The 127,798-nt window shown below is 37.3% G+C and overlaps 1 protein-coding gene across 4 annotated transcripts; it reads right to left on the reverse strand.

The window, feature by feature from the left end:
• Positions 1 to 1,161: 1,161 nt before the first annotated feature.
• On the reverse strand, positions 1,162 to 104,363 carry dlgap4b (discs, large (Drosophila) homolog-associated protein 4b). 4 transcript variants are annotated; one of them, XM_046846336.1, is made up of 14 exons: positions 104,003 to 104,363; positions 40,052 to 40,101; positions 30,109 to 30,629; positions 28,781 to 29,547; positions 28,195 to 28,409; positions 27,263 to 27,361; positions 25,815 to 25,968; positions 24,892 to 25,147; positions 9,999 to 10,360; positions 9,610 to 9,704; positions 6,933 to 7,447; positions 6,082 to 6,173; positions 3,962 to 4,117; positions 1,162 to 2,947 (listed from the first exon to the last, which is right to left on the reverse strand). In XM_046846336.1, the coding sequence occupies exons 3-14, from the start codon at positions 30,542 to 30,544 to the stop codon at positions 2,729 to 2,731; spliced, it is 3,366 nt and encodes a 1,121-aa protein (XP_046702292.1). In that variant the 5' UTR covers positions 30,545 to 30,629; positions 40,052 to 40,101; positions 104,003 to 104,363; the 3' UTR covers positions 1,162 to 2,728. The 4 variants fall into 4 exon arrangements, with proteins under 4 accessions (XP_046702292.1, XP_046702286.1, XP_046702308.1 ...); XM_046846330.1 differs by having other exon boundaries at positions 28,769 to 29,547; XM_046846352.1 differs by lacking the exon at positions 27,263 to 27,361 and having other exon boundaries at positions 104,003 to 104,362.
• Between the last annotated feature and the right edge of the window lie 23,435 nt (positions 104,364 to 127,798).

Genomic DNA, 127,798 nt, shown 5'->3' on the forward strand with positions numbered 1-127,798 from the left:
GAGACTGTCAATACCTTCTTTTTAAACTCAGACACAGCTAACGTGCTTCGACAAGAGCTGACGATTCTGTATCTTGGCTGTGACTCATGTTTATGACTCGTAGTGTTAAAACCATCTCTAGCATTCATTTGAAGAATGACTCAAATCTACCCAGCAGTCTTCGCTTATTATCTAATAATAAAGACACCAGAGAAGCAACGGGAACTACAGATGTTTCATTTCCAATATGATTTGTGCTAATCTGCGAAGAGCATCACTTTTCAGCGGCTCTCAGACACAGAATAAGCATACTTCACTGCTAATTTCAAACATCAATTCACCTGATTTAAGATTGGGGCTGTTGAAGTAGTTCTGCAGGGATTTGTCAGACATGCCTTTAAACTCTGTGGAGGGATAAGCTGTAGGCCATCAGCACACAAAGCCGCAGGCGTTAACGACCCCCCCAACCCCACCCCATCCTGAGCCAAATGGGGAGAAGCGGTGGAGAGAGAGAGAAGATCCCATTCACACCATTACTGCAAACAGCAAAGGGAGCCATCATTGGCCTGACTAACACACAACATGGCAGACAAAGGAAGCCAATCACTCAACCATTTCATAGTGCAGAGTGTTCGTGTGTGTGTGGGTCTGTTTAAAGAAAGCAGGTGGGCTAATGGATGGGTCATTCCTAGTTAAAATACAAGTCTTTCTTTCTTTTTTTTTTTTTTTAAGTCAGAAAAAGGATTGTTGCATTGCTCAGAATTCATATCTGTTTCGAGCATATGTGTTGTGAAGTTTAATTCGTCCTTCAAAATCACATGAAAAAAAAAGCACGTCCCACTGTGTGTTGTGAAGCCTGGAGCTATTTTGTTACTAAAGTGTTATCAGCTTCCTGTTGTCCGTGACCCAAACGAACTCGCATTACTCCTTAGGAATGTCACTGTGCTTTAAGCCCAACCATTTGAGACTAATAAATAAATAAAGAGGCGCAATTGAATATCTGTGAAGCAATACGGATATATATATCTTGCGATTTGCGTTCGATTAGATCTCTAATATCGTGTGAATTTAACAGTTCAGATACATTTCCAATTAAAGCATCCATTTGAAATCCTGTCCTCCTTAAAATAAACCAGTTTACCAAAAAAAAAATAAAACCCAAGAAGTTAAATGCATACAAAATGCATATAAAATAACATTTAATGATTCTTCTTTAAACAGACGGGTTTCAATGAGACTTCAATAATGATAACAAGGTAAATAAAGTGTAAAAAAAACAACAAAAAAGATAAGACTATGAAATGCAGGATAAAATGCCTTCAATCTGTCAGGACAGTTTACATGAAGTAGGACATGAATAAGCACAAAGCGGTGCTGTCACTCCATAGTCTACCTTAGGATTGTTCTAACTCTGTAAATGTATTGTGTAAGTTTTATACAGCGTTAGAGGGACTCGATTCGGTAAAATCGCCACTTAAACAGTCAGCGTTTCAGAAATTCATTACTTGACTTTCATGATCAGATATTTCTATACAGTAAAAAAAAAAAATCCAAAACAAAATAAATCTAAAAAGCAGCTAGTTCTTCCCCCCCTACAGGATACTAAAACTGGCTGTGTGTAGTTTACACGTGATCAGGCTTTATGTGCAAGCTAGAATGTGAATGCTACATGTCTGAAGAACCAAGCTTGTGCCTTTATTATGGCAAAGTGACGCTTTCGACTGCAATACAAAAGGCATTTAGATTGTAACATGCCTTCTCATTTTTTTAGAACAAAATGCCCCCAAAAAACATTAAAAGTGGCAGTAAATGGTATTTTATCTGTTCTAATTCAGTCCCACGCAATAGTATCTCTGATAATTACATGGCTTATCAAGATATTAGAACAGGCATTCATCTTTCCAAAACCTCCTACATCTATTATTATTTGATATTTATTTTCCTTAAGCTTTTTTAAATCACATTTTAAAAGAGATTCTACTTATTGCTCCTTTAAAATGGAGTGCGAGTGTATGTGTGTGTGTGTGTGTGTGTGTGTGTGTGTACGTGTGTACAGTTACATAAGGCAAGCTCCCAATAAATGGTATGAAAGCTTACTGAGAGAAAGGACTGAACACCAGCTGGGTGATATAAGAAAGTGCCCTACATTCTGTTCCATTCTACCAGGCTTCTGTAGGTCGGTCACTGTTTAGCGCCAAGAACCGATTTCTATAGCTTGTACTAGAGGCTGAATTTAAGAGACCAAATTAGTAAACAGGAAGACAAATATTTCAGAGATGGCACGGACACGAAGGCATCCACCGAGCATGTATGGAAACTTCTGTGGATTTTCTACTGGATGTAGTGGTGGAAAGGCAAAAAATTCCAAGTGTGGCTACCTTAGTCCACGTAGATTAAATCTCTTATCCAAGATATTAGAACATTTAAAACAGTCTGATATAGACTTTAGGTGATATAATTATAAGTAGTAGTAATAATAATAATAATAATAATAATAATAATAAAAGTCTGTGAGGTTTTCCTTGGCAGTCTCTGAAAAGAGAAGCTCTTTGTGTGGATCCACAATTCCCACATGAACCTTTTCTGGTTTTAGGCTACCACCAAAGTAAAGAGCATTTTGCATCTGATATAAGAAAAGCCTAAATGTCTTCTCAATTTCATCTTCTCTTTTTCCTTTTACCCAAGACCCCCCATCCCTCCACCCCCCAATATGGATAAGCTGTGGGCCTGTCTCCTTAATTCTCTTTTCTCAGAGGCGTGTCTGGGCTTCGGGGACGTAGATCTCGATGTTGTCTGAGCTCTCGGTGGTCGAGTTCTGTTTGACTGACTGCGCTCTCTTGGCTGCCATCAGTCTCTTGCGGGCTTCCTGCCTCTGTTTATCTGCCGTGTCGCTGCTTTTCTCTCGGTTCAACACCGCCTTGGTCTTCCCAGGTTTCTTTGGCACAGGTGGAGCCTGTTTCTGAGTTTTCTAGAGAGCAGAAGTACACAGAAACTGGGTTTACATGCACAGTCATTTGGCAGTTATCGAATTATTCATGTAGGTATGCAAACAGAATGGCAAAATATATTTAATCAGAAGAATTGATTCAATTTCAAATGAGATTCTAACCCTGAGCTATTCAACACGTACACACACACACACACACACACACACACACACACACACACACATATATTTTAGATTCATTATTATATATATATATATATATATATATATATATATATATATATATATATATATATATATATATATATATATAATTAACATTTATGATGATGATTTTTCTACTACATGGATGTGCAAGCATAACTGAAAACTCACAAACAGATACCTAACCCTAATTAATGGGTTGATCTATACAAAAGTTTGACTAATTACAAGTGACACTATATTGTGGAAAGTTCGGACACCTGGTCTTAAGTTTGGTATGTGCTTTTTGAGCATTGCATTGCACTTTTAATCCCAATTTGCTCATAATTCCCTCCATTCTTCTGGAAAGCTGTTCCACTAGATTTTGTAGTGTGCTTGTGGAAATTTGTGTTGATCAGCCACAAGGGTGTTAGTAAAGTCAGGTACTGATGTAGGGCAAGGAGGCCTGTAGTGCAGTCAGTGTTCCAATGTTCCACTGTTCCAAGCCAAAGGTTTTTAGTAGGTTTGAGATCAGAGCTCTATAGCAGGTCACTCAAGTTCTTTCTCTCCAAACCATGTATACCATATCTCCATAGAGCTTGCTTTGTGCACAGGGGCATTGCCATGCTGGAACAGGTTTGGGTTTGCAAGTTCTAATGAACGTATAATGTGTGTGCCTCCAGCTTTGTGTTACCAGTTTGTAGGAACCACCTCATAAAGCAGGAAAGGTCAGGTGTCCCAATACAATTGTCCATATAGCGTACTTTAAAGTAATGATGCCACCGCTTCACTATGAAAAAAAAACATCTTTCAAATCAGCATAGCTACATAAATTCATACAGTAGCCTATACCTGTTTGTCTGGAGAATCTCGATCCAGTTTCCAGTCATTAGATTTGAGGTGGTAAAGCTCATCAAACTTGAGGCTAATGTCTTCTATCGAGAGCTGCAGAAGATCCCAGAATCCTGCCAAGTCCTGAGCTGTGGGCCTTGGGTTAGCATTCACATTCTATAGAAAAAATCCAGAAAGAAAAAAAGAAAAAACAATTAGCAGCTTAATTGGGATTATTACTTAAAACAAGCAAATATAAACACACCTGTAAGGTGGACTGGCTGCTAGTTGTAAATGATTGGTAAAGGATAAGATGGAGGAATTAATGCTTTTGAAATTTGAAAGCTGCCAAATAGACACAAGGGGGCAGTGTAACACAAGAATGATCAAAAACCAAGTGTGTGACACCAGTCAGTCAGGGCTCATTCAGAGCCACCATTTACTTCTGGGAGGTGAAATTTAACAGGAAAACCTAAAGTGACAGTAACCCGAGCTGATTGAGGCTTGATTACGCTGTCCACCACACTGCATTCCATCGTTTTGTATTTATGCCTCCGCGCTCTAAAATTCTGTCTTCTGATTGGTCAGGCATTTTTGATATATTTTTCTTCCTAAAGCAGCACAGCTCTGACAGTAGTGGCATGGAATCTCAGTAAGTAAAAGACTTTGAACTACTAATCAGAAGGTTATGAGTACAAATCCATGACTGTCATCCAAGTACCATAAATGTAATTGCAGTGGTGGCAAATCACACAGATGCTTATTTAGCTTCCCTGTTAGCGATCTGAAACAGCTTTATATCTTCAGCACAAGACTTTGTGCCGCCTCTCTAACATGACACGTAGCATTTTTTATTCTTTTCGGTTTTTCCTAATATTAAGGGAGGTGAAATAAAAACGTGTGCAGACACAAACTAATTTATTGCAGAAAGATTAACATCCTAACATTAAATGTGTAAATCTTTATAAATAAGAACGTTGTAATCACTAGCAATCTTCTGAGGTATAATAAGAACAAAAACACTTAAATAAATGCTGTTATTATTGAATAATCAATTTCAGGGCAGCAATAGTACTTTACTTTGCACTCGACCACACTGCACCACCTCAACGGTGGAACATCCTGAGGTCTTTTGTTTCTTACTTTTAACCCTATGTTGTAAGATGGCCATGTTTATATGCAGATATTTTTACAAGCTGAAAAAATTCCAAACCGTTTAAAAGACGCATCCCTGTGTACGCTGTCGGAAATCTCCGTTTAAATAAATAAACAAATATTTACCTGCCATCCACACCATATTTATATGCAGCCGACGAGACGAAATTACTGCCAAAAAATGAGAATCTCTCAACAAGAGTTCTGGCGGTGGACCAAAAAGCTGCTGTTACGGCTGCATATCAGGTAAACGTTCAGCTGCATCACTTGATTTTCAGGACGCTTTGCATCATTTTAGACTCTGCAAAATGTCCTCTACGTGTCCTTATTAAATAGAGGCGTGAAATATCTTTTTCAAACTTTGGTAATATCACTCCGACAGATGCTTTTCAAATCTGCTGCATACAGATTTGTTTCCTCAAATCAAACATGCCACACGAGCACACGGAAAAACAACAAAAGACATTAAAAGAGATCGATCAAGTATGGACATTCTACGAATGAACAGCCCAATAATAAAATTATAAAAAAAAAATAGAGCTTGGAAAATATCTTCAGCAGCTTTCTTTCCAATATTATCCACTAGTAATAATATCCTGATTATATCCTGAGCTCAGATGGTAAACCAGTCTTTATTCTATTTGTTGGGTTGCGTGATGGTTTGATTGTACAAGCTGTTTTTACAGATCATTAGGCTGCAAGTAGACATGGCTCTTCTGACCCTGTTTCTTCTTAGCTTCATGTTCAACTTTATAACAGACTTGCTTTAAAATCACTTCAACACGTCTACAAGTGTTTGTACTTTGATCTAATAAGCTGATGTGTGAGATTATAAAAGATTACTTCATGGCAGTGGGTGACATTCTTCAGCTATGTATATAACAATAGTCAGTGACTGTGATGTGCAGATAGCATGAAAACCATAATCCATTTTTTCTGTGATCGATCGCTTACTTGTGTGTGAGGAACAATAAAGAGAAACTCACCAAATTTTGTTCACATAGCCCTCTGAACTGCTGAAACTTTTGAGACATGAGGAGCTGAGCACTGCCCACTGCACTGCGTACCTTACCCAGCACTGCACACACACGCGCACACACACAATCAATAATTTGCTGAACACACACACCTTACAAACCACCTGCCATAAACACAAACAGTACACATGCAATATTATCTGTTTATTCTAAGCAAAAAATATATATGCAATTTTGTCCCATATGAATAAAGGCTTTTCTGTAATAACAGCGCTGATTGAAAAGGTTTCATCTTTTCACAATTGGCACTACTTTTACAGTCAACCCTCCATTTTAGTCCCTTGTTTTTCATTTATTTTTATTTGCTCTTACAATTATCTAATTACAACAACCACCCAATTCACTACTGACACCAAAAATGTAATCCAAAACCACCACCGACCAAATTTATCAGTCAATATTTAAAACTGATCACATCCAATTTAGTTTTTTAGAACTTAAATAAGTCTTGAGCTTTCTCAAATGAAGTGCTTTTGGTAAAAAAAAAAAAAATTTAGATAAACCTGAATGGCAGAAATGCTGCATAATGAAATGTGGAACATTTGACCCTTTTTTGCCTTTAGCTGTTGAAAAATTAGCCAAGTTGAAAACCACCAGATGGCGCTACATTTAAATCTGGCTGAAAAATGATTGCGTTATGCTACAGTCTATGGCTACCACACCATACATTTACTTTTTTTTTAATAAATAGTAATTTCAGGTACTTGTGTATATATTTAAAAAACTAAATAGTATAATTTTTGAGTCACACTTTGTAGTCAGCAGATGCACAGACAAACACACATCATTTTCTCCCTTACCCTCCTCTGAGAGCTGGTGCTCTTTGGTCTCCTCGTCCATCTGTTTGCACCATCCCTCCATCCGTGCGGTCTCTGCCTGCAGCAGCTTCAGGAACCAATGTCCATCTCTCCGGCATGCAGACATGCCACCTGACGACACGTGCGTGGGGCCTCCGTTTCCGGTCCCGTTCCCGCTCTCCAGCCAGGGGTCAGGCGGAGGCAAGGAGGAGGGGTCCAGGGCGGGGTCTAAACTCTCTGAAAACGAAGAAGAGCTGCTTCTTGTTGTTGAGCGATTAGTCAGGAGCTGACGAGAAGGGCCGCTGGTTGTCACAACATCATCGTCGTGGCTACCATTGTCGAGAGAAACTTGAGCGTGGAAATCCACGGCTTGGCTGGCACTGTTCACCATGACTTTTTTCTCAGTGGGTCTTGAGGCGTTGGTGTTGGATGTAACACTGGTGACGGAATTAAGAGAGAGATCTTGTGTGTCTGAGTCAGTTTCTTGCTTTGATGCCATACTACTGGAGCGGCTGAGTCTAAAAAGTGTGTGGAAGAGAGAAACAATGAAAAATTTAGACAATATGAATATCCTTCCAAAAAAAAAGACTAAAACTGCATTTAAATTGTTCTGTTCTAGACAAAGAGCTTTAGTGAAAAACTCCTTAGGCAAGTCCTTGGATTCTTATCTGTAACTGATATACTGTATGTAAAAGCCTATGCACAGAACAGCAAACACTGTTCTGAATACCAGATTGAAAAGTGCTGAATTTAGTGAGCTACTATTACAGCAGACCGGAAGTAGGAGTCGTCTCTGGTGGGAGTGTGAAATATACACACACACACATATATATATACATATACATACATACATACATATATACATATATATATATATATATATATATATATATATATATATATATATATATATATATATATATATATATACACATACACATACACATACACACACACACACACACACACACACACACACACACACACACACACACACACACACACACACACACACACACACACACATATATATATATATAAAACACACATATATATAAAAACACACACACACACACACACAATATGCGGCAATACATATAACTCGCGCCTCTCGAATGCGCATGTGCGTTTGTCGGTGGGACAGAGCTCTAGCTGCACTTGTTCCAAGTAGTGAAAAGGAAGTTGTTGGGAATGGGTTTCTTGGCAGAGCAAAAAGTTTGCATAGTTGAGCATTATCTGCACTCATACAGAAGTGGTCGTGATCGTGTCCTCACATGAATAGACAGTGGTATCGACAGGATGGGGCGAACAGCCATGCCGCTCGAGAATCTATAGCCATGCTGCAGGAAAACTTTCCAGGACGGATCATTTCACGTGGTATTGAGCTACTCGCGACTTCTCACGTACGATCAGAATTTTCGTAAGATTGCTCTTAGTCCGGTTCCAAATGAAAAGTCGCGAACTATCAAGGTCACAAGTGTGTCAAATTCCACTGTATTTTATCTTATTTTTCTTCTTTCAGCTGCTCCCATTAGGGGTCGCCACAGCGGATCATCCGTCTTCATACCCACCTGTCCTCTACATCTGCCTCTTTCAAACCAACTACATGCATGTCTTCCCTCACCACATCCATAAACCTCCTCCTTGGTCTTCCTCTTTTCCTCCTTCCTGGTGGCTCCATCCTCAGCATTCTCTAACTGATATACCCCATGTCCCTCCTCTACACCATCTTACTCTCGCATCCCTCACCTTGTCTCCAAAACGTCCTACATGCGCTGTCTCTCAAATAAACTCATTTCTAATCCTGTCCATCCTCATTACTCCCAACAAAAACCTCTGCTACCTCCAGCTCCGCCTCCTGTCTTTTACTCAATGCCACTGTCTCTAAACCATACAACATCTCAGGTCTCACCACAGTCCTATAAACTTCCCCTTTCCATATTTTGCAGATACTCTTCAGCCCAACCTCCACCTTGAACCAGTCTGTCGTTCCTACTGCACACTTCACTGCTGTCACACCGTCCTCATACATATCCTGTAGCACCCTCACATACTTTTCTCCCTCATATAATCAAAAACAAAAATCAACTGGTCCTTTTTAGCTCTTAGAATTAGGTAAACTTGGATCATTGATCCAAAGCACAGCAGCAAATCTATTTCAGAATGGCTGAAATAAACAGAATTAAGGTGTTGCAATGGCCTTGTCAAAGTCCTGACCTCAACCTGATTAAAATGCTATTTCAGGACGATAAGAGAGCTGCACATAAACAAATGCCTGCAAACTTCGATAAACTGAATCAATGGTGAAAGAAGAGTGAGTGGAGTCTTTAACATGTTACAGAAAAAGCATACTTCAAGTTATTACTGCTAAAGCTGCTTCTACAAGCTACTGAATCACATGGATGTTTATTACATCCTGATATGTAAATCGTAAATTCATATAATTCGGAGGTGTACTTTTATTTTCACAACTGTGTTATCTTTATAAGCAATGTAGAAGCGCACAGCGAGTCGATAGAGAACAAACCTTTTCAGAAATTCATATTTATGGGACAATACTGGTAAAATATCTTGGACAATAGCTGCACTTTTCTTCCTCTTGAAACTTATTAATAAAATATAAGGTTACAGGATTGCAGGAAGTGGAAAAGAAAAAAAAAGCGAGGCAGGAAGTACTCACGTCCAGCCGTCCTCCACCTGCACTCCAATTGACTGGAATTTGGCCAATGGCGGTGGTGTCTCGACTCGGGTCTGAATTTCCTGGATGCTGTCCACCTATGATTTTAAATCACAGGGTGTAGGGTTTAGCAACATTCCTTGATTCCAAAGGTCACATAGACATTATAATAGTGTAAAGAGATACATGTAGAAAATACATATGACATATATAACAAATATTCTGTACTGGATGTTTATGATCGCAAATCAAGTCTGAAGAAAAAAACGTGTAGTTTGATGTGCAGTGCTCAATATTAGTACATGATTAAGTCGTCTAACTCTTTCTCGCAGTCTACAGCATCTTTTAAAAAGCCAGATCAGACATAAATCATACCCGACGTGTGCACCCACCTGTATACCAATAGAGGAAAGTTTGCGACGGGGTACGTGGTCCGTCCTGGGCTCGTCTGTTGTGCCTCCTGCCTTCAACTGCTCATTCTGCAGCTCACGAGAGGAGTTGGATGCAAGCACAACAGCTGCTGGAACCTCGCTAGGTCCAAGCACAGACGGATGATTTCGTGACCCTTTTGTCAGGCTGCTGTCGGACGAGCTGCCGTTGGTGTGGCTCCTGCGCTCGTGGTTGTCCAGGTAACCGTCCTGCGCCGATTCGGTGCTGCTCTGCACTGTGACTGAGATAAAGGGCTTGGAGTTGGAATTGCGGGGAGGGACAGGGGGCGGAGCTATCTTCTTACACGTTGTTATACATGTTGAGACTGCACAGAAGAGTGTTAAAAGGAAACATTACCATTACACCCAAAACCAAGCAAAAACCTAGCTAATGTCAGTTTTGCTATTGTGCCTATACAAAGGGGCCATTTTGGTCCAATTCACTGGAATTGCACCTTTTTGTAATCTTGAATATACACTATATTGCCGAAAGTTTGCGGAAACCTGGTCACAAGTATGGTATGTGCTTTTGAGCATTGCATTCAATATTTAGTCGCAATTTGCTATAATTCCCTCCACTCTTCTGGGAAGATGTTTTACTAGATTTTGGAGCGTGCTTGTAGACATGTGTGCTCAATCGGACACGAAGGTGTTGGTAAAATCAGGTACCGATGTAGGTGAGGAGGCTCTACAGCAGAAGATCTTCCACGCCAACCCATGCAAAGTCTTGCTGGAACAGGTTCGAGTCTAAGTTTAAGTGAAGGGAACATTTTTATCTTCCTTATACGATGGTGTGCCTTTGGCTTTGCGATACGTTTTGTCAAAGAACCACGTGTGGCTGGGAACGTCAGGTGTGCCAATACTTTTGTCCATATAGTGTAGTGGCTGTGTGTTGAAATTAGCTAGGATGTGATTCCGCAAACTAAAAAACACTGAGCACAGCTAATGTTTATCTCTCCATCTTTCTGTGTGCGTCTGTGTGAGAAAGGTCATGGAATGTCTGTAATAAAGGACTCATTCAGCCCACACCCCAAAGCATTCGAATATATGTGGGTAAATACCCAGGAAATGATGCGGATGAAGGAAGTCTTGACTGGCTCTTATTTTCTTATTTAAATTCACCAGAGTGCTGTTGCTTTTTAACTCTCCTTATGTTTCAGGTCTCATTTTATTGAATCTAAAGATTAACTGTTGATCTTTTGGTCAATATTATTGATGTATAATTGCACACAAAAAACAGAGGGTGCACTGCGACTTGTTTACGGCTAAACAAAAAGACAAAAGGCTAAAAGCATTGTGTTCGGCATTTACCATTGAGTAAGTAGACCGCAATCGGTCTATGATGCAGCGGCGCTTTAGTGATGATGGAACTCCTTTATATGGGAACAACCTGCTCTGTATAATACACATGTACATTTATTTACAAAAGGTTTACACAAAGTGTTTTTTGGGTCGATTTTTATGTCCCACACATACAACCATTCCCATATTTCACTGCACGCGTTTAGAGTAGCAGTGTTTACCGTACTCTACGCTCTGACGCAAATATGCTGCCCTACTCCCTCTTTTTCCGATGCACCGCTTGTTATTCCAGCCCTGTCTCTCAGTAGGTGGGGGACTGCACATGTGAATGTGTGTTTGGGTGGAGAGGAGTGGAGTGGAGTGGATTTATGAGTGTGTGCAAAGATGTGTGTGTAAGCATTCAAGGCTGCATGCATGTTTGTCGTCTCAGCATGAGGTAACAGAGGCAAGTTTTGGTGAATATGAGTGCAGCCATCCAGCGAACATTTGTTAAAAAGAAGGCAGCGAAGCTCACAGAAATGTTCCTGTGTGCTTTTTGGTCATATCATTCATATATAGTTCTCTACATTCCATACTGACCTACAGCTGTGCATCGTGTGTGTAAATCTCATCATCAGACAATAATGTTGGCCTAAAATCCCAACTATGTTTACAATGTAAAACATGACAGGAAACATGCAGCAGGCTGAGCCATAAAAAAAAATCCTGTTCCTGTTTTGTCTAATAGCAGGTATTTAAAGTCCTGTGCAAACATGCGAGAGAGAGATTAAGGGAAACCAGCAAGACAAAAGAGTTGCTGTCAACTTTGCACCATGCTAATTGTTGCTCTTGGTGTGTATTTCAAGACTTTATGCTTCCAGAAACCATAGTCGCAACCAGAGACGTGAACTCATTCAATGTGAGTAACTTTCCTGGTTGCTCAAAGTGTAACTAAACAAGATTACGCTAGCTTCATTAGGAACACATTAACACTAACCATTAATCATTTATCACACAGGATGGTGTGAAAAACAACACATCCAATGTGGGTTGCTATTTAATTTAAGAATTGAAAAGAAAATAATCGGACTGGTTCGAGCGGACAGGATGGCCACGATAACTCAAATGATCACTGTTTACAAACTTGGTGAGAAAAGAAGCATCTCATCAAAGCTTAAGGAGAATGAGCAACACAAGAAGACGACCAAATCAGATTCCGCTTATGTCAGCCAAGAAGAAGAATCTGTGGCTACATTGGTTTAATCTGACTGAAATGAAAGAGCTGCTGTGTTTCAAATAACACACACCGCTCACCAGAAACAGACTGCTTTTTTATAATGCCGAGCTTACGGAAAACATACCCTGCTCTCAGAATAAGACCAGACAATCATAAACACACTGACTCAGTTCAACTAATCGGCTTCTTTAATGCTCTGCACTTTAACTTCTGTTTTCTATCCTAATAGATTTTTCTTCCATTGGTTGAAGCTGAAATAAATTCCTCACTTGGTGAATGGGGAATTCCAGGCTACAGAAAGAAATATGGTGCAGATCTGAGTCAGCTGAGTCAACACTGCTGGCCATCACTCCCTTGACTGGAGACTGCTTACGGCTTATGAATCACGTCATATGAGCGATGATTCCTTTGCCGTTGCTGAGTGACTCGGCCTCAGACTAGGCTGGATAGTTGGATAGTCCCTCCTGGCTTTGTAATAGCCTCTTAATGGATTGTGCAAGTTGATACATGAACGTGTCCTGAGTCAGAACTTTCCTTAACTGGAGTTCACCAATGAAGACATACGCAACAAAGTGCAAAACGTCAGTGTACCTCCAGGTTCAAGTGATGAGACTGAACATGAATATAAATAAATATGAGGAAAATATAACAAAATATAAATGAACTTGGAACTGATTCTTGCTCCTGATTTTTCTTAACTGATTCCCTTCAAGATTTTGATCAAGAACCACATCATATTGCTACAATGCGGAGTGGTCCAACTAGTTTGACCTCAATTTTGATGATGGAATCCTGGGTTTTCATTGGTCGAAAGGTGGCGATTAATATTCATTAGCTCACAAGCTGATGAAGTCTCAAATAAGGTGGTGTGGATTCATTTTCTATAAGAGCACTGCTCTGAATATAGTTCTGGTAGTAACAAAGTTTATATTCAAGCACTCGTGCTGTTATGATACTGTTTCTATAGTAACATCTCCCACACAGGGACTTGTATAGTGGAAGCTCCACATATTCAAAACCTGCTGATAAAAATAATAGACACAATGAAGCAATATGAATAATCATTTATTTGGTGAAGTTTCTAACTTGGAGATGTTATTTTTTCATAATAAAAGGAGTCTTGAGTAGGGCTGAAACGATTTTTCAAGTAACTTGAAAAAAATCTGATGCACTCCCCTTTAAACTCTGGAGACCTCTGGATAGGCAACACAGAAGATGCTGCAGAATTAAAAAAATTGAGGAACAGGGAGAGGGAAATGATGATTTAGGCCAACAAAAAACGACAAAGTTGGCAAAGTTTGGAAACATTTCAAACTAAAACAAAGAAAACTTAGAAGAGTGTTTTTTTAAAAATAATTTGAAATAAAATTTTCAATTAAAATATAATTTTTTTTATTATTATTTGTATTTTGATGTAATACGGCAATTAAATGCACTAAATTGATTTTTTTTTTTACAGATATTTTTGTATGTAAGCAATAAATGTACATTTTTCTAAAAAAGGAAACAAATGACGTTCATATTAAGAGACCAGTCTTTTTACTCGATTAATCAATGGAATAATCGGAGGAATACTCGATTACTAAAATAATCGATAGCTGCAGCCGTAGTCTCGAGAATCAGTTTTATTTTTTTAAAGGTTATACGTGTTCCACCATAGGACAGTCTTAAGAACAGTGGAGTGTATGCCTAAGGCTTTCCCTTTAACATAACAATCTGTGTTTTTTTTGCATGTCTAATTCATGTAATTTTAAGAGAAGGAACTTGTAATAGAATAATAATAACAAGTAGGCACAACTAGATAACATTAAAATCATGATGTGTCATGCTTTCATAAACAATTATTGCAACAGTTGGGAGATTGCTGTGGTACAACCAAAGAGATGGTTGTTGACTTCAGGAGAACACAGAGTGTCCATTTTCCACTGATCATCGATGGATCCTCTGTGGAGATCGTCAGAAACATCAAATTCTTTGTTCATCTGCCGGATAACTTTACCTGGTCACTTAACACCAGCTCCATCACCAAGAAAGCCCAACAGCGTCTCTACTTCCTGAGAAGGCTGAGAAAAGCTAATTTCCCTCGCCCCATCCTGTCCATGTTCTACAGAGGGACCATTGAGAGCATCCTGAGCAGCTGCATCACTGCCTGGATTGGGAACTGCACCGTCTTGGATCGCAAGACCCTACAAAGGATAGTGAGGAAGGCTGAGAAGATCATCGGAGTCTCTCTCCCCTCCATCATGGACATTTACACCACACGCTGAATGCGCAAAGCCAAAAGCATTGTGGACGACCACACACACCCCTCACACACACTCCTCACCCTCCTGCCATCAGGGAAGAGGGTCTGAAGCATTCAGGCCTAACATCCAGACTGTGCAACAGTTTTTCCCCTCAAGCCATCAGGCTCCTCAACACACAGAACTGAACTGAAACTCACACACAATCACTCAACTGTGTGTTACTGAACTGTACAACCTGAACTCAACACACACTCAGTACTCATGTCAATCCAATGTACCACCATTTATTATTTATATTTAATCATATTATACTGTTTACATGCGTTGTTTTGCACCTCTCGACTGTTGCTACTGCTGTTTTTGCACTGCATTGTGTTTATGTTTACATATACTCTTTTGTTCATAGTCCTTTATAGTCCTCTTTTGACAGTACTGTAGATTCAGAGTATACAGTTGGTTTACTGGTCGGCGCTATTTTGTGTTGTTTGTTTGCACAAGGTTGCACTCGATGCACTTTATGTGGTGAACATTTTAGTTAACTCCGTGTTCAGTTATGTAGCTTGATGTTTAAATGTAGCGCCAGGGTTCTGGGGGTCTCGTTTTCACTGTGTAACGACAATAAAAAGCTTCTTGACGTTCTCGTCTCGACTCGTTCTCGCCCAGTTATGTTTAATTCCTCACTCATCTGTGATGGTGGACTATATTTAGTTTCGGGAGTTCAGCTGTAGTTATGAAGCACGCAGATACATTATCTCGTTCTTTGCAGTGTCAGCATTTGCTGTGTTCAGCGCATACATGAACAGTCCGCAACGCTTACGCATGAATCCCCGAGTTGGCTGAAAAATAATCAAACGCTTTAGGCAGTGCCCTACCCAAACACAAACAGTGCTTATTCAAGTCAACCAAACACACCCTTCCTGAACGCTACAGGTGTGCCACAAACACTTTAAATATCTCATTACTTTACATTTTTTTTACATTTGAATGAAGCTTTTTTTCCATGCTTGATAGAATAAAAAGAGAAAGTCTAAAGCTGATACTGCAACCTGACTGGTTCTGGTTGTTTTCTACATTTAAGATGACAGTAATGACAGGAGACATTTAAAATAAATTCCTCAAACACATTAACAAACATTCTCTGTCTTCATAAACTGAGATAAGTGACAAGCCGGTTCCTGGGCAGCAATCTTACATTCAACAGTGAAATATTAGGAAGACTTGTGTGCTTGGGTGTGACTCGAGACAATGTTCATTATAAGGGTCAGGACTGGGGCACTACCCATGAACTCAGAAAAGAAAGAGGGAAGTAGTCCATACATGACAGTATGGACAACATTCTGCTGTATTCAAAAGAGTTCAGGTGCAGTCTTCATTGTTCAGTTTACACATTTGGTGTATTTTGTCGGACAGAATGCTGGCAGGCTGAATCAGTAAAGCGGAATAAAGACCATTAAATAAATATTTTGTATCCTGCACTTATTTTTGTACATTATTAATTTTGAGTATTTTTGGTATGTTTCCCTTATTATACAATTTTAATAAATATGGAAAAACACAACAACGACAGTCTCTGACTGGATTTTTGTTTGAGATTTAGGATGCTAAACACCAATCATATTTATATCTATTTTTAATATATATGTATACACTAATACCCCATTTATCACGGTGGTTACATTCCAAAACTGTCCGCGATAAACGGGGATTACTGTTTGCAATATTATATATATATATATATATATATATATATATATATATATATATATATATATATATATATATATATATATATATATATATATATATATATATAAGGATGCACCGAATATTCGCCACCGAAAATTTTCGACATAAATGGCCCAGAAGTGCATTTTCGGTTTTCGTCCTAAAGACTTTGATCACCGAAAAAACACGGCCGAAACAGTTTGTTGTGATGACGCAAACAGAAACCGCGGCCCGCACGTGCATGTCTAAAACAACATGTCTGCGGTGTGGACGTATTTCAGTATATCTGAGAAAGACCCACGGATAGCGATTTGCAAAACATGTAATGCCGAAATTTCGTCTGCAAAGACTTTCTCCACGTCGGGTTTAATTTATCACCTGAAATCCAAACATCCCGATCGCTATGCTGAATATGAGAAGAACGCGGCACAGAAAAGCAAAACCCCTCCGAGCATGCGCACTCCGTCTGTGGCGAACGTTTTTAAAAAGGCAGGATGTTTCCCAGTGATAGTGTTGTATTGTTGTATCTTTAAACAGTTGCACTTGTTCTGAATGCACTTTGTTTTTATGAAAGAACATATTTAATTGTACAACCTTTCAGCAGGCCAGAGGGCCTTTACATTATTATTTAATGTACACATGAGTGCATTTAAGTTAAACATAAGTTTGAATTTTTATTTATTTTATCCTGTGCATTGTTGCAATGTGCTATAAATAAATATTTTCATAATTTGTAATTGATTTATTCTTTGAAACTTTAATATTAATTTATGCAATTGAAATGCCTTGATTTTAGTAAGGTTAGTACACAGTCATAGCCATTAATGCAATGGTAATAATAATTGGCATAATTTCTTTCGGTGTTTCGGTTTTCGGCCTTGCTTTCCTCTTTTTCGGTTTCGGCCCAGAATTTTCATTTTGGTGCATCCCTAATATATATAATATTGCAAACCATCTATCCATCTATTCTACTTCAGGCCTGCCTTCATGATGGAAACTGAGGCCTCCTCCATATAGCTATATGTGTTTTAAGGATACTGAATTAAAGCTCAATACAGTTTGTGTACAAACCCACAAATTACTAACCGATCAGCTTACAGACTTAAAAGTTGGAACAGTTTGGAAAACATGTGCTGTGGTATTCAGCCCTCTCTTCATCCATAATGCGAAAAAACATCTTTTTCCACCAGATTTTGCCTTAAAAACACATCGAACCTGAACAAAAACGGGCCTGACAGTGAACAGCTCTTTCAGTATCATTAAAATGTCTAAAGATAACCTGACAGCAGATCAGAGTCTGATGAACAAGTTTTCATGCTCCAGGAGCGACAGACTAACGTATTAAGCTTAAATAGTTTTAAAGGGTGCTACATGCCCATGTACACATCCGGAACTTTCACACACTCATTCACTGTCTGTTTCTCACACACACACATGCACATGAACACACCCCTAAGATATGTTGACAGCTTTGCTGATAGTAGCCTCAGTGATGAGACGGCACATAGGAATGTGGCTGTCATGCTGTTAATATGCAGTGCTGTGCTGAGAACAAATTCAGAACTTAACACCTGATCTCCCTCTCCCCCTCTCACACACACACACAATTTAGTTCTGTAAATTGGCTTGTGTCAGCTTACTCACATATAACGTGTGTTGCTTGTTTCTTTATCTCCGCAGAGCCTGCTTTATTTTGGATAAGGATGTGGTAACACTCCTCTAGATAACACTAAGTGAAAGCAGTGAAAATTCTCCGCACGTCGAGACGTTGCTAAACAATGTTATGTATGCATCTACTACTAAATCTCAGTAAATGGAATGTTTCCTCTTTACCTTAAAGTTGAATATTTGTTCCACAGATAGACAGAAAATAAAAACAAGGCACAAACACACACACTATGTAAAACGCAGCTAAGTTCGCCCATCTCACAACCGATTGTTATTAATCTACTGAGGAAGCCTCAAATTAATTGGTAGATAAAAAATAGGGCCACTTGTACAGCCCTAAGCAGACCACCGTAAATATTAAAGTGGTTCATTGCAATGAGAGCTGGCAATTGCCAGAATTTCATGGCTACTCAGATCAATATAACACCAGCTGATTTGATCATCTTTATTCATCCATATCTGGTCCAAATGGATTCATGGATTAGATTTAAGCAGCTGAACTGCACAAAATATAGCAAATTTCCTGGATCGGCTGGAGCTGGAGACTCCCAGTCAGGAAAATAAAAGCAACTTGAAAGAACCATGGACTGCTATATGCGAGGACTTAGTTACGCTTTCAGTCGTGGACTTACATACAGCTTTATACGGCGTCTCTGAAAAGGTATGCAGCATCACTAAAGTAATGGGTGTAAGCATGATCGCATTTGACTGTCTGAAAGAAAGGAAAGCAGAAGGAAAATAAAAAAAGAGAAAGAAGGAGGGATAGTTACTGTCTGCATACCGAGCATATGATGACGCTCCAGGCCCTGCTCAATGTCATATCCTCTAAATAACTCTCCACAAGACCTCGCTAACAGACTAAATCTGGCATCTTTAATAGACTTGATGGAAACCAGAGGATCTTGAAACGTCTTCTGTGTCTCGGCGACCAAATATAGAACGGAAGTCGGAGTTATGTATGAAATTACGCATCCAGGAAATGAGGAAACAAGTGAAACCACATTTACACCCACTAATCAAACCCAACCTCTTCAAAAGCTAGCTAATAACATCTTGCACATTGATTGATGTAGGGCATTGAGAAGGGGTATTTACTACACAGAGACTAAAGAGTGCATTGTAAATTTATGAATTCGAAGTTTGAAACGCAAGTGTAAATAATGCACGCTTCCTGAAGTGCCTTGAGCTGCAAACAGAAAACAGGCCTACACGCGACCAATTACTGCTTTCTTGGAAACAGCTGACCTCCTGATTTAAAAAAGGGCCGCCAACGTGCGATATAAGAAGCGATTTCGACTGCTCTCGCTTCCGGATCTTTTCTTCCACGGCATGCAATTAAGCAGATGGAGACCTAATCATTATCATCAGCCAGGCTAAACTTGGCTACGGCTCTGTGACGCCAAAACTCCTCCACTCCTTACATTATCTTTCATGAAATACATTCAAATCTACGGTGCCCAAACAACTTGCAAAAATCATTCATTAATGTAATAAAACGAGGTGGCTTGGTGGTATAGTGAGTAGTATTGTTCGTTGCCTTACAGCCCCAGGGCCCCTCAATCGTGAGCTCGGTTTCATTATTCTGCATGTTTTCACAGGGTTTCTCTGGGTTCTCCGGTTTCCTTCCACTTTCCAGAATGAATGCACTTAAGGAACAAGCTATATTACGAGTTATGGGTGTGAATATGTGTGAATGACGTATAAATGTGTAATCGTCTCTTGTAATTAGAAGGTTTTACACAGCCAGTCTAATATTTACTGACTCATTTCCATCAGCTACAAGTTTAATAGTTTTTATTCATATTTTGGTGTAACACCTTTCAAGAATTTTTTTTTAATACAAAAAAAAAAACTTTTATTAACATTATTTTTCCACACACAAAAAAAATTAAAAGTTAATATACAACATATTACATAAAAAATAATAAAGGCTTTAGGGTTTTTCATGCAGAATCTCCAACATGCTTAGAAAAACTTACATGCTCATTTCGAGATCCACAAAGTGTACCAAACACTACTAATATTTTTTTTTAAAGCAAACCGTCATCACACCTACTATTCAATTTGCTTTTAGTTGCTGTTTAAACAGTAATTAAACTTACTTTACGCCATCTTCTTTGCATGCAACTTTTCTAACACAGTATAAAAAAAAAAGAAAAAGCACATAACTATTAACCTCTAATGTGTTCGTGGTGATGATCTAAAATCAGCAGACATTTAGAGGAGAGTAAATGTCTGTGCATCTTGATTTGATTACTGACATTGATGAATGGTGAACAAAACGAGGAGAAACTTAAATTAGCATGGCAAAAAATAAAGATCTGCTCCTGACGTATCAGAACAGCTGGTGCACTAATGACCCAATAACAGTCTTCATTTATTATTAATTTGTTAATGTCTTTTTCTAGAAACAACAGAAAAAAAAGAATGTCACATGTACATTACAGCACAATAAAGTTCTTTCTTCACATATCCCAGCTTATTAGAAAGCTTGGATCAGAATGCTGAGTTGGTCATGATACACAGAGGGTTAAGGGCCTTGCCCCAGGGCCCAAAAATGACAGATTGTGGTGCTGGAGCTTAAACCCCCAACATTCTGATCAGTAACCCAAAACCACAAGTGTTGAGCTACCACTTCTCTCTACTTCATTACTGACTAAACTGTTATTCACAAAATCATAGATACTTGTATTGGTTATAGATCGGTTCTATACAATATAAGCAGAATATAAATCTGCCCACATCTGCATTCCCTTTCAGCTCTTTCCATACACAGGCATTAAAGCATTACACAATCATGTAGCCCAGAATATCGTCTCTTACCCAGAGCCTGACAAACATCCGGCATTAAGCACTCAAGTCAGCGTCTCTTAACGCGGTTAATGTTAAATGATGTATGCCGGTTAAAAGGTTATTCTATAGTGATACTTGGTAAACACATGAATAGGTTGCGCCATTTTTTATTGTTTATTTTCTATCCAGCCCACCCCTTATTATGATCCATTTTATGTTCCTTTTCGTACTCTTGCTTCTTTTTTTAAAAAAAATATGCTCTCAACCGTCGCGGCGGTGCCAGTTTACTCTCGCCATGAGCTGACAGCCAAAAAATAAAAAAATAAATAACCCCACACACACTGGCATGCTGCCATATTCGCACCCCTAGCTATGTCACAAACTACAGCATCCCAGTCTATGTCTGAAAGAAAGAAGAAAAAAATCCAAGCACACCATCTGCTCAGATCTACTGTGTCACAAAAATGAATATGAATTAAATGCTAATTTACAGCTTAGTCAGTTGGAACATGATTCTCCGATAATTTATGCTAAGAAGCATGAAAACTTCGCTTGAAAATGCCACAGTCACTTTGGCAAAAAGAAAAGGACAAAAAAACCCGAAAACGTCTGGCTAGGCTAGATCCTTTGTTGCAAAGACGATGGGGTGAGGGGGGGACAGGGTCTAATCTATGAACAACACACAGACGCACACAAAACATACTGGGCATTCTACGGGTTTATGATCGACAGAAACCATCACAGTAAATCTACAAAAAATTTTTTTTATTTCTTACAGCTGATTTTTTCCCCCTTTTGCTACTTTAATATTAAAAAATATTAAAATCAGACTCAGATATAAAAATATTTACTTTTCTCATATGCAGAAACATTCAGCATAAAAGAGACAAATACAGGCTTAAGCACACAGTTTTTGCAAATACGTACAACGGGTAATATTTAGTCATCCCAATTCATTTACATTTTACTGAAACCAACTACATAACGATCAACATAATCACTACTACTACTACATAACACAACCATCTGATTTCACTACTTTCTCTACTATTCTCTATCAGCTGTGCGGTCCTTATCGCTACAAAAGTAATAGATGCTCTTAGCATATTTTATGTAATGGTACAAATAGCCAATCATTGTTTTGTAAATGATTAAAATCTGTAAGCTTTCATTGAATGACAAACCTTGACCTTGATGCAAAAGTTCTCCACCATGCAGGTCTGTCGATTTTACTGTTTTACTGCAGGTCTGTAGAAATGACTTAATAACGAAGCGGCTTTAACTTGGCATAGCAGGAAAGCGGAATAAGTGTAAAGCATGCGTGTGGGAAAAATCCCTCATTATCAAATATCTCTAAACATTCAGAACTGATTTTAGGACCAAACGCCAAAGAAAACAACACGTAGGTTACAATGGGATTTCTTGTTTCGAGAGGCTGTAACATGTTCAGCACCCTGCAGCAGTGCTTTTTAAGGACAGGTGCCAGGGATGAAATGAGTGATTATGTTTTGTTAGAGGTTGTAATGTTTTTTGCGCAAACCAATCGGTAGGTTTCATTTTTTCTTCCATTCAAACTACTGCAGCAAAACTTTTTAAGCCCCAACCGCCTTATTTAAATAACCGACTCTAAGCTACTAAACAAAAAAGAGAAATGTGCTGTCTGACATTGTACAGTGAGAAAAGCTTTGTGTGTGGAAATCCCTCCGTACGGAGTTCCTCCGATTGTAAAAAAAAAACAGGGCGGATTGTTTGTTTAGAAACAACGGGTTATGATGATGCACACAAATCTATGGCTTTCATGCTGGAGCTACTCAAACTATTTTAATTACATAGAAATACAATAGATGAATCATATTGTACTTCTACTCATTATGCTTGCAAATGTTCACACACAACTCAGACCTTTTCCGATTAGTGTTGCCTCATCCTACTGAGCTGCCAAGTCAAAAGTTTCAATATATTAGTAGATAAATATACTATAAATATTATCAATATTTCTATACCCTCAGGCAAGCTAGTTACCACCATTGTTGTTGGTAAGTGTCCTAGCTAGTTCTGCTTATTGCTCCCATTATAACAGTTAAAATCACCAATTCCTTCACCATCCTTTCTCGAAGTTAAGATTTACATCACTACACACTCTCAGTGACACGCGATTCCTCGTTCCTGTGAATTAACTGCTGTTATAGAAATCTAATCATCACCTTTTGGTCAATCAGTATCCAGAGGTCAGCTGAACGATACATATGGAACTTGGTTGAATGGGTTATTCACATGTGCCCACATCTGCATTCTCTTTCAGGCTTTTCCGTACACAGGCATAAAATCCTTTGTGTTAGATTATGTGGACTCTTCACCATACAAGTCCCTGTGAATGAGGGATGAATTATAGAAAACTCATTACACCTTTTGACCAATCAGAATCCAGAATTCAAACGTGGTATAAAGATATATAAATATATGTAACTTGGTTGAATATGTCACTCACCGTTTTGAAAACAAACGATTATGGATCATAGAATAAAGCCAGTGTGGAGTGTGTAAGATCTCACACGAGCTCAGTCAGTTTCCGGACAGTCCCTACGGGTGTGTAAAAAAGAAATGGGCGGAGCCTTTTTTGTCTTGTGGGCCAGTGGGCGGGGCGCTGCGTGGCTGACTGACACCAACCCTTTTAGCTCGAGGCGCGCACACGTGCTCTGATGAACAGTTCAAAGGTGGGATACTGACAGGAATAATAACTTACACAAAGCTAGACGATTAGCACAATGAATACCGGTGGAGTATACTGAAACATTTAAATAAACAGCCGCCTGCCAAAACCATTCGTTTCAATGGAGCGCTAAAAACCGGCTTTCTTGAGGAAAGTAAAACGGCTTCATTGTTAAAACCGAGGAAGACCTTCTCATAGCAAGCTGGAGAGGTCATGTGGATATATCTGAATTCATTATTTTTAGTGAATCAGACCTGTGTATAATCCGCTATTTCGCCTCAGACTGAAAGAGCTGAGAGACACGCGAGCAGGTAGGCGGTTGCTACAGGGAAGCATCCATTACTGTATCACTCTTTAAACAGCACAACCCTCAGAAAACAGAACTTAACCATGTCTGACAGATTTATACAGAATAAAGCACACACACCGAAAAAATCGCAACACATCACAAATAAACGGTAGATGTATGGGTGTATATTTACCTATTTGCCACCCATCACGTATCTTGGTCTCAGCACATCCGTGTTACCGAGGAATTAAATCTCCACTTGGAAACCACTCTTCCCACTAAAACGATTCATGAAATCATTCCCTGACACGCTTCACCTTTAGCTAAAAACGAGCTCGATTTTATTTGCGGTAAGTAAGACGGTCGGTATCGCGAGTCCACGTCGCGGAAAGAAAGGATTGAGTGAAACGCCTCTCCCATTGGTCATTGGAGTATTGTTCGGAGAAGACGCACGCTATTGGACAGACAGGATGTCGGTCACGGAGATACGCGTATATGATTGGTTTACGGTGCCACGGACCAGCCCTAAGATCCTGTCACGCTTCAAGCGTTGTAATATCACTAGACTCCCCGCCCAATGTCTGACGCAAATAGTGAATGAAGATAGGGGTGCTTCTCGTTTCATCAACTGCGCCGCCTGGTTGCGTCCATTCTTCACTTTCTAGCTCCCTACCTAGACATTTTATAAAGTGGAAGTTTGTCTGGTAAAGTGGAATAACTTTTCAGGTCTTATTAGAGCTGCATTTCACATACTTTCCAAGTTCACTGATCCCTTTATATCCCTTTATATATACATACAGACATTCTACACACAATCCTCCAATCTCCTGATCATAGAGAAAGATCTACACTGTATATCATCACATGCTGAACTCTTGATAAAAGTATGCTCTGAACTTGGTACTCACCGGTGCTGGTGCTGTAGGTGCGTACAGTTGTAGCAGTCGGTGGTGGGGAGTCTGAATCTAATGATGCTGTGTCATCATCCTGGGAGCAGCCAGCCTGGATGGCACGGAGATAACTATGGCTTCGGGAACGGAAACACGTGGGCAAATCGGGTTCCTCTGTCCGGGAGTGAGACCGTGTGAGCGCGTGCATCTCTCCGAACACAGATTCTGAGCAGGAGTCTTCTCCATAGCGTTGGTTCAACTCGGGGTCCCGCATCTGAAGAGACAGGGACTGGTTGATCCTAGCTGACAGAGCAGTTAGCATGGATTGCCAGGTCGGGGGTAACCAAAACCGAGGAAGATGCCCAGTAAATATATACGTTTCAGTGATTCCTTGCTGAAGTTCTACGCTATACAAGTCTGGTTAGTGGGAAAAGGTGAGGCATGAATATATGTCTTGCTCAATTCAAAGCAAAACTATTTAACCAGCTGAAGTAAAACTTTGAATCAAAGTATTTGTCAGTAAAATAGCTTGTATGCAAGTATATCAGTAAAGAAGGTTGTTTTCTCTCTCTGGCAGGCTAAAAGTGTCAGCAAGTCACACTCTAAACTGACAGAGTGAATGCGATTTTGTGTGTGGATAGGATCCTGTCAACACCATTCAGGCAGTAGCGTTAACAGCCAAAGCCATTTCATTCCAGTGGGCTTCATTCATTACACCAGGCCTCTTTAATTGATCATTTGTCACTCTGCTGAAGTGAAGAGGGAGACGAGTGAGGCAGAGGCTAACCTCAGAGGCTTTTCACAGCCACTTAGGCATGGGGCCTCAATGTTTCTAAAACCATTATTGAAATCCTAAATACTTAGCAACATGCCAGGATATGATATCGAAACCTTTGCCATGCTATCGCACATTCATGCAAAACACAGAGAAGACATCCGACCTGGCTGATGCAGCTGTTGCGTCCAAGTGTGCTACAGCCCTGGCTGAAGTCGTCATCATCCCAGCGTGGGAATGATGAACTGACGGAACCGCCAATACAGTCCAAATTATCCACGCTGCGATTCCCAGAGAATTCTCGCAGAGATGGAAGACAACTGAGAAGAGAACAGAGAAGAGCAAAGCAGAAGAGAAAAGAGTTAATTTCGCCCGTGTAACACTAAGCATGACATTACTCTTCCGGTGTGCGTTTCCAAATACGAAGCAAATGGAAAAAGTTAAGCCATGAGTAAAAAGCTCTATGCTGTGATGTAGACAAATACATGGAATATGCTGTTATAGGAAAATAGCCATAGGTTGGTGTGACGTGGCCTGACATGAAGCAGAGCTACTGTTACCACCCTGAGATTACTTTTCCCTAACAGCATGTCCTGAAGTGTTTTATCCCTCATGCAATAGCAATTTATTAATGAATTACATTCAATGTTATGAAACCATAGAGCAAAAAGTCTTTAGTCCGTAAGGCAGAAAAGGCCATGGCATAAAACTGACTGGCAAAATGCTGATGCCTGAGATTCCTTTGCTAAATATTACAGAGAAGTCATTATTCAAATAACCTATATCTATCATAATCTATACTTCTAAACTGACTTGCAGCTGGATTTACTGTCTAAACTGTGATATAGAAAATATCTGTTCAGCCAGATTTAATGTTTAAATCCTTTAAACAAACGTATTTCTATCTACCAGTACAATAATTTACCCATCAGTCTATGCACACATCCAACCACACTGATGTGACGTGTCAGTTGCAGTGGTGCCACTTTGGTTAGAGCTCTGGATTACTGCCTGGAAGATTGTGAATTTGAATTCCAGTCCTTCCAAGTTGATTTGTTGTCATTTTGAGCAAAACCCTTTAACCCTCTGCATAAATATAAGCTGCATTGGATAAAAACATCTTCCAAATGAATAAATGTCAATTTGTACATTCGACTGGTAGCATCATTTCAATGACATTAAACACAAATGACAAAGTGAAAATTCCCAGTGATTTGTCCTAAAAAGGGTATCTATGGTGAGGTTGAGCAATGGCCACAAACTCTGAACAGGCTTTCCCTATTTTGTTTTTGAGCAATTTCTATGTATACCTGACTGTGGATCAGTTTAATAGAGAAAGCCACTCATGAGTTGTAGAATCCAGAGCCTTACTCATTAATCATCTCCTAGTAGGAGTACTGAGCACTCAGGCACGATAGAGTCTAATATCGGTTCTTCACAACAGAAATTGCATTAACTCATATAACAGCACTGCTACTCTGTACTCATATTCTGAGATGAATGTAGCCCCAGGTCTCTGGATGAACCGCAGCACTGCAATCAATGGTAAAGCGGCTCCCCCCGGTGTGCTGTGTGAGGAGCTGCAGCCGACCTGCTTCTCTTCACTGCACTGACCTTACAGAGCGTCCGATCTGCTGCAGAGTTGCAATGCTGTGGAGGGGAGACCACAGGGCCTCTAGATCCCCCTGGAGCATCGAGTAGTCCAGAGGACGGCTTGGAAAGAGGGCATTTAAAAGTGAGGAGGGCAAGAGAGGGCAACAGAAGAGGGTTACTGATAAGGAGGAAGGTATGGGGTACTGAAGTCGAGGGGATTTTGAAATGATTCCAAATGTAAAAGGATTTAAAGTGAGGTAGGATAGGATAAGGAATTATACTAATGGAAAAATAAAAGCTCTGCACTTTATTATGGTCCGTTTTAAAGTCTATGTTAGCTATAAAGCTTGTTGTGTAACACACTGCAGGTTTCCACTGGGTGTATTTTACTAGAAACTAGAAAACAGACAACTCCTAGAAAATCACTTTTACAGGAAGCTCATAACTACATATTTGGAAGATCAATGACTCTCTGGTGACTACAAGAGTTTCTGAAGTACTTAAACACTTCCTGCTTTTCCTGGACTCTATTTTTTTGTTATTTGTCACTTGTACAGGTGGGGTTAAATTTCTCCCCCAAAATAAATGTGGTGCGTCTTTTTTTTCTATTAGTATTTATACTGATTATGATGTGACACGATCAAAAATATGTACGGTTTTAAATCTTCTTATATATCTGTGTATGTCAGTGCTCGCTCCTGATATCCACAATATTCGAAAACATGCTTTTTATTAATGGCCACAAAATAAAAGGTGTAATATTTCCACACACACACATTTCCACACACATATTTTTGTTTATAGTAAGGTGTCAGACATATCAGATAAAAAGAGAAGAGGCTAGCTGTGCTAAATCTATCATATGAGTGAGCGCAGCTTGAATGTGTGTGTATGTGTCAGTGGGTGTAAGTGTGAGTGGGTGCATTTATGCCAATGGCAGGATGCCCGCTTACTTTCTGGAAGGGAACTGGTCACTGAGGGACTGCTGTGTGGCACGTAGGTAGCTCTGTCTACGCGCAGAAGTCTTTGGTGAGGGTTTCAAGCTGTTGTCCGAGTCATCGCTGTCCTCCAGGTCCCCCATGGCCTTTACGTAGCTACCACTGCGCATCCGCCTGCACGGGATCTCACCTCGACCAAGCGTCCCACTCCAATCTCCTGTAGAGGGCATCTAGATGCAGATCACAAAATCAGCATGATAAGCATAAGAATTTTCGTTAGAGATAACATTTATATGACAGAGGTTATATTCAGTCATGTCAGTACTGTACTCATAGTATATGTGTAGTTTTGTCCAATTTGCTCACATGTGGTTACTTGAATCTTGTAAGAAATAAAACAAACCACTAAAAGATTCATTGTTGACATATTATACAAAAACATTAAAATCTCTAGCCTTTTTGTTGTGATATCTTGATTGCAGTTGATTGTAGCAATGAAGCCTTCAGTGGTTCTGTGAAATATTTTAGCAATGAAATATCTGTTTGGGACAACTTCCCAAGTTTCCCATCAGCAAACACCTAGACTCACCCTGCCTCGCACCTGGAGGTAATGGCAGGCCAGCTCCTGCTGGCATGACTTGGACTTGAGAAGTGAACGATCCAGCGTGGCTGAGCCCTTCTGGCATAACTGTCTACTGGGTGCCAGTGTGAGTGTGGACCAGGGCCCACTCTTCCCATAATTCCCTTCCACTACCGCTACTCTTCCTCCCCCTCCCCCACCTCCCCCAGGGCCTGGGAGAGCAAGGAGACCCTGGTGCTTTAGGTCATTGTTGCTCTTTGAAGTTTTCAGGGTGTGCTCGCTGATGGTGTTGTAACCTTGCATTAAGTACTTTGAATTCACTTGGCTTTCCAACGCTGACCCTGCTGCAGAGCTCTGACGACCCAGAGTCATCATTGCCATAGGGCTTCTGTAGTTAATGATATCACTGTCCAGGTCATCTGAGCTCCAGTAGCCAGACATGTTGGAGCGTGGACGCCGTTTTGCTGTGCCCTCACTCTTGGCACGGTCTTTGCTTTTGCTGCGCCGATGGTGTTTGTCCTCGTTGGCACTGTGCCCTGAGCGCCCGTTCATATTGCCTTTCATAGCCGAGCTTTCTAACGACTGTGACTTAGCGAAGAGTTTCTGCACAGAGTGGACCAGGTAGCGGATCTTTCCTGGGCTGTCGGTACGCTGCTGTTGCTGTTTCGTTGTTTCAACAGCTGTGCTACGATGAAATTGTAAAGTGCTGAAGCCGTCCCGCTGCCCTGGCAGCTGCTTCTCAAACTGATCCAGGAGATTCGCTGGTAACCTGTTCATCTTCCCTGCGCCTGGAAGCAAAGAGAAAGGAGAGTTAAATACATTGGCTCTCTCTTCAGCTCTTCAGCTTCATTTTTGTATGCCAGGATATTGTGGAATTTAAAAACTTGCTTATTTTCAGGCCTGGTAAAGTATTAAAATACAGAACTAAGATCCAAGGTTAAAAATGTGTTAGCTTTCTTTGTTTTAATTCAGTTGAATGCATATCTCTTGCATGCTGCCCCATTTCTTATTATTACTTCTAACCTTAAAAAAATATCATTATTAAATGTGAAAAGGGAAAGGATGCAATATCTGTGACAATTGTGACAATTGTGCTGATTGTCTACAGTTTTTCAAAGTTAACATATACTTATCTATAATAAACATACCATTATTTACATCATGCTCTGACTAAATATCTTCAGAAAGAAGCAACCTGCCTATATGGACTACACATACTCTTTACTGCAAATGGAATGTGCATGGAGGTACATCAAATTGACAAGAAATTCTCTTTAACATAAAAATCTTCACTGATTATGTAAGAAAAGGGATTTAATCTGAAATTTGAGTCCCTGTCTTGGCTTGACCTGATATGGTAGCAGATCCACTGGTGATCATGGCTGTCCTTCCTGGTCCGTGTCCCATGTTCATTCCCATGCCAATGGACATAGAGGTACCCATTGTACCCGTGCTGATGCCCCCGATGTTGTCTCTACTTGGGGGTGAGAAGTCACCCTGCTCGAAATGGGAGTTGTAATGGATACGTGGGAAGGTGCTACTGGTGGACAGCTGGTTGTTGAGTGGCATCAGGCAGTCTGGGGGAAGACCACCTGTGCTTTGCGAAGTGGAGAAGTGATGGGGTTCCAGGGCTCCGTAGTGATCCATGGTGGAAGAAGGGACAATGTAGGGTTGATGAGAAAGGTTGGTAGCTGAGGGCAGGTACAATGGATCTAGCCGAGATGGCGAGTGCGGAGGTTCACAGTCGGAGAGGTGATGTGTGCGGTGGGGGGTGTAGCCTTTCATGATGCGATGTGGCAACCCCCCCAAAGACCCCTATAGTAACAGCATGGCTCCACCAGGGAGAGTGGCGCACCCTGGAGGAGTCGTCCTGGAGAAAAAAAAGGTAAGGAGGGACAGGGATAAGCAAAAGAGAAAAAAACTGGAGGTTAACAGATTAGATACATTAGTCCACATTGCTTCCTGTAAGTTAAATCAACATTGCAATAAAAATTAAGCCTCAACTTTTTCCCTCAACCTCTGTTAAACTGTAAATGCTGTAATGTTAGGAAAAACTGATGATGGAGCTCATTTCTGAGCAGGGAGTGTCAACTGAACAAGTGTGAACCGAACCCTGATAAAACAACTTCAAATTGCAGTGTTACACATGCTGTTTCTTTTATGACTAAAAACACATTAAAACATTGGTAGGAGCAAAATAGGTTTAAATGATTATTAATCTTTTTTGCAATAGTATTATGGCTATTGTTGGACTCAAACAAACTAATTTCAGCAAGTTAGCAGAACATTGTGAGTAGAATGAGCCAGCATATATATCAGAATGACACAAGCATACAACTCCAGCTAACATAGACACACAACTTGAAATGTTTTTTCATGTATTGGTCAAAATGAACATCATTTGCCCTGAACCAAGATCATGTTCATGTGCTCATCTGTCAGGGTAAAAACGTCTAGACATGTGCACATGCATAAACAAACCACAGATAAAATCTATTCTTGTAAACAGAATAATAAGCAGAGTGTAGTAAAGCTTTTGCAGTAAAGCCGTTTCGCAATGGAAATGAATGGGTATCCTGGACAGATGGCCATTTTTACCCTCAGCCACAAACAACCTCTCCACCTATTTTATTAGCACACTGACTAGTAGACACCTGCCTCACATACAGACTAAATATAGCTGTCTTTTTTAGCTGTAATACAGTACAAATCTATATAATGCTTCCCAGCAGACCTCGCTATTGCGTCATAGCCATGTAGATAGTTTAAAGCACGTCATATGGCTTAATCATGCTCTACAGCCAATACTAGTGGGGGACTGCTACCGCATGTTGTGTGCCCAGACTGTCTGTGGCCTTCTATTGCTCAATTGGCATGTCGGAACATGCCAGAGTGAAAGGAACCATTTATTTATTACATTTCTGTCATTGGCATCAAACCCAACACCCAAGATAATGCTCCTTTGACTTCAGTAATTTTGGTGAAGCAATTACATGAAGATATTGACTACCATGGCCAGTCAATCGATTATTAGTGGGTTTTATTGATTAAAAAAAGAAAGAAAATTTTCAATCCATATCAGGATAGAGATTGCTTTTGTAAGCCAGACAGACAGAGAGAAAGAGATAGAGAGAGGCAACCCAAAATTCCACAGGAGTGTCTATAGAAATACTGCAGAAACCTGACACAAGTGCTGACAGACACAAGCAGATCATGACTTACAGGAAAATTGGTACAATCTGTTATCATCAATGCCTTAAATGCGTAATTGTGTTAAAATAATTGTTAGTTAATGAATTTTATTCTAGGCAAGATCAAATGTCAATAAGAACTGCTGAAATAACATTCCATTTAGGTATATGGCATACAGCCTGAGATATTTTTGTAAACACACATTTTTTTTTTTTTTAATTTAATTTATTTATTCAACTTCTACATTTTGCAATTCTAAAACAAGAAAAATGTCCCCACAATGTCGAATATGTCCGATATTCCTATATTTGGTCCCCCTCCAAAATATAACACACTTTAACACCCCATCTTTGATAAATGGTTAGTCTAATATGATTTTGTACCTCTCTTCTCAGCTCCTTTGAAATTATCTGTTGGTATTATTTATTTATGAACTTGGCTTCATTCATGATCATTAAGTGCCTATTTTGGATTCAATCACTCAGAGGTAACCAGAGGACCAACTCAGGCATTAATAATCTTGGATTAGTCTGATGCATTCACTTATACATCCCACTGTGCCTCCAAACCTTGAAGAAGAGAGGTGTGTAGGTGTGTGTGTGTGTGTGTGTGTGTGTGTGTGTGTGTGTGTGTGTGTGTGTGTGTGTGTGTGAGAGAGAGAGAGAGAAAGAGAGAGAGAGAGAGATTTGGGTAAATCTCCAGGTATACAGAATGTATTTTTTTTAGAATTGCTTGCCAAGCAGCGACCATCTGCTAAAGTCTTCAGTGTGCGAATGACATTGCCAATAATACCACACACACACCACACATACGCACATACACACAAACACACAAACACACATGTTGCCTATTGACTATTAAACACTTGTAAAATCCTAAAGATGTTTTTCCATTCATACTGATATTCATTCAACCCACACAGTAATAGACTGCATTATCTCTTGGTTTTTGGTGTACATGTTCTTGGCTCTGAACTAGACAGGAATGCAATGTTTATTGAAAATCCTCTTAAAACCGTTTTGACTCTTTCTTCTTCCTGTCTGTTTGAAGTTCCGACTTGACCTCGCTGCTGTTTTGACAGGCGACAGTCTGCGTAGTAACAGGGCTTCAAAGCCTCAGTAAATTGTTTACACGGTTCATTCTTGAACTCAATGATAGCTGCCACATTTTCAGTCCAATGGTCTAATGACTCCTTAATCTAATCATCTATGGGAATCAAACAGAAAGTCCCAACTTAAATAACTCAAATACCATACATATTTGGAAGAACATACAACTAAACATACACAAACAAAGGTCCAAATTTGTGTTAAGATTGGACTGGCCTGCACAGAGCCCTGACCTCAACACCACTAAACACCTTTCGGATGAACTAAAATGTTAACTGTACACCCCAGGCCTTTTCACCTGACATCATTACCTGACCTGACTGATCCAAAATCTTGTGGAAAGCCTTCCCAGAAAAGTGGAGATTATTATAACAGCAAAGAGCAACTGAAGCTAACAGCAAAGAGCAACTGAAACTATTCAGTCAACCACCGATAATTCGCTGTTCGGAACTCGCGGCTCAGAAAATTTGCGGGTTCTCACTTGGAACCTAACTTACCGCAAGTTGTGGATTATCTTAAAATTCACAGGAATCTGCAGCCTGAATGAATGTTCAGGAGCGTTAAGAATAATATTTTAAACTATGTTTTCACTAACAAATTTTTTAAAACGCATTATTGTATTAAAGTGACATAATGTCTAGATGATATTACTAAGGTACCATAAGGGCTGCAGGGGTGCATACAAAATTTTCGGAATTTTCGGAACTCGAATCGCGGGGTCTTAGATCGAGAGTTCCGGGGGACCACTGTACTGTCATAGCCATATAGTAAATCTCTGGCTGTCTTTGTCTGCCAGACTTTTATATTAGCCTATCAAGAAGAGGCAAGCTTTTTTAACCAATCACCACAAAAGACCATTCAGCCAATTCTAATTGAGCCTGATTATAAGGCCGACCATTGATTGCCACTATGTCTGAAACTTCAGTGCAATTGTCACTGAAAATTGTGGGCATATACTCTTTTTTCACAATCTTGGCCAATCTGACTCAACTGATGCCGCAGCAGGCACTTTGGCATGCTGAACTGTGTGCACACTGAATCATGGGGCTGTATCTGTAATCTCCAGACCAGTCAGCTCAACTGACTATGACTAATGCCATGTCACCACCTTCATTGCAATCTCTACTGAAACCTGTGCACACTGAGTAAAACCACTTTTTTTTGTGATCAAACAAAAAAAAAGCTAACAAGACAGGTGCATTCCTGTGGCTCTATCTATCTGTCTGTCTGTTCGTCCGTCCGTCCGTCCGTCCGTCCGTCCGTCTGTCTATCTATCTATCTATCTATCTATCTATCTATCTATCTATCTATCTAATCTATTATTATTATTATTATTATTATTATTATTATTATTATTATTATAAATAAACATTGTAAAAATGTGGTAGTGCCCCAGCCCTTGTATGTTGGTTTTGATGGCTTTCTTTTAATGGACAAATCGTTTCCAATATTTGCATCAACTGTTCCACCTTTCTGATGTTCATGGCCTCACAAGTTTAATAAGCCTGGTTCAAACCGATACCTAATGTCTGGTAACCTAATATCGTCTCTTAGGCCTGTCAGTAAATATCCTTTTTCTCTGGGTTCTTTGGTTTCCTCCCACCGGGCATGTGGGAAAAGATCAAACATCATGCACCAAAAGACACCCGAAGCATTTAGGTATCTGAAAAGCCATACAATGAATAGCATCTAGAGCAGGGGTGTCCAATCTATTTCACAAAGGGCCGGTGTGGGTGCAAGTTTTCATTCCAACCAAACAAGGGCCACACCTGATTCACTGAAGATGAAAATGTAAACAGGTATAATAGAGAGCAACAACCAGTAGATTGGCTGGAATGAAAATCTCATACCTCATACCTGCCCCTTGTGTCAAAGATTGGACACCCCTTAGCTAGAAGACCTTGGCCATAACTAAGTTTGGGACGTGCTTTGGACATAATGGTTTAAAGTTATAACTTGCAACTTCTATAGTAATAACATGATGAGGGCTGCTTTGAAAGGAATGCAGTATACATTTTCCCTTTGTGTAAAAAAAATTATGTCTGAAAACACATTCCAACCACAGAAAAATGGAGTTAATTAGGGAGAAGATTGTGATGTGGTGTGCCATGAGGAGCAGAATGAGTAGATGTGATATATATTTTAGTTTTTCAGTTGTTTTATTTAATCAGAGTGCAGCCAGCTTTTACATGTCCAAACAGCAGGGGGTGCCAAGGGGCAATGCATATGCACAATACACACACACGCATGCACGCACGCACGCACACACACACACACACACACAAAAAGTGTAACCTCCATAACCACCAAAAGAACATCTAAGCAGAAAAAGCTACTCCAATACAAAGCAAAGGACATTTACACGTTATCCATATCAGGAACACAACCAGCATGATCCCTCCTGCATAATGCTAACTAGTTTTACACATTTTTCTTTAGTATAAACTTGAAATATTTTCAGTATCTTCTTCATGCTCACATGTGCATATCATAATGTACTGTGGGTCCTGTTGTGTGAAAGCTAGAGCAGTTCCTCTGGCTCAAGCTTGTTCTGTCTTGTATGCTATCAGATCGAAGACACTCTTCTTTTGTTTTCTCTCTGCAGCCTGATGCAGTTTAGAGCACAAAAAACGGACTGTGATTTTGCTGCACCTATCCAATCTCATACCGAGTGTGCATGTGTAATGCATATATATTCATACATACAAACTGAATGGTATTTATGTATGTGTGTATGATGAACAGAGAATCTAAAACATCTGTAATAAAAAAACAAAGATAAAGACATGAAGGCCATGTGACAGGAAAGAACGGCAGAGAGAAAGACGATACACAAGGACAGGCCAGAAGGAAGCACTCAGCAACCATATGTTCACAGTGTGCAGATTATTAAAGAGCGAAAGTGTGCGAGAGAGAGAATTTGAGAGAGAGAGAGAGAGAGAGAGAGAGAGAGAGAGAGAGAGAGAGAGAGTGAGAGTGTGTGAGAGAGAGAGAGAGAGAGAGAGAGAGAGAGAGAGAGAGAGTAAAATATGCTCAATCTAACCTTGTCCTAATTATATTCTGCACTGGGTGGGACCATTTCTGCTCTATTTTCACAGCTCTAAATTTACTCGCAGTCTAACTCTTCCCTGTTTGCATATGTAGCGCTTTGTTGTAGTTTTCTTCTCTTCGTAATCTTTTCCGCACCTAAATCAGAACAGTGTGGAAAATGCGATCATGAAACACTATTATGAAAAACTGTCAGGCCAAAAAGCAAAATGTAAATTTCTGGCCATATCACTCAATAACTCTGATCCACACTGAGCAAGCATTTGATTTTACCAGGAAATGAAAATGGCTATATTACAGGCATGGCATAGCAGTAGTAAGAGATGGTACACAGTGACTTCTGAAGTTTGAATCATTTACATTTTTGGCGTTTGGCAGATGCCCTTATCCAGAGCAGCTTACACTTATTTAATTGACACAACTGAGCAGTGGAGGGTTAAGTGCCTTGCTCAAGGACCCTGAAATGGCAGCTTGGTGGTGTTGGGATTTAAACTAATGACCTTCCAATCAGAAGTTCTATGTCTTAATCACTGAGCTACCCCTTTTTACAAAACATATGGTAATCCTTCTCGATTTTGTGTCATCCATGCTCAGGCGGCCAGTTTTGTCTGTATTCTTCTTCTGTAATATTTTGCCATAGAAAGCAGTAACATGTGTAGCGCATGCAACTAAATAAGAAACATAAAACTGAAAAAATGTTTGGTCCCATAAATGGTGTAGATCACAGATTTCTAATACAGCTCCTGGAGTACCACTTTCCATGGACATGTTACTGTTTTTCTGTTTCCAACACACCTGGTTTAGCAAATCTGCTTATTCTTGAGTTGAAATGGGTGTGGAAGAAAAGGGCTTCAGAGAGCTAGATTTTTAGCTAGCTATGATATAAACACCAATGTAAACAGTCCTAAAACAAAGCATGCCTTCTAAAGCATAAAAACATACTTTCCAGTCATACTAAACTGCAGTACAGGTGTGTCATTCACATTTCCACCTTTGATGTGAGTTGTTACCAAAAAAATTAAATAAAGATTCTTCACTAGAATCTCTCTCATTTACAGTATATGCTTTTCCCCCCAATCGGTCTATCTTTAATAGATCTTACATGGCTAATCACACACACACACACACACACACACACACACACACACACACACACACACACACATAAACACTTCAGCACATTTGCAAAAAGCACAAAAAACTCTACCCCTTTTATTCTTCCCTGCTCTGTTCTTCATCTTCTTGAAACATAGCATAGATAGCAGGATTAGTATGATGTCCTTTTATCCACAGTGAGCCTCAGGTGCTGGAAGAAGCACACAAGGTGTGTCTTTTGCATCTTTATCAGAAGGCTGCTGTGTGTGATACTGTATTTGCCCTGCATAAAATTAAAATAGCTTTATCTAAAATCCTGGAGACTTATTAAACTATCAGTGTAGGAAAATGTAAGTAAAAAGCAATGCATTACACCGGGTTTAAGGTCAAGGCAGTACGCACACAAAAAGGATGTAGAATATGTGTGTAGCATTAAATTGGTAAATGACCTGTTATTGGCCTCTGATCAGGGTTGTGTCTCCTTACTTGTTTTGCTAGACCTAAGTACAGCTTTTGACACCATTGATCATACTATCCCCCTTGCTAGACTAGAGAATATTGTTTGAATAAAGGGAACAGCTCTCTCCTGGCTTAGGTCTTATTTGACTGATCGCTATCAGTTTGTTGATGTAAATGGTGAGTTCTCCACAGGTAAAGTTCGGTGTTCTGCAAGGATCTGTCTTAGGTCCACTGCTTTTCTCTTTATATATGCTTCCTCTGGGTGAAATTATACATAAACATGGTATTCACTTCAATTGCTATGCTGATGAAACACAGTTGTATATTTCAGCAAAGCCAGATGAGAGAGATCAACTTACAAATGTTGGAGAGTGTGTAAAAGACATTAGACAGTGGATGCTTGATAACTTCCTTCTGCTTAACTCGGATAAGAAGGAAGTACTTTTACTGGGACCACATGCAGCTAGAATTAAACTTTCCTATTACATAGCAGCTCTGGATGGTCTTTCTGTCTTAGTGTACAGCAGCCAAAGACTGCTTGTGATTATTGACCCTAGTCTTATCTTTGAGGCTCAAGTGAATAATATTATCAGGATCGCCTTCTTTCACCTTAGGAATATTGCTAACATTAGAAATATGATGTTGTTGCAGGATAAAGAAAAACTAGTTCATGCTTTTGTTACATCTAGATTAGACTACTGTAATGCTTTACTGTCTGGGTGTTAAGCAGAAATAAGCTTTAGTTAGTTCAGAATGCAGCAGCAAGTGTCTAAACTAGATCTAGAAAATATGTCCACATCATTCCTGTTTTAATCAGTCTAAACTGTCTCCAAATTAAATCTCGCATTGATTATAAAATACTACTACTGACGTATAAAGCACTTAACGGTCTCACGCCACAGTATCTGAATAATATTCTGTACAAATATAATCCCACACCTACTTAGATGCAGGCTATTTGTTAGTACCTCAAATAGTGAAAACTACAGCAGGGGGCAGATCTTTCTCTTATTAAGACCCACAGTTATTGAACAGCCTTCCAAACAGTCACTGTTCAAGTCAAGGCTAAAAACTTATTTATTTAGTCAAGTCTTTTATTAGTAGCATTTTCTTAGGTAAAGGAGCAGATCTGGAGGGATCATGGGTATAGAGTGTTCAGTGAACTGGGATATTTGTATGCTGTTGTCCCCAGACTCTCACACGTTCACTCAGGATTTTTTGACGGTGGTGTGGTGGGCCATGTCTTATCCCAGAGATTTCTTCCTTGATTTCACTTCCTTGACATTGTCCTTAAATAAGTAACCTTATTTTAACAATAAGGATACTTAATAATCCATATCCTTCTCTACCTGTCACATCTCTTCTCTCTCTCTCTCTCTCTCTCTCTCTCTCTCTCTCTCTTTCACACTCTTTCTCTCTGACATGCTACTGGTTTTCCAGTGACCACTGTTTCTGCCCCTCTCCTCGGATCTGCCTGCTTTGTCCCGATCTGCCTCTGGGTGGTGTTCTCTTTGATTGGAGGCCACAATGTGCCGCTGGGGATGGTTTCTCATCAATGCCCTGGGGATCCTGGGGACTTTGAGGATTTGGCCTGGACTGTAGTTAATGCCAACAGTCTGCTACACTGACTCAGGACTACAGTTTGCATCTAATCACCATCACTGCACACCTAAACATCGTTTATCTGTAATAAATGGACATTCGGTGCAACCCAGATGAGGATAGATTCCCTCTTGTGTCTGGTTCCTCTCAAAGTTTCTTCCTTATGCCATCTCTGGGAGTTTATCCTTGCCACAGTCGCCACCGGCTCACTCAATGGGGCAAACGTACACATAAGGAACCATCTTATTTGTTCTTCATCACCACATTATCTGTGTAAAGCTGCTTTGAGACAATGTTCATTGTTAAAAGCGCTATACAAATAAAAATAAATTGAATGATTCAGGAAGAGGCCCAAAACAATAATAACAGCAATAAAAATAAAATAAATGTTTGGTGATTGAGAACATTACATGAGATTGTTTTTGTATACAAAGCAACATTTTGGACAAGTGAGTAATAAAATTGTTCCCACTATAGAAAAAAGCAGTCCTCTGACGACATGTTTAAAGCGACTCAGAGACTGTACTATTGTCAATAATTCTCTAATGGATGCCAGTCAAACGTGTCACCACAGGACAAGCTGTTTCCATGGCAACTCTGAGCATAATGCACAGGCTGCATGGCTCTGGACACGTGTATTTATTGCTTTTGGACAATGTAAAGGGGGGTGTGATCTTAAACAGCTCGATCCTCAAACAGAAACTTACATCAGACAAGAGGAAGTATTTGAAACGACACAACAAATGTTCTTTCACACAGGTCCTCTACGGTGGTATACTCTACTCACATTTGAAGTTCATCACACGGGTGGGCGGGATCAAACAAACTCTCAGCTTCCTGTTGAAAGACAAATTGTTTTATTAGACTTAATGATCGTTAAAATCCAACTGAAACTCTCCTACTTCTGTACATGGAAAAGGGGACTGCTTTACTTTGAGCTCTGTTGAATGGTTAACATTTGCTAAGGACAAAGCTCTCTGTGACAGAAGCCTTCTCTTTAAATGTCACTCGATCCACCATTTCATTCATGCGAAGTCTGCATTTTGAGCTACCGTGTCGAGTTAAGAAGCATAATATTTTATTATTTTTAATGAGAGCTGCTGGCTTGGTAAATTGCTATAACTACATTAAATGTCCACTAGAAGATATAGACCAGTGTGTGATGTTAAAACAAAAAGCACTAAATTTGTGTATAAAACAAAAGAACGGTCAGCAAAGTGCAGTGTGACGCCTGAAGAGATTCATAGCAAAACCTCATCTAGATCTGAGGAATGAAAGACACTGTTATTTAGTCATAGGGTTCATAGTTATTCTGGTATAAAGTCAATGGCTAATGCTACAATCAGCCATGCTAACAAAATATTAATTAAAAATACATGTTGTGTTTTCAGGACCATTTCTGTAAAAACATCACACCGCAGATTTTGATAAAATAAATAAATAAATGCAGATTTGCACAGCCATACAGCTTTAGTGTTAATGATGGTAATCGGTTACTATTCATACAAGAAGGTCAAACATGTTCATACCACATTAAACATTTATTTTTTATTGAAAATTGGAAATAAACAGATGGTTAAATGGTAGAAATAATGGTAGCAATATTAAAAACATCTTGAACATCTTGATCTTGAACATTTAATATTTAAGAATGCACTTTAAAATGTAAGCAAATATGTGATATTGATATTAAATACTTTGTACAAAAGCTCAAATTTTCCTTAAGCCTACCGCAGCATGTGTTCAGAAGACTATACAATGATTTTGATCTTGAATTTGAAACACTAACTTGTGGAGTCGATGTCATCTCGAATTCAAAATCATTAAAGCAAAAAAGAGGACGTACAAAATACTAAGAAAACCTCACACTCACGTGAATAGTTTCAAGATTCAAATTTTCCCATAGGATGTTATTCATAATGCAAATTGTTGTAATAAATTATAATAAATTGAAATGTGTTTACAAAAGTGTATAACAGTATAACAGAAGTGTTTTTACTAGTGCTCTCAGACCTTGGGACCCCACTATAATTTTCTTTCTAATGAAGAGGACCGAACCAAATGTTTTTTTTCACCCTTTTAAAATGTTTCTCGAGGAAAGAAAAACCTGCACTCACTTTTGTTCACTGAATGCACAGCAGATGTAAGAGAATTATAAAAGTTAATAAGGCTTTTTTTGTCATATAAAATGATTTGCATTGTAACAGTTAAGATAAACCTCAACGTTTGATTGATTTCTTTTAAAACCTGAGCAGAATTTTAAATAAATATTTCAAATATACTGTATAATATATTTGCACCAATTCTGTAAAGCAATGTAATGTTATTTTCTGATGAGTCCTGGTTGGCCCACATTATTTAAGAATGCAGAAGATGCAAAATAAAACAGGTCTCCTTGTTTGGCAATAACAAGGACAATTAATAAAACAGCATCGCTGTCTCTTTTCCTTTACTTAGTTGCATTGCAAATAAAAACAAGTGTCATTTATTTTTATTAAAAATTTCAGATTAGATTAGATTAGATTAAACTTTATACAAAATTTGTGCCTAGATCATAAGCATAATCTGTATTTGGAAAGCCTTTAAGATGCTGTTCTCTCTCTAGCAGGTGAAAAGGAGAGGTCTATCTGCTTAACTGGGTGTGGCTCGACGCGTGTGCACGCCTCCCTATTTTATTCCCTAATCTTCTGTACCTAATTTGAATTGTAAAAGAAACGCTGACACTAATAGATCTCTTTTGTATTTTTCCTCACAATCAATTGTTCTTATTGCATAACCCAAACTCAAACTACCGGTATTAATTCACATTTAACCAAAATACTTGCCGCTATATTATTCCTAGCATTTACACAATGTATTTGTGTACATGTGTGTGTTTTTGTGTAAAGAGAGAGAAAAAGAATGAGAAAGAATGTGAGAGAGAGAGAGAGAGAGAGAGAGAGAGAGAGAGAGAGAGAGAGAGAGAGAGAGAGAGAGAGAGAGAGAGAGAGAGAAAGAATGAAAGAGAGAGAGGGAGAGAGAGAAAAAGAGGCATTTGTATTGCAGATTAAACAATCCGGTTTTTTTTTTTACAAAACAATTGTTTTAAACCAACTTCATTCATATTCATGTCATAATTCAAAATGCCACAGGTTTACTGCCGTGATGCATTATTCATACAAGACATACAAACACATACACAAAAAGAAAAAAAAGAAGGAGAAGAAGAAGGCTGAAAACAGTGAGAGGAGGGTGGGTGCACTGGTAAATATTGTTTGATTAGAAGTACACATGACCATATAAAAGATCAGCCTAACTAACATAAATAGTATCCTTGTGTGTCTATGTGTGTGAGGTATAGAGAGAGAGAGAGAGAGAGAGAGAGAGAGAGAGAGAGAGATAAACCAGTGATCATATAAATCATTCCAGAAACTTAATTAGGTCATTGATTCAAAATAATAAGGAGAACATAATGCGCAGAATAGATGAATCAGGGAGACTCTGGTGGCAGGGTGCATAGACTGCCTCCTGTTTGCTACAGCTAAGGTAACTAATCTTAATTTACAGTCAGGAGAGTAAGGGCCATGTGCCTCCAATCAGGATTTAAGTGAACACACACACACACACACACACACACACACACACACACACACACACACACACACACACACACACACACACCCCTATACAAACACAGTAAAGCAGGATCTCTTTCTTGTTCAAAGGTTTATATTGGATCGAAAAGAGATTAAACAGAAAGGAAAAGCGATTAGCCAGCAAAATAAATTCATTTGCCTGATTAGTCGTTTAATGTGAACACATTAAATGTCACTCCCAGTTTTCACTTGTCTTTATTCAGTGATGTGAGGTGAGGTACATCTTAAAGAGAAATGCAAGATGTTGAGATGTTCTCTTGTGCATTTGTTTGGTTGTGTGTGAATTTAAGAGTAGGCTTAACCTGAACTTTTAAGTAACATACAGTATCTGTATACATATTATGTTTGTCATTGAAAATACGCTTCCTAAAGAAATCTAAAACAATCGTTCATTAGTTTCAATAGTTTTTATATAGTTATTTATTATATTTTAATTAAAAAAAAATTGGTATTGAAGTATATATTACACATATACAGAAGGGCAAAAAATCAAACAGTGACACACACATATATAGACTTATATACAAATATGCAGATATACAGACAGAGCGTGGAACAGAACCCTTCTCTTGAGTTAATTGTTCCCATTGTTTTTTTTTTTTTAGCAGTGAATGAGATTGAAAACAAAGACATTAAGCCTAAAGGCGACATGGTGTACAACTGGTTGTATGCTACTACTGTACGTTTATTCTAATAGAAGTAATGAAGCTGAAGTGATTTGCTCACAATGATGCAGTGACACTCACATGCTGCTACACTTCACATTACTGCAGCAGGCATCCTAATGCTGGCGTTCTTCTGCACCAATGTGTTTATTGTCACTTCTTATAATCTATTCAGAATGCACAGCCATTTTTAAAAGTGAATATTATTATGTATGTTAATAATGTTGGGTTGATGATTAACATAATTAATAAAACCTCTTTATATGTTGTTTGCATTCTTACAAGTTTCCCATTGTGTTGATGTTTTGGAAATCCATCAAATATTTAACTAATCCTTAAGAATAAGGGAGATATGCAGACCTGCAGTAACTACAGGGGAAAAAAGTTGATCAGTCACACCCTGAAGTTATGGGAAAGAGTAGTGGAAGACAGGCTGAGAGAAGAGGTGACCATCTGTGAGCAACAGTATGGTATCATTCCGAGGAAGAGCACCACAGACGCATTATTTGCTTTGAAAATGTTAATGGAGAAGTATAGAGAAGGTCAGAAGGAGTTGCATTGTGTGTTTGTGGATTTAGAGAAAGCGGACGACAGGGTGGAGAGAGGAATTGTGGTATTGTATGAGGAAGTCAGGTGTGTCAGAGAAGTATGTGAGGGTGGTGCAGGACATGTTTGAGGACAGTGTGACAGCAGTGAAGTGTGCAGTAGGAACGACAGACTGGTTCAGGGTGGAGGTTGGATTGCATCAAAGATGCAGCTCTGAGCCCTTTCCTTTTTGCAGTTGTGATGGACGAGGTCAGACAGGAGTCTCAGTGGACTATGATGTTTGCAGATGATATTGTTATTTGTGGTGAGAGTAGGGAGCAGGTTGAGAAGAGTCTGGAGAGATGGAGGTACTCGCTGGAGAGAAGAGGAAATGAGATGGAGGGCAGTGGAGGGGTGCGGTTGCAGGGAGAAGAGGTGGAGAAGGTGAAGGAGTTCAGGTACCTGGGATTAACAGTGCAAAGTAATGGAGAGTGTGTTAGAGAAGTGAAGAAAAGCGTACAGGCAGGGTGGAGTGGGTGGAGAAGAGTAGCAGGAGTGATTTGTGATAGAAGAGTATCTGCAAGAGTGAAAGGGAAAGTTTACAGGACTGTGGTGAGACCTGTGATGTTGTATGGATTAGAGACAGTGGCATTGAGTAAAAAACAGGAGGTGGAGCTGGAGGTAGCAGAGCTGGAGATGTTAAGGTTTTCATTGGGAGTGACGAGGATGGACAGGATTACAAATGAGTTTATTAGAGGGACAGCGCATATAGGACATTTTGGAGACAAGGTGAGGGAGGCGCGATTTAGATGGTTTGTACATGTACATAGGGATATAGGGTATATAGGTAGGGAAATTCTTCTTTTTCGGCTGCTATATATATATATATATATATATATATATATATATATATATATATATATATATATATATATATATATATAAAAACTTATTTATTATATAACTTCAAATCAAATTATTATAATTTTTTTTAGTTTTTGTTTCACAGATGAAGAAAAATAATAATAGGTCTTATATCAGCCAATTCACAGACCATTTTTTATTGCCTGTCCTTACTTCCGAATTTAATTTATTGCCAATCCCCACCTATTATGTACTAGTTATATCACACCCAAGTTAGAGTTCTTCTCAACCACACCTACCAGCTGGTGGGAGGCAAATACTCACTTCCTTCAAAATACACAAAGCCCCAAGCTGCTGCTAGTACAATGTCACATTACACCTGAACACACTTGGAGGAAAGTGCTAACTGTCATGTTCACAGACATACACTATCAGCTAACATCCTCTAATTGACCACCCAGACAGCACAGACAATTATGCTCTCTTGAACTCTTAAGGATTAGACAAAAACAGTCCTGTGAGTTTTCTCAGCTTACACAAATACATTTGCGGCATTTAGCAGACGCCCTTATCCAGAGCGACGTACAAAAGTGCTTTGAGTACAAATACACAAATAGAGCTCATATGAGCATAGTGAAAAGTGATGGCCCAGTGGACCAAGCTTCAATTCTATAATTCAATTGATTAATGAATTGTCATCATCATCATCATCATCATCATCATCATCATCATCATCATCTCGCTCTCTATCTCTGTTTTATCCAGCCTGACTTGCTCTGGACATGGTAATTTTCTCAAAGAGTTTTAAATGTATTTAATATGCACTTAAATAAATCACATTACCCAAGTTTTGACATAATGTGATACTGATTATTTATTATACTTAACAGAAGTGCCTATGCCACCTATTTGTTTCATGAAGCTTTATTTAGCTAAAAAAAATAACGAGGAGTAACTGCTAGGTTACACATATGGATCACAAGCATGATGATTCTCAACTGTAGAAGATCTGAAAAAAGATTTAATACTTACTAACCAGTTTGGGGTTTAGATTTATATCAACAGCATAGCAAGTACGTTGAGGAGCTTGTTATTATATAAATTGTGAAGAGTCTAAACACAACAACAAGCTCAATCATTACCAGTAAACACAGTCAATGCTAATATTTAAGTACATTGATACACACATATTGTATGGATAAAGGGGTCCTAAATGAGAAGAATTTTAGTATCAACATCAGATAGCATTTTTGTTTCAAAAATATGCACTGCAATACTTTTATTAACTGGATTTTATTACACAAGTGATACTTTCTGTCAGGTTCCCCCACATTTCTCCAGTGTTTAGGCTGCATTTGCAGGTGTCTATGAATAGGGTTTTTAGAGTAAGCAAAATAAAAGGGAATTTGTGGATTGTGATGGACAAAATAATTTTTTATCAAAGAGTCATTATCTCATATTATTTCTATTCCAGACGTAGATGTAGGAGATATAGGAGATGAAGGATAAGTGTAGGAGATGAAAGTTAGGGTTACTAGAGTTACTATGACTGGTAAAGGGAGAGAGGGAGCTGATATGATGGAAAGGAGAAATGTAGATTTGTTGTGTATTCAGGAGACCAAGTGGAAAGGGGGTAAGGCCAGGAACATTGGAGGTGGGTTTAAACTGTTCTTTCATGGTGTGGATGGAAAGAGAAATGGTGTAGGGGTGATTCTGAAGGAAGAGTGCAGTAAGAGTGTAGTGGAGGTGAAGAGAGTTTCTGATAGGGTGATGAAGCTGGAAGTTGAAGGGGTGATCATAAATGTCATCAGTGCTTATGCTCCTCAAGTGGGCTGTGAGATGGAGGTGAAGGAAAAAGTGAGTTAGATGAAGTGGTAGAAGGTGTACCTAGGAATGAAAGATTGGTGATTGGGGCAAACTTTAATGGAGGTGAAGGGAACAGAGGTGATGAGGAGGTGATGGGTGGTATGGCTTTAAAGAGAGGAATGTGGAAGGGCAGATGGTGGTATATTTTGCTAAAAGGATGGAAATGCCAGTGGTGAACACTTATCTTAAAGAGAAGGAGGATCATAGAGTGACGTATACGAGTGGTGGAAGGTGCACACAGGTGGACTATGTTCTATGTAGGAGATGCAACCTGAAGAAGATTGGAGACTGTAAGGTGTTGGCAGGGGACAGTGTAGCTAGACAGCATGGGATGGTGGTCTGTAGGATGGTTTTAGAGGTGAAGAAGAAGAGGAGGAGAGTAAGGACTGAGAGTAGGAGAGGAGGAGGAAGACTGTAGTATGAGATTTAGGGAAGAGTCAAGTCAAGTCAAGTCAAGTTTATTTCTATAGCGCTTTTCACAACAGACATTGTCTCAAAGCAGCTTTACTGAAATCAACAGTCAAGGTGAATGGTGTGCATTTATCCCTTGTTGAGCATCCTCATCATTTGGGTGACATCAAGAGTTTGATCATAAATCTTTCAACAATACAGAACACTGGAGAGAGAGAACTAACATGAGCACTGGAGTATAAGATTATAAGTAATGTTTTTTCTACAGTCTTATACAGTCTTTATGGTTATAAAACTAGGAGCTACTGAGCAACTCATAATATAGCTCAACATTTGTGATCATCATAGATCCAGCACCAGCTTCTCCATGCCAGAGCCTTTAAACACTCCAGGAGGTCCAATGTCAAAACTCCACACATGTAGTGGGATCCAATTGGCACTGGTACATCCCTAGATGGTACGGGATGTTTGCGAGTTCGGCATCTACTTCTTCAAGAGGAAGAGGTCAGACAGGGGCTCAGTGGGGTTGAGGAGGTGCTGGATGATTGGGCAACTACAGCAGAAGTGATGAGGGAGACAGCTAAAAAGATACGTGGTGTGACATCTGGAAGTAGAAAGAAAGACAAAAAGACGTGGTGGTGGAATGAGGAAGTGCAGGCGAGCATAAGGAAAAAGAGGTTGGCAAAACAGAATTTGGATCGACAAAGTGATGAGAAAAGTAGGCAGCAGTACAAGGAGATGCGGCAGCAGGTGAAGAGGGATGTGGCAAAAGCAAACGAAAAGGCATATGTGGAGAGTTGGACACTAAGAAATGAGAAAAAGATTTATACCAATTGGTCAGGCAGAGGGACCGTGCTGGGAAGGATGTGCTGCAAGGAAGAGCAATACAAAATTTTGATGGAAATGTGTTGACTAGTGAGGAGAGTGTGTTGAGAAGATGGAGAGAGTATTTTGAGCAGCTGATGAGCGAGAAAAATTAGAAAAAAAAAGGTTGGATGGTGTGGAGATGGTGAAGCAGGAAGTGGATAGGATTAGTAAGGAGGAAGTGAGAGCAGCAATTAAGAGGCTGAAGAGTGGAAAGTCGGTTGGACCAGATGACAGATGGAAATGTTTAGGAGAGATGGCAGTGGAGTTTTTAACCAGATTGTTCAACAAGATTCTTGAAGATGAGAGGATGCTTGAGGAATGGAGAAGGTGTGTGCTGGTACTGATCTTTAAAAATAAGGGAGATGTGCAGACCTGCAGTAACTACAGGGGAATAAAGTTGATCAGTCACACCATGAAGTTATGAGAAGGAGTAGTGGAAGCCAGGCTGAGAGAAGAGGTGACCATCTGTGAGCAACATTATGGTTTCATGCCGTGGAACGCACACACAGACACTACAGACGCATTATCCTAATGGGAAAAGCCGAAAGACGAAGAAGAAGGATCCATCATCACCCTTATAAATCAGAACAAATAAATTGAAAAAGATATCCTAAAAATGAATTATTTCTTTTTACATCCCAGCTCATTAGTATACTGGAGTCAGATCACAGGGCCAGCCATGATACGGCATCTCTAAAGTAGAGAGGGTAAAGGTTTTGCTCAAGGGCCCAACAGTGGCAGTTTGCAAACAGAAACCCAGAATCTTATCCACTGAGCTACTGCTTCCTGGTATTCACATGTGTCAGCTTATCTGGAAGCTGGGGTCAGAGCGCAGGGTTAGCCATGGTACGGTGCCCCTGGAGCAAATAGGTTTACGTGCCTTGCTTAAGGGCCCAACAGTAGCACCTTGGAGGTGCTGGAGCGTGAATGCCTGACCGTAATGTTTACTAACCCTAGAGCCTAAACCCCTGGTGGTTCATCGATATTTTGTATTAATCTGGAACTAATTTTAATTAAGATTATTGTGGGAGAAATAGATGTGTGAAAGTACAGTATGATGACATAGCTGGGTCTCCAAAGTGTAATGCCACACAAATCTTTAATTTTACAATTTTTAGGTTGGAAGCCATTTTTAGCTAAGCACATTTCTCTTATCAAAAGATGCAGTCTTCTAGAGGTTTATGAACGGAGAAAGACTGGTTAAACTAAGATGCTTTGATGCATCCATCTGTGATATGTTCACTCAGATTTTGTTGACAGAAGTGTAGTAAGTGACTTTAAGTCTCAGCATGCCCTCATGCCTCATCCTTTTATGCGATGCTGTCATAACTACCAGAGTCCCTGTTGCACTATGGTCACAAGTACATCCTTTTAAATCCCTACAAGACAAGAACTAATTCTCTCTCTCTCTCTCTCTCTCTCTCTTTCTCTTTCTCTGTTATCATGTTACTCCTTCTGCCTGATTCGGATGCCAGCGACTCCCTCTGCCTTCCAGACTTGCTTCTACTTCAGCTTGGAGCTTTCTTCACTTTGGAATGGTTTGCTGCCGTTGAGATTATTCCCACATACAGTATATAGAATGAAGAAATTGTTGTAGATAGTTCACATAGACACTCTTATATTCGTGGTTATTAGCAAGTATTGATTAGCAAATTCTCTCTACCAGTTAGGACTTCCCTAGCATAATAATACAAGTGAAGCCAACCAACCGCATTTTTTTCTATATACTGCTCATGCTACATCACAGAATAGCAAGACCAGCTTGGAGTAAAAATCTGTTTGCCCCTGTCCACTTGCATGAACGTAGAGATGCTAGTGGCTAGTGTCACTGATTGATAAGTGAGAAGGAATAGACCACTTCTATACATTTATTTAAATTCATTTAAGTATATGTTTGCATGAATTGGCTATTGGTTATGAATTATATAGAACCCAAACAAAATTATGGTGGCACTTTGATGCAGTAGACAATGTGCTCTCTCACATGAGCTTGGTTCTGTGCAGTGTTTCTCATGTTTAACCCATGTATACCTCAAACAGCACATTTCCTTTCCTTAGTGTTTAAACTAGCACTCTGCTCCCACCAGCACATTTTGTTCCACATGTAAATGTAATTACTGCTGCCTGGATATGACAAAAGCCTGTAACACATCGCTGCTAATTTTCAATACTCATAACAGGAAAGTGCCATTATTAGAACATAACCACATTTATGACATTTAATACAGCGCAACATTAGCAGCTAAATCACCACAAGCTGTTGGAGCCGCTCACACATTATGTTTCTTCATGTTCACAGGACACATGATGGCCTATAATTAAATATCTCTTTTTAAATTACAGCAACTCCATGCTTATAGTTCCCAACACAGGGAATAATAGCAAAGATCTGGGATCCAAATATAGGCTAGCTAATAGACTTTTTAAAATTATGGTTATAATAATGCATCTGAAAACGTGACTTCTTTTTTTGTTCATTGACTTATATCCACAGGCACTTGTTCTAAGACATGCTTTATTTTCTCTTTCTAGAGCAGACAGTAAGGGGAAAATAACTATCCAAACCTTTCTGTATGTTTTTTCATGTTTGTGTTGGCTTTGTTTTTTTTTTTATATACATGCATTATAGTTATAATTACCGTTATACAAATGGATATAAATATAAACAAAACAATATGCATTCATAAGATATGCTTAAAAACAGAAAATGTTAATTTAAAAATTATTTGAACACCACAGATTACATAAGAGATTATAACAGTATAGCTGTTATTGGTAATTACAGCTTTAAAATCTTTTGGAAAAAACCCTACTTTTTGCACCATTGTGGTTTAATATGGGCTTATTCATCTTGGGAAATGTTTTTAATTCCCCAAGCTTATGATACCTTCACATAATAGTTTCCTCTATAAATTATCACTGCAATTCAAGTCAAGTGATTAGCTAGACCCTGCAAGGCCAGGTTGTATATTTTATTTTCATGCATGTATGATTGAGTTTTATGGTGGATGAAGAAGGTTTTTTTTTTTATTTTATTTCCCAATACATTGTACCATTCATGGCTCCTCTGATAATGATTAACCCAGCAGTACTATATGCAAAGAAAAGCAGCTCATCATTATGATGCACCCACCTCTATGTTTCATTGTATATATATTGTTCTTAGGATTAATTAAATATATGTACTTAAATGTATTAGATTTGTAGATAAGTATTCTTATGTATTAAGAATATATTATGCTCTATTATTTTTTTAAAATTAATTAATTAATTAATTTAAAATATTTAAAATATTTACATTTTAAATTGTAAAATATTTAATATTTCAATTTTTTTTAAATATTGGATTTATGTTTTTTATGTTTTTATGTTTAGGTTTTATGTTTGGCAATTTTTTCATGTTTACGAATATTGTTTTTGTTTATATTAATTACAACAAATGAAAGGATGTGTGACGTTGCTTGATGTGTGCATACTCAGAAAGTTTAAAATTTGTTCTTAGTTTCATAACAGACACTTTCCTACAAAAAAAACAACAATTAAATTTCAAAACAATGTAGACTGTGAGCCAGACAGCTTGCCAGATTGTGATGCTATGGGGGAATTGGATTCAAAGAAAAGAAGATGGATGGGTACAATCTAAGCCGTTATGCCTCTCCACTGACCAGCACATTCGCAATATACCAACCAGAGGCATTTTCATCAAAAGACTGCTTACTGCACCTAATTAAACGGTGGATTCGCTAGAAAGTAAAGTTGGGTAAACTTGATAATTGTGCATATGCTCATATCAGACACTTATGTCTTTTGACTATATCCTATAAATGGCACATTTGAAAATCCCACATTATAAACGTCTTAATTTCTCTCTTTCTCTCACTCTCTTAGAGTTATTAATACTATTCTGTCATGATGAGTTGACCTATAGACTACCATGTTGTCAAGCTGTGATCACACACATGCATACTGTTCTGCCATTTGTTGCATATAATCACACTTTCCTTTATGGACTTCCGTTAATTCATTTATTAAATATGACTATACATTATGTGGATATAAATATATCCTGTATTAATGTTACTGCTATAGTGAGTGTCCATCTGTCCATTTGGTTGACATTTCTTTTTCTATATTTTTGCCCTCAAGTCGTTCCTTCACTATTGATTCATGGGACAGTGAACAGAAGGAAAGGAAGCCGCCATTTACAAGCAATCTGCCTGATTAAACACTGGCAGCAATCAGGCCTATTAATGCCAAAACAACCAAATACATCTCTAATTAACAAAAAAACGACACATTGCATCAGGCCAGTACTTTTGTTTTAGTGCAGTATTCTGTGCTTAGCTTTATCAGTTTATAAAAGCTAAATTATTTTTATCATATTTATATAACCAGCAACCATTTACTACAACGCAAAATAAAAGCCTTTAGCATTCATAAATATTCCCCTATTATAATAACTAAGAGCTTTTTTTTTTTTGCTTAGATATGATGTAATAGTCATCTGTGGATTACGATGATGAGGTGCAATGTGAATGAGCAATGGCTAACTGATTTAGGATCCCGCTCTGCTCTGTGGATTATAGACAAGAGCACCTTTTGCCTTTTGAATAGTGCATGAAAAGAATTAGCGCATTAATCCTGTCACTCCCCAGGCTCTCCACTGCCCTAGTTTCCTCAAAGACAGGGAAAGAGACAGAAAAAGAAAGGAAAAAAAAACGAAAGAAAGAAAAAAAAGAAAGGCGGTTGGGGGTCAGATAGATTTCACAATATCCTACGGAAATAAAAAACACAATATTAGTGTTTTATAGTGCAATAAAAAAATGTAATGTGATTATGCTGAAGGAACAGGAGATTGTTGATTAGATTAAATTGGCCCTGGTTGTCTTTTGTAAAGCAAAGTAGACAGACTCGATGAATTCCTATTCAATATATCTTCAACACATGTATTCCCTAAGAGTAGCTGCAATAAAACGCCTTGCAAAAATGATTCTTCTGACTTCTTCAACAAAATTTATTTTCTTTTTTCCCTACAAAGACTCTTGTGACATCCCCATGAGAACTGCCCATCATTGCTTACATTTTCATAATGTTTGCAGAGCTTTTCCAGCTATTTCATTTTTGTGCAAACCTCTAGCAAACAAACCCCTCTCTCTCTCTCTCTCTCTCTCTCTCTCTCTCTCTCTCTCTCTCTCTCTCTCTCTCTCTCTCTCTCTCTCTCTCTCTCTCCTGAGCACAGCCCGGCCTGGGGGATCTTTTTAAATAAAAAGCATTCCAATCTTCACTATGTATGCAAGCTTCAGTACTGTCTCTGAAAGTGACAGTGCAAATAACCTTTTTTTTTGTAGCATGCATCTCTACATGACACTGAAACCAATCACACACATCCTTCTATGTATCTTACACTTTTATCAGTGAGGAAATGACTTTCAGATCAGTGCCATGAACCATTAACCACACAGCCAAAAACACTTTTCAATAATTTTTTTATGGCTGTATACATAGTTGAGTTAAACGTAAACAGAAACTGTACAAGGCACTCAGATTTCAAACGTAACTCTGGTCTTAGGCACTTGTTTTATGTTGCACAAGAGGCAGGCATGTGTGAGACATTACATGTGGTTCTAAAACTTAAATTAAACTCATATCAGTGCAGTACAGAGTAGTTTTGTGCAGTACCACTGGCTGAGAGTTTGATGTAACCAAAATATAATGAAATGTATATTTTAGACTATAAAAAATGCAATGCTATTTTTGACTGATAAGAAGCACATAAATATAACATGTAAAACACTTGCTGTTACAACAATACATGAATAATCATACATGTATTCCTGAATTATTACAAAAATATATTCAAATGATGACTAAAGGAATGTACTAATCACAAACTAATAAAGAGCTAACCTATATTGTGCTGTTATGGACTAATAAGTGGATAAAGACCACCTGAATTACATGTTTATCCATACACAGGTAAACTTTATTAAAGATGCTCTATAATTAAGATTATGAATTAAACGCACATAATCTCTAATTGTTTCTATAATCGACCATATGCAGCTGCATACTCAACCATAATTAGATTGCATTTTGAAGGGCAGTGGCACAATTTTCAATGATTTAAAGCTGAAAGACCATTTATAATGAGTACATGCCTAAATTCATTATTAGTTTTTAATTAAGAAGGTATTAATGTAGGTATTAGTGCATAATTATTCATGTTTTATTATTGCGATGTGTTAATAGTTTAACACTCTTCATTAATTAATAATGTCATCCCTTTAAAATCCATGAAAAGCTTTTTGTTTAATGTGCATAAAGGCATAAAACTGCCCATTGACTAAAAAGGGGTCATAATAAATGACCTATAAACAAAACAATGTAGTTGTAGTCTGTGTAGAAAATATTTAAATATTTCTTTATTTGTTATTCTCTCACTTGCGATTTTCCAGCCAACTTTCCTTATTATTTTCCTAACACAAAATACTTATAACTGTCAAAACCAGAACCTCTTCCATGAATTTTTATGTAAATGCTGGCCTGTATGCTCCAAGCCACACTCATTTAAATTTGCATTTAACAGTGTAATGCAGACAGCACCTGTAAGTGAGTAAGTTCTTGAATCCAGTAAAGAACCATAAAATTCAACTGAAATAGATGAATCAAGGATGTCAGTTATGTTGTTGACTAGGGCTTTGTTCATTTACTGTTTTTATGAGAGACAAAAATAGAGTCCAGAATAGAAGAGACGGTTTACAATAATTAGCAATCAGTATAGCAGCAACTGTAACAATCACAGCAGTCATTATCGCATCAATATTCGACAGGAAATTGATTCCTCTAGTGCAATTGTTATTTCACAGCCAGACACAGTGCTCCAAACATGTATAACTGATCAGTTGATAAATACACCCATTCCTTGTCCCTTTTATCCAGTACCTCCATAAGTCCTATCTATACTTTGTTTGAACATTTTTTTATTCACACCTCCATAGGTTTTTAGCTCAGTCTTTGAACCAAAACATCTTTAATAGATAATGCAGTATATGATTTGAAGACTACACTGGCATTACTATACTAACTTTACTACATTATTTCAGTGTTACTGGCTTCTTATTTTATAGGGACCAATCGTTAAATATAAAGTTAAGGGGTGTGGTTGAAAAATGGCTCAATCAATCTGTTATTGTTACCTATTAAACTACATTATATTGTAAACTTATTATCAAACTAATTTTTTGGTTCTTATCAGCAGGGTGGATCTGAGCCATCAACATAAAATTGGTAAAACTATTTTATTTAGCCCAAAAACTTCCTTTTACCAACACCAAAATCTAAAGGCTACCAGGGGGCTTTATTACCCATACTATTTCCATTTTCTGTTCATTCATTCATTCATTCATTCATTCATTCATTCATTCATTCATTCATTCATTCGTTCATTCATTCATTCATTCGTTCGTTCATTCATTCATTCGTTCATTTATTCATTTATTCATTCATTCAGATTAAACATTAGGCATTTGATAATATAAAGGATGCTGCACCAGTTCACAATAACACAGTAACAATGAACATGTTGTAGGCTCCTGCTAAAATGTGAGAGAAATAAAATCATGAAAAGGTCATGGGATTTCATTCTGACAGATCTGTCATCTTTTATTTGATACCTGCAAAGCCAACAATATAAACTTCATCCAATTAGCAGCTGAACAATATTTTCATAACACTGGACCTTTACTGGAATTTTGTTGTTGTTCTTCTTTCAATTATTCTCTTTCTTTTCTATTGACTTTTGTTTGTTTGAAACTTTGACTGTTGACCCCCTACAATTTATTTTTTTTTTTTTTTACAAATACAATGTTTTCAAGGAAAATTAGTTAAGTGTCAGTAAGCCTGAAAGTTTCAATTACCGTACAAGTCACTGTTGCGGCTAAACTAAGATTAATCCCAGATACATCGGGCCCAGAAACAGAACTGGACCCTGGATGAGATTCTAGTTTATTTTAGAGATCCTCTCTTGTAATTTTAGAATAACAATGCCTACACCAGTATGAGGTGTGAGGAGAAAAAGAAAAAAAGCTTTATATTTATTATAAGTAAAATTTGTTATTTCTTACCTTTGAACTCTTCCTTAAGAATAACATGCAACACATATAATTGGTGCAGTTACAGCAAAAACATCAATACACAGATTATTATTCGTTAAGCATACCAGGTAACATGCCTAGTGTATATTTCTTTCATACCATCATTTTTGTTTTCACTCACTTTTATCTAGCTTCATCTCAATTTTCACTCACTTTTATCTAGCTTCACTCAATTGTGGCTTTTCTTGTTTCAAGCAATTTGATACCCAAAACTGCGACCTGGGAACCAATTACCAGTGATTGCAGGCTACAGTATTTAACAGGATCGTTGCCAGGGCAAAGCCCATACTTTTACATAAAGCAGTTTCCTCCCTGATTAAAAATCCCAACCCCTCACCCCAGAGCTGTATTTGGGTACAAAACCATTTATAGTCTTAATAGCTATTTACTTGCAAGTCATATGGATGGTAATGTTTATTGTGATACTTATGCTAAAAACACAGTATGGCACCTAGGTTCACTCATTTATCTGAAGACTATCATGGGAACACTGGGAGTGATGCGGGAATAAACCCTGGATGAGTCACACACATGCTCACCTAAGGCAATGCAACATATGAAATCCACAATAAAATTGCACATTAAAGAACAAAACTAAATCCCACACAACCTAATGTGTAATATCTGAATAGAAAATACTAAAATAAGTACATATTTCATTCTTACAATTCCTGCATTTGAATATGATATAGAAAAAACCTTGTGTCAGACAAATTCATTTTCTAATGCTTTACTGATCTTGGATCTGAACAGATCAAGGTTAAGTGACCAACTAAACATCACTTGTCCAGCACAAATAACCAGCCACTCCAGCAGGAGATAATAATGGTTGCCATAGTTAGAAAAGCAAATAGAGCACCGATGTGACATTAAACATGATTACTACACTTAACTTAGCAACCACTGGGTTAGCTGAGGACTGTCTGGACATCTGTCTCCATTATGGCTGTTAATGGCTCTTCTTTGGGCTTAATTACTAAGCTCTGTTGGGGACTGACCACATAGCTGGAGGGAGCCTACATCTGGTTGATGGGTTTTGATACAGAAGCCTAGATACAGAAGTTTAGTTTAGGATACATATATCAGTGTCAAATACACAGTTCAATCACACAGCTAATTAGAATTATAGCTGCGGTTCAGTTGAATCTGGAACAGGGTTGCGAGGAGAAAGAAAAGAAAGAGGGCAACATTATTTATTCATTCATTCATTCATTCATTCATTCATTTATTCATATATTTATTACAAATATTTTGCTTTTCCATCCACATGTGACATTTATTATTAGTGACACTTCAAAATTCACTGTAATCAAAACGAGAATAGTTTAGAGCGTTTATCTTTCAAGCCGAAAAATATTATGCAAAGAGTAAGGAATTAACAAATGGATGAATTCTTGCTTAGTGTCACAGAGTTTTTCTGAAGTTGTGTGTCTGCGAGAAGTCATACTATTAGAGAAGTCAGGATGACTTTATTAATATGATGGAGTGCCATGTTACCTGCCATACAAACCACAGCCCAGAATAGAGGCAGATAGGGAGCTTAATGGGTGTTCTTTTCCAAGTATCACACTTATACACAGACACACATCGAAGAGATACACACACACACACACACACACACACACACACACACACACACACACACACACACATACACATACACACACAAACAAAGACACACTTCAGAGAGAAATCTAGGAAAGTGAAAAAAAAAAAAAAAATATATATATATATATATATATATATATATATATATATATATATATATATATATATATATATATATATATATACAAATGTGCAGTTGTGCATGCAGTGAAGGCAGCAGAGGGCGATGCAGATGACACTTTCATCGAATGAAAAACAAAGGCATTCTTAAATATAAGGAAAGTTTATGCTGAAAACAGAGCTTTTCGAGATTTCAGCCTAACTGACAATTTTATTTTTTATTTCAATTACATTTTTATGGACTTAAAGCAACTGTACAAAATGGAAAAAAAAGCTAAAATGCATAAAGCATAAAGTCAATTTCATAAATCCAAGCTCTGACAGGGGTATATATGAGAATTTGGGATTGTATTGTGATATAACGTATGTTGTCTACAATGAAAAGAGACCAAGAAAGGAATTCAAAACAGCACAGAAACAGTTACAGTCCCTTCTTATATAATTAACCTTATCTATGAAATACTTAAGGATCCTGGGTAACACAATTCACTCAAAACCTGCCAGTAAAGGTCAGCATAAATCCTCAGCTAATACACACTGCGATACCTACAGACAGCTCATTCCATGTCAAGTGGACCTGTGACAAAACAAAATAGCAACCTTTCTGTGTAAAATGCCAAGTGTTCAATGCTTTGATTTTGGGTGGCACCTTCATTTAGCCTTGAACTTGAGGCAGGCCTTGAGTGCTGACTTACTGAAAAGGAACATTATCGATTATTTGGCTGCTATTCAACACAAATTGAGGTCAATAACTTAGAAGAAATGACCCATGAAAGCTGAGGGAAATGAAAATATAGCTTTTTTGGGGTTGACTTTCTAACCAAAAACTTGGGGAGCTAAGAAGAAATTCAGTTTAACCCTGTAAACTCTTTGGAACTGTAAGTGGATCTTCATTTAAATAACTAAATATCTTTTATTTAGATATTTTACTGTCTTACTGTAGAAACTTCATAAGAAGATATGATGAGTATCTGAATAGTATGAATTACAAATGAATATTATTACACTGTATAATTTTCATTTTAAAGTGCTGCACATAACATGCTATGAATGACCACAACCATGTACAGTGAGGAAAATAAGTATTTGAACACCCTGCTATTTTGCAAGTTCTCCCACTTAGAAATCATGGAGGGGTCTGAAATTGTCATCGTAGGTGCATGTCCACTGTGAGAGACATAAAATCCAGAAATCACAATATATGATTTTTAAACTATTTATTTTTATGATACAGCTGCAAATAAGTATTTGAACACCTGTCTATCAGCTAGAATTCTGACCCTCAAAGACCTGTTAGTCTGCCTTTAAAATGTCCACCTCCACTACATTTATTATCCTAAATTAGATGCACCTGTTTGAGGTTGTTAGCTGCATAAAGACACCTGTCCACCCCATACAATCAGTAAGAATCCAACTACTAACATGGCCAAGACCAAAGAGCTGTCCAAAGACACTAGAGACAAAATTGTACACCTCCACAAGGCTGGAAAGGGCTACGGGAAATTGCCAAGCAGCTTGGTGAAAAAGGTCCACTGTTGGAGCAATCATTAGAAAATGGAAGAAGCTAAACATGACTGTCAATCTCCTCGGACTGGGGCTCCATGCAAGATCTCACCGTGGGGTCTCAATGATCCTAAGGAAGGTGAGAAATCAGCCCAGAACTACACGGGAGGAGCTGGTCAATGACCTGAAAAGAGCTGGGACCACCGCTTCCAAGGTTACTGTTGGTAATACACTAAGACGTCATGGTTTGAAATCATGCATGGCATGGAAGGTTCCTGCTTAAACCAGCACATGTCCAGGCACGCCTTAAGTTTGCCAATGACCATTTGGATGATCCAGAGGAGTCATGGGAGAAAGTCATGTGGTCAGATGAGACCAAAATAGAACTTTTGGGTCATAATTCCACTAAACGTGTTTGGAGGAAGAAGAATGATGAGTACCATCCAAGAACACCATCCCTACTGTGAAGCATGGGGTGGTAGCATCATCTTTGGGGTGTTTTCTGCACATGGGACAGGGCGACTGCACTGTATTAAGGAGAGGATGACCGGGGCCATGTATTGCGAGATTTTGGGGAACAACCTCCTTCCCTCAGTTAGAGCATTGAAGATGGGTCGAGGCTGGGTCTTCCAACATGACAATGACCGAAGCACACAGCCAGGATAACCAAGGAGTGGCTCTGTAAGAAGCATATCAAGGTTCTGGCATGGCCTAGCCAGTCTCAGACCTAAACCCAATAGAGAATCTTTGGAGGAGCTCAAACTCAGTGTTTCTCAGCGACAGGCCAGAAATCTGACTGATCTAGAGAAGATCTGTGTGGAGGTGGGCCAAAATCCCTCCTGCAGTGTGTGCAAACCTGGTGAAAACTACAGGAAACGTTTGACCTCTGTAATTGCAAACAAAGGCTACTGTACCAAATATTAACATTGACTTTCTCAGGTGTTCAAATACTTATTTGCAGCTGTATCATACAAATAAATAGTTAAAAAATCATACATTGTGATTTCTGGATTTTTTTTTTAGATTATGTCTCTCACAGTGGACATGCACCTACAATGACAATTTCAGACCCCTCCATGATTTCTAAGTGGGAGAACTTGCAAAATAGCAGGGTGTTCAAATACTTATTTTTCTCACTGTAAAATGGAAAACGTTTATTTGCAATGTCCTTCGTTTCTGTTAGTTAGCTTAACTGATTAGTTGATAGCATTACTGAAAATATGCATTGATATAAATGAATAACTATATAATCCTCAAGAGATTCATTTGAATTTCAGTGAGTCAAGAGGGCAAAATTGGTTGTGCTCTCTAGGTGGGATGGATGGCATTACTCTCTTCCCTGCTATACACAGAGACACAAGCCAACTGTGGGAGTATTTGATTTTGTGTATGTGGAAATGGACAGAGCTCTGTGAAGCAGCATAAAAAGCAATTTGAAAAGATGAGTTGGTTTTGTTCGGTAGGTAGCCCTTGTCTGGCTTGTTGTCATTCAGCCTGGTTGTTCTATAGCTGGCTGGGTGACAGGAAATGACAAATGACCTAATGGAGAAAATGGGGAAAGCTAAAGTGTCTACTACATTCCAAATACAAATACATCAATACAGGTTTCTGTGAAGTTATATTGATAGTTCAAGCTCAATAATTAAAACTACTCAACATGTATTTGCAATCAAAGTCACAGGTGAGTCATTATAGAGTTTTCTAAGGTGCCCTAGTAGTTTTTACTGACAAGGCACTTCAAGTCTTTTATCGAGGAGCCTGTGGAATGCAGTGCAGTGTGCTGGATTGGAGTGCACTTGCTCTCTCTGGAAACCCGTTTGACATGATTTAGCCAGACTGACTTTCTCTGACACCAAAGGGAAAGGTCAGTAGGGAGAGGAAAAAAAAAAAAAAAAAAAGAGTACAGCAGTGAGAGACACACACAGCTCCTTGGCCGATTGTGTAATGCAAACTCACACATGCTAATTTTTAAAGAAGCTCAGAGGCTAAAGTATTTCAGTCTATAACAATGTTATTATTTAATGTGTGTTAGGTATATTCTAAAAACTGTGGGTGTAATAGTCTCTAGTACTGTCATTCTTTATGAGGAAGAGTATCAACATACACCCGCAGCCCCACACACGTACACAGGGGTATAACTGAATTAACTATTAATGCAACTAATTACTGCTATGCTAGACCCAAACCTAGCTCACCAGCCAAAGGTCCCACAATGTAAATTGTTAGATAATCCTATCCTTTCAGGGACACTTTTGTCCTCCCCAAACAAAGGATCATATATGACAATGTAAATTTGTAAACTAGGTCAAGAAAATGCAATTTATTATCAAGAACTGGCAAAGAAACACTTACAATACAATTATGTCCTTTAAGCAACGCAATTAATGTAATATCCACAAACCACTTCATAACATTAGGGTGGAAATGAATTGAATTGTAATTCCTGTCCCACTTCCTTACAGAATTAGCAGCGTAGGCGCATTACTGTAGCTGCAACTAATGCAATTTTATCTAAATGAGAAACCCACAGCCTACTCTCATCTCTATAATCTGTTGGCATGTTCTCAGTAAATGATTTCCCACCTGATGTTAAAAGGCAATTAAAAACGATGAGGTTTGACTGCAAATTAGTGCTAATCAATACACACCCTTAGATTACTGAACACAATCTGCTTTAATTACACACACCAGTAAAATCACAGCTGCACAATCGACCTATACTAATTCTACTACTGATCAATATTTGCAGAGTTGTCTGTACAGTGAAAATAAACGCCCTGGTGAGGAGTACCAATGGTTGTATGTTGAGTGATTTTAAGAGGAGAGTAAATTTGTAGAGCTAAACAAGCTGCACATTGACTACTCTAAAGAATATCCAAGTTTCATTTCTATAGTATTGTCCTTTGAAAAGATATCCTAAAATGGTTGCTGAAATGTGAGGGGTGTACTAACTTTTGTGAAATACTATACATTTTTATATACAGTCATGGGCAAAAATATCAGCAGATTCCTTGATACCGTTCACACAGTCAAAGCATCCAGTGCCAGAAATAGCAAAGCAACCATCTTTGAATCTCCACCATGTTTGGATCTTACACCATGACTGTAGGGCCTGTGTTCATTTCTTTGAAGGCCTCATTTCTTTTTCTGAACAGTGCCATGATGTCCTTTACCAAAAAGCTCGCTCATCTGTTCACAGTACTTTCTCCCAGAAGGATTGTGGATTTGTCACATAAGTTTTAACAAAATCCAGTCTTGCTTTTTTAAGCCTTTGTGTCAGCTGGAGTGTCCTCCTGGGTCTCCTACCGTAGAGCCCCTTTTCATTCAGATGGCGGTGGATAGTGCGAGCTGACACTGTTGTATCCCGTGTCTGCAGATCAGCTTGAATTTGTTTGGAAGTTAATCGAGGTTCTTTATCCACCATTCAAACAATCCTTCGCTGTAACTTTTCATTAATCTTGCTCTTCTGTCCACATGCAGGGAGGTTAGCTACAGTGCCATGAGCTGTAAACCTCTTGATGATGGTGGACACAGGAACATTAGGATCTCTGGAGAAGGACTTGTAGCCTTGAGATTGTCCATGTTTTTCCAAATTTTTTTCTCTCCTATCCACAGACAACTCTTTACACTTCTTTCCTTTCTCCATGCTCAGTGTGACACACAACACAAAGGTTGAGTCAACTTTTTTCCTTTTTAACTGGTTGCAAGTGTGATTACTATATCGCCCGCACCTGTTACTTGCCACAGGTGTGTCTAAATACGAATTACAGAAGCATCACTTGTTTTTAAAATTATTTCTTACAATTTTGACCAATAATTTTGCCCAGTCCATTTTTTAATTCTGTGTGAAATAGTATCAAGTTTGACTTTTCCTCTCTTTTTTTTGTGTTGTCAGGGTGCAAACAAAAACAATAAGCACGTGAGAACCAAAACATTTGCAATTGGACCATATATACATATATATAGTCTAATTGATAAAACTATTAAACAACAACTAATTGGTAAAATTGATAATTAATTATGTTAATTGGGCTGCTTAAATTACGGCTCAGCGTGATGGCAAGATAACACAGCCGCTTTCGAAATAGTGGAGAGTACAGGGTTAGCAGGCATCAGCAAACGAAAACACACTGGTGTCACGGATGAAGGTAAAATATCAACATGGTAAGCAAAAACTATATTTCCTCGTCATGTGGAAATGGTATAGTTTAGTAAAGTGTCAACTTTTTGTTTGCTAACTTTGGGACCGTTACATGGATCTGTTCTGTTGGGACTCGTGAGCATCAGGTGGCGCAATCAGCTCGCTCACAACATAGTGATGGATTCAAAATCTAAATGCAGCAAATAACACAGCAGTAAACGATTACATTTTAGGCACTGTAGAAGTTTTCAGAGAATGCTTTTGCATTTGCACACCAATGCATATTTTTTATACTATAGCATTTGTCTACTACAAAAGTTAACACTTTTGTTTTCAAAAGTGGCTTACTGCGGCTTCACTCACCATCCAATGTGCGTATATTTAAGTTTTCATATATAATTAAATTATTATACACAATTGTATTAATTATATATTCTAGATGCTTTTTTTTCAATAAGGATTGTCAAAAAAGTGTTGTATTATATTTTATATTGATTATTTTAAGAATGGTTGTCAACTTGCCATCTGCAATTAGCATTAAAAACAATACAAATGTTGATTTACACAAATTGCTTCACCTTGCATACTCAAATGCTGGATTTTTTTTTTTTACAGTAAGAAACCACCCAGCATGAGTGTATTTGTTTAAAGGAGAAATGCCCAATGCACACAAGCAGCCACTGTAAACTTAAAAATGTCCAAATTAAATATATATAAATTCAATATGTGGCTTTTGCATTTTTTTTAAATACACTTTTATACCTACATACCTACATACATACATACATTGAATATATAACAAGCAAAACATCAAATAAAAAAAAAATCTGTATTTTTATCCGATTAATCAAAGAAAAGAATAATTGTCAGATTAATCAATTATCAAAATAATCGTTGGTTGCATTACATATGGTAAATGATATGTCTTTTCTGCTCAAAAACCTATGCCCCCAAATCCATTTTTGATTTACTCTTAATCATTGATGATATTTAATGAGTTAAAGTGAAAAAGGCAGGCATTTATAGATGGACAACTATAAAGTTCCCATTCCTGTAGTGTCCAGCTGCAGTTCCAGTGACATATAGACATCTCAGAAAGATCTCTCCTGCTACACACCCCCTTCAACCTCAAACTCCCTTATTTCTCAAGAATTTGGTCTTTGTCTGTTCCCAGCCACCCAGCTCTTCCTTATCATAAGACAACCACAGACCGCATAAATGCTAACACAAGCTTCTTCGGAGAAGCATGACGCCAACTGCATCTCTACAAACTGTTTCCCATACTGTGTCACAGTGCAAGATAAAACAAGCCCATGACTGACTAGTGTCACTGTGACTAAAGAGAGAATATGCCACTCTTCCTAGAGAGCACAGCCGGTTTTTCTCTCTTTGTTTCCCAGTCATGGATGGCTTTACACAATTTAATATTCACACTTACACTTTTTGTTTTTAGCCTGATTTTACCTAATTTTATTATATTTTTTCAAAGTAATAATCTTATAAATAATCATGACTCATTCAGAGCAACTATATAGATTTAGAATCTATATATAGATTATAATTATATGTTTTGCTTGGTCGTTTGAAGGTTTGGAAATGTTCTACAGATATATTTATGTCAGCAGTTGTGCAATTATAACAACATAAAAAAAAGAAAGAACTGATAATCAAAAATAACCAATATGTTAATGCTAGTAGATTGACTATATCGGTATTTATACTTTGCATTTACCAATAATAACCAAACAGAATTAGCAGTATTTGCATTTTACAGCTAATATAAAATCTGATCTTCTTGATTGCAAACAAAGGCAGCAAAATGATTACTGTAAACTAAGCATCTGGAGAAAGACTTTGATTATTTACTGAAATGCACCACACATTAACTGCAGAGATTACAGGTTTGAGCGGGATTTGTGTGTTGACAGATGGCGAACTCCACTAATTGTGGCTATGTTGGGAGTAACATTATCAGAAGCAGTAGCAAGTGGCACAACAATCTCTGGAGATTGAGGCAGCTGTGGAACAAAACAATGACAGGATCTGACTCATCGTGGAGCTGTTTGCTAATCTGCTAAAGATAGACCTGCATCTGCGCAGAAGTTAAAGTAATTCAGCATGGCAATTCAGTCAGTCAAACTAGTTTAAAACACTGAAAAGCAATATGGGGTAAAACATTTTAAGAGCATCAACAGCAGGCTCAGATTTCTCTTAGTGCAGAAATTTAGATATAGGAATACAGAATGATAATTCTTTTGGCATTTTGAATCAATTTTTGCTTTAAATCAACATTTCTGTGTCTATTTTTGAGAGGATGTAAAACGCATCAGAATGAAGTCAGTTGGCGGCATGAAAGAGGGAGACTTCAGACATGAGAAGATAGTGTAGTGGTATGAATATGAATGTATGAATGGACTGGGGCAGAGTTGTCAGGCTGATTTCATCATTTATATCTCAAACACTATCAGACACATGGAACACATGAAGACAAACATAGAGAGGAAAGGAGGACAAGAAATAAGTAAGAGCTCATGTCTCCTGGGAGAAACTGAGATGATGAAAATGCACTGTATACATAAATATTTCAGATACCACAACTGTCTCCCTAACAGCGAAAATATATAAGACACCAAAATCACTCAATGGTGCGACACCTTATGATTAGGACATTGAACAAAAATCAGCCAGTACGGAGAATCAAGCATTTCATTTAATATCGAACATCACATTTAATAGGTTGTAAAGCTGTTTGTCATAAAATATGGCTTTTAGTCCTTGCCTTATTTTTTTTATTAATTAATTTTTTTGCTATTTCAGTCTCCACTAAAAGTGGTGAATAGGAATTTCATGTCCGATAGTAGAAAAAACAGGATTCAAAAACATTTATAGGGCTAAAGAGAGCTAAATGATAGCTTTATTTACTATTAGCAGAATAAAATATTCCTGTGCTTTGAGACACACCACACAGTGATTGTCTGATTTTGTTACGTTCCAATGCACAGCTTTTATTTTTTTGCATGCTCTGATTGACTCTGATCATGCTAAAAGAATTATACAGATTTATTTAATATACTTTTTAAATATTAATTGAAAATAAAAACCTAAAACTCATTGAAAAATATATATCAAAACACTAGCATATTTCATTGTATCAAATCCGACTCATTAATATCTCAAAAGGCTGGTTTACTTATTATTTGAATAGGGCTTTATTATGTAGCAGTTACTGTCCTTTTTTCAACCTCTCTTTCTCTTCATCACACATAGTAGGACTACCTACTATGAAAGTGAACCATGGAACACAGCATGAAGTCGCTTATTAGCACAAGGTGTCTTGGGTTATCATATCACTGTCAGCAGTTATATATAAACAAAATACCAACAGCACACTGTATTTTCTCTTGTAGTAGAAAGATGTCTAGTTGCACACCTTCCAAGACTGTAATATATAAAGAAAGCAGTAAGAATCTGATAAACATAAGATAAAAGAAGCTTGATGACCAAGAGTGCTCACTGAAATAGTGTAGTAAAAGAGAGCACAAAAACACCACAAATTACCTGCAAGCATTTTGTCAAGTTCAAGGTTCCCAAACATACAAAGAAGGTATTATGAAATCTCTGTATTAAATTAAATGAAATTTAAATGCTAATGTAATGTGCCATCATTATGAGTTAGCTTACATAACCTTTTGCTCCAGTAATGTGTTACATCAGATCTGCCATTTCCCAGAATCTTGGTCGCATAACCACCATGTCCAAGTCCCTGTACACTCTATTCTGGTTTTCACCATGGTTCATCAAGTTTAGATTTGCCTAATCTAATCTAAATCTTAAAAAATATTCATCATTGCCTGTAACAAAACTTTTTTCAGAGATTAACCATTTCATTGATTGAATTTGTTATTTGCAATTTAACCCTGTTTGGGCCTGACAGGTACACAGACATACAGATTGTCACGTCCTAGTACAAGCTATTTCAAATAAAAAAACGAGGATCAGTTGTACATTTCAACAAAAAGAGCACAAATAAGATATTATGGAATTCTGAGTGATTGAACATTAGAAAACATACTGCTTGATGTAGAGGATTCACTTCACTTTTTCAAGATTAATTAACAACACAAATTAGAAACAACCCCTTTACAAAACGGCCCTCTATACCCTTCCACTATTTGCATATTAGCACTTTATAGACTGCATACTGTGGTGCTATAACACTTAATGCAGTCTGACCGGTTTCTTAAAAGAGTGCACCAAAACTGTTTTTGACTGGAGAGAATTAAACATAATTGTTTATTATTGCATAATTTTGCAGCTGTAAAATTCACTTTAGAAATATTGGATATTTACTGTGTTCAGAATAAAAAACTAAATCAAATGTTTTCCATTGCTAACTAATTTGAATTCATTATAAACACAAGACTATACACGCTGCACTCAAATCAAAGGGTCAAAGAAAAAAACAATGCTTTGGTGGTACAGCTGGTAAGCTGTGTGTGATGTGTACGGCTGTGTGACAAGTTGCCCAAAGCAGATGTATGGTCAGCTTCAGGACATACAAAAAACATCATAGTGCTGCGGTACTGCAAATCCCTTTATCTATCTCAACACTTTGATCAGTGTTTCCCCCAGCTAAAGCAGGCAGCAGGTGGTCAGACAGACAGAATCACTGGAATTTGGCAAGGTTACTATAGTGACAGTCGAGAAACAACTGCCATGACGTAATGTGCAAAGGTCAAATGTTAGAGTTTAATAGTTTTAGGACGTTTCTGCACATAGCCCAATTAAATCTGTACCATGCCATTTTTTTGCTCCATTTGTGGCAAAATGTAATATAATAAGCTTTCTGACTGATACTACTATTATCCTTAAATAAATTATTGAATGAAGGGGGCTGTAACTACATTCTTGCTATGCAACATATGCAGCATATTTTTAACATGTGCATTCATTCCAGCCAAGCAGCCCATTTGTTCTCTCTCATATTTTCACTGCATCATGTTGGAAAGAGTTGTGAATACGTGCAACGAAAAAAGTATTAAAATGCATTTAGGAGGCATTATCATCACAGGTTTATTTAAACATTGACCAATTTATTTATAATCGCAGGCTGATTGTGTAAAGTGTGTCATATTTTGATAAATGGGCATAATTGGAATAGCACATTTAAAATTCGTATTCATGCATTATTTGTTTAATAAAATGGCGTTTTTTAGCAGATGTGTGATTTTTTTAATTCTACTTGCTGTTGGTCAACATTTGGGGTTAAGTCAACAATTTTCCTAGACAAACTGGTGTGGGTGTGTGTGTGTGTGTGTGTGTGTGTGTGTGTGTGTGTTGAAAGACTAAAGTATCTGACTCGTCCTGAATGAGAAAATAAGGAAGATATTGTAAAATACTATTTTGTGTGTGTGTGTGTGTGTGTGTGTGTGTGTGTGTGTGTCCACATATTAACCTTTTTATTTTATAGAATGGAAACCGAATAATACCACTTTTTCTATTTCCAAAGTAGCAGTTTATATTAGTCAGTGACAGGATCTTTGTGGGTTGCTCCTTTTATTGTTTGGGCCTCTGGTGCAATATTTCCAGACTATGCATCAGGTGACAGAGGTGGAATAAAACGCCTTCTAGCCTACCACTTTATGTTTGATCTCACTCTTGCCAGGACTATTTTAAGCATTTCTGAATGATCATATGTCATAAAAAAGATGCAATTAATGCAGACACTGATATTTATGTGGGTATGCTTATTTCACAAAGGATTTTGTAAAACACAGATTAGAGAAAGCCCTTTTTATGGATATTAAAGCTCAAGCTGCTCAGCATAGCACTGAATAACAAAACAGGAGAAATAGAGAGAGAGAGAGAGAGAGAGAGAGAGAGAGAGAGAGAGAGAGAGAGAGAGAGAGAGAGAGAGTATTTTAGAATATGGATCTGGCTGTTACAAATATATAAAATAAAGATATTTTAGATGAGCTAATAGCGTCATTTATCTTTACACTGATCGACCAGTTGAATGTTTGATTCATGCATTCATTGTTGGCTGGTTGTACATGGTCCCTACCAAGATAACCACAATAGACTAAAAACTAAACTAGAAACTTGTTGTACACAAAAAGCACTTCTGTTCCCAAGGCCTACTTATGTCAGAACTAATTATACATACAAAATCAAATAACAAGCTGCTCACCAAAGCAGATTTTACTGTAACATATCAACTACCAGGAGAGTTGTCAGGGGGAGCATCATCATCTTGACAGTGTACAGAGACACTATATATAATGATGAGAGGAATGTGGTGTCGTCTTTTTGGAAAAACAAAACTGGTTCTGTGCATCAAAGTACATCAACATGCCTTACACTTTCTCAAGATCTCAAATACCATAAGAAAGATACAGGACCCAGGATTTACATGTGCAAAAGCAGTACAGGTGTAAATAAAACAATTAATAAAATGTAATGGGTGGAGACTTAATTGACTCACTTAATTGAAGTCATCCCCACTAATTAGGATAATAGTAAATTACTAAATTAGTTGCAGTAGCCAGTAAAAGCAGTGTGGGTGTGGGAATGTGCTTGTTATTGAACAGAGTGAGGAAGATGGAAAGCATGGGAAGCTGTCACAGATACATTCTCTTTTGCCACTATTTTTTTTATCTATGTGAGATGAAGCCACTGTCAGACAAAAACATGAATGTGTATGCTATGAATAAAAACTCTCTTTCTGTTTCTCTGTCTGTCTTTTTCTGTTCTTTTGTCAGAGATACTGCAGAGTCATTTGGATACACAGAGTGAGGATTGTAGGAAAGAGAATAAATTAACTTATATAAATAAGCACTGCTTTTCCCTGACAGCAGATTTGGAGAGGGAACGTTGAAGGAAAGCTGTAATGACAAAAGAGTGTGATGAGAATTGAACCTAAATGCTAATTACCACAACAAAACTCTGCAATGCAGCAATCACTAAAACTGCAGACCAATCAAGTTAAATGAGGAGAGATCAATTGTCTCCTGGTTGCACTCAAAAAAAAAAAAGATAAAAAAAAATCTTTAGACTTAGGCTTGATGATTAGTTGTCCACAAAATTTTGGCAAAAAACTGCCATTTGTCTGTTTAAGTTACAATATACAGTGAGGAAAATAAGTATTTGAACACCCTGCTATTTTGCAAGTTCTCCCACTTAGAAATCATGGAGGGGTCTGAAATTGTCATCGTAGGTGCATGTCCACTGTGAGAGACATAATCTAAAAAAAAAATCCAGAAATCACAATGTATGAATTTTTTAACTATTTATTTGTATGATATAGCTGCAAATAAGTATTTGAACACCTGTCTATCAGCTAGAATTCTGACCCTCAAAGACCTGTTAGTCTGCCTTTAAAATGTCCACCTCCACTACATTTATTATCCTAAATTACATGCACCTGTTTGAGGTCGTTAGCTGCATAAAGACACCTGTCCACCCCATACAATCAGTAAGAATCCAACTACTAACATGGCCAAGACCAAAGAGCTGTCCAAAGACACTAGAGACAAAAGTGTACACCTCCACAAGGCTGGAAAGGGCTACAGGGAAATTGCCAAGCAGCTTGGTGAAAAAAGGTTCACTGTTGGAGCAATCATTAGAAAATGGAAGAAGCTAAACATGACTGTCAATCTCCCTCGGACTGGGGCTCCATGCAAGATCATACCTCGTGGGGTCTCATTGATCCTAAGGAAAGGTGAGAAATCAGCTGGTCAATGACCTGAAAAGAGCTGGGACCACCATTTCCAAGGTTACTGTTGGTACTACACTAAGACGTCATGGTTTGAAATCATGCATGGCACGGAAGGTTCCCCTGCTTAAACCAGCACATGTCCAGGCACGTCTTAAGTTTGCCAATGACCATTTGGATGATCCAGAGAAGTCATGGGAGCAAGGTCTTGTGGTCAGATGAGACCAAAATAGAACTTTTGGGGCATAATTCCACTTAACTTGTTTGGAGGAAGAAGAATGATGAGTACATCCCAAGAACACCATCCCTACTGTGAAGCATGGGGGTGGTAGCATCATGCTTTGGGGGTGTTTTTCTGCACATGGGACAGGGCGACTGCACTGTATAAAGGAGAGGATGACCGGTGCCATGTATTGCGAGATTTTGGGGACCAACCTCCTTCCCTCAGTTAGAGCACTGAAGATGGGTCGATGCTGGATCTTCCAACATGACAATGACCCGAAGCACACAGCCAGGATAACCAAGGAGTGGCTCTGTAAGAAGCATATCAAGGTTCTGGCATGGCCTAGCCAGTCTCCAGACCTAAACCCAATAGAGGATCTTTGGAGGGAGCTCAAACTCCGTGTTTCTCAGTGACAGGCCAGAAACCTGACTGATCTAGAGAAGATCTGTGTGGAGGAGTGGGCCAAAATCCCTCCTGCAGTGTGTGCAAACCTGGTGAAAAACTACAGGAAACGTTTGACCTCTGTAATTGCAAACAAAGGCTACTGTACCAAATATTAACATTGACTTTCTCAGGTGTTCAAATACTTATTTGCAGCTGTATCATACAAATAAATAGTTAAAAAATCATACATTGTGATTTCTGGATTTTCTTTTTCTCTCACAGTGGACATGCACCTACGATGACAATTTTAGACCCCTCCATGATTTCTAAGTGGAAAAACTTGCAAAATAGCAGGGTGTTCAAATACTTATTTTCCTCACTGTACATGCGATACAAGTTTATATGCACATTTGCTTATAATTTGCTGTGCACATATATTTTACAGAATGTTTCATATGATAGATAGTATAGTATAGATCTAGTATATAGTATAGGTAGAGCTTACAAAGTATACATTTTAGGCATCAAGCATGTTTATGTTAATATTGTATTAAACAAAATAATGAACATTTCAGTTCCATAACTAAGCAAAGTTGCACAAGCAAGAGTGCAGGTGAAAGGAATATTGCAATTGTATTAAATCGGTTGTAGGCATGTGCCCAAGTGCACTTGCTGATCACAACCATTCCGAAATTCAGCATAAACTCACTCTTGCATGTCAGATGTTGCTTTTACAAAAATTGCAAAAACAAGAAATTAACATAGAGTGAACACCCTTTGCCATGAACCGGAATGACGACTACATCCCAAGCCTCCTCAAATTAACATCAGAGCTTACTAATACTCTTGATAACACAAATCCCCACAGCCATGCTTCAAAATCTCAGAGGTAAGCCTTTTCAAAAGAGTGAAGAATGTTAATGTGTCTACAAACAAGTAGCTTTATAAATCTTTTTTTAATTATTTTGCAACTAATAAAAGGTAGATTTTAGAAAAGGAGTACTTATACCATTCTTTTAAAATAAATCTGATTCATCCTTAAATCCCTAAAGCCTTAAAGAGGTAACTTGAACTAAAAATTGAATGGATTAACTGGAAAAACTCATGGAAGCATGGAATGATGGTCTAACAGAGATTATCTTGCCTTCAAGATAACATTTGGCATTGTGATAAAAGAATTATGACACATTTCTGCAAAGTGGACCTCAAAAATATTTATCATGGTTATGGCTGTGAATGTGTTAATATACATATGTAATTGTACATGCCAACTGGCATCAAATCCATATAGCACAAAGTTACACATGTCTACTGGATTTCTTATTGGTTCCTTTAATCACGACGTGTGTTTCTCTTCATTTGTTCCGTTTCATCCTAATAAAAAATAAGGACAATACCTGTGTAAGATGCTTTTCTATTTTTTTTCCAGGGTTATTTAATGATCATCATTAAAACATGCACCATGCTGGATTCATATTGAGATAGAAAAAATGCATTTTTATCAGCTCTGTGAATTAAGAATTGAGCTGAGATTAATACAAAGAAAATGATGACATTTTTATGACTTTTTACAGTCTAGGCTCAGAAGGATATTATGAATTTTACTATATATTGAGTAAAGAACATAGTGCTTGTCAGCCAACGAGGATGTAAAGGCCATAGATGGATGGTTAATAGACCGAGATAAAGTGGAGACAGAAAGACGAGATGCGCTGAAAGTCTGAAAAAATTTAAGTTGTCGGGTTCCAATTGGATTTCTTTTTAACCTTTTGAACTGGGACATAGCCTAATTATGTCAGAATGATTACACTTGTAGAAGAAAGAAAGAAAGAAAGAAAGAAAGAAAGAAAGAAAGAAAGAAAGAAAGAAAGAAAAAAGGAAAGAAAGAAAGAAAGGCAAGTGTGTTGGTGTCTGTGTATCTAAGATAGAAAGCCTGCACAATAATAAAGAACGTCAGATCACAAAAAACTAGGACACAAAACGTCCCTCACCCGAAGGGCCTAGAGGAAGAGAGGCTGAAAAAGTGTTGCTTCATGTCTCTTAGTTTCGCCCTAATAACGCTCTTCTGTTAGGAGGTATTACACATTGCAACAACGTCTTACACAACTTTCAAAGCCTTCTGAACCAACAGTGTTTGTTGCCCTTACAGACTGGAGCTAACTGAACAAGTAGCTAATAGGATGTTGCTCTATTATATACAGAAGCTAAACAGGGAAGACATCATGGACTTATACTGTGCTATACTGTGAAAAAAGACAAATTTCCTATCATGTGTGTTTGTGCATTTGACTGTTTGTGGGGACCTCATTTCAGAATGATAGAAATACATAATTATTTTGACGAAAGAGTGTGTGTGTTTGAAGGATCGCAGGACCACAATTTGTTTCTGAATAACTGTTCATGATGCTTTGCCACAAACCCACCTGAGGCTAAACTAGATTCGTCACATAAGAATGAAGGAGACTTGTTGAAGTAAGCAATTTTGCCTTTTTTTGTTTTCTTTTTGTTTTCTGTTGGGTTTCACAAATTGCACACAGCAATTTTGTGCTTATTAGCAACTGCTTCCAAATTGCTATGATTATGTCACTGCTACCTTGCAGAGCTCTGGAGTGAGTAGCAACAATTTGGGAAAGGGCTCGGGAGGTAGCGAGAACTTATGAAAGATTTATAAAGCTATGTTAGATCATCCTGTTGAGAAATTGGTGTGAGTCAAGAAGCTACAGCACCTCTAAAAAGACCAGCACCATGGCAAATCTCTATCTGCTTTCAGGGGATGAAATGAGATACTTGATTTTTATAAATTTCTGGCCTGCTATCTACTTCTACTTCTGCCTCAACAAAACAAGAACTACAGAGATGGAACTTCTCTGGTATAAGTTTTCCAGTTCATTTGTTATCCAGCTGTCTTGGCTAAATCAATATTTAAGGTGTACACATGCACAGCACTTCTAGACCAACAGAATTCCTTGATGACAAAGAATTAATCAAAGCATAAAATATAATTTCTTCCTTATCTCCCCTATAATTCATAATGCCAATGGTATCATTGCCTACATCATGGACTCATGGTCATACATTAAACACTATTTTTTCATCATCCTCTTCTTAGTTTGATATAAAGCTAGAAACTGAATTTCACTGTTTCATGGTCTAACTTTGAAATCTCCGTAGAGCCTCAACCTAGCATTGCCCATCTATCATCCTCTCCATTGGTCTCTTTTTCATCCTTCAGGCATGTCACAACCTTAGAGATACTGTTAGAAAGGCCATAGCCACAAAATTACTACCATGCTGCTCTGGAGACTGTGTCATAGATTTGTCAGTGGGAGGTCTCCTTTACAAAGATGGAGCTTTTGCAGTGTTCCAGGAAATATATATTCCAATTGAGTTTTATTCTTGCTTTTACATTTCTCAACTTCATTTCCTTGCACAGATTATAGAAGCATTGTACAGGACATTGTATGAGGGAAATAGCAAAGAACCCATCTATAAAACAATCAATGAGTATACATATTTTGTGATGCCATATATTTGATTATATTTGATTTGCCATATAGCCTGGAAAATGCAAAACCACCAGCTTTTGAATTACTTCTCCTATGAAACAAGAATAAAACAATTTAGCGAATTATGCAAAGAACTTTTTAATTTAATATGCCCAAATGGCTAAATATCTCTAGCACAAATATCTAGTAACTATTCCCACCCAGATAGCATCACCCAAATCACAACTTCTCTCTGCAGCAATGACTCAGGGGTACTGTCATGATTATTCCTATTCATTCCTCATCGCCGGCCTTACTTTCCCTCTCTCTCTCTCTCTCTCTCTCTCTCTCTCTCTCTCTCTCTCTCTCCTCAAACTTACTCAACATTTTTTAGTTGTGGACAGAAATCAGTCATGTGCTTTTTGGCCTAAAGATGCCCCTGAAAAGTAGTTCAGGTTGATTAATGATAGATAGAAGATGTGTCAAGGGAATTTGAGCTAAATCTGCACATCACATGACGAGAGTGGGCCGATTAGCGGATTAAAAGAATCATCACCAAAAGGGGGTGCTGTTTCACAGCATATATATACACAGCCGTTTTAACTCACTCTTTATACTCAAAGCATAGCAGAAGGAAGAAAATAAAATTGTCAAATGAGGCCATTGCTTTGTCTTTAAGGCATAACCTGCAGCATATATCTAATGTAGATTTGCTTCATGTGCAACATTGTCAGAGATTTACACACATATATACACATGCATAACATAGAGTGTGCACAGTGTGTGTGTGTGTGTGTGTGTGTGTATGTGTGTATGTGTGTGTGTGTGTGTGTGTGTGTGTGTGCTCACGCAAGTGAGAACACAATGTCACAAAACTGAAAATGCATGTAGGCAGACTCAGCAGCAGGAAAGTGGACAGCTAAATAAGTTAGATAAAATAGTTTATTATGAAGACACACTCGTATGCAAATTTGGTTATGATTCGACGATTAAAGAGTTCATATTACACTTAATTATTGCATATTTTAGTTCTAAAAAACTACAAACGTCAGCGTCAAACACAAAAGTGCTTTCTTTTTTTTTAATGTACATGTTCCAAAAATGTGAAACTCCGTCCCTCAGGAAATAGCATACAGCAAGTATCTGTAGATAGCAAATTCAAAAGTCGAAAACATATATTTATACTTTAGCTTTTCTCTAGTTAAAAAGCTATTTAATTCATATATTTCATTTATTTTACAATTATTTATTTCTTTATGTATTTCTTTTGCTGCATAATCTTGTTTTTTAGTTTATTTATTATTCTTTTAGAATATCTCATATTCTTATTTTCCTATTTTTTTGCATCTTCCTCTCCACTTTTCTTTATAATGCACTCTGGGTGTAAATAACAATCACATATATTAATAAAGGCTAAGAGTATGTAGTTATTTGACAGTATACTAATACGTCAAATACACCCAACTTTATGTGATCCACTGGAAAAGCCATATGATACAGAAGATTATTTCTTGTTGAATTACATTTTAGTTTCCTTGGAAATTCAGTAAGAACCTGACTAGATCATCTACTGAATACAATGCCATTCCTTGACAGAAAAAGCCAAAGGTTTTTGTATTAATACAATGCCCATGTCACTTGATATTTTTTCCACTATTAGGGGTCAAAAGTTCACCAATATAAGCATCGCCTTGGATCAATAACAGAATGAGTGACTGGCAGTGGCAGCATTCTCTGTCAGACACTGCGGTACTGATTGAGCCAGTCAACAACAGGAGAAGATAAGATAAACTGTGAAAGAAGGAGACACTCAGAGTAAACAATGCTATCTAAATAAATGTACAAAGGGAATCAATCAGGTGTCAGTACAACTTGATGGATACTCACTGGACTACACAAAATACATATTTTACTATTTATCTACAGTAAATAGCACAATCCTCATGACAAATTATTGCAATCTTCCCCAGTATACAGAATCCTAGGAAGTGCTTACCCAGAGTTTCATTCATTTCTGGCAAACCCAAGTACATCCAGCCTTTACTCAGAAGCTTAAGGTGCTCAAGGACAGTCATATACCAGCCCTTCCACTTGGACTAATTCCCATGGTGAGCCTAGCTTCCTCAATAAATCCACCATCAGTAACTGTCAAATGGCCCAGCCGCCAACATCCTTCCATGTCCCTGTGAGACAGGTATTCATGTCTGTCCTTTTCAATGTCAACAAGTCATAGACATTCAAAAAGGTGACATAAATGAGCTGACCTTCTTCTGTGCTAGGCAAAGACAACGTTTTGTTAGCAAACCTTTGCAAATAAAAAAGAAAGACACTGATCGAGTTTTTTGAGCTATTGTATAAAAATGCACCATTAACAGTCTAAAATAACAGTCAATGAATATTAAACCCAGCATCGGTTACTTGTTGGTTGTTACATCAATAAATAAATCAGCAAATTGAAATTAAAACTCCTCTCTTAATAATTCACACAATAATTGCACTATGAAGTGAAAAAGTAGTAAACAGTAATTTCATTATCTTAAGAATGATTCTGCATTTTTTTTTTTTTTTTTCAAAGAATGTGTGCTGAAGCCTAATAAAATAGGCATTGCAATCTCATTGGTTTCATAAAGCGGTTTTCTCAACTCAAGGCTTAAACAGTATGCTAATGAGCATATAGTGTTGGACAGGATGAATATTGGTTATTAATAAATTAATTGACAAAAATCAATGCCTGTAAAAATGATCTAAGGTAATGGTGAGAACTAAATGTGCCTTAGAGTACAATTTTCAAAATAAGTTACATTTTAGAAAGTTAATTATCTAGACTGTCAAAAAAAAGCCTACATTGGTCTACAGTATGTGCTTTAATAAGTTTTAAGACAGGACTGATTTTTAATGTTGTAAATGTTGTATATTAGAAAAAACATGGATTTAAAAAGGATTTAACTGCAGAAGGGCAGAAAAAAGCCACTGTTACAAGCAGGTAACCAGTTTTAAGTTATCAAGCATGAATTTCCCCAGAGTTATAGCACAAGATACCAAAAAGATCCAGCTTGTATGCTATACTGTGCAAAAACAAAACGGTCACTTAAAATAGTGAAACATATACTCAAACGAGGCTATTACACTGGCCCTCATGGACTAAAGGTACGCAGACAAGCTGAAAATTGTGCAGGGAATTTGGGAGCGAGGTAAGACTACCAGGTCACCCTGTCTTTGCTTTTCATACCATGCGCTTAATTTAAACCCAGGTTCTCAAAACCTCACTCTGGGAATGACATAAAATTACCTATGTCCTGTTGATTATTGAAGAAAAAAATATCTTTCATAAAAACTGACTTGTTCACTTGCTTTTACACTTGAGAAATACTTTAGAATGAGAATAATGGTCATGACAAAATGCGTGTACAAGGATTTGTTATAAGCCATTTATCCAAAGACGACAAACACAAAATGCAGTGGGTTGTTCTGTTTTCGGAAACACCCGGAGTCATCAGATACCATTTTCAGAATGGGATGAAAAAGGCAGAAGGATCTAAGAGTAAGACAAAAACAAGTCCCCTCGAGTATCATTCACAGAGGTGTTTCAAAGTGGCTTTAAGTATGAGCATGTGTGTTCATCATCAGTACAGTAGAGATCTAAGCAAAGTCTGGTGCAACTGTGTGATACTGAATGGCCCTTTTTACTATATACAGTACAGACCAAAAGTTTGGACACACCTTCTCGTTCAAAGAGTTTTCTTTATTTTCATGACTATGAAAATTGTAGATTCACACTGAAGGCATCAAAACTATGAATTAACACATGTGGAATTATATATGGAATTATATACATAACAAAAAAGTGTGAAACAACTGAAAAATGTCATATTCTAGGTTCTTCAAAGTAGCCACCTTTTGCTTTGATTGCTGCTTTGCACACTCTTGGCATTCTCTTGATGAGCTTCAAGAGGTAGTCACCTGAAATGGTCTTCCAACAGTCTTGAAGGAGTTCTCCGAGAGATGCTTGGCACTTGTTGGCCCTTTTGCCTTCACTCTGCGGTCCAGCTCACCCCTAAACCATCTCGATTGGGTTCAGGTCCGGTGACTGTAGAGGCCAGGTCATCTGGCGCAGCACCCCATCACTCTCCTTCTTGGTCAAATAGCCCTTGATGCCTTCAGTGTGACTCTACAATTTTCATAGTCATGAAAATAAAGAAAACTCGTTGAATGAGAAGGTGTGTCCAAACTTTTGGTCTGTATTGTAGCCATAACCATCATTACTATTGGTTATTAGTTACTATTGTGGTTAAAAAAACACTTTGTTTAGGATCCTGCACATAGGATATTTTGTGTAAAAATATTTGAGAAAGGAATATCTTGTTTATATGTTCATATTGACACCTGCTGTTGTATTTTAAATGCATCTTATCAATCACTGATCATGTTTTGTTAGTCTGGACTAATCTTCATCCCTACTGTTCATATATTCTGCTGTTTTTTCTAAATGACCATTTAACTATTCTGTGGCTTAATAGTTATAGTTGGACAATAGTAAAAACAATATATAATTCAACGTTCAAGGCAATATGGTTGGCAAACTACTTAATGCTTTTCTGCCAAAACTCTCTAACTAATGGCACAGTGCTAAAATCTTCATGTTTTGTTTTTTGTTTTTTAATATGAGTCTGGCTTCTCGCCACTGGCACTGGCACAAAGACAGTAAAACAAGTGACTAAACAATTTGTGATTGGAGCTCGAGGCTAATTGAGAGAAGAGATATCAATGTCAGTAAGGATCCCAAAAAATGATAAGAGGTTTTGGCAAGGACATCGATTTGAATGCTTTAAAATTGAATTCATTTGATGTTTTGAACATATACTTATAAATGTATTACCCAGACAATAAGGAGCATAATATGACACATGATCTCTCTCTCTCTCTCTCTCTCTCTCTCTCTCTCTATTTAGTTATTTTATACATATTTATTTCTTATAATACCATTTAATATATGGATTCTTCCTCAAACTGTTCCTATAATGTTGGAGGCACCACAGATTTATAGGATGTCTTTGGATGAGGTAACATTTATTTTTTCCTTTACTTAAACTAGGAGAGCCGATCCTGTTTCCGCATGATAATGGCCCTGTGCACAAAGGCAGCACCATAAAAAAATATGGTTTACATGGGTTGGACTGGAAAATCTGGAACAACTTTCAGATAAATTGAAATGCTGACTGAACCCCAGGCCTACTCACCCTACATCAGTACCTGACTTTACTAACAATCTTGCAGCTGAATGAGCACAAATCCCCACAAACACACTACAAGTCAAGTGGAACATCTTCCCAGAAGAGTGGAGGATATTATAACAGGATATGGGGACCAAATGTGGTATGGGATGTCTATACAAATCTTGATCAGGTGTCCACAAACGTTTGTCCATATAGTGTCATCAGCATATAGATAAGGAGAAATACATGGCATGACAATGTATGTGTTTACAAAGTATACAAAACAGTACAAAACAGTACACAAAATGTGTATTTTAGTGCACATCTATGCAAGTATGTACAACATGGACATCTGTTTTTTACTGTTTGCATCTGCCAACTTGTCTATGTTTGTCGCTAGAAATTCCAGTTTATCAAAAAGTTGTTATAATTTCATCATTATATGATAATATGTGCTGTTAATCAATATTTGCATTGCATGGCAATATGCAACACAGTGCCCATTTGGGAACTATTATTTTCATTTACAGGGCAAAAATAAGCAAAACATGTACAAAAAGTGAAATGTCCCACTGCTACTATAATAAATAATAATATATGTCAACTATTATCAAATTAGTGGACATAACTAATTCAGTTTCCCTGGTGGTCTAGTGGTTAAGATGGGGCGCTCTCACCGCTGTGGCCCGGGTTCAATCCCCGGTCAGGGAACCAACCCCAGCCATTAGGGTTGCACAAGCCTTAGTGCCGGTCCCAAGCCCGGATAAATGGTGGCGTTAGGAAGGGCATCCAGCGTAAAAACGTGCCAAATCAAACATGCGGATGATCTGCTGTGGCGACCCCTAATGGGAGAAGCTGAAAGAAAGTAGTGGACATAACTAATTGTTGTATGAGTCTCGTTAAAATATACGATAAAAGTAGATGATTATAATTTAAAACTAAGCCAAATATTTTCCATTCAAAAAATCTTATATTACTAGTGCTGGTTAGTGAATACTGAGCACTGCCCTGAAGTGTCTGTAGAGGAAAAGCAGTCAGCTAGGGGAATACTGTATTTGGGTTTGTTGTAGTGTAGTTCCAGTTTTTTGCCCCACTTAATGCTCTAGTTTTATGATCTGATTTGTTCTGGTTTGTACTGCCTATGCTTTCTTTAGCAAGGAGAACATGTGTCCTCAAATACAGGACTAATACCATCTCTGGTTTTCACCAGATCTGCATCTGCATTGGGTCAAATCTGATTCTAAAATCAACAAATTCAACCAATGGTTTCCATTTTCCTTCATTTATTTAATCTTAGGCATATCTGTAGGATCAAGCTCATGTTTGGTCAGTGTGTATGTGCATCTCTGGTGTAACAATCTAACAAAGTGTGTAATTTACAATTAAATAATCACAATTAATATCAATATAAAGATTGTATACAGCAGGTATATAGAGTAGTCATTTGTTTAGACATCACTCTGTGCACTCAACTCTGCACTTGTTTCTTTACAGGTTTGATGAATAGGGGGAAATTTGTGGCAAATCTTGTAAAAAAAAAAAAATTAATTGCCAACAGTTTATTGAAATTATGTTTGATGTTTAATCCAATTAATTAAGTTTACAAAGTGTTACTTTGGTGTTTGTGACTTTTAGCCATTCTTATACAAATGAATTAATTATGTATGTCCAAGCAGTGTTCATTCTCTCTCTCTCTCTCTCTCTCTCTCTCTCTCTCTCTCTCTCTCTCTCTTTTTCTCTCTTACTCACACACACACACACACACACACACACCATGCTGGTTGACACACATTGGGATGACCTTGAGAAGAACAGAGAAGCCTACAGCCATCGTCATGGAGATAGAAACCAGCTCATTCTAGACCACAGTGGGTGATAGAGAGAGAGGCAATGGGGGATGGGCTTGAAGAAGTCCTAAGCAGTGTCTGAGAGTAAAATCAGAGAGGGAGGGAAACAGAATAACACAAAGCGCAAATAGTAAGAGGAGGAGAGTACAACAGAAGAGAAAAAGAAAATAATAAGAGGGGGCACAAGACCTACAGGAGTGCTGACAAATGATGGAAAGAAGACTTGGGTGTATGTATCAGTGAGAAAAGAAGAAGAAGATGAGATAGAGAGAGAGAGAGAGAGAGAGAGAGAGAGAGAGAGAGAATACTGGCAGACAGAGACAGCCCTGGCATTACTTTGGTTTCCTCTCCCCAGTCTTTGTTCCATCAATCTGTTTTAGATTACCGTAATACAGCTCTCTCTCTCTCTCTCTCTCTCTCTCTCTCTCTCTCTCTCTCTCTCTCTCTCTCTCTCTCTCTCTCTCTCTCTCTCTCTCTCTCTCTCTCTCTCTCTCTCTCTCTCTCTCTCTCTCTATCTCTCTCTCTCTCTTACTGCCAGTAGTATAATCTTCTAGACCAGACACTGTCTGGTCGTTCTCAATTTCAGTTGTAATGTTTATGCTGATTTTTGTTGCCATCAAACAGCCACAGTGTAATCACTCCCCTTAAAATCATAATAATTTATTCTGAAGATGATTAAAAAAGGAGAAAGATGTATTTAGATCTGATTTCACCAGATTTATCTAGAATGTAAATGTAAATTTTTTTTTGGTTTTAGAAAATCTTTACTTTAGTATTTAGTATTTTAAAATTCAAAAAAGTAATTTAAAACTTTACTGTATTAACACATAATTTACAGTCAACTCCAGAGTTTACTGCCATGGTTCATAATAATAAAGGATTTTAAAATTAGCATCAGTCTTCTCAAGATCACCTGGATTACTTGTTAGAAAGCTGCATAAGTGTAAGTGGCTCATCTGCATATTTTACTTTGCATACTCAATTACCTTTATTAGCAAAAATGTTGATGGTGTTTTTAGCCAAACTGTTTATATTTTTTTTATCTGCACCATTCCAATTACAAGCCTAATAATCTTTTGTTCTTTTTATTTCTTTCATGCAAAGTGCTGGTCTTTACATACTTACAGATCTAATAGTTGATTTAAAAAATGTAACTAATGTCTTTGGGTTTATTCTTTGCCTCTTCACTTTGTATCTCACTGTCACTCATATATCTAAATTCTGGCACATTTTCAACCATTCTGAATGTTTGATTTCACCCTACTTTATAAAAAGGAATTAAACCATTAGTCTGTTATCTCACTTGTGCATGTAAATATCAGTTTATCTCTTTAATGTTAAAAATTGTGTTTTTCCATGGTATTTTCCATGGAATTAGTAAAAGATTTTACATGTTTACAGTCTCATAACAATACTCTAGAAAACAAAAATTAATGGAAATTGTATGTATATTTTTTATGCAAGATAGTATAATAATTTGATTTTTGATTTGTTTCTTCTTTGTCCCAGAAAATATGTATATGACGATATATCTAGCTTCTTTCTAATATTCTTCTGTTCATTTTTAAAGGTTTATTTAGCAATTGCAGTGCTTTTTTGTGTGTTCTTACTAAAAGTTCCCTCTGCCTCCATAATAATTCATGCTGATATACAATCATGTATTTAACTCTCTGAATGGTTTCTAGTTACTTGGTACATGCTTGCTTTGATTTGCTACTTGAAAGAGCTTCTTCTGGGGGTTGTTGATAGATTGTACCTCAACCCCAGCTATTGAAATGCACCCAAGTGTATCTGCTCCATTAAACAAGCCTCGTTGAGTGAGCCAGAGTGGCAGCTCTGATGAGCTAGTAACTTATCAGTGTGGTCTGTGAATGAAAGAGGGGGTGGGGGCATTTTACTAGGACAGGGCTTATAATGAAGAGCTCTCCAATACACCTGCGCCTGTGAATGGATAGAAAATAGAGACAGAGAGAGAGAGTGAGAATTGTAGCGATAGAGAGAAAAATTGTCATGTGCTGGCAGAGGCCACCACTGCTAACAAGGAAATTCTTGATATATAAGCCAGAATTTTAGCCTAAAACACCAGTATATCTCAGTGGGCATGACAATGCTATGATAACAGTTTATAGAACTGATATATCATTGCAAAAATGTATGGATTTCCATGCAACAAACCAAGTAATAAACATAGTTTTTTTTTTTTGTATTGTTACAATATTAAGCATAATATTATGCATGTCTCATAATAATTTGTAATTTGGTCCATGACTGCATTATAATGTACATAACAATAAATATGTATCCAACTGTAAAGGATTTTACGGATGACTTCAGTCAAAATTCACAGTTCACCTACATAAAGACAAAGTAAACTCAAAATAACATCAAATGCATAGTTCATATCCATTTTTTATTTTCACCGAGAATTTTGTCATTTTTCATCTGTCTTCTATGTCACAGAACTGAAGGACCACAATACTATTGCTGGTGCTAGGAAACTAAAACAAAAGAATGGAAAGGAAATTACACACAAAGTCCTCTCTATCTGTGCATCTATGCTCTTCAAATACCGTTGGCATGTTATGCACTTCTCATTTTTACTTGTCACTGATGCCCAGATAAAAACACCACTTAAACAGTTGCTACATCTTCTGTTTCCGCTCATACACTTCAAACCACCATTACAGTAATTACTCAACAATCTGGAATAGGTTAACTATGGTAATTATACAGTACATACAGTAAAATCAAAACAGATCAAAACTACTTTGTGTAATAACCAGTTACAAATTGAACAGTATAATTATTGCTTTGAGTTATGATCTTGTAGAACAGATTTGATAAAGTTATGCCTTCTTAAGTACATTTGCTTATCATATAGCATGTTTTAATGGGTAGTGCAAAAAAAAAAAAAAAAATTATATATATATATATATATATATATATATATATATATATATATATATATATATATATATATATATATATATATACCATTGAGTGTTTGTATGCATATAACTGAATCTCTTATATTTAAACCCTGGGAGATTAATGGCCTGCCTTCACTAGTAGTGTTTGGCAGGTAATATTAGGCATTATTGAGTCATTAGGTGAAGTTTTTAAATCATTAGAACCTAAATACTGTACATAAATGACCACATAGATTACAGACAACCTTTTAATATATAGACGTGAATTCAAACTCAACATATATATAGATGTCTTTAATGTGAATTTGTCTGACTGCAGCACAGTACTGTGCTGGTGAAGGGGAAAGCTGCGGACTCCTTTTATCTCAATCAAAAGCGAACAGCATTATTCTTGAAAGCCAACAACAATATCTCTAAAGAAACAATGTGAACAATGGCATATCAATCATGCACATTATTTACCTCACTAGCGGTAAACCAAAAAGACTCAATGATGCCACTCCACCAAATTTCATGAAATGTACTGAGTGCAGAAACTGCAAAGTAAGCAACTGTGCTCACATGCTGTTCTGTGCGACTTTGGAGAGCATTTTAAACATTACCTAATTTAACCCTCTCCTTGGGGCAACACAGGGATATGGCTATGGTCACTCAGTTGTCTATTAAATGTAGGTCTTTTTATGTGATGTTAGTGTTTGTGTGTGTATGTGTGTGTGTGTGTGTGTGTGTGTGTGTGTGTGTAGTATGCCTTATTGTTAGCACCACTCTCTGTATTGTTTCCAGAGAATAACGAGTCATCAGACCTTGTAAAGGCAACATAAGGACATTTTTAGAGGGAACTGTCAAAAGTAAATATGCAGCTGAATCTGACTACACACAGGAAATAAATGAGTACTTAGACTGTAGGGGGCTTGTGCTCTGGCTAAATGCTCCAACAGTCTGTATTAATGAAAACCGAAACATCAGCAGCTGTGCTCAGGAAGCTTTCTGAGAAAAGAGCAAAATAGCCTGGAGAAACACTTTTGTGGTTGTACCAGTTTTAATAATTAGCCCTTATGTTTTATGTATTATTATTACTTTTTAAATAGGAGACTAGGTAGTAAATTAGCATAAATCTTTATTGCTTTTAGCGCTCCCCTAAAATCACTCTCGCCCAACTCTTGAATTTGAATCACATTTCCAGCCCAGTCTCAAGGCATTTTCGTGATATAGTCACGAAATGTTATCTCTATGCTAAAAATAATAATTAGTAGAAGACCAGATTTTATAATTAGCATGAAGCAGAATTTGAGGACTGCAACCTGATTGTCTTGCCATACTCCTGTGTATTTGCAAATAAGTGTAATGGTTTCTGACGTGGAAAACACATTTTTGAGCACAATGACTCCTTTTCAAAGAATGATATTATTGCTGGACAATTAATTAGTTCATAAAAGTGTCTTTAGAAGTGTATTTAAAGTGTTTTAAAATTATTATTACCTAATAAAATGATTGCTACAATAATTTATACATTAATTTTAATAGAAATAAAAATTTAAAAACTGATGGGTAAATAAGATAGCAGTGTGATTTGCCTGCTTAAAATAGTTCTTCTCAAACATCATGCATGATGTACATGTATACTACCGGTAATCATTCAACAAATTTGGTCACTTAGCAATTGCTGCTAAACAGTTGTCTGTTTACATGGTCAGGCAAATAAACAAGACTTCCTAGCAAAATCTAGTAAAATCAGATGGTAAAATTAAGGTGTAATGCTTTTTGCCAGATCTTCTAGAGATTTGCTATTATCATGTCTGGAACTGGGAGAAGTTTCACAGTATGGGCAAGTCTCATCAATTGCATACACTATATTCAAAGGATCATGGTACACAAACAAACATACAGTACACACCCCTAAATAAAAATATGTACTATCTTGATTATTTAATGAATAAAATTATTTATACAACTCTCTCGCTCCATATATATATATATATATATATATATATATATATATATATATATATATATATATATATATATATATATATATATATAAATAATAAAGCTTCAGACATACAGCTAAAATGTTTTTTATTCGGATCAGACCAAGATCAATCTGTTAGTTGGTAGCCAGCTTTTTATTTAATGTTTTAATGCAACTGTCACAGCTTATCATCAAATAACAGGAGTGCTTACAAGACTCAGGTGTGCAAGCTTATCATAAGAATGTTTATTTCAGTTAATCAGGGTCTCAAATAATGTTTATTCTTCTGTTTCCCACCAGATCTGTTGCTCTTGGCAACCTTAGCCCTTGGTTTATAATATGGCTCTGACTGACATTAAACCACATCAAACAGACTGAGGTCTTGATCCTACATAGACACAGCTTTTGACATGGTTGTCTAGTAAAGTAACCCCGACCATTAACAACAACGAAGCATTAAAACTTCCACCAGTTCAGCAATTTTTTTTTTTTTAATTAAATAAAATGTTTTAAATAGAAATGCAGAAAAATAAAATGCTTTCAATCTTTTGTGTGATTGTATGCATTTTATGGTGCCTTTTATTTTCAAAATGTTATTGGGCTTTGCTGGTAATGTTTACCTTATCAATCGACTGGTACCACCTTCTCTCAGAATGAGAGGTAAGTACAATTCAAGGCTCTTCTCTGTTCTGGCACCGAGGTGGTGGAATGAACTTTCCCTAGATGTCCGTACAGCAGAGTCCCTGATTATCTTTAAGCGACGACTGAAGACCTACCTCTTCCTGAAATACCTAAATTAGCACTTTCCAAGTTTGTAGAATTCGAGTTATATTTATATTGAGTTTGTATTCTTGCGTACCAGTGTAGATTTATTCACTACTAGAGATTTAAAGCACGTTTGTACGTCGCTCTGGATAAGGGCGTCTGCTAAATGCCGCAAATGTAAATGTAAATCAAACCTGCAGCCTTACAGACCTACATTACTTTGCTGCAACAATCTCATTTTCAATGACTGTCCCATTGTTCAGAAAGTGATGTTAAATGTTGTGGATGAATGGACTTGTGGGAATATACAGTATGTATTTTAAATATTTTGATTCCCAGATAAGCACATTCATATAACGAGTAGTTTGAACAGTTCTGAATCGCTAAAATTTACAAACATTTCATGATACAGTTTTTCCTACATATTCATTTCACTTCAAGAAAGCTCAACAAGATCATTTTAGTTTAAATTTTTAGCTGTGGTTTTGCCTTTTACAAATGTGTGCAACATTAGCAATAAACAATATGGACAGTCAATGAACAGAATAAAATCCAAATCAAATAAAAATTGGTGTGACCACCTTTTGCCTTCAAAACAGAAGCAATTCTTCTAGGTATACTTTCACACACTTTTTGAAGGAACTCGGCAGGTAGGTTATACCAAACATGAGAACTAATAACAGATCTTCTGTGGATGTAGGCTGCCTCAAATCCTTCTGTCTCTTCATATACACACACACACACACACACACACACACACACACACACACACACACACACACACACACACACACACACACACACACACACACACACACACACACACACACACACACAGACTTGATGATTTTGAGATCAAGGTTCTGTGGGGGCCAAAACAATTACTTACAGGACTCTTTGTTCTTCTCTACACTGAAGATAGTTCTTAATAAGATTGATTGTATGTTTGGAGTCATTGTCGTGCTACAGAATTAATTTTGGAACTTGGAGTTTAGATGCCTCCTTGATGGTATTTCATGATAATTAAGTGTCTGCCTGTATTTGAGAACACCACTAATCTGAGTGTACCTGGGTCCCACTGGTTTTTGCCAGTTCTTTGCTGGGCATCTTTCACTGGAAGGTAAGCAATGTGTCTTTCATCTGTTTCAAGTGAAATTGGTCTTTAAACCCGTTTCTTTGTTTTCTAAATAACTTGAATGGCACAACCCAGTCTGCTTTGAAATCTTTGCCTTGAAAAGACCTTGCTGATGCAGCATAACTACCTTGGGTCTTGTTGCTGTGCTCAGTCTTGCCATGGTGTATGACCTGTGACATGAAACTGTATTCCACAACCTCACCTTAGTAGCAGAGTTTGGCTGTTCCTCACCCAGTTTAAAGGCCCCCACACACACACACACACACACACACACTACACAGCTGTTTGTGTTTCAGTTGATTACTGTGTTGCAACCTACATCTGAAAATGATCATTAGCACCTGCTTGGTGTAATTGGTTAATCATACACCTGATTCTGACACTACAAAATCTCTGACTTTGTGCAAGCATACAAAGTGTGCAAGTGTCAGGATTAAATGGTTCAAATTGCTATAAATTATCTTTTTTTATTCCTGAATTTTTACATTTACAGAACAGTTCCAAGTTGATTTATACTTGTTTTTGAGTTATTAAAGGTTGGATTAAACCCAAATGCACTTAAATTACCCAGTTAAACAAACCAGGTACAAATATAACAACCTGATAAAGGGGGTCCCTCTTTGTGAAGCACTGTACTTTTGGGAAAACATTATGTAAAACCTGCCACAACAAAACTGTCCTAATTATCAAATGCAAGTCAGCTTACTAGCCAGAGACAGACACCAAGACAGAGAAAAGAGGGCTGTTAGTGTGACCCCATAAGCATCAAATCAAAGAGCATGCTTTGGCATTATCCTTTATAACAAGATGGCAACCAGGGCAGTCCTGCCTACAGGAAACGACTTTAATTAATTCCCACTGGAACATATTATGGACAGGTCCATCCTCTAATATCTCTTATTCCCCTTCATCACAGTGCAGAGTGGAGATGATGGGAGCAATGGAACTGACCTGCATTTTTAACTATCTGAACAAGTCTATTTGCCTACCGTAGAGAGGGATTACAGGAAATAACCCTTAGATTGGAGAACCGGCCTCATACAGAGAGAGAGATGAAAATAGAGGCAGAAAGAGAGATGAAACATGTGAAATATTAAAAATTCTATTTCTGGCGAAGGCTGTGTCTGTGGTAGGCACTGTATTAGCTGTTGGCCAATTAAGGCCACTCTAGGTATTTGTAAATGTGTATATGTGTGTGTAAACTTTTATAGGTGACTTGCAAAAGAAACCCCATTTAATGTTACATTTTGTACAGACATTTCTCTTCCATATTTGCTTATCTGTCCTTGATTCTCACTTGATTCTCTCTCTCTCTCTTTCTCTTTCTCTCGCTCTCTTTCTTTCTCTCTCTCTCTCTCTCTCTCTCTCACACACACACACACACACACACACACACACACTGTCCTTCTCTCTGTGACACCTATAGAAATGGCAATTAGGTCAGCACTAGACTTTAGCCTATTTAAGCTGTTTAGACTCTCTTCTTCAGCAGGAATAAAAAAAAAGGTCAAATGTATGAATTTGCACTAAGATCAAATCATGACTTAAGTGCAAATAAGTGCATAATGCATTTTGAAAAGCAAGTGCACTTATGTTAAATAGGCATCTTGTTAGACAGTTTCCTTTTCTAAGTGGCTATCATGGACAGAAAAATGATGAAGTATGAATGAACCATTGTCTGTATGGATCCTGCCTTCAATAAATACACTTTAGGATTTTGACATAGCTTCGGTAATTTAGTGTTTCCTGTTCTTGGACCTTCCAAGAGTGGACCTTTATGCTTTTGTAGAACATACATCATGTTTTGTGCATGCTGAGATACTTTTCTGCTCACCATTGTTGTAAAAAAAAAGATGAGTTACTTAATCCTTCCTGAGAGCTGAAAATCCTCTGTCCATATTCCTTTGACCTCAGTCTTATCAATAAGGTATTGCCAGTCTTTGAAATACTTGAACCTGGCACCCATGCCACGGACAGAATCATCATATTTTGAGTTATCAAGAGTTCATACTTCCCCAATTCTAAATGTCTGATGTGAATATTAACTAAAAGTCTTAATCTGTATGTGTATTGTTGTATATCACTACATGATTGTCTAAATTTATGCTTAAATGAGCTGATGTAGGTGTTCCATAAAAGGTTAGTGATTGTGGTACCAACTGATAAACCTCATTAAATCCTAATTTGGTTTCCACTCATGTTTTAAAATCTGACCTCTCCTTACCCCCAAAATGAATGACATGAGTTGTTTCCCACATTGAAAAAGTCTCCTGAAAGCGCACTGTCTTAGGCACACACAGTCACACACAGGTCTAAGAGTATCATGCTCTGAAATAAAAAAATCAATAAGAGCATCTCTCATGTGTGGTGCACGCTAGCATCTTTGCAGGCCAAGAGTAGCATCAATCCCCACTTGTTATGGGGAGAAAATGGGCCTCTTCTTCTCTGGACTCATGCTTTTGCTCTCAGCATGAATGAATCAATGCAGCCATCCCGCTCTCTCTCTCTCTCTCTCTCTCTCTCTCTCTCTCTCTCTCTCACACACACACACAAACACACACACACACACACACACACACACACACACACACAGACACATATGCATTCACACTCACTTGTATTAAGTTTAGTGAATGGATTTCTTGTTAATTTTTAAACACGGTGCTTACATTGGACATTATTATTACAGCTAGTAGGTGTCTGTTCACTTTAAAACAGCAGGTTGCATGAGGATAGAAATTGAAACAGTGGTTTGCACTAGCTGAAAAACACACACACACGGATTTTTCTCGACTGTTTGCATTTTTGGGATGAGACAGAATAAGTTGTTACCTGATGCAGAAGAGACAAATATGCTTTTTAATTAATGAAAATTATGATTATTTTTTAAATATGTTTAGTTGCTGACTCTGGTATAAACTATGGTGTAGTTATGCTGAATTTTCTATTATAAAATACTACACATTGGTAAGCTATGTTAGGTTAATTTAAGTTGATTTGGCGTTGTATGATGCATCTGCGCTTCTATAACTGAAGTGCCTGATAAAAAGAAAAAACAATACATAATAATATGTATATGAATTTATAATTAAACACAAAAAAGAAGATTTATCCATTGTACTTTCATGTTTCAGTGGTATAGACTGTGTATACTTGATTAGATAAATTGCATTTGTATAATAAAATGAAGTAAATTGTATACTGAGATCAGTATACAGCTACATACTATTGAACTGAGAGTGAATTGAAGAGCTACAAGGTCTTAGGTAATGCTCATTGAATAGCAAGAGGTTCATGAGTCATTAAAAATAGGCGTTCCTGAATAAACCTGAAATTTTGTGCAATCGAGCAAAATAACAGCCTGAGTCACTGCTTGGGTATATACATACATATAATCAGGGACATTTAGGTTACAATAAGTACAGTCATAAAAATATAGTTGCCTGTATAAAAATATGTGCATACACTGTATGTCTGTATAATATACTGTATGTGTGCTGGAGGAGGGGGTTTAACCTTTTAGTACTAGTGATCATACCAGTGTTGAAACCAAGCTTGTTCTAATTGTAACTGTACAGGCTATATCACAATCAATTTGATAAGTTTTTATGAGTTACCTAGCTAGATAGCTAAGCCAGTGTTTAATCGAGTCCTGTGCGACTCAAAGCAATACAAATACATGTAGTATATTATTAAAAAAGGAGTTAAACTCATAACCACTTGGGGTTGCTTTATAATCCTGTCTCAAGTATCACAATCCAACTTATACATTTATGCACAATCAATGAATAAGGTTCTATTTGCCAGCCAATCATTATCCAGGATTAACAAAGAATAAATGCAGCATATTGACCCATCATTATCCACAGACTTGAAGCGTCTATACAGGAAATCTGAGAATAAAATATCATTTAAATGTAGATGTTGTTTAATTTGTATTAATTTAATTATACATTTTTGTGCCTATACACCAATCAGGCATAACCATATCAATGCTGAAGTGAATAATGTTATAACAGGTAGGTGGTAGCTCAGTGGTTAAGGCATTGGACTTTGGACCAGAAGGTCACAAGAAGCTTGCTGCTAAATGCCATAAATGTAAATGTAACACTGTCTCTTTATTATGGCACCTGTGGGTGGGATATATTAGGCAGCAAGTAAACATTTAGTCCTCAAAGTTGATGTGTTAGAAGCAGGAAAAATGTGCAAGTGTAAGGATTTTTGCGAGTTTGACAAGGGCCAGATTGTGATGGCTCGACAACTGGGTCAGAGCATCTCCAAAACTGCAGCTCTTGGGGGTGTTTCCATTCTGCAGTGGTCAGTATCTATCAAAAGTGGAAGAAGGAAGGAACAGTGGTAAATTGGCGACAGGCTCATGGGCAGCCAAGGCTCAGTAATGCACATGTCAGGACTGTTTTGGCAGCAAAGGAGGGACCAACACAATATTAGGAAGGTAGTCATAATGTTATGCAACTAATCAAGCAACTAATAAGTGAGCTCAAAATGTAGTTTGCAACAAATTTCTAAATTCCTAAAGCTTTCACAGCATGAAGAACAAGCCACTCTCTTCCTTATCCTTAATTCAATGGTTGCACTTTTTACAGCTGCCCTTAATCCCTCTCCTCTATATCACCGAGCTAACAGATCCAATCCTAGTTGAAGCAAAATGACTAATCTCAGGTACAGCTGAGCTGCTGTGTATTTCTGGTGTGCTACCTATAACACAGACTGAAGACAGATTAAGTTGCATGACCACTGCACAATAAGGCCAACTGGGATTTAGGACCAGAGTGACTTGGGCTTTTAGACTTGTTACCAACCTCAGTCCCAGTGAACAATCTGTGTGGATGACGAAGATATTCCACATTTCCATTTCTCACATTGCCATATGTCTAAGTGTTAACAAGAGGCAGTATTTTTTTTCTACAAACTGTGAACAAAGCTTATTTTAGGAATAATCTAAAAATTCAGTGTTGCCAGTATTATAATGATTTGAAAAATAAACTTTTAGTTAAAGGGATAGGTGTGGATTTTTTCTCACCGATTAGAGATCTTACAAAAGACATTTAGGGCTTCACCAAATGCTTCAAGTGTTTAGTGAATTTTTAAAAAATGGAAAGAAGCAGAGATATTTTCCAAGGTCCATTAACTCAGTAATGGTGTGTTGTAATGTTGGTATATTTGCATTACAGCAGACATGCTAATGAGATTCCTCTCTTGGGCACTTGCTCTTTGTTGCTTTCTATAACGTTAACTGCCAGCATGTCTAAACAACCTTGAATAGAAGTCGTTCTTCTCTGCCTCAATCATAAGCTTGTATTGAAAGCTGTTTCTTATTTTCTGCTAAAGTGTACCCGGAGAGCAAAGATGAATTTAAGAGTAGCCAGAGTACAGGTGCACTGAATAAGTATTACAGATTCATGAGATATAGCAAAACCCATGCTGTTTGCCCGGAACACCACCACGTCCGAGAAAGTAAAATCAAAACTGATTTGAAAGAGCTCATTTCAAAGGCATAGGAAGATAGGAAATGTGGGCCAATCGAACATTGATTACAGCAAACTTATTTATACAACTACGACTTTGAGGCTAAGGGCCTTGCTCAAGGGCCAAGCAGTGGCAGCTTGGTGGTCCTGGGATTTGAACTCACAACATTCTGTTAAGAAATCAAAACATCTAAGCTTCCTTCTTCTACATCCCTGAGCCCTAACACAAAGTTTAAAAGCTCTCATATGAGCCATTTGATGGCAACCTGAAGTTTAGCTGTCCCAACTTTAACTAAGTAACTAGGCATCTACTGTATCTAAATTATAACAACTGTAACAAAATCATCACAATTTTATGGTGTCAAGGAGAGGTCACAGAATGAAAAGCTTACTGCATTGTTATAGCTATTGTGTATTTTCTAGCTATACATAGATAGTACACTATAAATTAGTAGACTTGACAAAACATAATCAGATGGTTTATAATATGTTTAGAGATCTTTTCAAATACATTCAACTCTTTGTGGCATTACTCAGTTCTACTTTAGATATAATCTACTGTAAAAATGCACTTGTATCTTTACCAAGTAGACCCTACAAGATTGATAAATAAAATGGTTGGAAAATTATATCAATCACAGGGATTGAATCATATGATGAAAAACAAGGACTATCCTTAAATATTATAACACTGACTTCTAGCCTGAGCCCTTTGTCCACTTTATAGAAAGCAAATGTCACTATAATGTACCAGTAAAAAAAATAATAATCTCATTTAGATGTGTGTCCCCAGTCTCAGGCTAATTGGCCTGGTTTGCTGGGCTGGTGCTCAGAGATTAGTGAATGAAAGTCATCAAACTTTAATGTTCTGGTTTAGTACTCTCCCATAGGATTGAGAAAGTCTCTTTTGGGTCTGCCATGATTTTTTAGAGATCATGAACAGAGAAAAAAGGCAGAATGAGCTTGAGAGAAGTTTAGTAGGAAAGCTTGGACAAAGTTTAATCATAGTTTGATACTGATGTGCATGCCCATATATATGGCTAGCCAAAGGATTTTCCATCTTTCCACAGCAAAATGTAATCACTAAACCTACTGAAACAATTATATGCATGAAGATTTTCCAGATCTACAGAGGTGTATAAATGATTACTCTCACTGTAAATTTTCCTTACAATGCTGTGTTTCTGGCATGACAAAGCACAGTCACAACGTGAAAGCGTTTATCTTTTAAGGATGAATATCATATGGTTACTTTTTGGCCTCTTTTGTTGGTGTTTTTTTTGCCATATTGTCTGGAAAAGATCATTACCAGATTGCATTCTCAATGAAAACGGACATGTCATCGCTATTTATAGGATGTTTGAATATGAATCAGATTATAACCTTACTTAAAAATGTAGGCCAAATTTAGGCACTGACTTAGCTTGTGTGTGTGTGTGTGTGTGTGTGTGTGTGTGTGTGTGTGTGTGTGTGTCTTCTACCAATAAAGTGCAATACAGAGACACATACACAGCAGTTAACTTTAATTAGACTCTGTGTTAAATGATTGGTTCTGTTACTTTAACTGTTAATGTAAGGTCTCAGACTGACAATTTTTTTTACCACTTTGCTCTAACACAACTATAATTTTGTCTCCTCAAGTTTACAGAATATCCAGAGAAACAACAGACATGCATGAAAAAGTGGAGCAATGATAAATAGGATTGATATTTATGACAGGGACTATTTATGGCTCGGGAGGTCTGCCGGAGTCTGTCTGAGAAAAAAAAGGAGTAACACAAATGCAACATACACTTAATATAATTGATTTCTTTATTTATTTACTTAATATATTTCTGTTTAAATGTATCCACCAAAGTGGGGAGATTAGAGAAGATTCTGGACTGCTTGTCCTTTATATTTTTAGGTTTGTGATGATGCCCTCATTCCAATTTAGCAAGTAGCCTAAATAAAAACATTTAGCAAACAACCAAAAAACAAGCATTGTTTTCTAGAATTTAGTGCTAAGAAGGCTTCTTGGACATTAAAGAAAAATTCAACATAAAGTTGTTTAATGTTTTATCGTGTTTAATCACAAAGACCAATGAGAGAAAGAGTGAAAGTACAAGTGTCTAAACGAGACTGGTTTGTGTTTTCTCCTTTGCTCATCCCTTTTCTTCTATCATGAGTTAAACCTATAAACAGGTTATGGTCAAACTACTAAAAATTTGAACCAAGAGCTCCTTCCATGCCACTGTTTTTAGTTTTAGTCAAAAAAAAAATGAAATGGAGGTTAATATGACGACCTTTACATTAAGAGGGAATACTCTATAATAACACTATGAGTCACCCTGCTTTAGAAACAGATGTCCAAGGGATCATTTTTGTTCCGCAATTATGATCATTAGTTAAATTGCCTGTTCTTAATTCTGTCTGACTCATTTTGTCTGCTTCAGTCTAATACACATATAGCTGGAAGTCAAATGTAATGCCCGGTTCTGCCCTTTAAATGACATCGCAACGGTTTTTTTACCGTTTGTTACCTTTAAAAGCATTATTGTACACGCTTTCTCATTTGAGGGTATTATATTATGAATATAAATCTTGAGGATGTCAGCAACGCTAACTCATCCATCCATCAATCTTTTCATTCTAGTTAATGGTGGTTAAGGTTGTAGTAGAATTAGAACCATACCACAGACACAAATCCAGTGCAGTTGATCACACATGGTCATTCACACCAGCAAAATGTTATGAGGACCAGAGTATCTAAATAGCACCGAAATGGTCACTGTCTGAACAGGTAAAATTTTGCATAGGTAATCAATCTGAAGCTGAGGACACCTGACCCTAGGGTTGCCAACAATACATGGTGCTAACCAGGTAGTTATTTGAGTAAATTATTTTAAAAGCCTTAAATCACTGTGAGTAAGCTATAGGGTAGCCAGATGTTTTGATAGTAAACCAAAATTGAATTCCTGTGCAAAGTTTCACCTGTTCTGATAGTGACCACTTGGATGCGCTTTAGGTACTCTGGTCCCTACAGCATTCTGGTGGATTGGCTAAACTAAATTGCATGTGTGAGCATATGTGATAAAAAGTCAGGCATCGGAGAGTTATAAAAATATTATATATTAATATATTAATGTATCTAAATAGTGTATTAACAGGAAAAAGGTAAAACTTTTCTCTAATTATTTTTAAAGATTTAATATTTATATGCATTACAGTATTTTGCTATCCTGACAAATGCATAACATCTTGGATCCATTTTTGTCTGGGACTGTTTAAACGCACTTTTCACAATACAGCATTTAGTCCATTTGAATATAATGCTGGGATGTTTCTCTCTTTTCCATAATTTGCTTAAGCATGTGAGAAGACAGCACTCTGGTGCAAAAACCAAGAACAATCGATCTGAGACCTTTAATGAGATGATCTTTGTTCGGTTCCATTCAAATCCGAGCATGGTTTTATTGCAGCTAAAGTGTTAAGCATTCCTGAATTGATCCAGCAGCAGGATGTAATATAGCATCCCATGACACTTTTTTGTTTATTTCTGAGGCTGCTTAACTGAACCATGGGTTGCAAACTGGCCAATGGGCAGATGTGTAGTGCTGCGAAAGTGTTCTGAAGATTTAGACTAATAAACAGAAAGAGAAAATAAATGCTATGTAATTCACAGCTATCTAATATAATCGGTACAAGTTAATGGTATACTGCTTTTTATCACCATGTGTCTGACAAGGGAATTAAAACAAATTGTGTTTTTCTTTTCAGTCCTTCATGTCCCTCAGACAGTTTTATTTTTTAATTTTTTTTTATTTTTTTGCTTTTTGGTTAATCTAATGACGCGTGATAAGAAAACATAACAAACCAAATAGCAGGCAAACCATAAGTATCAATTTCGCTGATTCAGACAATGACTAATAGGTGTGCAAGCACATTAGCCTAGACTGCAAGGCTGAAATGAAAATCTGGAATGCAAAAGGTGGGGCAGACACATGCTTCCTATAAGACACTTTTACACTCCAGTTTTGCACTCACAGCCATGGATGGCTCTGGTATCACCATGATTTGATGATCTCCTGATAATGGTCTAAATGCTTTTTGGTGGTGCCACTTTAATGTACAGTGTGCCTCCTTGGCTGTGAGACTTACAGCAACACACTGTAGAAGTGGATTAATACTCAAGAGTTGCTGTCATCAACTTGAACTGCAAAATACATACATAGGACTACTTGTTCATTACACTTGGGAGAATCTGAAATATCTCTTTTAGCTAGGAGCTAGTCTTATTTGCACCTTCTACTGTCAGGCACAGGCAATGCATTTATTAATATAATTCGGTCGGCCTCAGCAAAGACAAAAATTAATAAAAAGCAAAACAAATGGAAGGGAAATCCTGCTTCATCGCTCCAAATGTATTATATTGCTTCACCTGTATTGTGTATTATTCTAACTAAAATGTATTCACCAAACCCTAACTCAGTAACACTAAGGAAATCTTTTCATACTTTTAGCTTGTCAAATAAAAGCCTTTTTTTTTTTTTTGTCAAGAGGCAATTCTGTTTCATATTCCTTTCATCATGGGACAAATGCTTCTCATTAAGGGACAAATTACCACCACCACCACAACCACCTCCACACACACAATAATGCTTTACAGACAGAAACACAACCTCAGATCGCACCACAGTCTATAGTCATTATCATATTTCACAGCCTATTGACCTCTGTGCTGTTCAGCACTTCCTGAGAAGGGTAGCAGACTGCAGGCTTTACTGTTGTAAATTAAATGAGCAGATAGAAAAGAATGTCAGGTTCAAGCTGCTGTTTGTGAAAAAAGAAGCCTTACAAGGAGCATTTTTTTATAACTAGTAATAGTGTAGATTCACTTGCAAGAGTTAATAATAAAAAAAACTCTCATCCATTCTGTATTTCTGGTCATCATTCCTGGTCATTAAAATGAAGATGTAATGAAGTGTGAGGGTAGTGAGATTTGTTACTGATATGCATGGCTGTATTACTGCTAGAAGGCTTTAGAGGACGCAAAAAGAGGTTTAATTATGAGTCTCATCTGTCAAATGAAGATGATGTGATAAAAATACATCACACAGCTGAGCCTTCTTGATTAAATTGTGTGCATGGATGAGTGCTGTGTTGCTGCTTGCATTTACTCAGTGGCAGTTTGTATGCTACCCTGTCTGTGTCATGTAATATTTCTGTACTGTGTGTGTGTGTGTGTGTGTGTGTGTGTGTGTGTGTGTGTGTGTGTGTGTATGTGTGTGTGTGTGTGTGTGTGTGTTTTTTCTTAGCAGTGATTAGATTGACTAAATGCCAAACCATCTTGTCCTAAGATGCTTCCTGTTTGCAATCTGTAACTGCTAATCAGATAACACACATCCCACCATACCTTTATTCTGACATTGATGTTTCTGTGTGTGTGTGTGTGTGTGTGTGTGTGTGTGTGTGTGTGTGTGTGTGTGTGTGTGTGTGTGTGTGTGTGTGTGTGTGTGTGTGTGTGTGTGTGTGTGGACTCACAACTTGAGCCTGCCCTCTAATGATCACTGTCATGGTGTGAAGTGATAAATGTACAGTAATGTTGGCTGCTATGCACTGAGTGCTTCCTTTGCATCCTTCTCATTTCCTTTACTTGTTTCACATCTTCTTCTCTTCTTGACTCCTTCCTTCAAGGAAGCAAGGATAGGAAATAGGGACAGCATTTTTCTTGCTCACTGATATAATATACTGAATTAAGTAAAACATGATTAAATCATGTATTACATTGCTTAATGTTTATATTTTGGCCTACAACAGTATATACTTCTGTTTATTCTATTAACTAGCCATGTTGTAATTTACATTTATGCAAGTATTTTGTTTGTACACCTTGTTTGTTCTTATTACAGAAACATTTGTTGGGCATTTTTGCCTGTCACATTCTACAGTAAAGAAATTTATTTCTATGTAGGAAGCATCAGTTATTTGTGAGTTGTTAAAGCCTCTTATCTCATTAACTCATCCGAGTGCATCTTTCCTAATGATGGCTCAAGATGGGTCAATTTTCGGAGCCTAGACTAAAAGACTCAGCATTGATAAATCAATAAATCGGATCTTTTTTGAATGCACACTCTGAATAGTGACCTTCTTCAATCTTTACTTTCTTTCATCTATCCTTCCTTTATCCATTTACCACCTTTTTATTCGATTCCATCATTTTTCTTTTGTTTCTTTTATTATTCCTTGAATCTTTATTCAGCCTTTCTATCCTTTATCTCCCTTAGACATCTTTTCTTGTTTCTGTCTTCCCTGTCTTCTACTCTGCTTCCACTACATCACTTCCTTAGTTCTATCCTTCTTTCTTTCCTTTCTACTTTTTCTACCTCAACTTCCATCCAGCACAAACACAAATATGTCTTCCCCTGTATACACAATGCATAATTCTATGCCTGACACTGATTAGATAAACCTACAGCTCCAGGCACAAGGAGAGTCTGCTTGGCATTTTCACAGCTTCAATTATTCACACTTCTGACAATACAGTAGACAGCCTAAAACACTAATGAAATCTAAATGAATAGGTGCATGCATTATATTCTCGCTCTTGTTCCCTTATTTTCTCAGCCTCTCATTCATCTGGGCCATCTGTGAAGGTATCCATTTTCATTTGCAAATGCACTGCAGTAAACAGCGTTGCAGTAAATGACCTTTCATTCAAATTATCCTTAAATTAAAAAAGGTTATGCATGGTGCAAAGACAACAATATTCATATTGCCACCTCCTGTGATATCATCCTCCAAAATTTCCTTGGGGAAATTGCCTCTTACCTGCACTAAGGTCATTCAAATATAGAACAATGTGTGCTCTGTGTGTGAATATATATGTGTGTGTGTGTGTGTGTGTGTGTGTGTGTGTGTGTGTGTGTGTGTGTGTATGATTGAGAGAGAGAGAGAGAGAGAGAGAGAGAGAGAGAGAGAGAGAGAGAGCTCCTGTGTGTATCTCCTGTGTGTATTCCCACAAGTCTTGATCAGTCAATAATTATATCACAATTTGCTTATCTGTATCCCCAAGTTATTGTTGTACTACAGGGAAAAAAAACAACTTAAATGATTTTGTTTCTAATTATTGCCTTAAGGCTTGATGTAATTTCATTAAAAGCATTTTTCTCCATCCCCCTTTGGTCCAATAACCTTACATAGACTAAAATAATGAAACCCAATCTAAACATGAAACAGTGATTTTTTTTTATCGCTTTTCTCTTTTTTCCCAATCAGCTTTAATGTTCTATAGATTGAACTCTAACTGTAGTATTGACCAGATCATTGAACTATTAATAAAAAAATATTGACACATACACAAAAAAATTTTTTTCAGGGATATTTTTTTAACCACCAGTGTGGAGATAATAAAGATACAGGGACTAGGGCAGTGGAAGACATTCTTTACAGAAAGACATTTTGCTGAAAATGAAATTTACGTTTAGACTTTTGAGCCGAATAAAAGTAAAGCAGTAAAGCAGCTGTTCTTGCAATAAAAATGAAAAAGAATGACAGACTCCAAAATCACTGCAATAATTAAAATGTTGACATTAATGAGCAGTGCGACTTGATCCTGAGATGAATGAATACTTACTTGCAAGCATCAGAAGAGCATGGTCAGCTAAAGCTGCCAAAAATATATAGACAAATGCTATTGATTTGGATAGGGTGGATAAAGCCTTCATGACCTTTTCTGCTGCGGCTGGTTTCTTTACGCCCGACCAATTGAAAAGCCATTTACAAATACAAAAAAACAACACCAAACAAACTCCTTCGAACTTGGGTAGACATGATAAACCTGGGCATTTTAATTTTATATTAGTGCCTTTCACCAAGTATTTCCAGGATATGCTCCAGATCCAGTGCTTACCCACCTTGGATCAAGCACTCACAGAAGAAAAAGGAATGAATGAAAATGACAGTTTGATGTGTTATTTTATTCTGAGCTGCATGTTTTTACACATTTTGACGAGTTGTTCTGTATTTCATGGCAAAACAATATTAAAAATGATGTCTAGTGTAAATGGACAGAAATGTTCCACAAGAACACCATCGAAGCCCCAGAAAGAAAGTTTTGAAGCAAAACATGTCCAATACTAAAATAGTGTTAAGGTTCATCATGCGCTAAAGTGAAGAACTCTCATGTTGCTTAGTGGCTCCTGTTTTAAATGTTCATGTTTTATTTGTTTTCCTTGAACAACATAATACACTCAGAGAACGTGGTTATCATGCTCAGAAAGAACAATCAAAGCTTTATTTAAATTAAGGAAAACGTGTGCTGCTTTTCAACACATGAAAAATTTGGTTATAAGAAGTTTTATATCATCGTCATTAAGGATATTTAATAAATAACATATATAAACTTCATTCTTGTAATGACATACATTTCCTTATAGGCTTACAGGAATGAATGAATTATTTCTGGCTCTTACTGACCAGTATGCACTGAGAGGATTAATAAACTGGAGAATTAATTGTCTCCATCTAGCAGAAATGTTCTCATTAAACTTAATGGCAGCAGGAAGGATATTAGACTTCAGTAATTCTGTCTGTTTGGTCATAATTATGCCAAAGTAAAGAATTTAGAGTCCATTCAGCTGGATTTGTGAGACCACCAGCAAAGAGCATGTGGAAGTCTAAACATGTCATGAAGATTTAACGTTCATGCATTTACACGCATTTTTTTTTTGTTTACTGAAATCTGTGTTAGAACCCTGATCGCTGCACGTTCTGACGCCAAAGTGTCACGCTGCGGCGGGAGAAATAAACGGAAATGCTCGCTGATTGGCTGTCTCATATTGGGTAAATCTTTCCGATTCGCTTATCGTGAAGCTCTCGCTGCAGTGTGATAGGTCGGGTTTATGGGGTAACGACCGCTTGTCACGCGAGTACTGGTTAAAAATGCTACTTTCAGTCGCTCGGATTTCTCACTTCATTGACACACACACACACACACACACACACACAAACACGAATACAAAAGAACGAACACAAATTGAAAACAACAACCCTAATAAATCAGTGAAGCATAGATACATGATGTAAAAAAACAATACCGAGACACACTTCTCATCGCAGCTGCATTCACATCCACTTTAATGGTCCTGTTTCAGAGATGACAGCACTCGCGTCCTAGATCAATTTAGTAAACAAACGCAAACAACCAAACGGACAAGGAACAACTTATATGCATTAAATGTCCACATACCTTTTAGCTGCGCTCATTAAGTTGATTGTGTCACAAGTGCGATTAATTATCCCGGTCGTGTGATGGGGAGAAACTTAAGATTGCAGTCTGTCTCTTCTGAACGCGGTAACAGTCGGCTTTGTATTTCAGTCAGTGATCAAGTTCACTTGTAGGTTGTTCCGATTCCGAAAAGCCTCGTGAATTGGAAATTTACTAGAAATTTGGAGAGTACTGGAATGAACTCGTTTCGCCTGTGAGTCGGCTTGTCTCCAGCGAACGGAAGCGGCTGAAACAGTGATTTTCATCAGTACTCAGTTCATTCACGTTTGCACCGAAGAGACGGGGCTTGAAAACAAGCACTGATGCTGCAACACTCCTCACACAGGGCCCGGGGGAAAAAGAGAAAGAGAGAGAGAGAGAGAGAGAGAGAGAGAGAGAGGCGACAGAGAGAGAGAGAGAGAGTGAGAGAGAGAGTGTGTGTGTGCAACCGAGGGGGGAAGGAAAAGGTGGAGAAGATCCACAATGGGGGAGGAAGAGAGACTGTAAATGCACAGAAAGTGAGAGAAAGATGGGGGGGTTAGGTCAGCACCATGGACAGGGCCAGTCTGAATAGCGCGTTTAGATTCCTCCACCTTGACATTTTCACATAGACCGATTTCATTCTAGCCTGAATTAATAAAAGCTCATCAACTCTTGTACTTCATGACGATGATTCCAATTATCGTATAAACAAAGTTTTCATGCATAGCACAATTTTTGCCATCTGTACCCCAACCCCAACTGTAACCCAACCCTAACCCTAACCCTAACCCTAATTAAAATAATGCTATAAATATTTTTTCTTGCTCATTGGTGCTTTCATCATGCACTATGTTTATGTAGTTTTAGTGATTTTAGTGGTTATGCAGTATGAGAACAAAATGTGTAACATATAAGTGATCTGTTCCTTGAATGTTCTTCATCACAGCACTGTCACAGCTCATATTAACAATGCAATTGATTTGGTTTCAAAACAATAAATTAATAGGAATCCATTTAGCAAAGGAGCCATATGACTAGTAGTCATTTGATATTGAGAATCAATACCTCTATTCCTAAAAGATCTGTAAAATTCTTGAGCATCAGATAACACCATAATAAAGGGAACTGAGTTTGTGATTTGTCATGCTGAACACTATGAATATTTCATACATTATTTGATACTATCTTAAATAGTGTATTGTGAAATGTCACATGCACAGATATTCTCTTCTTTTAAAAAGCTTAAAAATGCAGACTCCAAAAATAGTGCCCAATATAGGGAAGATGATGTGGTTTCAGACATTTGATTTAAGAACTTGACTGACATATTTGAATGTAGATCACCAGTTAGGAACTGAGTTGCTTGCCGCTTGTTCCTGATACACAGTCTAACTGCTTATGCTTTAAGACTGCAGTTTTGCACTGCTCCTTCTACATTTTTTTATCTGCAAAGATAGATAATAATCTAAATGTTTAACATCCAAGAAATGTCGAGCATTTTATTTATGCGGCTGAAGAAATGCTGAATAACTAAATGTTTTTCATAATAAGATCGTTTCCCGTGTCTATGAATTATCTTTTAAAACAAGAGGTGGAATTATCAAGTAAGAAAAAATATAAATACAATATAAATGATGATACAAATACACACTCAAAAAAAGAAGCGCTCCCCTTTAATTGCATCATGGGTGTTAATGCAACTTTGAAAAATAAATACCTGCAAGATTTAACATACTTATAAGTTGTTCATAAGTACACCAGCTACATAAACATCAATATGTAAGTTTTCAAAGTTATATAAAGCAACAAACACCAGATAGACCAAATAATCTGCTAAATCTCTCTTTTGTAAAATGAATCCAAAGTCAACTGTTGCTGGATCCAAGATTGCACAAGAAACCCTTGTAATTCAAGAACATATTACACTGAAGGTCTTTTAGTAGGTAAAAAAATCACGTGTTTTAGGACATCTGGAGCTATAAAACAAAACAGATTGATTAGTATGTACTCAAAACATAAAAAAAACATCATCAATACAGGTATTTGTAAACTGTAGCAAAATACCATCCACATAACTCTCCATTCACTCTCATTTACACAAATACTCAAGCTCTATTAAAGAGAAATTAATAGGGACGTCAAAGCCAGATGAAGAGCTTTCTACAATGCGATGTGCCATCTGATCAGCAGATGGCACAGAGACACATGGCTGCCAGTGCTAGAGTCTCCGAGGCCAATTGAGTAACAGCTGTGCCGGGCCAAATTTTAATCGTGGTCTTCAGAAAAGGAAAGCAAAATTGCTCTTTGAGAAGCAATTTCTGGCAGATTTTGCCATCCTTTGACCTTAAATGCTGGAGGCTTATGACCATGTGCAAAAAGTGCCATATTATATACAACCAAGAGCTAGACAAACGAATAAAAAAAAAAACGAATAAAAAAGACTTTACAATTGCAGTTACAAGAGTACAAGGTAAAATCAAACTTTACAATGTATAGAAAAGAAAATCACAAGTTATAAAATAAATAAATTCCTAAATTTAACATACAAAAAAGTTATGTAGGTAATACATTACCCCCACCCCCCTCATATGGATGAGAATAATTATCTTCCTTCTCTTTTCCCTTTTTTGATGTCCTGACATCAAATACAAGACTCCTAACCACTGTTTATAGTCATTCTCTTTTCTGATTCATTTGTTATTCTGGTGTATATTTCTCTTTGCTCATATGAAATTTCAACCACAGGAATTGGATGAAGAAAAAAATAAAGAAAATATTTTGGAAGCAGCTCAGTCAGTAATACAGGTTATATTTATATGTTGTTTAATATTTTACATGTAACTGATTCCAAACCCACATATGTAATGTACCTCACCAAGAGCCTGTGATACCAGGGATCATTAGAGATAGCTATGTCAATAAAAAATATCTGTTAGAAGTACCTACTTCCTCTGCTTATATTTGCTTTTATACTCTTTCCCATAAACCTAGGCATAAAAACATAAATTTTGAATGATTTGTATGTTCAAAAAAGACATAATACAGCCATTCAACACTACTCTTATGTGCAAAAATTCCATCTTCTCCCATGTGTAAAGGCAGTCATAAATTGCATTGACAACACCTTTCTGTAAGAATTAGAAAATATCATAAATTTCTCAGTGTAAATCTGATTAATTATCACCTTCAAAGCTGCACTTTTACTTTGTCAAACACGTCTATTCTCAGCATGTCATCCACACACTTCACAAAGAGAGAGTCAGTGAGAGAGAGAGAGAGCGAGAGAAAGGGAGAGAGAATGCAAAAAATCTTTATATAACCAATGTATACTTTATATAAACAACATACACACTGCCATTTTTGGCCATATCTTTGGATATTTAAACTTGTCAAGAAATGATGAATGTGTGTGAAACAAACATTTTTAACACATGTGTAAGTGCTCTTGTGTATGTGTGTAAGTGCTGCCTCTAATTATAGCTGTGCAGTTTGAGAAGAGGTTGGAACGCATCGCCACTCCTTCCATCACTCTCTATCTGCTTCTCTCAATCCAACTGGAAATGTCAGCAGAAGCAGATGTCAGAAAAATGTGTTATTCCCAGCTGAGGATCTCTCACAATGCTTCTCTTTCTCTATCTCACTGTAAATACTTACACATATACAGTATGCAAATCTCAATGAATGCCGAAACGCCAATTTTCATTTGCTGTATGTTACCATTGACCTTACTTTCTTCTGAGGCAAATGGAATCATATGTATATACTTGTCTGAATGGAAATTACATTTTGCATACCAATAGTTTTACTCAAAATATGTTTTTGACTATTCATATCACATCAACGATACCACCTTCTTACTGCATAAGTACTGTACATGAGGTTAATTAATAATTTATAAGTATTAATTAATAATGAATAATTATTTTCCCATTTAGCATAGGATTTCATAAGATGATATTTTTATATAGAAAGGCCTGTACTATGGTATAGTCCCATTTTATACCTGATATGAGGTTTGCAAAAACCGTTTAGCATAGATACCATTCAAATGCAATTGTAATCTGATCTCGGAATTTTCAAAGCTGACCTTTTGCTAATCACTGTTAAACCTGTGAGATTACATATACTATAGTATAAGATATAACTGCTAGTAAACACTGCTTGTTTCTATGTTAAACACCATGCTACTATTTGATGTTAACTTTCCTGTGCTTGGGTTGAACTTGCTGGTGTAGCTTTTTTAAACCAATGTCAGCTTTTGAGTGAGCAATTGCAATGCCCAGGGTCAGTTATGCTATCTCTCTCTCTCTCTCTCTCTCTCTCTCTCTCTCTCTCTCTCTCTCTCACACATACACACATACAAACACCAATTAAAATCTAAAATAAACATTGTAAAGGCAACAAGAACATCACATATAACAAACTCTGGCTTTTTTCTTACATTTTATTTTAAAAGCATGTGAAATATTAATTGTTGCAGAATCTAAATAGTGTTGATAAAAGAAGTAGAAATAAAAGCTGTCTGATGCAGACAGACAGTGTCCTGCTTATATAACAATAAATGATGGTCCATATTATGGCATCCTGACAATTTTTGTAGGTCACCTAGACTTTTTTCTTTAGCTGGGAACCTTTAGATTATGACAAATCCTAAAATGGCACAGCATGGTGTTTCATATTTCATCTGATGACTGCGAGTTGGCTGGTGCTGTCTTTTACCAGGCTAGTGCAGGATTAACTGATGCAGTTTTTAAAGGAGATTAGATATTCCATTAACTAATTGTTCCAACCTATCTTGCATATTTAAAGACATGTGGCACTGGAGAGGGTGCAGCTTATATCCATGTATGTGTGTGTGTTGTGCTCTGGGATGAACTGGCACACTATACATGGTGTGTTCCTGCATCAGTATTCTATGTATTGACTCTTAATCCAGTTGTGGCAAAAGCAATTGCTGAAGATGAATGAATAACTAAAAACAATGAATGAATGAATGAATGAATGAATGAATGAGTAAATAAATGAATGATCATATTACATATTTACTGTGTGAATAGTACACAATTATACACTCATAATACGTACCATCCATGTAATATTAATATTTTGTTATAATTATTATTGTAATTAAGAAAGCAAACAGAAAAAAAGAATAAATCATCAATGATATATAATATAATACAAATTATAGTGCCATGTGACACCACTGAATCATTAAGTCAAGTCGTCAAGTCAAGTCAAATCAAGTCAAGTTTATTTCTATAGCACTTTTCACAACGGACATTGTCTCAAAGCAGCTTTACAGAATATAAGAGTTGAGGTGAGCAATGTGCATTTATCCCTGATTAGCAGCCTAGGGGCGACTGTGTCAAGGAAAAACTCCCTTAGATGTTATGAGGAAGAAACCTTATGAGAAACCAGACTCGAAAGGGAACCCATCCTCATTTTGGTGATATTAGGTGTGTGATTACTAATTACTACTACTAACATCGCTAATAAACATTCACCTTCCCCAACTCCCATAGCTAGTCACCAAGTTATAATCATGCTCCAGCACTAAGTCTTCCTCCACTCACCAAAATGTTAAAATCAGAGCTGGTTGGAAAATAAACTTTAGTTCTATTTGCCAATGCACCCAAAAATATACAAACAAACGTACATTTACAGTTTTGACAGTTAATTATTATCCTTAGAAACAGTACTGTGTATATGATGTACTGAAAGGAATGATGTAGAGTGAAATTAAGTAGCAATTTGATGGCTGTGGAACAGTAGGCTGCCATGGACTGCATTCAGGAGGTAGAGCATATTTGGTATTGGTGACCTGTGGGGGGTGTTGCTTCAAGCCCACAATAGTCACCAAAAATACCTGTGAATACAGGTCACAACAAGAAGTTGCGCCAAAGAAGTTGCTGCCATGCAAGTGTGACTGCTGAGAATATTATTTGCTGCCAACAGGCTGCTTATTGGGATGGGCTTGGACACACCACAAAAGAAATGGCAGGAGGGAAACAAGAGATACAGACATGCAGGAGACAAGACAATGCTAACACACATTCAGTCACACATGAAGAAACCCATGTGAATGTAATAGTATATATATATATATATATATATATATATATATATATATATATATATATATATATATATATATATATATATATATATATTTATATATTTATATATTGCTCCTTATTATAGTTAAATATTAAAATTTTAAGCATTTTATAAACAGAATATGTTTTGCCCAATTATCATCCACTTTAAATGTTTTCCATTGCCAAAGACGGTGATTATTTATGTATACCTCACTGCTGGTTCTTTTCTACAATATTGAATCTTATGGCTAATTATTTTTTTCTGTACCAGTAACTTAAGCTTCTTTTTACACTAATTAACATAACGTTGTGAAATGCCGGTTTTTTTAATCTGAGATTGATTTAGCATATTTACATATATTAACATAAATATAATCCTCTGCTGTGTTTATTATCTTGAGAAGCAAGAACATGATGCATAACAAGTCAGGATACTTTATTTAGCTGACCTCAGATTTCATAAAAAATCAAAGTCTAAATCTAAATCTGAAAAAAGGCTTCATCATAAACCGTCCATATAGCACTATAGGTAACGTAAAGATTAGTAGTGTTGATGTAAACAGTGGGATCATGGATACATATAAAAATATGTGTAACAACGAGTATTATAACAATGATATATTTTTTTTTAATATTTTAGATTGTGCTACTTTGGATGGGTTAAAACAATCTAAACTAAATAAAGACTAACTTGTATTACAAGGTAAACAAATGAACATAAGAAATCCGACATGCGTGGAAAAGGTTATGCTTGCTGGTATATTGGATCTTGAAAGTGCTTTGAAAGAATTTCATAGACTATCAATCTTGCACATTCTGCTGACCTCTGAATGAAAATTGTATGAAGAAAAATGAAGTAAATAATGTAGGGCAGCTCAGCTCTCCCTCTGGCCCAAAAAGAGTGGACACTAAATGCAAATTGTACAGTCTTTTTGTGAGACAACAGAAGATGAGAGAAGTCCCAGTTTGACACAAAGCTGAGATCGGTCATGTATGCATGCTGACCTACTTATGCATAAGTTTTAGGCCAATGCCATACAAGTTAGCTGAAGGATAGCGTGGCACATAGTTTTCTAATAAAGGCTCATAAAAAGGTGATTCTAGATTATGTGAATATGTAACAGTTATTCTATAAATATTTTCATCATCATCATTATCATCGAACACATCATGCACATCTGATGCTTATTTATCTCGAACATTGTCAGCAAATTTCATGTGATCCTCTTGCTAATCCTTGAATGCTTCATCTTCATCCTTACGCCAGTGTTGAAAAAAGGAAGCTGCAAACACTGCAGTGCATTTCTTAAAACACACAGAGCATTTGCTCTCTCCCACAGCTCTCTGACCCAAATTCAAGTCCCCTCTTGATCTGACAGACAGGTGGAGGTCTAGCATACCCTGCCTCTAAGAACCGTGCCGCAGTGTTCTACATGTGATCTTCACCAGCTATATTTATTCTAAAGAGGACACTAAATTTTTTTCTAGTGCCTTCAAATCAGCTGAGCCAGTTCTGTGCAAACCTGGGAAACCAGTGGGAGCTGTGATTTAGGCCAAGTCATAGTGCATTTGCACATACACATACACATACTCCATTTTTAGCCTAATCACATACTCTGAATTAGAGCCATATTAATTCACGGGACATGTGAACACTAAATAATGTTGACTCCAAATCAAACGATAGCCGTGTTTTATAAATATATTTTCCTCAAATACGTAACCAGGGGACAGAATTAATTAAAATTCAAACCGTCTGAGGCAGCAACATAGCACGGCCATTGGCGCCCTCCAGTGGGAAACCATTAAAGTTGCACCTTCGTCGAAAAAATAAGAGCAAACTTCTAAATGTAGATTATTAGAATTCGTATGTTAAGCATCAATACAGGCATAGTGACTGGTCATATGTTATAAAAAGATCATATAATAAATACACTACAACCCAAACTGGCTATATGTTTATCAATGTTTAACATTTTATTATCAAATAATTTAGTATAAAACATTACTACTATTGCTACTACTAAGTGAACTACTACTACTACTAATAATAATATTAAATATCACCATTAATGTGATATAGCAGCCAACAAAATATTTTTCGGGAGAAAACATAATCCTTTTGTTAAAACCATTTTTGCTATTCCATCTTGAATGCAAAAATGCCCCGGATCTACCAAATTCCCACTGCATCTCCTGTGCACAGCTCTCTTTAAGTCATTCCACAAGTTTCAATAGGCTTTAGATCTAAACACTGATTGGGCCACTGCAAAACATTGATCTCTTTCTTCTGAACACATTCTTTTGTTGACTAGGATTTGTGCTTTGTTGTGTTATCAGGCAGAAAGCTAATTTTTTTTATCTTCAGCTGTCTAAAAGAAGCCAGCAAATTTTGTGCCAAAATAAATTGATATTTAAAGTTATTTCTGATTATTCCTTGTGTTTTGATTAGATCAGTAGTGAAGCAGCCCCATAGCAAGATGCTGCCACCACCATTCTTCACTGCGGGTATGGTGTCCTTTAAGTAGTAAGTCATAATTTTGTTTTTGAGACAAACATATTTTTTTAAAAGCCCAGAATACATAACAGAATTAGTCCCATGATTTGTCATACAAAGGCTTCTGCCTAGCCACCCTACACCCACAGCTTAGACATGTGATGAAACAAGATATGAGGGTTGCATGCAGGCTGTAATCAGAACCTGTCTGATATTCCAGCAGCTCCTTTATTGTTTCTGTAGGTCTTCTGACAGCCTCCCTTATTTTCCCCCAATCATCCTTGTGATGTCCTTCCCTGTGGTAGTGCCCAGTTTTCTCTATTTGTGGAATAAGTACCTCACAATCTTCCACGATGCATCAAATGTTTTGAAAATTGATGACAGGTGAACAGTGATTACTTTTGAACTCACAGGGTTTTGAATGTGACCTGGTAATTCTAAGAACAACCAGGTTATCCCAGACCAGTGCAATGTTAATATGTGGTGCAAATGATTTCAAGATAACCAGATTATTAGAGAAACATTCTCCAACCCACTGTAGATTATTAAACACTTTATGGGATGTTAATTACATTATGGGAACTTTTTTTTGTCCCTTGAAGCACAATAAAACACCACAGTTAAAGAAAATGTTGCTGAAAATATAACAGGAATAACAATTAGTTCCATAATATTCTAGAAACTATATTTCTTATCTGGGTGGTCTGAATTAAACTGGATCTGTTATAGGATTTAAACACTAAAATATCAGGTAAACTTTTAGATACTGTGCCGGTTCGCGCCCTTGTGACTGGGGACCCTGTTTTTTTAATTATGCAGCAGTAATGAAACTTTATTAGTGTGACTGTAGCACTCGACACTGCAGTGTGCACAGTTAACCAGGGTGTGACCGAGTGATGAATAAAATCAACAAAACTCGATGTGCTCATCGCCGAACAACTGAACACGTCCGCTGTGCTGCACGGAGATCAGGAACCAGTCTCGCGCCTGAAGCCTTCGTCCAATCACAGCGCAGCTCCTGACGCCTCGCGACTCAGCGGCGCGGAAGCGTCACGCACCTGCCGGCTGCGTCTCCCGCACGCGCTCCTGCAAGTACGCGTGCGTGCCATCTAAATGCGCGGAGCTGGAACCGCACGCGCCGTACTCACAGCACGGAGAATCTCCGTTTTAGGGGGGAAAAAACGTTTATTGAGAGGTGCGTGAGTCTTTCTTTTTCTTTCTTTCTTTCTTTCTTTCTTTCTTTCTTTCTTTCTTTCTTTCTTCGATATCAACTCAAAAAAAGCTCTGGCATGCAGAAACAGTAGATAGTTGACAGTTCTGTTTCTGATTTTATTGAACGGAAGCAGTGACATTATTTAGTTTCTACCAAAGAATGTTTTTTCAGGTCTGGTCCTGACTGCCTCTTTCAGTTTTACTACGGAAATTGTTTTAGCAATTCACAGGAAAACCACTGCCCGAGGCAGTGTCTATTGAAAGATTATCGTTGGCGCAGTATTTACTTAAGACTGAGATTTTCTATTCATGCAGCAGCAGATGAAGGTTTGCCACAATGACTAAATATTGAAATGAAACACACACGCACACACACACACACACACACACACACACACACACACACACATTATATATTTTATTTTATACACATATACAAATAAGATGAATGAGGTTGTGATTGTCATACTTTGTGATGCCATAATCTATTACCATAATCTATCAATTTATACTCTATGATTTATCCTAAATCTCACAGATCCTGCAACACTGACAATTCCAATACCATTATGTTTAAAACCTATTTTAATCGGATTGTATTCACTCATATCGATTGCATCAAGATAATTTTGTATAAAGTGGGACTTTTATTTCAAAAAATATTCCCCAAAAAGTTCAGATTTTATCTTCACCCTGCTTCTCTTGGAATATCAATGGTAAGGTAAAGATACACGCAGTGCACTGTGTCTAAAACCAAGGTTTTTATTGTTATTATTATTATTATTATAAAGAATTGAGCTTTCAAGAAATGAGCCGTAAAGTTGTTTGGGTGAGTTCAGTTTGAATCTGTAAATCTAAAGTGTTGTCATGTGTGTATTACTCACCTCGCAGACTTGAGCACATTATTATCTCTCTCCATCTCAGACTTAAAGTAATGTCATGTCTATAATGTGTTTGGTTTGTGGGAATTATCTAGTTGCCTTGAAATAGTACATTCAATGTGGTTTTGACCTGCAAGACTAATTATTGTTGTTTAACCATCTTAGTTATGGATGATATCATATAAAAAAATCCTGTTTTGAAATATCCAGATGACTTGCACACTTTATGAGGGAGTGAAAGAAAACTTTAAAGAGGTATATGTACAAAATGTGATATTTACATACTGCTGTCCTATTAAAGGCTAAATTTGTTAAAAACACTTTGTGCATGAGGAAAGGCCTTTCATGACCACACATGGCAAAGCAATATGCACTAGTCCACCTGTTAAAGCTTGGTAACATCTGCTACACATAAATACACTCTGTGTGTGTGTGTGTGTGTGTGTGTGTGTGTGTGTGTGTGTGTGTGTGTGTGTGTGTGTGTGTGTGTGGATGAGTGTAATAACTTTAAAGGAAATGACTGGAAAGTGATTGAGCAACACTCATTGAATATTTTTCATAATTGGTTAGAAATGTTAGCATAAAAGATTATTTTACAATATTAAGCATGTGGTCCTTGTTATGGTATTTCTTGACATCATTGCCATTCATGAATTAGCAGGATTGCCCCAGACTGAAGAAGGTTGACCATATATCAAACAGAGTCTAGAAATTAAACTGTATCATATATTGCAGCAAATTATGAAATTATGCAGTAATGAGTAAATATGTTAATTTGTTGTGGTGAGGTTATGTATAAGCAGTTTGGGTTAGTCGGGTTTTGTCTAATCCTTGTGCTGGATACACTACTGAGCTTGATGAATGTCTGCTACAGCTCTCATCAGTTCCATTTTTGCTTTTGAAAAACATAAGAACATGAAATGGAGCCCCTGCTGAGAGGACCCAGTAAAATGCATTTGGATATTGCTGAGTCATTTGAACTATAATTGAAATAATTTTCAAACAAGAGCAAAATGTAATATCTTTTGGCTATGTATTTCGCTAATATACGCATTGCCATGTGAAAAGGGACTTAAAGGTTTTGCTCAATACCTTTGCTAAGCGCTGTGCTAGACTTGGTTGTGGATTAATTGTACAGCAAAATGAAAACCTTAGATATAAAAATCAACACAAAAACACACGAAAAAAAGTTTTCCAATGACCATCTTAGTATATGAATTTTATAGGAATAAAGTCTATGAATAATTTTTGGAACATTATACTAATGTATCAGAACTTAACTTTCTTTCGGCTTCTCCTATTAGGGGTCGCCACAGCGGATCATCCATATTCATGATCCGCATGTTCGATTTGACACGTTTTACGCTGGACGCTCTTCCTAACGCAACCCTCCCCATTTATCCGGGCTTGGGACCGGCACTAAGAGTGCACTGGCTTGTGCAACCCTAATGGCTGGGTTTGGTTCCCTGACCGGGAACTAATTTTACTAATTAAAATCCTCTACTTTGTTCAGGATTTATTGTTTTATGTTTTGCAAGTGATAACATATTGACAGACCCAGACATGTTCTCTGTTTTTGTGTTCATGCAGTCATTATAGGAGGCTAAGTAACGGCCAGGTGCTAATTGCTCTTGCTTAATTGATCATCAGCAAGTATGACCATCCAAAAGTCCAAGTTCTAGCAGTTTGCAGGTCCAGAGCATTCAGATGTGTGTTAACAGAATACCAAGAAGAAAAGACATCAGCAATGATCTTAGAGTAAAAATGATTATTATCAATCTGGAAAGGGTTATAAGGCCATTTCATTCTACAGTAAGGACGTTTTCTCATTTATTAAGTGAAAAACATTAAAGACAGTTGCCAATCTTCCAAGGAGTGGACATCACAGCGAACTCACCCCAGGATCACACTGTGCAGTGCTCATAGAAATTAGCGCTACATCTCAGACTCAGTTATGCTAAAAGTGAAAGTTCATGACAGTAAAATTAGAAAGAAGACTGAACAGGTATTTTTTGTTTCTAAAGGTTGTTAGGAGAAACGCCCCTCTCGCTAAAAAGTACATGGTATCATAGCTTTAGTTTTCAAAGTTGGATCTGAACGAACATAATACTTCTAGAACAATGATCTTTGGATAGATGAAACCAAAGTGAGACGTTTGGCTATAATGCACAGTGCCACATTTTCTGAATACTAAACAGCATATCAGCATATACCGGCTGTAAAGTATGGTGGTAGAGGTGTGATGATTTGGGCTTGTTTTGTGCAATTTGTACACTTGTGCAACTTGCAGTCATTAAGTTGGCCATGAACTGACCTGATAAGGACCAGAAGAATTTTGTTATGTCGTGATGTCCTGATAAGTAAAACATTTGTTTACTTTCATTTATATGCTGGATATAAAACACTGCAGTACATGCAGTACACAAATATATAATTGAAAAGTCAAAGCCACATACTTTACTGTGCAAGGGTATATATATATATATATATCACAGCTCTATACCCTTGCTCTTGTCTTTCCACAATGTGTTTCTACAAACAGAAGAGCACAGGTGTGTATAATGACTGCGTCTAGACTTGCAGGCACACACACACACACACACACACACACACACTCTCTCTCTCTCTCTCTCTCTCTCTCTCTCTCTCTCTCTCTCTCTCTTGTGCTAAGCACAGTGTAAAATGATCAAGGAGACAGGTGTGTCTAATGTCTGCCACAGGAACCAGAAATTCTTTATTACTACTATCTCTCTTTCTCTCTCTCTCACTCTCTCTCTCATTAGTGTGGTAAAATGCTTGTAATAGAAGCTAGGGATTGACTTACAGTGGATAATTGTAATCGTTAGGAGTGGCTTAAAGTTGAACTGATATTGGACAATGACAATGCAGTGAGTCAGGCATATTTCATGGGTCATGGTTAGCAGAATGAAATCATGTTTTTCTCCTGTTAACTGAACACAATTTGTATTTGTATTGTATTTGTACTACACTGCCCATTAGAGGGTGCTGTTTGATTTCTGAGGCAGTGACTGTAGAAAACGTACATGACCAGCGTAATGCATATCTTCTAAATTCCTTCTCATAACCTCGACTGTAGACAGATTTACTATCATGATCATGTTTAAGGCAAAAAAGAGAGTTGAAGAACATTACACAAAATGGACATAATTATTAAAATTAAAAGATGCAAAAGCTTTTATTTTGGTTACTGGTTTTAAAATTAGCTTTAGTTATAGTGACAAAATTAATTAGCTGCATTAATAGTTGTGGCACTGTCACTGCCAATTTTCATGGCACAGAAGGCAAATGGCAGGTAGGCTGAGTGATGGCAAACCATAATCCAAGTAAAATGCATGCCCAGGGTCAAAATGGTTAAAAAGAACTAGGGGAAAGAAAAACAGCTTAAACTGTCAGATCTAACACATGCAATAATTCACTAAGAGACAAGACTAGAATACAGGGCCAATATAAAGGCATGTATCACAGACAAAAAACAGGGCATATATTCAAACTCTGTTAATGTGCTGCTGGAATCTCATCTAGAATAAACAATCTCACCTTATACAATGCAGTGTTAGAGCTGTTAAAACAGTGATTAGAAAGACAATTAGAGAACTGACCTTATTTTACATTATTCTATGAAAAAGTCACAGATTTCTGCAGATTAGATATGACTATTACAGCTGTTCTACTTTGATATTTTGTCTAATGAGACAGTGTTAATCCTGTTAGACAGAAAGCTACATTTTCAAAAGCTGTAACAAAAAAGTTTCATTACTGATGGTTGCAGAGAAATGTTGTATGAATCTTTGCACCTAAAACACAAAAAACATTACAGCTCAGCATTAAAGGCTGATCCCTAGCTGCAATACAACTCCTTCTAGCTACATATGGCATTGGTTTGAATTGTCCGGTTACTCTTAATTAACATCTGAATCCTGGTAAGACGCTTCTTATTCCCGCATGCCGTAGATTACTTATAGCTATCCAGTTCTACTTCTTCTCTTGTTTCAATGCAGCTATTCATGCAGTGTTTGCACACACACAGACAAAGAACATTTTCTGTTTGAACAGCTGACAAGCATGAGTTGCATCTGCATCAACTTAAAATGGCAAAGGGAAATTATCCCTTATATGTCATATTGAAAATGATTTACAAAACATTCTGGAAAATTTTTTTTTGCCTTTGCTCTATTTAAATGTGTATATAGCACTTATGTATGTTGGTTTCTTTGTTGAGTGTAGAGGTCTTTGTTGAAAGTTATAATGGTCATTGCACAGGGATTTTTGTATACCTTATGCTTGAGGCATCTAGTTTGTTGTCTGGTGTTTAGATTGGGTGTGTCAAGTACAAATGTACAGGCAAACACTACTCAACTTCATTTAGCTTTTTTAGAATACATGTAAACCATGAACCCCCTGGAAACATCTGCTACCAAAGGGATGTGGTGGGGATGTTGGGGGGTTCTGGTATTGGCGGACTTTTGTTTTTCATAATTTAATTGTAGTGGTTATACTAGAATGTCACAAAGGAATGTGTCTGTGTATCAGAAAGTCAGAGAAAGAATTGAACATATACCAAATATAACATATATCACCCTAAAGGGCTGTAGTATTTCACTTTTAACAGAATGGATGATGCTTTAAGAGTTTATAGACACCAAACTCTGTCAAGACTTTCATAAATTTTTCAGATGCAATCACTCTCTCTCTCTCTCTCACACACACACACACACACAAACACACACACAAACACACAATGAATCTGTGTGGTATGTGTGTGTAAACAGAGCTTGTAAGATATTACACAGCTCACATCAAAAATACTTATAGCAAACTTACATATAAGGGAGCATGAGCCACCCAGACTAATAAGCTGCAAACTGTCATTTGGTTAATTTGATAAAATCAGATATGTTTATATTCCTAGAAAATATATATCTATATATTTCCGGCATTTCATTCAGTTAATAATGAAATATTACTACAGAATTATCAGGAATACTTACGTACCTGGCCATTACCTAGTGCTTATGGTGACAACCAGGTTTGCAGTATTCTGTACATTTTGTTTACTATTTCTTCATGTTTGACTTGCTAAACTGTATATATACCAAGTTATATCACAAGTTGAAGGAACATAATTGTTTTAGATGTGTTCTGTCTGACCCCTCTTTATACTAACCCAGACATTCCTGTAATCCTAAACTAGACAGAGGTTTGACTGTGTTAGACTGTGTTAGTATTAACCCACTGCACTGTTTTTATTCTCTCGTGGTTTAGCTAAACCTTTTTGCACTAGCTCGGAAGTACACTTGCACCCAACCAGAGCATCATAACATCTGTTTCTGAGATTTACATTTACATTTACATTTGCGGCATTTAGCAGACAGCCTTATCAAGAGCGACGTACAAAAGTGCTTTGAGTCTCTAGCAATGAATAAATCTACACTTAAGATTACAACCTTAAAATAAATATAACTCTTGAATTCTACAAAGCAAACTTGTAAAGTGCTAATTTAAGTATTTTAGGAAGAGGTAGGTCTTCAATTGTCTCTTGAAGATAGCCAGAGACTCCGCTGTACGGACATCTAGGGGAAGTTCATGCCACCACCTCGGTGCCAGAACAGAGAAAAGCCTTCTCAGTAAAAAGGATCTCAGACAGCGTGGTGCAGTGCGAGATGTGATAAGATCCCAGATTAGCCAGATCTGCAAGAGAGTGAAGCATATAAATTTAGCTGAAATGATTTTCACAGAACCTTTAGTCACAGTACCTTCCACCTGTTCTCTTAAATAATTGGCATACAAGAAACTGTCACATATTTTTTAATTGGTCATGCTATCAGTGTAAATGTGAATGTTGCTCTGAGACCAAAAGGCCCTCTGAGGTGAAACTAAACGCCGGATGTTGTTTATTTTAAGTTCCCCCTTACAGATTTGTCTCATTATTAAAATCAAAAGCCTCCAACCTAAAATTGAGCCTCATATTGTGTACTCATGAAGAGGAGATGAGTTAAAAAGAAACAGATGGAGTGCAAGTAATTTGCAGCCTGGAAAAGCATCTGCAACACAGCCAGTGGTCAAAACAAAACAAACAAAACCTTTACAATATTTACAATGCAATTTTTAATAAGGAAATTACAGGAAATGTTGTGTGTGTATGTACATACACACAAACACACACACACACACACACACACACACACACACACACACACACACACACACACACACACACACACAAATATTTGGGCTGTCAATCGATTAAAATATTTCAACGTGAATAATCGCACAGCTGTCATGAGTTAAATTGTGATTAGTCACGACTTCATCGCACATTTTTATCTGTTTTAAATGTACCTTAAATTAATACTTTTCAAGTTTTTAATACTTTGATCAACATGGGAATGGACAAATATGGATGCTTGGATGTATATTTTTAGTGAAACCAAACTCAGTATAGAGCATGACCACAAATCGTTCAGCCATTCATCCTTAGTTACTGTCTGGTCATGATTGTAGTGCTTTAAATTAGGCTGCATTTCACCTTTAAGGTCACAAATCCTGACACACATGTGAATATCTAAAGCAGTAAACAGATACAGACCAAGAAACAAACATTGCATTATAATCCTAATATCAGCCATGTTCACACCACCAGGAAGGAGGAAAAGAGGAAGACCAAAGAGGAGGTTTATGGATGTAGTGAGGGAAGACATGCAGGTAGTTGGTTTAAAAGAGGAAGATGTAGAGGACAGAGTGGTATGGAGACAGATGATCTGCTGTGGTGACCCCTAATGGGAGCAGCTGAAAGAAGAAGAAGAAGAAGTTCAGTCATGTTCACAATGTATGTGATTTAAACTAGGGCTGCCATTCGATTAAAATCTTTAATGGGGACTTAATTGTACAGTTTTATCTCTCCTTAAATGCATACTTTTTTTTTACCTTTTATTAATACTCAAATCAACATGGGCATGGACAAATATGGATGCTTTAGTGAAACCAAACTCAGTGTAAAGCATGAAAACAAAATATTCTTGTAAATGTTTTAAAGCAATTATGGTGTTTTAAATTATGTAAATCATAAGGACACTTGTCGCAGCAGTTTAGTGATTAAAAATTATTTTCAGAGTTTTTTTTATCTGAGTAAAGGAAGGATGCTGTGAACAAATGTGTGTTGCATTGCAGGATTTAATTTAGCGTCTTATACATTTATTTATTTATATTTTTAATATAAATGGTCAAACAGAAATGCACGCTGTGTTTATAGAATTTGTGTCGTTAAAATGAATTTGCATTAGTTTGGCAGCCCTTATATATACACTATATTTCCAAAAGTAGTGGTTCACCTGGTCATAAGTATAGTATGTGATTTTTAACATATAATTCCCGCCACTCTTCTGGGAGAACAGAAGCCACAAGGGTATTATGAAAGGCAGGTGCTGATGTAGGGTGAGGAGGCTTGGGGTGCAGTTAGCATTCCAATTCATCCCAAAAGGTGTTCAGTAAGGATGAGATCAGAACTCCATAGCAGTCCACTCAAGATCTTCCTCTCCAAAGCATGTAAACCATATCTTTAAGAAGCGTTGCCATGCTGGAACAGTTTTGTGTTTCCAAGTTCAAGTGAAAAAAAAAAATATATAAATATATATATATATATATATATATATATATATATATATATATATATATATATATATATATATATATACACACAGTGGAACCCGGTTATGTCAATGTCCTAGGGGGTCGCCAAAAAGCATCGAGGTAACCGATGATCGAGATAAACAAAAATCTAAATGGCGGCAATATATTAACGCGCTTGAAATTTCTTTATGTACATGATGTGCGTTAATAAATGAGAATGTGCATGCACGTGTTTTTGAAGGTTTTTTTTACACAACAGCGTTGCCGCGATTTCTTTGATGAAGGCATGCTATAAAAATACATACAGTACATGTTTATCTGTCAGGAATCCACCTGCCACGCCCCCTTCGGCCCCCTTCGGCGCGGCAGGTGCTTTCTCGGCTGCTTTCTCTGAAGCTCCGCTTCAATCGCGCACATATGGTGCTCGTTTATCATCATCACCAGCTCCTATTTAAACGTCCACACTCTCACTGTCCGTTATTGTTGGTATATGTTGGTTCACGGCGGTCGTTGTTATCGCTCATGTGTATCCCTGTACGTGCCTTCCCACCGGCACTCTCTCAACGGCTGCGCTTTTCTTCCCAAAGAAGAAGGCTTTCGCCTCCCGTTCATCGCATAACATTTAACAACAAAAGGCATATGTGCACTAACTAACAGCAGAGATTCACCAGTATACAATACAACACCTGTAGCAGCTGTAAGGCTTGATTTTTCCGCCACTTACACGAGTTCTTCTGCGGCTGCACCGTGCTGATCGAGATAACCGACGTTAAATGGCAAATTTTTCCCCCCTTGTGCTCTAGATATTAGGGTTCGGCGACATAAAAAAAGTCGACATAACCGATAAAAAATTTAATAGGGTTGTCGAGTTAACCGAGGGCGAGATAAGCGGGTTCCACTATAATATATATATATATATATATATATATATATATATATATATATATATATATATATATATATATATATATATCTGAATGACAGTTTGATTTGATATTAAGTTAGATTATTTTATTTTAGTAAATTATTGTGTCATCTTAAATCATTAGTAACACAAATCATAATGCATACACACACACACACACACACACACACACACACACACACACACACCCCCAGGTTGTCTTTCTACAGTCCAGATGTGCTCCTAAAGAAGGTATTGATAGATAATGCATACCTGAGTTAAGCCTTTTCTGTTTCTATGTTTATCCTAATGGATGAAAATAGTTTAAATTCCTCCTTTAAATCTTTTCTAAGCACAAGGGTTTTTACCTGTCAGTCAATTAGATTTTTCTGTGGTGAAAAGTGGGTCACAGAATGAGGGATGGAGGGTATGAGAGCAAGCAAAAGAGGTAGACAAAGAGAGAGAGAGAGAGAGAGAGAGAGAGAGAGAGAGAGAGAGATATACAGGTGGTGGGACATGGCAATAGGAAGTAGACTCACTGCTCTGCCAGAGATAGGCAGACGCTGATAACAAAGGAGATAAAAACAAACAGCAGCTTTGTGTCATGTTTTTATACATCACCACACCCACATGCACAGTGCAGTAAATCCCCTGTCTATGCAATTTACTGTTAGTTTGTGATTTTTAAGTTTGATTAGCAACTTCCTGCTAAATATTCACATACTTTTCCTTTATAATGTAGCTAGTGGCTGCTAACTCTGTTGAAAGAAAACCAGCACAACTGCTTCAAGTACAATAAATATTGTACTAGGGCTAGGATATGATAGCAATAATGAGACATTTTACTGAGTATACTACGAAATTCCTCAATTATAGTGTTAAAACCTATGATTTTTGTAATGGAACTTGTTGGCCAGTTTTTGAAAACCATTAATTAATATTTACAGCATGCAGCAGACACTCATATACGAACGTGCTTTGTAGTCTCCATCAAAACATCCTCAAGCTAGTAATAAAGAAGTCAGTGTTTCAAAACCCAACTAGTCAGAAAGGCTTCATGTTGATCAGTGAAGACATTCACTCACCATTCAAATGTTTCTGGATAATTTTTGTTTTGCACAGCTCTAAACTCTAGTGAATGTTGTGCATGAAAATCGCTAAGATCTGCAGTTTCTGTAATACTCAAACCAGTCCGTCTGGCACCAATAACCATGCTATATAAGGTCAAAGACAATGAGATCACATATCCCCCAGGCCAATGTTTGATGTGAACATTAACTGAAATCCTTGATGTGGATTTTCACGATTTTACACATTACACTGCTGCCAAATGATTTTCGGATAAATTGCATGAATAACCAGGTGTTCCAACGGAAGTGGATGGTTAGTCTATATTGTGATGCATATCATGATAATTTGAAGAAAGATTGCCATACTTGTCTTAGAGTGGATTTCAAGCATTATAATGGTTATTATAATTAATATTTATGGTTAATTATTGCACATCAGGATACCAGTATAGTTTAAAAACTAAAAAAAAATAAATGTCAGTAAAGCAGCTAAAATTATTATTACACTGGGCTTGTAAAAATAGAAATGAAGTTAGTCACACACTGGTTTCATCTTTTTCCAGAAAGTTCGACACTTTTTATCACAAATTTTCTGGCATGGAAAACACTTGGGTAATTGTACTTTGTTATGAATCATATTTACAGTTGTAGGAATTTTATTAAGTTAATATTAATCATACTTAAATACATGTACAACAAATACTTTTTTCAATGGTTTCTCAGTAATAAATTCTTTTTTAGGGTTTCTAAAGATAAAGTGTCCTGTTTGCCATTCACATACTTCTACATATAATTGATTAAGATTTTGACACAGTATACATCACATATCAACTTAAGTTCACTTTCTCTGTATATGTTCCAAACATTTATTATTGCGAATAACTGTGACACAAAGCCGGATTAAAAAGGTGTAAAAAGATTAATCTTCTTTTCAATCCAAAGACATTCACTTGCTTCCTAAACTTGATGCATAATGACTTGTTTCCCAAGTTATTATATACACCAATGTATCGAGTGTACAATATATACACCAGTGCATTATATAAAATCCATTGTATGGGGAAAGCCAATGAGTTTGTAGTCATAAGGTGCTTAAGCGGAATACATTTAATATTACAGAGCATCTAACACTGAAACAGAAGTTAAAAAAGTTTTAATGCAGTTCTTTAGTCTAATAGATAGGTTAAAACTTGTGTATTACTGGGATTTACATTCATTATTGAAATTACTGGGATTCAATTTAGATTGTAAACACTGTAGATGATTACATGTAGATACTGTGCTGTGCGTGTGCTGTGTGTGCATTAGGGGTAAGTGTGTTACCGCTTACCCTAATCTCAATTGTGGGTAGTCTCGAGTCTGCAGGGCCCAGCTTTGTGTTTGCTGTGCACATAAAACTGGCACAACATTGTAGCAATGCAAATTAACATTTCTTAAATATTTTAATGATATAGAGTTTACCGTGAATGCATTTATATAGAGTCCTGCCTGAAGCCATGAACACATACATACAGTACGTAGCGTCCAACACTTTCAATAATGAACAAGTGAGTGAGTGAGAGTGAGGAGCTTATGTAGGAGCGGGGTGGAGTGATGATGAGTCCCAGGTGTGCATAGTTAAGGCTGGAGCTCCAGAGAGAGCGGAGGCATGAGAGCCACAAAAGGGGGTGTGGCAGGTGGATCACTGACAGCTGGCCTAAACACTATCAGAAGCACTGACATACATTTTTTTCTCTTGGCTGCACTGCTTCCAGTACGTGTATGTGGATGTTAGATTTTTTGTCCAATCAGATTTCAGCCTCTATGTGCTGCCATGTCAATCTAATCTGCCTAGGGCCTGCAAAGTCTGTACTGCTGGCCTTTTTACCTCAGTCTCTATTAGCAGTAAGTCTGTTTCTTTAACCAATCAGATTTCATATTCGCCTCACAGGGCCAGCTAGCTGGCCCAGAATAGCGTCAGCATTTTTCCGTCCTCTGATTGGTTGGTCAGAGGGAAACTGTTACAGCAAAGTTCGACTGGCAAAACATGTGGGTAGCTCTGCACACATGAATACATCTGAGAGTAAGAGAAATCGATTTGGTTTCGGACATATATAAAAATACATTTTCCAGAAAAGCTAGACATTGTGAGCACGGTCGGCCAACCCCGAAGCTAGTTAGCTTGTCTCAGCCTGGGAAATGGTTTGTTCTCCACTTCCAAACCAGTGAATACGAGCGGTACCACTGGATTACAGCCTCTGAGGAGCGGTGCAAATTATAAATCTGCATCTCTGGTGAGTAGGTTGTATTTTATTTACATTTATATGTTTTTGTCATGTTATTAGACAAATATTGATTCCGAACTGCTCCAGGTGATGTAGGTGCACAGTTGCGCTGGTAGTGTAGAGGTTAGAAGATTGCTTCAGTAAAATGGTGTTCACACTCCATGAAATGCCTGTGAAATGCCTCTCTCTCTGTAATGCCACACGTTGTTATATTGCATTTTTGTATAGTCGTGATGTTTTCTATAAATGGAATGTGATAGTGGTGGTATTAAGAGGTGGATTAGGCCCTGAAGGCCCAAGTACCAAATGCACGGCCTGCCACAGGGTTTATAAAAAAAGACAATTTACACAAAGAGTAAATATTGAATACATTTGTGTGCAGCAGCAGATTTTGCGCTTGTTTTGGGTAAAAAATTTCACTTTGTAATTACAATTAAATGAAAGAGAAAAAGGTTTCAAAATATAAAAGCATTTTCTGTAAACAGGATATATACATACATATATATATATATATATATATATATATATATATATATATATATATATATATATATATATATATGATTTGGACCATAATCAGAACTAATATTTCCTCCAAAATAATATAGTGTTAAGGATAAGAATAAAAAATGTGTGAATACAAATAATATACTTCACCATGAGAACAACAGGTAGCAGATTGGTGATGTTTTTTGTTTTCACCTTCTTTTACAAATTCTCTGTTATCAGAATCATTTTTGTGCATGCTCTGACAGATCTGCCATGCTTTTTCTTTTAGTTGTTGCTTTTTTTCACCTGCAAAATTATCCTCGTCCCCAAATTCCTTCACAGCTTGCCATAGTGTCTGCATGGCAGAGTTGAATCTACAATGACTGAATAAATTATCTGATGAAAATGTGTTTAGATCTCAACATATTTATCATGCATGTAATATGCTTTACATTTTAGCTAATGCATAATCAGTGTAGGGGTCTGCTAAAGGGCGGGCCTCTGTGTGACCACCAATTTTGCCAAACACCTAAGAGTGTATGTGCATGTTTAATTAGTTGTGCAAAACTTTTTGACCCATATTTTGTGATAGTTAAGGGAGTGCAGAGCTCAAGGGCTTTAAAAAAAAAAGAAAAAAAAGATTCTTGTGTTAACAGCGAAAACCCAGCTGTACTCACAACCTACAGCATTGTTCACACATCTGTTTCTATATTTTTCTTCTCCCTCACCCC

Source organism: Silurus meridionalis, chromosome 1 (genome assembly GCF_014805685.1).
Source record: "Silurus meridionalis isolate SWU-2019-XX chromosome 1, ASM1480568v1, whole genome shotgun sequence".
NCBI lineage: Eukaryota > Metazoa > Chordata > Actinopteri > Siluriformes > Siluridae > Silurus > Silurus meridionalis.

What these genes read in the sequence shown, in the direction of transcription:
- dlgap4b (XM_046846330.1), bottom strand. Translation starts at nt 30,544, where the DNA reads ATGAAAGGCTACACCCCCCACCGCACACATCACCTCTCCGACTGTGAA. An exon ending in CACCTACAGCACCAGCACCG is followed by an intron (nt 10,361 to 24,891) that starts GTGAGTACCAAG and finishes TCTTCTGTGCAG; the next exon opens with TCTCAACATGTATAACAACG. An exon ending in GCACCAGCTCTCAGAGGAGG is followed by an intron (nt 6,174 to 6,932) that starts GTAAGGGAGAAA and finishes GTGTGTGTGCAG; the next exon opens with TGCTGGGTAAGGTACGCAGT.